Source organism: Phocoena sinus, chromosome 11 (genome assembly GCF_008692025.1).
Source record: "Phocoena sinus isolate mPhoSin1 chromosome 11, mPhoSin1.pri, whole genome shotgun sequence".
NCBI lineage: Eukaryota > Metazoa > Chordata > Mammalia > Artiodactyla > Phocoenidae > Phocoena > Phocoena sinus.
In genome coordinates this window covers 63,572,863-63,712,837 of record NC_045773.1, presented here as the reverse complement: position 1 = coordinate 63,712,837, position 139,975 = coordinate 63,572,863, and the positions used below count along the sequence as shown (strand labels likewise).

The window sequence follows — 139,975 nt, the reverse complement described above, 5'->3', positions numbered from 1 at the left end:
GGGCTCTGCATCCTTCCCTCCAGCCTAGGGTGGTGCTTCTGGTGCCTCAGCGCCCCTCCCCCAGGTCCCCAGCATTCCCCAAAGGCTGGGGGGAAGCTTCCTTCCCCCCTCAGCTTGGTGTCTCTGAGGGCAGATAAGGAGAGAGTAGGGGGAGGTAATGAGGACAGAATCCTTGTAACACCCACAGCAGGAAGATATTCCTGAGGCAGCCCTGTCCCCAAGTGAGGACTCAGCTGGTCCTCTACTCCAGAAACTCCCTAGGGGCCCCCAGTGATGCTCAGGCTACCCTAGGACTGTGACCCCTGGGGCTGGGGCAGGCCGGCTCAGGGGGTGGTCCTGGAGTGGAGGGGAGAGGGGAGGAGAGCTCCCTTTAGCAGGAAAAGACAAAAGCAGGGGCCCTGCCAGAGTGACCACCTGTGTGGTTTAGGGTGAGGTTCTCCAGAGCACAGAGGGGCACCCTGACACATAGCCTGCAGGCTCAAGACAACGGGAAGGCTGCCCCTCAGTACCCGGTAGGCAAGTATTTCTGGTATTAACGACCCCCAAGGGGTGAGTCATAATCCCTGACACTGGAGTGCCCTTTGAAGTTGAGGGCTACACACTCCGTCAGCTCATTTGATCCTCCAATGGTCCCCTTTTCAGGTAAAGAAACCAAGGCCCACATTCAAAGTCACAGAGCAAGTCATGCCAGGTCAGAGACTTCGACTAAAGACTTTGCTCCTTCCTTTTGTAAACTACACACACCGTCAGGGGCAGATGTCCACTGAATGAAAGGATGAGCTGATGAATGAGTGGAAATTAACCCAAAAAGGACATTGACACATTTTTCATCAACATATCCATCAATGTGCACTCAGAGAAGCTGGGACAGGCCTAACCTTTGAGGCCAATGTCAAGTAGGGTGGGCTGTAGGTGGTCCTTGGTGTGGCCAGGTAGGTAACTCCCCCGCACCTATGTGTGTTTGTGGGAGTTGGTGTGGGTGTGAATGGGAGAGAAAACAGAAAAAGAGCAACATTATGCGAATGACAGATGTGCAGGAAAGCCTTAAAGCCACCTAGACAAGTCCCCTCAATGTAGAGATGAGGAAACTGAGGCCCAGAGAGGGGAAGGGACTTGCCCAAGGCCATACAGCAAGTGAATGGCAGTGAAGCCTTAAAAATGGACTCAGGTCAAGTGAGAGAGAGACCGATGGAGGCGTGCGTGTGCAGGGGGTCAGGATCCTGCTCTCAGAGATACCACCACCAAGAAGGAGTTAAGCATTTCCTGCCCAGCATGGGGGCTGGAGCCTGGGCCAGCAGCTGCAGAGAGGGGAGGCCTCCAGCCCCACTCTCCCTAGGGCTCTCAGGCAGAGGGTGGGGGCGGGATGGGCGGGCATACCTGGACATCCACAATGTCTGCCTCCTCCAGGGTGATCTCTGGCTGGGTCAGCAGCTTCCGGCCCTCGTGGCCACCCATCTTCCAGAGGCGGGACTCCCGTTGCACTACCAGAAGCTTCTTTAACTCCGACTCCACGAAACCTGAGAGTCAGAGAGATGGGCCTGGGACAGGCAGGAGAAGGGTGGACAACCTGCTGGGGATCGAAGGGAGAGGAGGTGGCTCTGGCTCTCCAAACCTCACCCAGCCCTGTGCATCCCCTGGTCACCCCCAGCTAGGTCCCTTCTCCATCCAGTCCCTGGAGTAAGCCAGACAACACCTCCCCACTGCCCTGCCCTCCCCAGGACACTCGCTTTCCATGGGCTCCCTCCCGCCAGCTTGAGTGTGGGTCTCTACTTACCTCCTGGGGACAGCATGCAAGGGGCAGACATCTGCCGTACCCCACCCTGCCCGCTCCAGCCACCAATTCCAGAGCACAGATCTGGAACAACCCAAACCTCCTGGGATCAAGTCCCAGCTCTGCCACTTACTAGCTGTGTGATCTTCGACAAGTTACTTAACCTTTCTGTGCCTCAGTTTCCTCACAGTGAAGTGGAGACTATAACAGGACCTACCTCAGAGTTATAATGCAGTACTTCACGAAAAGTGCTTAGAGGAGGGTTTGGCCCATAGTAATGGCTATGAAAATGTCAACAGTGATTTTATTGGAGTATGTTATTACCACTAAGCCATCTGCTCACCATGTCAGGGTGGCAAGGGGGCTGCAGTGGGAGAGGGGGCCTTCTGGGGTACTGTCACAGCAGTGCACACACGATGGGAAAACCAGGGATGGAGGTGGCCACTGAAGGAGTTAGAATTCCAGGCTGGGAAAGGGTGGTGCTCAAGGAGCCACAGTCCCAGTCACAACCCGCCCCCCACCCCTCCACCCTCTGCTGCCCCCCCCCCCCCCCCCGCCGGGCCCTGAGGGAGGAGGACCCTTTCTAGACCCAGCTCAGCCTCGGGACCAGCCACACACAGCTCCCCCAGCCTGGGCAGTCATCTTAGGTCCTCTGGTTCCACCTGGTGGTCAGAACTGGTATCGCACCCATGAGCCACTGACCAAAGTGGGGCTCCTTCTGTCGGGGAGCTGGCTGGGTGGGGAGGTGGGGGCACCACATTTACCTACTGTATCTGTCGACCTAAAAGTCTTATGCAGCGGCGACTGGAGGGTGACAATGCCTGGACCACAGAGCTTGAGTGAGCTGTCCTCCTCTGTTTCCTGTTCCCTGCCTTTCTCCTCACAGGGCAGGCCTTCCTTGAGAGGGATCTGAGGGTGTGCCCATGACTGAGCAGGTGAGGAGGGTGGGGCCGAGCCTGCAGCGCCCACGCCCACGAGACCCAGAACAGAAAGCAGGAGGGAACAACGGCTCTCAAGAGGTGCAGGCAGTTGGCTGCCCCCCTGGGCCCCACCCAGGCCTCACCCTGCACTTTCAGCTAGCCCCACTGACCTTGGCCGTGGCCGATTTCTGGAGCTGTTTGTACAAGCTGAGGAGGCGGTTCCAGGGAGTGGCCCCCACCTGGGAGGAGGCCAGCCTGAGGTCTTCTGTGGAGCGGTGGTGGTCACTGATAGCTCACAGCAACAAGAGGCAGCCCAGGCCCAGGAGGACAGGGCCATCAGGAGGCTGAGCTGAGGGCCAGGTTTCCTTGTTTTCTTTAGCAAACACCTGCTACATGCTGGGCACAGTTCTAGGCACTTCACAGAGAAAATCTCACTCAATCCTTGCTACTGCCCTCTGGGATAGGTACTATTATATTCCCATTTTGCAGATGAGGAAAGTGAGACACAGAAAGGTTGAGTGACTCGCCACCATCACACAGCTTGGCCTAGTGGAGGTGGGATTCAAACCCAGGCAGCCCGCCTCTAGCGGCCCCTCAAACTGCCCTGTGTCCTTCCCGGCCCTACACCCCTGGCATGTCCCCCACACCTGCGGCCACCACACTCACCATCAAGCAGACGCTCCTTCTCCTCCTCCCTGGTGAAGGTCTCGGGGCTGATATCCAGTGGCCCCATGGCCCTCTGCAAGCATCCTTGCTCCACTGCCAAGGCTTGGGCAAAGTGGCCCCTGATCCCAAAGCATAGTCAGGTGGGGGTGGCAGGTGGGGCCCAGAGATGTGGTGAAGGCCCCCTAAACCCCCCAAGGCTCTCCTAGAGGCCCTGCTCAGCTTCCTCTAACCTCCTGCTCCCAACTACTCCCTGCTCGGCCCTCTGGGGTCTTCATCACAGAGGGGATGATCCCTCCCCAAAAGTAGGGTGAGGAGGGGCATGGGGAACAGAGAGAGAAGTGGGCCCCCTTCCTCACCAGGGGTGGGTGCCAGGTCCAAATGAGAGTGGGAACCAGGAGGGAGAGTGGGGAGGGAAGGTGGGGGGAGTGGGGCCCAGGAAGGAGCTGGGAAGTAACGGGAGCCCCGGCTCAACCCAGAGCATCCCCCTTTCCTTTTGGTGCCTCCATCCACAACCACTCACTTGCGGGAGGACCCCCATCTCTGCCTCACCCCCCTCCCCACATCTCCAGGCTCCTCTCCACCCCTGACACGTCTGTCCAACCATGCCCACCCAGTCCTCTGTCCACCCAAGGAGTCTGCTCCTGGCCCCTCCCCAATTTGGGTCCTCCCATCTCAGGCCCACATCCTTCCCCCTTCTTACATCCAGGCCTCCCCCCAGTTCCTCCATCCCAGGCTCCTTCCCACCATCCACAGCCCAGCCCCTCACCTGTCTGAGGTCCCTGTATCCCCTGCTGCCTCCGTCTGTTCTCTGTTCCTCTTCCCTCTCCTCCAACTCAGACAGGTTGCCCAGCACCTCCTGGCTTCCTGTGGGCAGGACTGGCTTCACCTCTACACCCTGAGCCAGGACCTCCACGGGGGTGGGGGTCTGGGGCCCTGTGTCCCCCAGCCCCAGCCCCGAGGGATAGGGCTGTGGCAGGGCCACAGAGAGGGTGTAGGGCAGCGTGGCAGGAGGCCTGGACTCCCGCCCTGCTCCTCCCTGGTGATCAGTCATCAAAGGGGTGGCGTTCTGCTCTCGAAAGGGACAAGACTGGCCCCCCAGCAGGGCCTTGTCTGAGCTCTTTGGGCTGCCCTTGCTCCCCACCAGGCTACGGAAAAAGCGGAACATGGAGGAGTGGCCCAAAATTCGGGATCGAGGGCTTGAAGCTGGGGCCTCCATCCTGACAAGGACCCTGACTCAGAGGGAGGGGCCACAGCAGCCACCTCAGGACCAACTACTTAAGAAAAGGAGGAGTTTTCAAATTAAAACCTCCAGTTGGAAACTTCCAGGAGTTCTAGAAGGCAAAGGTGGGGGAGGGGTGGGGGGAGAAGGTAGGAGGGCTTAGTTGGGGGCAGAGAGTGCAAAGGGTTGATGAGGCAGGCGAAGGAGGCCTGGGGAGCCAGCCTGAAGGGGGAGGGGGTTGGCGAGGCTCCAGGAAACACCAGGGTGGGGGGCAGGCAGAGGTGGCTGGAGAGCCCCAACTCTGAGAATGGGGTGTAGGCACACAGCTCTCTCCAGGCCTGTCCTTCCCTGGCTGCGGTAGCTTCTGTCCTTGAGAACCATTCAATCCCTGAAGCCAGAGAGTCTCTGTCCTCCCTCTTCTCTCTCCTCTCAGTACCCAGCTGGCACATGCCCACCTGGTAGCACAGACCCACTGTGTTTTCATGTTTACCTGCCTATCACATTCAGGATTTTTCTCTCTGCAGACCACCGAGGTGCTTGCGCGTTGAATCTCAATTTAGTATTATTATTCCTCACGGCACCTACAGACCTGATTATAAACCCAGCTCAGTGACCTTGGGCAAGGTTCCTTAAACCAGCTGAGCCTCAGTTTGTTCAGCTCTAAGATGGGTGTGGTCCACTGCACTTACTTCCAAGGGTTGTTCCAAAGAGGTTTTAAAGTGCCTGGTACACAGTGGCGCTTAAGAAACCTCGCCATCCTGGCTTTTTTATTGACATTGATGGAAGCAGGGGAAAGATCAAGGATGAGGACTGGGAATCAACGGTGGGAAAAGCAGTGGGGGAGGGGGAGCCACTCTGCCTGGGTGGGAGCCGCTCTCTCCGCCTGGGAGCCCTGTAGGCTGGGGCATCTGCATCCGGCGGCCACAGAGCAACTTCCTCTAGAGGGAGCTGATTGGAGCCGGGAACCGCCGGCACCTCTATGATCGCTGCAGCCTCGCGGGTCCCTAGGGCCGTGCTGGGACCAGCAGAGGCTGCATCCAGACACCAGGAATTCACTGACGCCCCTTCCTGGGAGCCAGACCTGGGTACCTGACCCTGGGAGCAGCCACTGGCTCCTCAGGATCTCCAGCCTCTGCCCTGCTGAGCCGTCCCGGGCCTGGGCCAGGGTCCGGGCAGGTAAGCCGGGAAGGTCCTGCCCATGCTCCCCACTCTCGGCAGCCCCAGGCCCAGGGTGAGGCAGGGAGCCCGCAGGGAGCCTGGTGGGGAGGGGGAGGCCTCGAGGCTTGTCTGGGCAGCTCCACCAACTCCTGCTCAGGGCCTGATCCGGCCGGGGCTCCCTCTGGCTGCTCCTCAGACAGCTTTCCCTCTTGGCCTGGCCCTGGTGCCAGAGAATCGGGTGCTAAAGAACCAGGTTCTTTAGCAGTCTGGGGGATGGGAGTGGAGGTCAGAGCCAAGGTCAAGGGCAGGGGGAGAACTTTCACAGCACTTCCTGCTGTCCTCAGACTAGGTCTGCAGCAGGGCTAGGTCTGCATCTCCCCCCCGCCCCGGGAAACATCCTGGGCCCAGCAAACCCTGCAGGTGGGGCACAGTGGACTCTCCCTACCAGGAAGTCAGGCCACTTGGATGGGGGCAGAGGTAGACCCAGGTTGGCATAGGCCTCTGGCCCTGGGGCCGGTTCTGAGGCTCCACTTTCTCCCCAGCACTGAGCCCCAGGGGTAGCGGTAGAGGCAGTCGAGATGCAATCAGCATCCTCCAGCCCTGCTGTCCTGGGGGCACTGGGTTTCGGAGACCAAGGGAGAGAGGAAGGTACCTTGCTCAGGAAGAAGCTTCTGGGATGGGGGTGTGCCAGGCAAAGGTCTGTCTTAAGGAGTCTGAGCACCCAGGGGTGGAGGAGGGGAGAGTTGGTCTTCTCCCTGTCCCTGCCCTGAGACAGTGAGGGGGTGGAGAGCACAGGTGGTCCGGACTTTCCCCACCCTTCTCCTCAGGCACTTTCGAAAATGGCCCCAGGCCTGAGAGGGAAGGTGGGGGGAGGGTACACAGGCCCTCCCAGGGAGAAGAGGAGGGTGGCTTCCCGCCTGGGTGATGGAGGCAGCTTTGGGGTGGGGGGAAGTGAAGGGGGTGCAAATTGAAAGTGAAATAGCTTATGTCCAGGAAATACTCCCTCTGTGGAGGTTTACAGAGCATACTGGGGTTGTGGCCAGGACTGAGCAAAGGAGGAAAATAGGGGCTGGAGACAGGAGAGCAAGGGGTACATGTGATTTCCTCAACCACCTGCTAGGCAGAAATGTGAAGATCACAGGCGGGACGCAAACAAAGGAAGTTTCCCCGGAAAGGACACCCTCTAAGGTCCACAAACTGAAAAATAAATCTGAAATGAGTGCTGAGTGGAGTACTGACTCGTGGAAATTCAAATAACCAACCTGACTCCTTGACTAGCTCTGTGGCCTTGGGCACTAACTTCTTTGTGCCTCCCTTTTCCCACCTGTAAAATGGGTATGACATTGCTTACCCTGCCAGGTTAATGTGTTCTTTCCATGTCCCACACTCCCTGGGGAGTACTTGAACATACATGGTAGAAGTATACCATAGGCACTCAGGAAATGCTTGCGGCTAACAGGCCTGAGTTGGAAAACAGGTGTGTTCTGACTAGCCAAGGGGAAGTGGAACCTTCGGGGACGGGCTTCGTGGGTCATTGGCTGGAAGGTGGCAAGTCTGCAGTAAGCGTGTGCTGGGTAGGGTGCAGGAGGCCCCAGAGCAGCAGAAGGAACCCCAGCTTCTGAAACTCGCCTCCCAGTGCGACTAGAGATCCACTCGGGCACTGCTGCGGCCACCCCTCCCTGGGCCCTGGCTGACCCCTGGGTGGGAATCTTGGCTGCCAGGCCTTTCTCACTCCCAGTCTCCTTGAAGAACTGCCAGTGAAATAGTAAGTTCTTAGGACGGTGCGGTCTTTCAGGAGTGGGGGTCCCCTCCCTCCGTGTGCTGTTGGAACCTCTGGTCCCCATCTCTGCTTTCCTACCCACCCCCACAGGCTAACACTGCCCTTCCTGCCAAGACCTGAGAAATGGCATCCGGACAAGGCCCAGGTCCTCCCAGGCAGGGGTGCGAAGAACCTGACCCCTCCTCCACTTCGGGTAACTGTCTTTCTGCCCCCTCACCCTTCCCATAACCACCAGGGCCATCTGTGAGGATGGAGAGAGCAGATGTGGACAAGCCGGGCAAGATTTAAAGGCAGGCTCTCCCGCCTCAGTTTCCTCACCTTGGGCAAAGGAGAAAAGCATCTCCCTACCCAATGCAGGCAGGGGGGCAGCAGTGGGGGGTGCAGAGGCTGGGGGAGGCGGGGCAGTGAGCATGAGGTGGGCACCCTGCCATCTGCGAGGAGGAGGAAAGAAGAGTGGGGCCTGGCTGCCCTATCCCTGCCCTGGGAGAAATAAGGAAGTAAATCCACCTATCACCGAGTCAGGTCTGCTTAACAGGGAGAGGGATTGTTAATGACTTTGGGGAGGAAGTAAAATGGCTGTCCCTCTTTCCTCTTCCAAGGGGAACGTCAGGGACGCCTGCAGCTCGCGGCCCAGCACAGGCTGTTCCCTGGACTTTGGGTTCAGTCCCAGGTCTGTCACTATTTCCCGATGTGGCTTTTCTGGGCTACAATTTCAAATTCTGTCTCCCACGTTCCCTAAGCCATAAGGGCTCGGTGCCTTGGACAAACTAAAATAAAGTCGGGGACCCAAATGCCTGGGATTCTATCCTGGCTGCACCGCTCTCTCCAGCTGTACACGCTTGTGCAAGTTATATAAACACTGCACCTCAGTTTCCCCATCCGTAAACTGGGGCTCACCTATTCCACAAGGCAGCTGTGACAAGAATCCTCTTTTCAGTGTCCGCCCTAGGTGGTAACTAAGGGCTAGAGGAGGGACACCTCTGTCCACAGGCAGAGTGAACCATCCCCAGAGCACTTCCTCCCTGACTCCTGGCTTTGATCCTCAGAGGAGCAGGTAGCCCGGGACACGGAGGAGGTTTTCCGCAGCTACGTCTTTTACCGCCATCAGCAGGAGCAGGAGGCTGAGGGGGCGGCTGCGCCCACTGACCCAGAAATGGTCACCTTGTCCCTAGAACCTAGCAGGTGAGCAGCAGCCCCCTGGGCCCACGGGGACATGTTCAGGGAGATGGAGGCTCACATGGGGTCACCATGCAGGTCCTGGGAGCTGGACAGGCCTGGGGGTTTTTCCCACTGCTGCTCCTTTTTCATGTGGGTTCCCACCCCCATCCGGGACCTGGCACCCTTTTCAGCACATGCCTGCCCCTTGTCCCTGGGCCCAGCCCTCGTGTCTGAGAACGCGGTCGGGACGGCCAAGGAGGGGGGCCCAAGGCTGGGGCATCTCGGCGAGGAGCCCTTCGCCATGAGCCCAGGCCCCAGCTCATCTGCTGCCTACCGTTCCTTGAGCACCATGGGGCAGGTGGGTCGCCAGCTGGCCATCATCGGGGATGACATCAACCGGCGCTACGACTCCGAGTTCCAGGCCATGTTGCAGCACCTACAGCCAACAGCAGAGAACGCCTATGAGTATTTCACCAAGATCGCCTCAAGGTAGCTCTGGCCACTGCCTCTCCGCTGTGCCGTCACCACCGTGCCAGGCCCTGCCCATGGGATGGGGGACACACTTCTCTGTCGGTGCCAGAAGACGTGTTTGCCGTCCCCGTGTCTGCTGTTAACTCACGCGGGGCCTTGGGCCCCTGTCTTTCTCTTTCTGAGCCCAGACTCTTCATCTCTGCATAAGCGCACAGCCCCTGTTAACTCTGGCCCCGAGGACTTGACCTGTTAGATCAGGGCTATAGAGGGGCTCGCGGTAGGGGTGTCCCCAGAGCTCCCCAGCCCAGCTGGGACATGGCTGTCCGGACACGGCTGGGACACATTTCACACCAAAGATGGTTGCTGGCTCTGGCTTCAGCCCACCAGGTCCTGGAAATGGCTTCCAGATGCTATAATCTGGTGTCAGACAGGCAGTGGTTAAAGAAACCAGCAGCCTGGGCAAATCTCAGCTTTGCCATTTACCGGCTTTGCGAAACTTCCTAGCCTTCAGTTTCCTGGTCCGTAAAATAGGGGAAATATGCTTAGAACAGTGTCTGCACTTAAAGGTGTTAGCTGTTGTCACCATCTGGGTTAAAGAGGTCAGTCTCAGGGTAGGTTCGAGGCTGAGGGTGAAGGCAGGAGTAGCCGATAGATGCAGAATTAGTGCTCAGAGCTGAAACATCCTGCCTGTGTCCTGAGAGGCCACCGCCCACTCAGCTGTGATTCCAGGACTGGACTGTCCTAACCTCCTCTTCTGTCCTTTTCTCTCTGCTGTCCCTCGGGCTGCCAGGCCAGCAGCAATGCCCACAGGTAATCTCCCTGCTGCCTTCGTCTGCTCGCTCTGCCCTCCACGCTCTCTGTGCCCCTTTGCTCCCCCAGCCCTGGGGCCACAGCCCCAGCAGCAGCATCCCATTCATCTGCCCTCTGAGCTTTCTCCTTTCACAGAGACACGGGCTCTAACCAAATTGAGGCCAGGCTGGGGCAGCCTCTACCACCTCCATTCACAGCTAAGCCATTTTGCTTTCCGGCTGGGAGAGGGGTAGGGGTCTCCAAGGGGGTGGGAGAGGCAAACAGATGAAGGGCCCTCTAGAGGTCTCCACTGACTGTATCTTCTCGGCCCACAGCCTGTTTGAGAGCGGCATCAACTGGGGCCGAGTGGTGGCTCTGCTGGGCTTTGGCTACCGCCTGGCCCTCCACGTCTACCAGCGCGGCCTGACTGGCTTCCTGGGCCAGGTGACCCGCTTCGTGGCCGACTTCATGTTGCATCACTGCATTGCCCGGTGGATCGCACAGAGGGGTGGCTGGGTGAGTGCCCAAGCATTGACCACCTCCTCCCTGCTGCTAGGGCCACCCCTCTCCCAGCCCCATCCCAGTCCCCAGGAGCCGAATATGCCGCCAGCCCCCCTGTGACCACTCTGTCTCTCCTGGCAGGTGGCAGCCCTGGACTTGGGAAACGGTCCCATCCGGAATGTGCTGATAGTTCTGGCTGTGGCTTTGTTGGGCCAGTTTGTGGTACGAAGATTTTTCAAGTCATGACTCCTGGAGGGGTCCTCTGGGGTCTTGAGACCCCTGCGTGGACTTTGGCCCAGTCTTCTCCCTTCACCTCCTCCCCTGCAGGGGTCCCCTCCGTAAGAGCACAGAAGCTTTAGCAAGCGGGCACTCCAGGTTTGGAGGGTCCCTGCCCAGGGGTCCATCAGACTGCACGGGTGCCCCAACACTGCATGGTGCTAAAGGGCCCCCTCTCAGAGAGGGGCTAGGGCCCCTCCCTTAGCTCTCTGGGACCCCCTCAGCCCTGTCTACTGGGTTTTGGGGAGATGATAAGTTGGGGAAGCAAGAGGCTAGGAGCCGCTTCTCCCCAAGGAGTTGTTAACGGTTTTAGCTTTTTATAATATCCTTGGGGGGACACTCCCCCCCTCCGATTCCCACCTCTCTACCCAAAGCCAGGACGTCTGGGGTGTGGGGGTTAATAGCCCTACCCTTTCCCAGGATTCAGCTGTTCTGGAAGGTCAGAGCTTAAATGCTGGGCCTGGAGCTCAGTCCTGGCCCTTCCTAAACATCATGTCCCCCAGGAACAGGACCAGTGGGGGGTGGAGACGAGGTATGGCTCAGCTCTCCTCCCCGCCCCGCTCCCACTGCCCCATATTGCCTTTGCAGCTGGACTCTCAGGGATTCTGGGGGTGCAGTGGGGGTGGAGTAGGGGTGCAGACCATCAGCACCTTCCAAGCCTGCCTCCTGAGGCCCTCATTCTCTCCCTTCCCCTCACCTATTACCACTTGCTCCCCACACCCACCCCATACCCCTGCTCACTACAAGTGAAGCTCGCCCCACCCCCATCACTCCAGAAAAGGCAGGCAGGGGGCTTGGGTGAGTGCAGTGCTGAGGCCCCCTCCTCGCCCAGACTACAGGGTTTAGGACTGCAGTTTTGTTATGGTCAGGGAAAGGGGGTAGGGAGCTCAACTTGAAGTTTCTGAGTGAGAGAAGGGCTATTAACACCCCTAGGAATCCCAGGGTTGGGAGCCGCCCTCGTGGCCTGGGCACAGTGTAGTCTGGGGTTACGGATAGAGGAACTGTGAATATTTGAACTCTACCCCCAGTCTCTACACTCCTCACTCCACACCTGCCCAAGCCTCTCCTGATGGGTGGGGTAGGAGTGCCTCGTCTACCTTGTACAGCCTAGGGGTTTGGAGGTCAGGGGAGAGGAGTTCTTGATGAAGCCAAATGCAGGGAGGGGGTGCAGATGGAGCCAGCTGGCCACCTCCCACCCTCTGAGTGTGTCTGAAAATAAACTGCAATCCCTCCACTCCCACTTGATCATTTTTGTCTCCTCTGCTATCCTTCTCTCCATCAGGCTGGACAGGGAACCTGGGCACGCCTGGCTTTCACCTGGTTTTTACTGACAGGTCTCATCTCGGACCTCCTGAATCCTGTGGAGGGCTGGGTGTGTTTCTCCAGCCTCCTAGAAGGCCTTGGCCCCTCCCCACTCTTCTCCAGCCCCTTCTCCAGGAACTACCCTCATTTCTTTGGGTTCCAGGCAAGTTTCCCATCCCCACAGAGAGTCAGGGGTCTCCAAACTGCTAGGCTCTGGCTGCAGAGCTGGTGGGGCAGCTGCACCTGCCTGGGGACCCCCACAGGCCTGGCCTGAATCCCTCTCCGTTGCGGGGGCCACCACGCACGCTTGGCTCCACCTGGGACACAGTGTCCCGGCTCCCTCTTCCCGATGTCCCCCACAGCTAGCACACACACAGGGCTTTTCATTCTAGGAGTTTTGTGCTGCATGGGAGTCCCTATGGGGACACAGCCAGGGGTGATAAAAATAACAAGCACGGGGGCGTTTAAATGTTCCAAAATCTACAAAGTCTTTCCAGTCCTGGGCACCCTGGTCTGTTTTCTGACACCCTTCCAAAGCGGTCACATGCAAGTCCTAAAGGATTCAGGCTTCTCTTTCACTCCCCCGAGGGCATCTTGCCAATCCCCTGGGCCCTCTGACTTGGTCTTCAAAGAGCCCACGTACTGACTGCAGTCATAGGGAGGGCGCCCCTGCAGCAGTGGTGGCTGAAAGGGTGGTGGATACAAGGCCCCCTGCAATTTCCTGCAGGAAAAGCTCGGAGACGACATTTATGGAACATACTCTGTGCCGGGCTTTATGCTGAGAATTTATCATACATGCCCAATCAGTAGGTATTATAGCTGGTGACCGGGAATAGGGGGGGCCCTAAACTCCCACTTTACAGATAAGGAAACTGAGGTACCTGTCCAGAGTTACCAGGTAGAAAGGTTGGGGAGCTGGCACTTGCCACCAGGATACTGGCTCGAGGTTTTACATGGAGGCGGGAAGGGTCGGGGCTGGGGCCGTTGGTCTTGAGCACAGGTCTGCCAAGGGGTGAGGCGGTGGAGGTAGCCTACACGCTACGGGCGGGAACCGCGCGACCCCTCTGAGAACGCCGGGAGGTGAGGCGGCTGCCCGGGTCAAAGATGGCCGCTACTGCATCAGGCACGCAAGCGTGCCCTCTCGTGGGCAGGGCCTCGGTGCGCACCTCTCACCCCCTCCCCGCGGGAGGCTGGAAAAAAGGTGGGCCCTGGTGGCAGCTGTGTGTCCTCTGCCCCTGTAAGAAAGGCGTTAGAACTCTATCCTGGAAGGCGTGGGGAGCCCCATAAGGTTTTGGCCTGCGTCTAGCCTTCCACTCCACCCTCTATTCTGCCAGGACGAAGTTGCCAAAACAGAAATCTAAATACATCCCGGAGCTGTGAGGCGTGAGAACTTAGGAGGGACAGAATAAGGCAGGGAGCAGATGGGCTCTGCAGGTATTAAGGAAGTTAAATCAAATTCTTCTCAAGATTTGTAGTTCTTCTGAAATTGTACCTTCGTCTCCTGCAAAGAGGTCTAGATTCCTCAGTCCGTAGTGCCATGGAGCTGGGGCAATGCAGCCAGGGGAAGGAGCGTGTTCAGGTGTCAAGCTCAGCTGTGCAGCGTCAGTATAAACTGGCACCTGCCCTGCCTCGAACCCGGTGCCTCCCCGCCCCCACCCCGCAGCGTACCTTCATGTGTTTGCTGTTTTACAGCCTCTGAAGAAAGTTTATTTTAGGCCACTGGGTGTCCATCCAAATGAGAAAATCCTTCCTTTGCCCAAACCACTCAGTAGATTGTTTGAACAAGTTTTTAGGACCTAACCATCTGAATAGCATTAAAATTAATTAAAATTAATTCGTTAGTTAATTAAAATAAAGAAAACAACCATATCCTGCTCCAGTTGTACACACCAAGGATGTAAAGGCCCAGATCAAAGACACTTGTAAAATCCAATTTAGTTCAATCTAAGCAGAACAGGTGTGTGTGTGTGTGTGAGCGAGACAGAGACAGAGAGAGAAGGGAGTTACAAGAGATTGCCAGAGGTATCTAAATGTCAAGGTCCAGAAAATCAGCAAAACCCAGTTTATGGGACATGGTTGCCAATTGCCAAACACCATAAAAAGGTAAACACCAGACTACTGGGATATAAAAGATGGGGGAAGAGGAGGGATTCAGCCCACCAGTTAACAAGAACAAAAAGCAGTGGTCTGCCCTATCGAGCACATGACTGGAAGCAGATCCCTGGCAAATTATATGAATGAATCAAAAGAGGGGCAACCTCACAAGACCAAAATCAAGTGATGGAATAACATGGGCAGAAACTGGATTTTCTGAGAAAAGTCGATAGCTTAAGAGACGAAAGCCACAGAATCTCCCTCCACCTGGAGTATGGGATTTGGCAACGGATGCAGGCAGGCACCAAATGGATACCTGTGAGCATGCATCCATTGCTGAAATAAACATGGATATGAGTATACCTCTCAGCTCCACTTAACCAACTCTTCATTTGCAATCTGGGAATCATTCCTGGTGCCCAATGCCTCAAGTTTTTCAAGGTTTAGCTAAGAACACAGTTCTTCAAAGTTTTCTGTTCCATCACATCATGCAGTGAACCTGCTTTGCAAAGTTCACGGCACAGACTTTTGTGATGATTGGCTGCATGGAAGCTGGGCCCACCAGCTTCACCATGTTTTGACTTGAACCCTCTCTTAGGGCAACCCTACTAAGAGCAATTTCTCCAATTCATTTCCAGCAGATGGTTAGGCTTCCTCGAGAGTGAGAACAGTTTCTTGCTTAATTCTCAGGAGGACCACACCAGGGTGAATTTGGCATGTCCAGCATCTCTGAACTGTGGATGTTGTGAATCAGAGTGCATAGGAGGCACTGTGCTGGGCTTGGGGATGTGGGTTCCCATGTCTGCTAAAGAAGAATGAGATTTCCAGGAACCTGATTGCCAGCCTACTAGCAGGCTGAGTGTGAGAAGGGCTGAGTGCAGGCTAAAAGCCAAATGCTATCCTGGTGAGGAGGTGGGGGAGTCCCTGCATTCAGTTGTGATGTGTAGTGTAATGGACGAGATTGTTTTTACATGACCTTGGCTGGACTGAACAATGGGCTGGGTAGGAGTAGCCCTCCTTCCTTCTCCCAGTGAGAGGAGCCACACCCAAGCTCAGCTGACTGCTGGACTGGGGGCTTTTCCAAATATTCTCTGCCCCACTCCTTGGCCAGTTGGGGACACAGTAACATCCATAGGCCAGAGGTGTCCAGTTACTGGCATCCTCAGACAACTCCTCGAATCCAGACTGAATGGTGCCAAGCAGCCTGGTGTTCCTTCATTGACAAGGCTGCTTTCCCATGCTAGCTCTATACAAAGGCAGAGTGATGGCAAGAAGGCCCTTCGCTGGAATGCACACTGTAAAACAGGCCCAGCTACCCCTGGCCTGGCTCGCCTCCACAGAATGAGATGAAGGTCAGAGGGCTGCGGCTGCTTCTCTTATTGACCTCCTTGTTTTCTCTTTCCCCAGCAAAGCTGGGTGTCCTACAGTTTAACTCAAATCTGGCACTTGTCTACCTGGAGATAGCATCAGATCCCCCGAGTTAAGGGCTCAGTCCCTGAAGACTACCCCCGCCCCCACCTCAAATGCCAATAGCAAGTCCAGATGCTTCTGACAGACCGGCTATAGAAGTTCCAACAACCCCTTCCTCTTGTTCGATCAATTTGCTAGAGCGGCTCAGAAAACAGTCTACTTACTAGATTGCCAGTTTATTACAAAAGATATTAAAAGATACAAATGGGGACTTCCCTGGTGGTCCAGTGGTTAAGACTCAGCGCTCCCAATGCAGGGGACCCAGGTTCGATCCCTGGTCAGGGAACTAGATCACGCATGCCGCAAGTAGGAGCCCGCATGCTGCCACTAAGGATCCCTCACGTAGCAACAGATCCTGCATGCTGCAGCTAAGACCCAGCGCAGCCAAATAAATAAATAAATATTTAAAAAGAAAAAGATACAAATGAACAACCAGATGATGAAGAGATAGGGTCAGGTCTGGAAGAGTCCAGAACACAAGAGCTTCTGTCCCCATGGAGTTCTGGGTGTGCCACCCTCCTGGCAGGTGGAGGCATAGCTGGCAGGTGTTCACCAACCAGGACGCTCTCCCAAACCCCATGGTTCAGAGATTCTTATGGAAGCTTCATTACACAGGCATGGTTGATTAAATCATTGACCACTGGTTACTGATTCAACCTCCAGCCCCTCTCCCCTTCTCCAGAGGTGGGAGAATGGGGACAAAAGTTCCAACTGTCTAATCAAGGTTGGTTCCCCCGGCAACCAGCCCCCATCCTTAGGGGCTTTCCAAAAGTCACCTCATTAACATAAACTCAGGTGTGGCTGAAAGGGCCTTGTTATGAATAACAAAAGCACCTTAAAAAAAAATGCACCTTTATATATCGCTCTTATCTCTTAGGAAATTCCAAGGATTTTAGGAGCTATGTGTGGGGAACAGGGACAAAAACCAAATATGTATTTCTTATTATAAATCGCAATATCACAAAGTCTATTTCCATGCTACATGATGCTATGGGATTTGTCTCGAATGTGTGCCTGACAGGGAGAGACCCAGACGGGTTTTGTCTATGGGAAACACCCCTTCCTTGCGCCCGGGACCCCCCCTCCCCGGTGCACGCTTCGTGCCACAGTGCCTCCCTCTGCCCACGGCTGCCCTGAGTCAGCACCGCTTCTGAAGCCTCTCCACTCCTCATCTCCCCATCTCTGCCTTCCCATTCCCACTGCCAAGGCCCTGGGGTGTATCCTCAATGTTCTAGGTTTTGGTAATGGCCCTTCCTTGGGTCCTGCCCAGCTCAAATCCTTCCAGAACCCCACCACCGCCATACCCACTTCACGAAACATTGTCTTTATCATGTCACATCCCTACTTCAGTTCCACTAGATCCGTTCTATTCATTACGTTCACTTCCTCTTTGCGGGTCCCTGGTGGAGGCACTGGGAAGCCAATGTCTCTCTATCCTTAGGGAGCTTCCACTTCAAAGGAGGAAGCGCCAAGCAGTGACAATGACTCAGGTGAGAAGTGTCAGGGCAGCGCAGGGGCCGTGGGGTCCCAGAGGAGATGCACCAAGCCAGGTCCGGGGGTGATCCAGGGAGGCTTCTCAGAGCAGGGAACAAACAGGCATTTGAGACCTTTCCAGCTTTTCTCTGACTCCTAACCAGATGGTCCAAGTATCACGCTGTTGTCTTCAGAGCTCCTCCACTTCTTCCCTGTCCTCCAATCCACATTTAACAGGATGTGCTCCCCACCCACCTCTTTTCTTTGTTTCAACCTCTGCTTCTTCGTCCTTTAACATCAGAAGGGCAGCAGAATACGCCACCTCAAAATATGACACTTTGGTATATTTTGAGCTGTAGGCACTTGAAAAACAGCAAATGCAGGGAGAGGCTTTCTCGGAATCCCCCTTATCTGCCTAAAGACAGATCCTCTCAGGATGGATTGTCATGGATTCCCCTCCCCAGGAGTTTCATCAACCAGAGAAGACTGTTTATCCTCAAAGAGGAGACTGGAAGTCCACATCGCACCAAACTTTGTCACAAACTGTCATATCTCCCATCTATTCTCTTAAGGGCCCGTTTGCTTCCTTAAAAATCATTTACCCTCCCCTAAGAGGCCTACATAACCCCTCCCCCTTCCCTATTAAGATGGTATTTAATCCTGAAGTTACTGAAGTAATCCTGAAGTAATCAGGAAGTTACTCATTTTTCCCTGGGTATCTCCTCCCAGGTATATATGAGGTATACAAGTCAATGCACTTCTATTTGTTTTCCTCTTGTTAATCTGTCTTTTATTGCAGGGGTCTCAGCTAAGAATTCACAGGGGTAGAAGAAAAATTATCTTCCCTCCCCTACATATCCAATGTTAATTCCATCTCTGTCAGGAAGCCTTCTGTGACCACCCTCCAAACCTGGGTCAGTTTCGCCCTTCTCTCATCTCCAGTGTTTCTTGGGATCTGATGCTTAATGGTCTTGTCCAGTTAGGAAGACCATTTCACTTTAAGTTTTGGGACCTGGGTATAAGTCTTAGGTCTTCCTCTTACATAGCTTTTGAGCCAGTCCCTCTAAAATGTGAAAATAAAAAAGAATGCATGCTTTCTTTCATTCATTCAACAAACATTTATTGGATACCATGAAGGCTCCATAAACCCAAATGGAATGGAATGTCTGAGAACTTTGCTCTAGTATTTGTATTTGTCTTGTTATGTATATGATTTACCGGTAGGAACTGAGTTGTATCTATTGAATTTGTTTGTCAATTACTGCTAATCAAATAATAGGACTTCATTGTAATCTTCAAAAATATTTTATTATTAATAATAAAATCTGGGGCTTCCCTGGTGGCGCAGTGGTTAAGAATCTGCCTGCCGGGGCTTCCCTGGTGGCGCAGTGGTTGAGAGTCCACCTGCCGATGCAGGGGACACGGGTTCGTGCCCCAGTCCGGGAAGATCCCACATGCCGCCGCGGAGCAACTAAGCCTGTGCGCCACAACTACTGAGCCTGCACTCTAGAGCCCACGAGGCACAGCTACTGAGCCTGTGTGCCACAACTACTGAAGCCCATGTGTCTAGAGCCTGTGCTCCACAACAAGAGAAGCCACCACAATGAGAAGCCTGCACACTGCAATGAAGAGTAGCCCCCACTCGCCGCAAATAGAGAAAGCCCGCCTGCAGCAACAAAGACCCAACTCAGCCAAAAATAAATAAATTTGTAAGAAAAAACCCCACAATGTACACTGTACACCTGAAACTAAACATAACATTGTAAATCAACTATACTCCAATAAAAATTTAAAAAAATAATAAAATCTGAGTTTTTATTCTGTGTCGGATACATACTATACCCTTTATATATTTTATCTTGATTAATTTTCACAACTTTATGAAGTATGCCCATTTAGCAGATAAAGAAATTGAGGTTTAGAGAGGCTAAGTAACTCTCCCAGAGTCTAAGTGAAAAGTGCAAGTGTAAGTAAAATCCAAATCTGTTTTATACTAGGAACCTAAGATTTTTCTGAAGTCTATGATCTTTACCATTATGTTACTCTGCTTTCTTTTTATTATAACTGGGAAACACAGTTATAGGGATAATAGAAGAAAAAACTAAAAATCACCATAATTCATTTTTCTTAACGTTTGTGTAGTCCTTTTCCAATCTTTTAAAAATGTACATACATAGTCAATAACCATGTATCAGTTAGTTATTGCTGTGTAACAAAACTAACCCAAAGCTTAGCAACTTAAAACAATAACCATTGATTATTCCCCACAGTCAGTGGTTCAAGTGGACAATTCTGCTGATCTGGGCCAGGCTTGGCTACTCTTAGTTGGGTACATTCATGTGTTTGTCATCAATTGGCAGGTCAGCTGAGGGCTGGCTTGTCTAGGATAACCTCAGCTGGGCAACTCAGTTTCCTCCATGTGTCATTCATGTCCCTCTGGCAGCTTAAGCTGGGAATGTTTTGGACATGTTTTCATGGTGATCACAGAGGAGCAAGAGAAGTAGAAGAGGGGACGTCCCTGGTGGTCCAGCAGTAAAGAATCCGCCTTACAATGCAGGGGATGCAGGTTCAATCCCTGGTCAGGGAACTAAGATCCTACATGCTGCAGGGCAACCAAGCCTGCGTGCCACAACTACTGAGCCCACGTGCCACAACTACTGAGCTTTCACGCCTCAACTAAAGAGCCTGCATGCCACAAACTACAGAGTACACGTGCCCTGGAGCCCACACATCACAACTAGAGAGAGAAAACCCACGTGCCACAACTAGAGGCGAGCCTGTGTGCCGCAGCTAGAAAGAAGCCCGTGTGCCACAACGAAGAGCCTGTGCGCCTCAATGAAAGATCCCTTTGCCACAATAAAGACCTGACGCAGCCATAAATAAATAAATAAATGAAAAGAGAGAAGTAGCAGAAACACAGTTTTTCTAACCTCTACTTATGTCAAGTCAGCTAACATTACTACAATGGCCAAAGCAAGTCACATGGCTAAATTCAGATTCTTTAGGAGGGTGAGAAATTAGACTCTGCTTCTGTTATGGAAGGAATTGAAAATTCACAGGACAAAGGGTGTGAATATAGGGAAGGGTGAAGAATTGGAGCCATCAATTAAATCAACCTACCAATCTGTCCTCTGGCCACAATTATTTCTGTTCTCTCTCCATGTAAAATATGCTCATCACCATTTCAGGACCCCCAAAAGACGCATCCATTCACGACATTAGGCTCAAAGTCCAGGATCTTGTGATCTACAACAGGTCTGAATGTGGCTCTTGAATGCAATACCTATGATCTAAAAAGACAAGTTATTTATCCCCCACACACCCAAAATACAATGGTGAGTCAGGGACAGAATAACAATAGACACTCCCCTGAAAAAGAATAAGGAAGAATAGTTGGCATATGGAAGTCACTGGTCCAGAACATTTCTGAAATCAGCTGGGCAAATCCAGCCAGGTCCCCCTACTCTGGGGATGGGGAATATTCTCTGATGAGACCTCGTTCTCTTCCTTCAGAATGGCTCTCCAATCCACTATTCTCCATGGCTTTTGGCTCACCCAGCTCTGAGGGAATCTTTCCTTTCCCATCATGTTCCTTTGATAGAGGTAGAATACGATAGTTATACAAGTAGTTGTAGAAGTCCCAGTAGGGGGCTACAGATAGAGAGGGAAACCTAGGAAACTTTGGGAGACCACTGTACATTAAAGATCGCTCAAGAAAGCTATTGGAACATTGTGGAACAAAGCAGGCTGGCTTAACTATAAAGCCATAAATAAAAGCACGAGATATGCCCCAGGCCATTAGGTGGAAGAAAAATGTCACCACCCTTCTCTGATTTGAATAAACGCTATGATAATCCTAGTTTGACCTCTGCCACTCTCCTGCCTGATACAAAGGAAGGAGGAACTAGTGATGTAAGCCTCACGTCTATTCGAAGGAGGTGGTCTTTTCCCCTCCCCCTTTCCTTTGACTATAAAATTGTAGCCCACTTAATCCTCAGGGCAGAGCTCCCTCACCTGCCTGCTTGCATCTCTTACAAGCATCCTATATTAATAAATCTACTTCTTGCCTATCATTTTGCCTCTTGCTGAATTCCTTCTGTGCTGAGACACAAAGAACATGAGCCTCAGTAAGTCCAGATACCATGTGAGTGATTCTAATTAAAAGACTGTGGGTTCAAATCCCAAGCAGGGTTTTGGCCAGGTTCGAGTCCCAAACTGAGTCCCAATCTGAGGTGCACGGTTTCACCTTGGCTTCAACGGAAGAAACAACCACTGATGGTAGCTGAGAAATTTTCTCAGCTTGCTTTCTCCCAACAGACAGTAGGAAGCCTAGAGGCCTTTGTACAAGTTGAATAGTCAGTTCTTTGCACAGAGCCTAGACTAACAGTGGTATTGGGGGTATAAGACCCTTAAAAACTTTGGAGTTTTTCTATGTATCTGATTGACTTTACTTCATGCACCAAGAGCCACACCCAAAATTCTCTTGGGACATGCTTCTCTGTTGACTAAGTCTCCATTGACTAAAGTCTCTGGGCTGTATCAGGATGCTGTGGGAGTAATGCCTTAAAATTCCTAGAAGCCCTTTTGTCCAGCTGAGACTGGACTAGGCATTGGCCTTGATTTTTTTCAGAGGACTTAACAGTATTCAGCCACACCTTTGAGGCCATTTCTTTTTTCTTTTCTTTTTTTTTTCATTTCTTAACTTTGATCATTTTTTACTGACCTAAGAGGCTGGGAATGAGAAATAATTTTATTTTCCAACCCAGAAAATTCTGCCCCCGCTTCACATTTCCTCCAAATTCTGCTTATAAGTTGACCAGTTCTTCCTTTAGCTCATCTCTTTCTTATAAAATTTTATCAAGCACAGTTTAAGAAGGTAGGGTGGGCTTCCCTGGCGGCGCAGTGGTTGAGAATCCACCTGCCAATGCAGGGGACACGGGTTCGAGCCCTGGTCTGGGAAGATCCCACATGCCTTGGATCAACTGGGCCCGTGAGCCACAACTACTGAGCCTGCGCGTTTGGAGCCTGTGCTCCGCAACAAGAGAGGCCACGACAGTGAGAGGCCCGCGCACCGCAATGAAGAGTGGCTCCCCCGCTCGCCACAACTAGAGAAAGCCCTCGCACAGAAAAGAAGACCCAACACAGCCAAAAATAAATAAATTAATTTAAAAAAAAAAAAAAAAAAGAAGGTAGGGTAGGGGGTCCCCCAGAGGAAGAGAACCAGAGATAACCTTTTTAACATAAGAGAAACTTAAGCCATTCCATTTTGTAATCCAAGCCTGGCCACAATGCTTGCCCTTGCCAGAATAGGTCTGGTGGTTAATGATTCTAAGGGAACAAAAGAAGGTAAAAACAAACAGCTATTACCAGGCCAGGGAGATAACTTAACAATAGCAAAGATAATAAATCAGTTGTAAAGACTCCCAGTTCTGTTTCAACAGTAAAGGTTAGCCTGAAGCACATTCTTGAGCTGTTTTGCAGAATTCAAACCCCCTGGAGCACTCAACTACCAGATCAACTAAAACTTAAGGAATGATGATGTAGACCTTTTCTGACCTTGGTAACAGTCAATCAACTAGAGCCTGGACTCTGTTGACCTTCGCCCCATTTCTATGCTGAATTCTCTGCCCAAACCCCTTCATGAATATGCATGCACCCTTAGCTTAAAACTTACCTGATTTTGCTATTTGGTGAGACACTGCTTTGGAAAGGATCCCCACTGTTCTCCTTACGTGTTGCAAGTGATGAATCCTGCCTTCTTTAGATCTTTGGCTTGGTTGTGTCTTTTGGCTGCGACCCACCAAGAGGCGACCCAGTTTTCAGTTACCAATAGTAAGATCCAGCTGACATTTTCTGCATTCTGCCTGGAAATTTCTTGGCTCAAGTCTACAAGTTCACTAGGTATATTTTCTATCACAGGTGACAGTTTTACTAATTGTTTGCCACTACATATACAGGTCACCATTTCTCCTTCTTTAACACTTTCTTAACTATTTTTCAGCCCCCCTGCCACCCTGTCCCAGAGCAAAAGTCACATATTTTAAGCTTTTGTTAAAAGCTTAGGGCTTCCCTGGTGGCGCAGTGGTTGAGAGTCCGCCTGCTGATGCAGGGGACCCGGGTTCGTGCCCCGGTCTGGGAAGATCCCACATGCCGCAGAGCGGCTGGGCCCGTGAGCCATGGCTGCTGAGTCTGCGTGTCCGGAGCCTGTGCTCCGCAACGGGAGAGGCCACAGCAGTGAGAGGCCTGCATACCGCAAAAAAAAAAAAAAAAAAAAAAAAAAAAAAAAAGCTTAACAAAAAATTGGTATTTCTGGTACCAATTTCTGTATCTGTTTGCTATTACTGAGACAGGAGAGGAGGGAAGAGGGTAAGGCACAACCCTTAAAGAATGACACAGCTGTTGAGAAAAACGATACTACAAAAGCTGGTCAGAACCGATTAGGCCCAAGTTGGCAGATGAGTCAACTTCCAGTGGACCTCGAGCCTCATTAAACACTCATTGTAATACATTAGCTAAATGACACACCCTCAGGTGACATGACAGTTCTGAGGCCGACTGTAAAAGGCCAAGAAGTGGGCAATAGTCCAATTCCTGGAAATCCCCGCCCCTTCTCCGAAATAGTTGGAATAATCCTCCCACTCATTAGCCTATGAAATTACCCAGCCCATAAAAACTAACCACCCAATGTTTTGGGTTGCTCTCACCTTCTGAGATGGCCCCACACTCTGCTGAGTGTGTATCTCTCTCCATAAACCTGCCTTCATTTTACTACGGCTCACTCTTGAATCCTTTTCTGCGTGAAGTCAAGGACCCTCACTTGGCGGCCCGTCCCAGGGACTCGCCCGAGAACTGGGATGTTACCATCCTCTCGCGCCCATTTTCCTGCAACATCTTTACAAAGAAAGAGAAGGAAGGTGGGCTTCTCTCTCTCCCCACTTTGTCTTTGATTGCAAAAATGTAGTCCACTTAATTTTCAGGGCAGACCCCTCTGACCCACCTGCTTATATCCTTCTCAAGTGTCCTATACTAATAAATGCACTTCTTACCTATCACTTTGTCCCTCACCAAATTCTTTCAGTGCCAAGGCATAAAGAACCTGAGCTTTGTTAAGTCCTGAGATGAGTTGTGTGGTTTCATTACTGCGTAACAACTCCAGACCTTAGTGATTTAAAACAATAATTGTAGGGGCTTCCCTGGTGGCGCAGTGGTTAAGACTCTGCGCTCCCAATGCAGAGGGGCCGGGTTTGATACCTTGTCAAGGAACTAGATCCCACCTGCATGCTGCAACTAAGAGTTCACATGCCACAACTGAGGAGCCCATGTGCCGCAACTAAAGACCCGATGCAACCAAAAAAAAATAAATAAATAAAACGATAATTGTAGATAATTTCTCACAACCAGTGGTCAACTGAGCAGTTTTGTTGATTTAGATTGAGCTCACTAATGAATCTTCAGTTAGTCAATGGGTCTAGCTGGTGGCTGGCTGGTCTAGTATGACCTCTAGACAACTGGACTCTCTTCCATGTGTCTTTCTCACATCCCCCCAGCAACCAAGACATGTCCTCAAGCAAGACTGAGCACGTTCTTGAAGCAACTGCAGAAAAATAAGAGAGGAAATGCCAACACGAAAGCACTTGTTTAATCTTCTGCAGGCCTACAGCCTGCTAACATCCTATTTGCCGACACCAAGTACCTGGCCAAGTCAGATGTAAGGGGTAGGGAAATGGGCTCTACATCCTTTTTTTTTTTTTTTTGGACCGCACTGCGTGTTATGTGGGATCTTAGTTCCCCAATCAGAGATGGAACCCGTGCCTCCTGCAGTGGCAGCACAGAGTCTTAACCACTGGACTGCCAGGGAAGTCCCCTCTACGTCTGTTTTGAGAGGCATTATAAAGTCACAGGGCAAAGAATGTGGATACAGATAGAGGTCAAAAATTGGGATCACGAATGCAATGAATCTTATCACAAATTATTGACTGATTGATTGGTTAATTTTTCTTTTCTTTGAGAAACTAGATTGCTCTAAACCGATTTGATTTAAATATCAATCAAATAAGTATATTTTCTTCTTAAAATGTTTTTCTTAGGATCTTAACAATCCTTTAATCCAAAAACACAAGTATACACACTATTTCTATTTTTTAAAAGCAGTCAGACTTCCCTGGTGGCACAGTGGTTAGGAATCTGCCTGCCAATGCAGGGGACACATGTTCAATCCCTGGTCCAGGAAGATCCCACATGTTGAGGAGCAACTAAGCCCATGCGCCACAACTACTGAAGCCCGCGTGCCCTAGAGCCCAAGCACCGCAACTACTGAGCCCACACGCCACACCTACTGAAACCGTGCGCTGCAACAAGAGAAGCCACCGCAACAAGAAGCTGCACACTGCAAGGAAGAGAACACCCCGCTCACGGCAACTAGAGAAAGCCTGCACGCAGCAATAAAGACCCAATGCAGCCAAAAAATAAATGAAAAATTTTTAAATACATATATTAAAAAAATTTGGCTAAAAAAAGAAAAAGCAGCCAAGGAACTTCCCTGGTGGTCCACTGTGTAAGACTCAGCACTTCCAAGGAAGAGGGCCTGGGTTCGATCCCTAATCAGGGAAGTAGATCCCACAGGCATGCCGCAATGAAGATCCATGTGCTACACGTGCCGTAATGAAGACGTGCAGAGCCAAAATAAATAAATCTGTTTTAAAAATTAAAAAAAAAAAAGCAGTCAATCATCTCAAAACCCAACTGTGGGGCTTCCCTGGTGGCTCAGTGGTTTGGAATCTGCCTGCCAGATTCAGGAAGATCCCATATGTTGCAGAGCAACTAAGCCTGTGCGCCATAACTACTGAGCCTGAGCTCTAGAGCCCGCAAGCCACAACTACTGAGCCCACGTGCCACAACTGCTGAAGCCTGTGCGCCTAGAGCCCGTGTTCTGCAACAAGAGAAGCCATGACAATGAGAAGCCCGCGCACCGCAATGAAGAGTAGCCCCTGCTCACCGCAACTAGAGAAAGCCCGCACACAGCAACGAAGACCCAACACAGCCAAAAAATTAATTAATTAATTAATTTTCAAAAAACACAACCCAACTGTGGGCAGTGGAGGGATCACAGTAAGGAGAGGTGTGCCTCCCTGGAGAAAGACGTTTTTCTTCCCTTTTACAAAACTGCTTCCCAAATATGCACACGCACCCCTGCCTTGCATTTGGAAAAAGAAGAGACCCTGGAACTTCTCAACATTTATCTGAGTTTTGGGGAAAGGTTGTGACACGAGGAAAGGAGAAAGGAAGAGATGAATATGTGTTGAGGTATTATGCTTATGACAGACATCTAAATTTGGCAGTACAGCTAAGATAGAAATTATTATGCCCATTTTATGGACGAAGCAAAAAAAGTATAGGTAAAAGAAAAAAGTATACTAAAGAAGGAGAACATGATAGTATCAAGTAATAGTTGCATCATTCACTCTAAAGTATTCATTTTTTCCTTGTATAGATAAATAATATAAAGTAGTAAATATACTGTATTAGTTTTCTTTAAATCTAAGTTTACAGTTAGAAGGTAATTATCTGACCTTTCTCTAGTTGTAGGGGTAAATCAGGAAGATGGTTGTAGAATTGTGGCAAGAAAAATATGAACAGAAAGTATTTTATTCTATCACCTTGGGAAGAAAAATAGAAATGACTAAATAAAAACAACCCATAATGTTACTTCATTTATGCAATGGTTAGGGAAAAGATTTTGGAAGGTTGAGATAGTCTCTGTGTGTTTTGTTTTGCTTTTTTCCGGTACGCGGGCCTCTCACTGTTGTGGCCTCTCCCGTTGCAGAGCACAGGCTCCAGACGCACAGGCTCAGCGGCCATTGGCTCACGGGCCCAGCCGCTCCGCCGCATGTGGGATCTTCCCAGACTGGGGCACGAACCCGTGTCCCCTGCATCGGCAGGCGGACTCTCAACCACTGCGCCACCAGGGAAGCCCAGTGTGTCTGTTTTTTAATGTGTCTATAATTTTTAAGACAATTTGACATATTAGAGAATCTGACAAATTAATCTTGTGATTTCTTTTTCTTTCTTTTTTTTTTTGCTTGTCAAAATCCTGACTTTTTTTTTTTAATATTTATTTATTTATTTGGCTGCGCCAGGTCTTAGTTGCAGCATGCAGGATCTTTTAGTTGTGGCATGTGGGATCTAGTTCCCTGACCAGGGATCAAACCCGCACCCCCTGCATTGGGAGTGCAGAGTCTTAACCACTGTACCACCAGGGAAGTCCCTGACTTTTTTTTTAACATCTTTATTGGAGTATAATTGCTTTACAATGTTGTGTTAGTTTCTGTTGTATAACACAGTGACTCAGCTATATGTATACATATATCCCCATATCCCCTCCCTCTTGCGTCTCCCTCCCACCCTCCCTATCCTACCCCTGTAGGTGGTCACAAAGCACCGAGCTGATCTCCCTGTGTTATGTGGCTGCTTCCCACTAGCTATCTATTTTACATTTGGTAGTGTATATATGTCCATGCCACTCTCTCACTTTGTCCCAGCTTACAGTTCCTCCTCCCTGTATCCTCAAGCCCATTCTCTAGTAGGTCTGCATCTTTATTCCCGTCTTGTCCCTAGGTTCTTCTCACCATTTTCTTTTTCTTTTTTTTTTTTTTTAGATTCCATATATATGTATTAGCATACAGTATTTGCTTTTCTCTTTCTGACTTACTTCACTCTGTATGACAGTCTCTAGGTCCATCTACCTCACTACAAATAACTCAGTTTTGTTCCTTTTTATGGCTGAGTAATATTCCATTGCATATACGTGCCACATCTTCTTTATCTATTCATCTGTTGATGGACACTTAGGTTGCTTCCATGTCCTGGCTGTCTTTTTTTTTGTTGTTTTTGGCTGCGTTGGGTATTCGTTGTTGTGTGTGGGCTTTCTCTGTGGCGAGCAGGGGCTACTCTTTGCTGCGGTGTGTGGGCTTCTCATTGAAGTGGTTTCTCTTGTTGCGGAGCACTGGTTCTAGGTGCACGGTCTTCAGTAGTTGTGGCGCATGGGCTCAGTAGCTGTGGTGCACGGGCTCAGTAGTTGTGACTCACAGGCTTAGCTGCTCCGCAGCATGTGGGATCTTCCCAGACCAGGGCTCGAACCCGTGTCCCCTGCATTGACAGCCAGATTCTTAACCACTGTGCCACCAGAGAAGCCCCATCTTTTTAAAAAATTTTTATTTTACATTGGAATATAGTTGATTAACAAGATTGTGCTAGTTTCGGGTGTACAACAAAGTGATTCAATTATACATATACATGTATCTATTCTTTTTCAAATTCTTTTTCCATTTAAGTTATAACAGAATATTGAGCAGAGTTCCCTGTGCTATACAGTAGGTCCTTATTAGTTATCTATTTTATTTTTTTTATCTTTTTTTTTTTTGCAGTACGCGGGGCTCTCACTGTTGTGGCCTCTCCCGTTGCGGAGCACAGGCTCCGGATGCGCAGGCCCAGCGGCCATGGCTCATGGGCCCAGCCGCTCTGCGGCATGTGGGATCTTCCCGGACCGGGGCACGAACCCATGTCCCCTGCATCGGCAGGCGGACTCTCAACCACTGCGCCACCAGGGAAGCCCATAATTATCTATTTTAAATATAGCAATGTGTACATGTCAATCCCAAACTCGCAGTCTATCCCTCCCCCCCAACCCTAATCTTGTGATTTCAAACTGAATTGTGTAATTTATTCTAGACTTGTGATTTGAAGCTTGAAAAGTATAAGATAATTTGATTACATTTGTAAATGGTATGGATATCTTGAAGACAACTTGATATGCCACATTTAGAAGCTTGAATTATTAGGTTTAGGAGAGTTATTTACATGCTTAAGATTTTTTTCTTGTTTGACTTGTAAATCTGTCTATGAGGCATTTGAAGTGCTTGAAAAAAAGCAAGTACATTAAATTTGTAAATGTAGTTTAAATATTTAAGAGAATTTAATTAACTAACTTTGTAAATGGCATGAGTAATGTTCAAGCAAATCTAATATGTCAAACCCATGGGCTAACTGAACATTAATCAAGGAACAAGTTATTGCTCTTATTTTTATACAAAAAATACAAGATTTCTAAACAGAACATTAAAGTTAAGTAAGTTAAACTTAAGAAAATTTGTTTGTCAATTTAAAATTTTAATTAATTGAAAATTAAACATAAACAACTGCAAATAGTCCTTTCTCCTCTCAGATGTGTCCCTAGGATACATGCCTCCTTGGCAGCCGACTACCTTCATCTCGCAGTGTTGTCCTTCCCCGATCTCTGACAGCCCTTGGTACTGGGAACTCTTTCACTGGGCCCTGTTTTTTATGGTTATTTAACTTTTATAAGAATGCATGGGGCCTTCCCTGGTGGTGCAGTGGTTAGAAATCCGCCGGCTAACGCAGGGGACACGGGTTCGATCTCTGGTCTGGGAAGATCCCATGTGCCGTGGAGCAACTAAGCCCGCGCGCCACAACTACTGAGCCCGTGTGCCACTACTGAAGCCCACGGCCTAGAGCCTGTGCTCCTCAACAAGAGAAGCCACTGCAATGAGAAGCCCCCGCACGGCAAAGAAGAGTAGCCCCCGCTCGCCGCAACTAGAAAGAAAGAAAGAAAAAAAGCCCGTGCGCATCAACAAAGACCCAATGCAGCCAACAATACATTTTTTTTAATTAAAAAAAAAAAAAAAAAGAATTTTGAGAGTAGACTCACGTGAAGGGTTTAGCAAGTACCTGGCATGGAGTAAACCCTCAATATGTTAGCTGTCCCTCCCACCCCCATCATCTCTGTATTCCACAGCATCCACAAGCCTCAAGAAATACTCATTGAATATCCTGTCTCTTGATCCAGTATTTTCTAGGACTTTGGCTTTAAAAAAAAATCTAAATAAAAAAAGCACTTTATGGTCAAAAATGCTCATCTGTGACAAAATTTCAAAGAGCTAAATATTAGGACAGTTTATTTCAACAGTAGGGAAACTGTTGAGCAATTTTATTTATAATTTTATACACCACCTTGTTTCAAAAAAGGATTTAAGATGGTTTACAGAGGCCTAAACCAAAGAACAAGATAAAATACGTTTAAAACAAACAAGAAATATAAGGCAAAGGGATGGAAAACAAAGATAGCAAAGTGCGAGGGGGCCAAGAGTAGGGTTAGCAATACAAAAAAATACACATGCTAAAGTCATATATCCTTGACCGGAAAGATTTGCTATAAGCTTTCTAGCAGCCAACACCACTCAAATTCAAAACTCGAAGGGTCCATAGGCCAAAAACTAACAAATTGCTCTGAAAAGTTAAACTCCTCTGGAAAGCGAGATCATATGAAGGTCCTCCTTTGATTAGAGTGGGGCTGTGTAATGAACCAGCACCATCCTCAAGAGCTGTTTGGAGAGAAAACGCAAGGACGGGCTTCAGCACTTCCCAGAGGATAGGCAAAGGCACAACTCCGCGCCTCCATTCTAAGGAAGGCCGGTATTCCCAGGCACAATCCAGGTGATTTGACATCGAACGAGTAAATAAAGGATGATAATCCAGTTAATGGACTATTACAATGCGCACCACAGTACGGAGGTGGGGAGGGGAGTGCTTCCGTGAAATAATTAAGTGGAAAAACTGGAGATGACAAAAACACAAAAATATCAAACTATGTGTAGAAAATCATCAGAGTAAAATTCACTAAAATGTTAACTCGTTATTTCCGTATATTAGGAGTACCATTGCTTTTTTTCCCCTATTTATTATTAATTTTTAGATGTCCAATGGGAAATACAGTGGGTAAAAGTATCTTGAAAGATGACTCACATAAAATCTGAAGAGTGATTAGGCTAAGCCTCGAAGCAGCGTCCCCGCGCATCCTAATCCCGGGTCGCATGTTTACGGTAAAAGCCCTGTCCCGGGGTACCCAGGCGTCCCAGGGAGCCGCCCACAGAGACGCAGGGTCCTCCGCACAGCCTAGAGAGGACCGGAAGTCGGCTGGGGGCGGGGTCTGTGGCTCCTTCAGACTCTAGGTCCGCTGGTGGCTCGTCGTTTTGCAGCTAGAAGGGATTCGGTCGAAATCGTGCTGTGGAGGGCTGACTAGCTGCACTCTATCCACCTGTGCTCCCCGTGACCTCAACTTGCCATGCCGCCAGCGCCCGAGGTGACAGTGGGTGCGGGTCCTAAGCCCCTGGCGGGGGTCGACGCCGACCGTGCATCGCCCCGTGCTTGGGGTCGTCGAGGCTCTGCCCCCCTCGGTGCCCCCCGACCGCCTTTTCTCAGGCCCGTCCATCCCCCACGTCTCTTGGCGAAGCAGGTGATAGGATGACCCCGGGCCATAGTGGACAAACCTTCAGTTCCAAGAGCCGGTGACCTTGGAGGATGTGGACGTGGGCTTTAGATACGAAGAGTGGAAGCGCCTGGACCCTCCTCGGAAGGCTCTCTACGCGGACGGAATGCTAAAGAATTATGGAACCGTTATCGCACTGAGTAAGGGCTTTCCCGCGACCCACAGTCGGTCTGACTGGAAGGCTTAACTGCACTTTGTTTCTAACTGGGTCTTCCTCTGCACTCCCCGTCTCGTGTGTTGTGAAACGTTTCAGGGACTGGAGAGCTTCCCGAATTTGTCCAAGTAGACCTGTGAGTTCAAGTTTCTTTTTTTTTTTTTGGCCACATATGTACGTAACTTGCGGGATCTTAGTTTCCCGACCAGGGATCGAACCTGTGTCTAAACTCTGTAAGCGCTGAGTCCTAACCCCAGGATCGCCAGGGAAGTCCCCTGAGCTCAAGTTTCTAATTTCTTTGTTTGTATTTGTTTTTGGTTTTGTTTATGGGTTTTTTAGTATTTGGTTTTTTAGTCAGTATTTATTTTTTCTTTGCATTATTTATTTTTGATGTGGACCATTTTTAACATCTTTATTGAATTTGTTACAATATTGCTTCTTTTTTTATGTTTTGATTTTTTGGCCACGAGGCATGTGGGATCTTAGCTCCCCAACCAGGGATCGAACCCTGAGGGTTCTGCATTGGAAGGCGAAGTCTTAACCACTGGACCACCAGGGAAGTCCCTGCATTATTTATTTTTATGTCAGGCAAAAGGCTTGGAATTTGCCTGTGTCCCTCATTGGTATGGCACTCTTCTGGTGGGTGTGCTGCTGGGTGGAGCCGTGCCGTTCCTGATCCCCCCACCCCCACCCCCCACCCCTCCATGGACAGAGAGAGAGCCTAGAGGTGCTCCTGGGCCCTGAGGAAAGATATTTCTACTCATAGACTCATGTTGCCCGATTCTTATCTGTTAAAAGTGGGCAGTTTTTCAGCATTCTCAGTTACTGCCTTTCTCATACCTGGAGTTCTCTATAAGCAGGATCCCAGGCCTGGGACCAACTGGTAGGTTTCTAGGGTGGCTGCCCACTGCTATTGTCTTTCATGTCATCCCAGACACACAAAAAAGATGTGCTCACCAGGACCACACTGCTTTCCAGGCCTCAGAATATTCTGACCCCAGAGACAGCGTATTTCTCCGACTTCCCCAAATATAAGAAATAAGCCTTGGGAATTCCCTGGCGGTCCACTGGTTAGGACTCAGTGCTTCCACTGCAGGAGGCAAGGGATCCCTGGTCCGGGAACTAAGAAACTAAGATCCTGCATGCTACGTGGTGCAGCCAAAAAAAAAAGAAAAAAGAAATGAGTCCTTAGTTCCTTCTGTCACTGTAATCATGTAACAGAATGATTTAATTAGATTGAACTGGGGGGACATTAAGGTGGAGGACTCCTTTGCCAGCCCCGCATACTTTGTAGAAAAGGAGTCCCCGGGCTTCCGTGGTGGCACAGTGGTTAAGAATCTGCCTGCCAATGCAGGGGACACAGGTTCGAGCCCTGGTCCAGGAAGATCCCACATGCCACGGAGCAACTAAGCCTGTGTGCCACAACTACTGAGCCTGCGCTCTAGAGCCCGTGAGCCACAACTACTGAAGCCCGCGTGCCTAGAGCCCCTGCTCGGCAACAAGAGAAGCCACTGCAATGAGAAGCCTGCACACCGCAACGAAGAGTAGTCCCCGCTCACCGCAACTAGAGAAAGCCCGCGCATAGCAACAAAGACCCAACACAGCCAAAAAGAAAAAAAAAAGAAAAGGGGTCCCCTACCCCAAGTGTTGGAAAAAGTAAAGAATGGATAGAGTTGAACTTTGTCCTTGATATGAAAGTGGGGTGAAAAGAGATTCCCAGGATAGTATCTAAAAAGGAAAACCGGAAATACAGTGGACCCTTGAACAACATGGCTTTGAACAGGTCCACTTACAAACCGATTCTTTCCCTAAATATGTCCTGCAGTACTACTCTATCCTTAGTTGATTGAATACACAGATGCGGAACCGTGGGTATGGCAGCCCCACTGTAAAGTTGTAGGTGGATTTTTGACAACTCAGAGGATTGGCACCCCTAACCCCGTGTTCAAGGGTCAACCATATAGACGGGGCTTTACCTGCCCATTGTGAGGCTTTACCTGCCCATTGTCTGTATTTCCGTAGTGACCAGCAGAAAACCTTTATCTTAGAAGCTTTTTTAGGTGAGAGTGGACTGCAAGAAAGCAGAAACCTGGGAAGTCTTCAGCTAGTCCTGGGGAGAAAGGAAAGAAGGAAGGAAATGAGTATCTAGAGCCTGAGGGAAGGAGCCAAGGGGCGGGGACCAAGAGGAGGACAGCTTAACTGGGGCCCCCAGCAGAGTTGCCCTGATACCCTGATTTCTTGAAATGCTGACCCTTTTCCTTGCCCATAAATAGGATTTTCAGTTTATAAACCTGAGGTGCTAAGCCATTTGGAAAAAGGGGAGACCTGTGTATCTGGGCTGGACAAAGAACCAGAGTCAGATGGGTAAGTGCAGAAAGGCCTTGGGGCCACCGACCTGCCCTGCCTTCAACTTGTACTGATAATTACTCATAAGTAATTCCAAAGGCTTGTGAGTTCCATTGTTAAGAATATAGGCTCTTCCTGGTTGATTTTACTATTGCCAGTGATTATCCAGCCTTTTTCTCTCTGGTATCATTCTGGTTCAAGGTTCCTGTGAAGGAAGGCTCAAGATGGTTATCTTTCCACCTTCATCAGGGCCCAATGGACTTAGGATTTCTAAATGAGCAGAGTATAGCATTTACAGTTTTTACATGCTCTATTTTTTTTTTAATAAATTTATTTTTTGGCTGCGTTGGGTCTTCCTTGCTGTGCATGGGCTTTCTCTAGTTGCAATGAGTGGGGGCTACTCTTTGTTGTGGTGCACGGGCTTCTCATTGCGGTGGCTTCTCTTTGTTCTGGAGCACAGGCTCCAGGCACGCAGGCTGCAGTAGTTGTGGCACATGGGCTCAGTAGTTGTGGCTCGTGGGCTCTAGAGCGCAGGCTCAGTAGTTGTGGCACACAGGCTTAGTTGCTCCGCAGCATATGGGATCTTCCCAGACCAGGGCTTGAACCTGTGTCCCCTGCATTGGCAGGTGGATTCTTAACCACTGCGCCACCAGGGAAGTCCCATGTGCTCTACTTAGAATGTGCATCTCCATCTTCCTTTGGAAATGGAAGCAGAGAATAGGACTTGGATCTAGAACCCCCAAATTCTCAGAACCTTCATGTTCAAATAAGCACCTACTCTGAATCCAGTGGCCCCTGTTCTGACATTGGACTGAGAAAAGGTGTCTGGGTGATGGTGCTGAGACCTCCAACCCTCCTCCTCACCTGTCTCCTCTTGGTGAAGCCATAGGTAATTCTCATCCAGGGGAATGGGAAGAGGACTGGAAAGTTCTCTCAACAGGAATGGCTCTTTTGTCCTTTGAAGATGAAGACCTTCCCTGGCTGCTTGGAGGACCAAGAGCCCACACCTGTTCTAGGCTCTCCTGGTTGCTGAGGAATCGGGCCCTGGCCCTAGTGCAGGACTGATGCACTCCTGACGATCGAGACAGCTTGGTCCTGCCTCTCCACAGGTTTCCTAAAGGCAAAAGGATGACTTCAACCACCAGACATTTAAACAGTTGGAGCTTTATTGCTGATAAGGTTAACCTAAACATTAAACTTAAACTGATTAGACTTCTGTTTAAAAACTAAATCCAATAAAGTCATTGTTTTTATTCATTTTTGCCTCCATGGTCTTATGAGTAGAAGAGGTTGCTAATATATTTAAATAGTGCTACTAGGACTACAAATTATTAAGTAACCAATCAGAATTAGAGACTTTAAAAGTTAAAGGTCACTTTCCCAAGATGTAGTAACAATCTCTGAAGTACAGGAGTCTTGAAAGACTCCTTAACAATAGTCTTAGGACTTCCCTGGCGGTGCAGTAGTTAAGAATCTGCCTGCCAATGCAGGGGACACGGGTTCGAACCCTGGTTGGGGAAGATCCCACATGCCGCGGAGCAACTAAGCCCGTGCACCACAACTACTGAAGCCCATGCACCTGGAGCCCATGCTCTGCAACAAGAGAAGCCACTGCAATGAGAAGCCCACGCACCACAAGGAAGAGTAGCCCCCAGTCTTTGCTAGAGAAAGCCCATGCGCAGCAACAAAGACCCAACGCAGCCAAAAATAATAAATAAATAAATTTATTTTTTAAAAAAAGGAAAAGGGCTGAATAAGATAATTATCAAACAGAACATGGGGATGTAATGGAATGCCATTTTCCATCTGTCACATCTGGAGGATCAAATTTAAGTCTCAGCTGATCCCAGCCATTCACGTCTTTAGGCCTGCAATCATAACTTCTGTCACTGATGCACCAGTGGCTTTTGAGCCAGTGGCTGACCCATAACCCCTGGTGTCTAGTGAGGAAAGGGGAGCAGAGGGTGGCTGGTGGGATGGCCCCTGACCCTGCTGAGTCCATGTATAGCTTCTGCTCAGATCCCCCTCCCCTTCCCAGGCTGGTATGTTATCAGGAATCTCAGGAGGGACCAGGGCGCTAAGAGTCAGAGATCAGCTCATCTCTGCTGCCTTTTGTTTCGTCCAGGATGTCCAGAGAGGAAGACCTCAAACTCTTGTGTAGTCAGCCCTTGAAATAGGTCTTCTGAATTATTTACTTAGGACACAGTCGTTTTCTTTTATTTTTATTTTTATTTATTTATTTATTTTTTTTTTGCGGTACACAGGCCTCTCACTGTTGTGGCCTCTCCCGCTGCAGAGCACAGGCTCCGGACGCGCAGGCCCAGCGGCCATGGCTCACGGGCCCAGCCGCTCCACGGCATGTGGGATCTTTCCGGACCGGGGCACGAACCCGTGTCCCCTGCATCGGCAGACGGACTCCCAACCACTGCGCCACCAGGGAAGCCCGGACACAGTCGTTTTGATCTCAGGTGGCCTCAGCCTGCAGCGGCTTGAAGCAGGATTTCAGTCCCCAGCCAGAGACTGAAGTCAGGCCACGGCAGTGAGAGCGCTGAATCCTACTCACTAAACCAGTGACCAGTGACAAGGCTCTGGCCCTTCGGCTTTGCAGAAATGAATTCCCACAAAGATGGAAAGTAGTGAAACAAGTAAAGTGTTTATTCGGAGGAAAAAGAGTACGTGTGTGGATCGACACACAGGTGGGCTCAGAGAGTCACGCCCTCGTAGTAGTTTGAATCACTTATATGGGGCATTTCTTCCGGATTTCCTTTGGCCATTCATCTTGCTTTGCCTGGTTCTGAGTCCGTATTTGATTTATCTCAGGGTCCTCCCATGTGTGCGCACACACCTCTTAGCCAAGGTGGATTCCAGTGAAGAGGCCTATGGGTAGCTTGACATCACCTACTATGCGGTGGCGCCCCCTCCCTTTTTGACCTTCAAGGAGCCTTTCTGTGCATGTGTAGTCAGGAAGGTCTCCTTGACCTTGAGAATGAGAAATATGTGCCCAGCCCTGGGCAGGGCTTAGCCCCTCCTCCTCTTCATCTTGGAGTATCTGTCCATAGGGTCAGACTCCAGCTGTTCAGCCTGGGGCCCATTTACCTCCTGCCTCAGTTTGAAGAGATTTCTTCCTGCCACATAAATAGATAATTTTCAGGTGAAGAGCTGGAATTTACCCTAGACCTTAGGGACAACTTCCATTTTAGTAGGTGGCCGTATGTCCCAATTTGCTTGAGGCAATTCCAGTTAAGACTGAATGGCCCCGTGCGATTATTAATAGCATTCTCTTTCACTGTCTGAAGTAAGAAGTATTCCCATTGCAACAATAAATCATATAGTCCATAGAATTCTAGGACAGATCACATTTCTCCAGTATCAGTTCCTACTCTAAATTCCCTCCCCAGTCATTCTTTCTGACTGGAACCAGTCAGACTAACTTGCTTCCTGGTCCCCTGAACTGTGCAACCCAGGAATCCTTTTTCCCCACAGGTTGGTCATGCAATTGGTTTCTGTTGTTGCTGTGGCCACTGATGTTATGTGAGGATGAAAACTGTTCATTTGCTGTCTGCTTTAACAACAGCTCACTCAAAGGCTGAAAAATATTTGAAACCCAGTTGTAAACACCCTGAAGAAACTGGAGCATTGACTGGCGTGTCCTGGGCAAAAACCTGTAAAGTTCAGACCACTTTAAATTGTTCTTTTTTGTGAATAATGCACAAATTAGGGCAGCTCCAGGGTAGGTGTGGGCTGTTAGGCCAGTGCAGGGTTTTAAAATAAGTTGAATTATAACACAAGATTGTAAATCAATTATATCTGAATTTAAAAATTAAATAAATAAGTTGAATTGAAGTACTTCTGGGGAGTCCCCCCTCTCCAGGGAGCCATAGCCCCCCACTCTTTTGTCTGATTCCAGCTGCTTCTCTCATGTTTACCTTTCCTACCTGGTGCCAGTTTTGCCAGTTCAAAACTCACAAGACTTGTGAGTTTGTGAACTCAGCTCTAAGTTTCCTTTTCTGTCTTTGTTACCTGTTGTTCACATTGTAACAGGAGGGAAAAGCGTGCTGGCCTCTCAGGCTGGCTTGGCAAGTGGGGTCACCACAGGTGAGATAAACCTGGCCCCTTAGGCTCACACCCATGTTTGCAAAACTATGCTATTTTCATTTCCGTGCTAATAGCTGACCTTCACTGAGCAACTCCCACCTGCCTGGGCCTGTTCTGAGGGTTTACCTGTCTTGGTAACCTTAAGGGGGAGGTGCTTTTATCCCTATTTTATAGGTGAAGAAACTGGTACAGAGAGGTTGATTAACTTGCCTAAGGTAATCTGAGTGATAATTTTTTAAAAACTCATTGCTTCTCATTTTCCAATTATAGTAGCAATTATTGTTCATGACAGACAATGTGGAAAATACAGAAAAATAGAGACGTAAATTTACAAAATTACAAAATAACACAAATCATCTCCAATTGCACCCTGAGACATAATCCCATGTTTAGTAAGGTTCTGCCAGGTTTTTTTTTTCCCTGAGTATATATATTTTTAAACATAGCTGGAATCATTTAGTACATCTGTTTTATAACCTGATTTTTAAAATGTCCTCAATTGTGAACATTTTCCCATGGCAGTATCTGCTCTTTTACGTCATGTTTTTTAATGCCTGCATCGTCTTCTACATATGTTCTATAATGAATTTTGTTCTTAACTGATTCCCTATTGTTGGACATTTATGTAACTTCCAAGCTGTTATAGTTAACCAGCATGCAGATTTACAACAAGAAATATATCTGGCAAGCCAACAAGACTATTTCTGCAAGTTGGTCACACATCTTTTCCCTCTAAGAAAGTATGTGGAAAATCAAACTATATCACAGAATTCAAAAAAGGGGCTTTGATCTTAATAAGTGGGGTCCGCAAGCTAGGTGGTAGCCTGTTAAAACCTGTTTGGGTAAGAATGTCTGCATTGCAGTCTTCCAAGTTACATCAAAGACCATACATGTCAGGGTCTCCTTATCCACACCTATACTGATCAGTACATGGGTTTTTCTTCCTGCCACATAAGTAGATCGTTTTCAGGTGAAGAGCTGGCATTTACCCTAGGATTCTGCATTTCTAACAAAGTATCACACTTCAAAGGCTTTACAGAGCTTTCTGCAAGCTCTGTCCAGTGACTCCTGTTTCCATGTCATTGGCCAGAACTGTATCCTGGAACCAGCCCTGGTGCAGAAAAGGCTGGGAGACATGGTCTTTTTAGCTGAGCACTTTGTCACCCTGAATACAATGTGTCTCTGTTAGTAGGAAAGAAGAGAATGGTGTTAGTAGGTGACTCTGATCACATTGGAAACTTTTTTAAAAATCTGTCCCATTAATAGTTACAGTTCATTTTTGGTAGAAGTGTGATTTCCACAGCCTACCCTGTATAGAAATATTTTTCCAAGGATGTTTTCTGTGAAACCAGAATAACTGTAATATTATGAAGTGATGGACCTTGTCATTCTTCCTGGCTACAAATTCTCTCTCCTATAGTTTCCCATTCTGGTTTGTGAAATAAGTGGTTTTTGGGAAGGGCTGGGATAAGCTCAGAGACACCAGCTCTCCTGCATGCCTTTGCTTATAAAGTACTCATCTCTTGCATTCAGCCTGTGTGCTGTTTTAACTCCAGATACAAAGATCTAATATCCTGTAGCTCTATCACTATGTCAAAATAAAGAGCTAAAAAATCTTCAGATCTGGGCTTCCCTGGTGGTGCAGTGGTTGAGAGTCCGCCTGCCGATGCAGGGGACATGGGTTCGTGACCCGGTCCAGGAAGATCCTACATGCCGCGGAGCGGCTGGGCCCGTGAGCCATGGCCCCTGAGCCTGCGCGTCCGGAGCCTGTGCTTCACAACGGAAGAGGCCACAACAGTGAGAGGCCTGCGTACCGCAAAAAAAAAAAAAAAACTCCAAGATCCTGATCCAACTGTATGAAATATTTTTGAGATATTCTGGGTCATCAAGATCTAGCAGGTGAAACAAGAATGGCAGAATGTTTATGGCTGCAGTTTACTCTTTCTACTTTCGTGAATCTTAAAATTTTTCCAGGCAAAAAGCTTTCTAAGAAAGTTTTTTTTTTGTTTTTTTTTGCGGTACGCGGGCCTCTCACTGTTGTGGCCTCTCCCGCTGCGGAGCACAGGTTCCGGACGCGCAGGCTCAGCGGCCATGACTCACAGGCCCAGCCGCTCCGCGGCATGTGGGATCTTCCCGGACCGGGGCACGAACCCGTGTCCCCTGCATCGGCAGGCGGACTCTCAACCACTGTGCCACCAGGGAAGCCCTCTAAGAAAGTTTTTAAAAATTGAAAGATATCCAGAACAAATAAAGTACTCCTACAATTCAACAACAGCAAAAAACTCCATTAAAAAATGGGCAAAGGACTTGAATAGACATTTCTCTAAAAGAAGTTACACAAATAACTAATAAGCACACGAAAAGAAGCTCAACATCACTAATCATTAGGGGAATGCAAATCAAAACCACAATGAGATACCGCTGAACATCCATTAGGATGGCTAGTTATGAAAAAAACAGAAAATAACAAGTGTTGGTGAGGCTATGGAGAAATTGGAACCTTGTGCATTGCTGGTGCAGCTGCTATGAAAAATGTTATGGCAGTTCCTCTAAAAAATTAAAGATAGAACTACCATATGATCCAGCAATTCCACTTCTTGGTATATACCCAAAAGAACTGAAAACTTCAGTAGATATTTACACACCCATATTCATAGCAGCATTATTCACAATGGCCAAAAGGTGGAAGCAACCCAGATATTCAGTGGATGACTGGATAAACAGTGTGGTATATATCGATATATGTATATTGTGATATATAGATATATAGATATCACATTGTGGGTGTGTGTATATATATATATATATATATATATATATATATATACACTGTGAGTATATATATATATATATATATACTCTATATATATACACATACAATGGAATGTTACTTGGGCTTAAAATGAAGGAAAGTCTGCCACATGCTACAACATGGATGAACTCTGAGGACATTATGCTCATGAAATACGACAATCACAAAAGGACAAATCCTGTTTGATTCCACTTATATGAGGTACCTAGAGGAATCAAGTTCTTAGAGACAGAAAGTAGAACGGTGGTTGCCAGGGCCTAGGAGGAAAGAGGGATGAGGAGTTCAGTTTAGTGAGTATGGAGTTTCAGTTTGGGAAGATGAAGCAAGTTCTACAAGAGATAGATGGTGGTGATGGTTCCCTAGCAGGGTGCATGTACCTAACACCACGGAACTGTACACTTAAAAATTATTAAAGTGATGTATTTTATGTTACACACATTTTGCCACAACCTTTTTAAAAAGAGTGATTGCTGGTTGGGTTCAGCCATGAGAAAGTCTTGTTTGGGATTGTTCTTTTGGCCTGGATGCGTTGGAGCAAAGCCATAGCCAATTACAGCCCTCATGTAACATGAGTGACAAATCAATCTCTGCTATTGTTTAAAAAATGAATACACTTTATGTTTATATTTTACCATAAAAATTTTTGAAAGAAAACTTTTTTTGATTATGAAAGTAATACAGGTTCTTTATGTTAAAAAACTGTGGAAAGCGAATACCTCTCTCAATTCTTTCCCTCAAGAGTTTAGAATAGATTTGTCCAGATTTTATGTATGAATATATGTTTTAAAAAGGATCAAGCTGAACTTTGTTCCACTTACAGCAACTTCCTGCATCATGAAGCTTCTCCAAGTCTTTCTATATAGATCTACTTTACAGTGCATGGTATTTCGCTATGTACAAAAGATATGCCGTATCTTTTTGGCCAGTGGAGATTTATCATTTATGATACTTTTGTTTACTTGTTTAGCAGCCCAAGTTAAGATGGTTAAGGTGGACTTCCCTGGTGGTCCAGTGGTTAAGATGCCACGCTCCCAATGCAGGGGGTCCAGGTTCAATCCCTGGTCAGGGAACTAGATTCCCACATGTCTCAACTAAAGATCCCATGTGCCACAACTAAGACCCAGTACAGCCAAAAAAAAAAACAATGGTTAGGGTACGTATGGGTAGATTTTAAATTTCTTAAAGTGAAGCCTAGCTGGCTTACTCTCCCACTTGAGAGAGGTGGGATGCATTATTACCCTTAGAGTCTGGTTTCTGAAGTGGATTTGGGTGCGGGTTCAGAACTGCAGGGCTGTGCACACTCCTACTTTTGTAAATATTCCTGCCTTGTGTGTGTGGTCCCTCCCTGGTCATGGGAGTTGGTCAGGGCACAAAGCAGGGGGACTGCCTTTTTTTTGTTTTGTTTTGGTCCAAATTCAAACTTTTGCTCTAGCTTCTGCCAGTTGTGACCCCAAAGTATCCACCCTCTGGTCATGGCCACTTCAGCCCTAGCACTTGGGTCTGGTAAGCCTGCTTCTGTTTGCTTCTTTCCCAAGACCTTGCCTTGCCACTCAAACAAGGTTTGCATTCCTTCCTGTGGTATAATAAATATATTTGGTATTTGTCCCCATTTCCTGGCACAGAGTTCCCAAAACCCTTGGAATTCCCTGAATGATAGCAGTGTCTTTTGTTAGCCGTAAGGAGCCCCTTTTGAGCACACTGGAGTTTATGCTAATGAGGTGACTTAGGGTGGGGCCCTAGATGGCCTCAGGATGGGGCTGGACACCAGAAAGACCAAGTGATTGGAGGACTGGAATTTTCAGTCCCACCTTCCAACCTCTGGGAAGGGGGTGGTGCTGGATTTTAGCCTCTATTAAAAAACTCTTGGACAATGAGATTTGATGAGCTCTTCGGGGCTGGTGAACAAGAATGCACCCAGGGCTTCCTTGGCGGCACAGTGGTTAAGAATCCGCCTGCCAATGCAGGGGACACAGGTTCACGCCCTGGTCTGGGAAGACCCCCACATGCCGCGGAGCGACTAAGCCCGTGTGCCACAACTACTGAGCCTGCATGCCACAACTACTGAAGGCCATGCGCCTAGAGCCCATGTTCTGCAACAAGAGAAGCCACTGCAATGAGAAACCCATCGAAGAGTAGCCCCCGCTCGCCGCAACTAGAGAAAGCCCAAGGAACAAAGACCCAAGGCAGCCAAAAATAAATAAATAAATATATTTTTAAAAAAAAAAGAATGTGCCCACATGCCAGGAGGGTGGCACAGCCTAGGTCCACAAAGGGCAGAAGCGCTCTTCATCTGGCTGTTTACTCGTATCCTTTAATATCCTTGTCATAAACTGGCCGGAGTGAGTACACTTTCCTGAGTTATGAGAACCACTCTAGCAAATTAACCCAACCTGAAAGGGGGTCGTGGGAACCTCTGGTTTAAAGCTGGTCAGTCAGACAACCAGATGACAGACAACCTGGACATGAGATTGTTGTCAGAAGTGGGGGCGGTCTTCTGGGACCGAGCCCTTGACCTGTGGGGTCCGACACTCCAGGTGGAGAGTGTCTGAAATGAAGTAAATTGTGGGGTGAGAACTGCTTGGTGTAGGAACACCCTACTCCACCCAATCCCCCCCCACGCCCCCTCCCCCACATGCACTTGGTGACTAGAAGTATTGAGAGTAGAGGAGGAAAGTAGAATTTTCCTCTTGTACTTCCTTTGCTCAGACATTTGCTGACCACACAGACATGACCACGCCCTTCCCTGCTGAAGAGTTTCCCTAGACTTGACCCCCGGCCTCTTGTTGGAGAGCTCTTCTTGCTCATCAGACATAAACACAAGACTCAAAGCCTCCCCCTTACCCTGCTGAATCTGTCCGTGCCCCTCAGGGATTATTCTCCTGATGAGGTAGAAATCACGTGCTTCAGGATCATCTTTGAGGATGAGTGAGGCTGTGACCATACCCTTCACCCATGGGGACAGGCGTTGACCCCTCCGAGAGGAATCTCCATTAGGATGTGATGGGGAATTTGGGGAATGTGATCTGACTCAGTTCATTCCTTGCTAACCAAGTCACTGCTGCCACCCATGTGTTAGTGATGTGGTCTGAAGGTTTCCATTTAGTTAGTTTTAGTTTCTGACTCCTTGCAAGCTGTATGGTCCCTTTTGAAGAAAAATGGGCTATTTCTGCTTCTCCTTAATATTCAGTTCTGATGTTTTCCTCATTGGAAATGGGCAGCTTTCCTGTGCTCTGAGTCTACCCTCACCTCCCTGGCACCTGGGTCATCTGCCTGTGTATTGAAGGTCCTGCCTGTGGGAGTTTTACTTCTGTCCTGAGATGGTCGTCCTGCCTGTCTGTGCTTCCCAGCAAGCTCTCCAGTTGTGTCTCCAGCCATATCTGGTTCCCACTGACAGAAGGGCTAAGGCTGGTTTTGGTCTATTATCTCCCCTTTCCTGTTTTTGGTGCTATGAACAGAATCTCACTTTTCCAACCTAATCTGATCATCCTCCTGGAACAAGGGAAGCATCCTGGGTACCACAACTGCAGGCAGATGAGGACAGAAGACTCACTCACAGGTGATGGGGGGAAGTCCGCTAGCGCCCCCCCCCACCCCCCGCCTTGTTACAGCTCCTTCCCTTGTGCCATTTATGATGCTGAAGAATCCGAGGTGGAGTGCTGATTCAGATAAGTCCTCGTCTTCGCTTGGTCCCTAAGTCACTACGTGAGAATCTGATGGACACCTCCACATTAACACCTCGCCGTGCATTCCCCTCATCTGGGTGAGCCGCCTCCACAGAGGGGACAGTGGCCCAACGCCTGGTCAGCCTGTGTGTGGTGAAGACGCCAAAGACCTTCGGCCCTCAGCCGTTCCCCTTTACCTGCTGCTTTGTTTTCTCACCCCTTTCCGGCTGGGGCCCTACATCCCTGTTTCTTCCCCAGTGTTTTGTCCTGTCTTCTGTCCCCTCCCTTTGATCCTCCACGTAGCACCAGTACACTCTTTGTCTGCTGGCTCTTGGAGGTTTCTGTTTTGGTCCCCTTCCCGGTCCTTACTGTTCAGGGTTGTGAAGATAAGTGCTGGATGCTGTCATTCTCTCTTTGTTGCACTTGATTATTCTGTTCTTCTCAGGTAAATTTTTTTTTTCCCCCTCAGGTTAATTTTTGCTCAGGATGCAGATCAAGTCATGTGTTATTTGTCAGATGGTGAGAGCAGAACCAGGAATCAACTCTATAAGGCAGGGCCTTTCTGAGGACATGAAGTATGGAGGGAAGGCACTGTGAGGACTCCCAAAGGCTAGGCTCCAGAGATCTAATTTTGTAGAATCTCGTGGATCCCAAGAAACCACAAAAGGTCTTAGAAGAAAGGATCCTGCAGGTATAGTGCGTGCAGTAGGGATCCACCAGGAAGTCACAACTTGCCGCCTGGCAGAGAATCCTCACTGGAGAAAGGTTTGCTCTCACCTGTTCCTGCAGCCCGGAGGACTTCCACTGGCAAAGAATGTCGTAGGTGTAAGGTGTGTGAGAAAGCGCTGAGAAACAGACACATGTTCTCATACATAAGGGCGCTCACGCCAGAGGGAAACCCCACACTCGCAGCGAGTATGGGGAATTCTTCAAGTCTAGTGCTGTGACCGTCCCCTGTGGAGAGAAGGCCCAACAACGTGAGCAGTGTGGCAGAATCGTAGCCCTAGTCCCCAGCTTACACCACGCGGGGAGAAGTCTGAGTGCCGAGGGTGTGAAGAAAGGATCAGAATCACCGCTCAAGCTCATCAGTGCTTCATGATAGAGAGAGCTCCATGGGCGTCACAAGCATGGAAGAACTTTCTGAGATGTGAGGCCCTTTCTTCCCATCAATGAGCATACAGAATGGGAAGGAATACATCTGTAAGTAGTGCAGAGAGGCCTTTTCTCAGGAGGCCACTGTTACTGTCTGTTTGTTTTTTTAAAGATTTTTTTGACTTGGACCATTTTTAAAGTCTTTATCGAATGTGTTACAATATTGCTTCTGTTTTATGTTGTTTTTTTTGGCAGTGAGGCATGTGGAATCTTAGCTCCCCGACCAGGGATCAAACCTGCACCGCCTGCATTGGAAGGCGAAGTCTTAACCACTGGACCGCCAGGGAAGTCCCCAGGAGGCCACTGTTATTGTTGGTCAAACAGTCCACACTAGAGAGAAGCTGTATAGAACGTAAAGAATACAGGAGAGGGACTTCCCTGGTGGTGCAGTGGTTGGGAGTCCGCCTGCCAATGCAGGGGACACGGGTTCAAGCCCTGGTCTGGGAAGATCCCACATACCGCGGAGCAACTAAGCCTGTGTGCCACAACTACTGAGCCTGCGCTCTAGAGCCCGCGAGCCACAAGTACTGAGCCCACGCACCACAACTACTGAAGCCCGCGCACCTAGAGCCCGTGCTCCGCAACAAGAGAAGCCACAATAATGAGTAGGCCCCGCTCGTTGCAACTAGAGAAAGCGCACGTGCAGCAACGACGACCCAACGCAGCCAAAAATAAGTAAATAAATAAATAAATTTATAAAAAAAAAAAAAAAAAAGAATACAGGAGAGATTTCAGAGACGGGTCACACCTCATTACACACCAGAGTTCACATCCCAGGTGGGCCATGTACACACCACAAGTGTGGAAGAGCTGTCGTGTATATCACACTAACCTCTGTTCACTGCAGAGTTCACACCGGAGAGAAGCCCCATGGGTACAAAAGCTCCCAACACTTGGATCTTCTGAGTAGTCACTCTGGGGAAAGCCTTGCACGTGTGGCGAGTGCAGAAAAGCCTTCAGGCATCGGCCCCATGTCACTGTCCATCAGCGTATTTATTCTGTGAAGAAGGCTTAAGAACGGTGTGGAAAAGCCTTCAGCCAAAAGTGGACTCTCAGGGTCCGTCAAGGAGTCCACCCATGGACTTCCCTGGTGGTGCAGTGGTTAAGAATCCTCCTGCCAATGCAGGGGACACGGGTTCAATCCCTGGTCTGGGGAGATCCCACATGCCGCAGAGCAACTAAGCCTGTGTGCCACAACTACTGAACCCATGCACCGCAACTACTGAAGGCCATGCACCCTAGAGCCCGTGCTCCGCGACAAGAGAAGCCACTGCAGTGAGAAGCCTGAGCACCGCAATGAAGAGTAGCCCCCGCGAGCCACAACTAGAGAAAGCCCGTACGCAGCAACGAAGACCCAACGCAGCCAAACTTCTTCAACCTGGTGGGGGTTTCAGTATCTGTAAGACAGCTCACAGGATATGGCTCAGAATATTATCTGTAGCCCTTAAGAAGGCACTAAAAGTCCTTGACTATGCTTAATGACTAAACTATTATTATTTGGTCTCCTTTGACAGTTTTCCTTTGTTTCTGCATTGTCTCACTTCTCTGATTAAACTTATTCTTTGGCAAAAGTTTTTCCACGAACAAAAGGCAAGCTGAGGACATGGGGGGCATAGACCATAGGGTCCTGTTCCATTTCAAGAGCGGAACTCGGAATGGGACACTGGGTTTGTCCAAGGGTGGTGTATTAGTCCCCTGGGGCCACCATGACAAATGACAACCAGCTGGTGGCTTGAAACAACAGGAATTTATCCTCACAATTCTGGAGGCCAGATGTCTAAAACCATAGTATCAGCAGGGCTGGGCTCCTTCCAAGGGCTCTAGGGGATCACTCTTTGCCTGCTCCAGCACCTGGAGGCTCCAGATGTTCCTTGGTTTGTGGCTGTAGCACTCCATTCTCTGCCTCCTTCTTCACAAGGCCCTCTATTCTGTCTGTATCTCTCCTTATGTGTCTCTCAGGACACTCAGCATTGGATTTAGGGATCGCCCAATAATCCAGGACGATCTCAAGATTCTTAATTACATCTGCAAACACTTTTTTTTCTAAATCAGTTAACTTTCATAAGTTCCTGGGGTTGGGATGTGGACATATCTTTTGCGGGGCACCAATCAACCCACTCACTACAGGTTTAGTCGGTGGAGGGACGGTAAGGAAGCATGTGAGCCCGTTCTGGAGAGAACGGGGGCAGAGGGAGTGCAGACGGCAAGCATGTGTAGAGCTAGAGGGTAAGACTGAGTCACACTTGCCTGATGAAAGCAAGGATCCTGTTATACCGAACTCTCCGTGTCGGATGCAGCGCTCCCACACACACGTTCTCAGGAGGAGGAGATGGAGGAGGTGGGGAAGGAGTTGTATCACAGCATTCCTGTTACACAGCCATGGCCTTTCTGGAATCAGCCACTGCAGTGGGCGTCAGGTCTCTAGATGCCTGGAAGCAACACAAGCTTGACTGGGGGTTGGGGGGACAGCACTGCCAAAGCAGGTGGGCAGGAGCTAGAAGAGAACAAATTTATAATGGCCCGAGCTCCTGTGGGCACCTCTGGAAGCCCTGACGGTTACGCTGAAGGCTTTCAGAGACCGGGCTACCTTTGGTACTGAGGCAGCCATCCATAAAATAAGTTGCATGTCCTCCTGCAGCCATGAGACACTTGTCCTCACAGACTAAATCCAATCCCCCAGCTTCCAGGAGAAAGAAGCGGTCTTACATGCAGGACACCTACATTACGCTTGGCATTAAGGCCAGTGCCCAGATCTCCAATGAATGGCAAAAGTCCGCCCCAGCTCTTTTCCATAGGATTGCTTAGACAGGGACACAAATAGTGGTGTGCTCTGGGGAATGGTAGGGTGAGGCAATCTCAGCCTTGAACAAAAGAGAAGGGGCCTTGGCCAGAGTAGGCCAGATTTTTTTTTTTTAACATCTTTATTGGGGTATAATTGCTTTACAAAGGTGTGTTAGTTTCTGCTTTATAACAAAGTGAATCAGTTATACATACACATATGTTCCCATATCTCTTCCCTCTTGCATCTCCCTCCCTCCCATAGGCCAGATTTTGATGTGCAGACAAAAGATGGTGATGCCAGGATGAAATGACTCACTGGAAAGGGATAGCACCTGGAGGAAGATGGCTTGGGGGGCAGGATGTATTTCAGGTTAGTTGAAACATAACTTTTTCAAAAAGGTTTTCCAAGGCACCCTAAAGAAGTTGGGTGCCCTATTCTTTCAACTCACTTGTTCAGGGTCATCAGCTTACGAAGTTAACTCCACAATGGCAGGGACTAGCTAGCATCCTGTCTAATGCAGCTGATGGAATGAACTGGAGGAGAAGGGGAGGGAGAAATAATCAGCTGTCTCCTGCATCTTTGTTCTGAGCAGTTGCTAGGTGATGTCTAGGAGGACCACTGCTGCCTGCTACCTGCAGGAGCTGTTCCCTGAGCTCTGCCCCCTGCACAGCACTGGGTGGGGGAGGGGTGCAGAGGGAGGGTGCCTGGCCCTTTCCTGGACTCACTGAGGCTGGACTGCATGCAACCCTCCCTCCATAGGTTTGCCTCGCTGGCCTCTATCGTCACCCCAGCAATTGCTCATCACCTCCCAGCTCTTCCCCTTCTCTGTCCTCATCCCCAGACTGAGGAATGCCAAATCGAAGTGTTTCGAAGTGTTGAGTCACCCCCCCCAACCCCGTTTTCCTTTCTGTCTCTTTCAGCCAACCCTAGCTGAAGAAATGCTGCGGGGGCTGGCAGTGTCACCCCCAACACCAGCAGGAGCCCTGTATCTCCTCCCATCCTCCCATTGTCAGATGTACTTCAAACCATACGATGGAAGCAAACATTTCTACTTGTTTTACATACACTTCTCACTGTGGATAAGATGGGCCGGACATGCAACTGTAATGTTTTCAGGGTTAGGGCTCTGCTCAACTGATCTTCCCATAACATCAATTCCTTTTTTTTTTTTTAACATCAATTTCTTTTGGAATTGAATTTGACACACAAAGTCCACATGGTTTGTAAAGCACAGGTTTAAAAAAATTTATAACCTATTTTTGGCTAAAGGAGGGTTGTAGAAAGATAGTTTCTATATAATCAAATAGTCATTTTTAAAAATTAAAAGGACTTCCCTGGTGGCACAGTGGTTAAGAATCCGCCTGCCAATGCAGGGGACACAGGTTCGATCCCTGGGTCAGGAAGATCCCACATGCTGCAGAGCAACTAAGCCCGTGAGCCACAACTACTGAGACTGTGCTCTAGAGCCCACGAGCCACAACTACTGAAGCCCGCACGCCTAGAGCCCGTGCTCCGCAACAAGAGAAGCCACCGCAATGAGAAGCCCGCACTGCAACGAGGAGTAGCCCCTGCTTGATGCAACTAGAGAAAGCTCGCGCACAGTAACAAAGACCCAACGCAGCCAAAAATTAATTAATTAAAAAAAAAAAGATTATAGCCTAGTTCTAATGGGATTGCTGAAAAGGGTGTATAACCTTGGAACATTTGAGAAATATCCATTTCATTGCCTACTTATGTACCAATTGCAAAGTTTTTTCTAAGTGATGTTTCTTTGCTAGTTGTGGAGAGAGGGGAATGTCCCACAGTCACTTAGAGACCTGTCTCCACAAGTGCAGTGGACTTCTTTATAACCCAGGGTTTTGTTGGTGCGATGCTGCATTCAGCACGGCCTCAAAGTGATGTCCCAGTAACCTGCTACCCTCTCGACACATGGCACCAAATATGTAATCTGAAAATAAAAACGAGGATGGTTCCTGTTTTATAGATAAGAGGAAAATCCTTGAAATGGGAAGTCTTTTTTAAAATCAAACTTTGCTTCATCCCTCAAATTTCCTTGATCCTATTCTGTTCCTTACTTTATAAACTCATTACATATTTGATTTTAAATTTTATTATTAAGATAGGTTAATTTCCCCTGTTAGAACCTTCTTAGAGTTTCTCCCCACCACACCTGCTGCTTGATACAGAATTTTTTGAGGGGTGGCGTTAAAGGCATAGGACTAGACGGAGCTTTTTGAAAGCTGGGACCAATACTTGATCATTTCCGTATCCTCAGCACTTGACGTGAAGGCCTGACGGAATGAGGATCGAATTGAGCCAGGCCTGCCGTGCTTTCACGTGGCCATAAAGCAGCCAACCAGGTGCCTGCTCCTGGGAGGAGGTGGGCTCCGCAGTCTACCCGTCCCGCCCCTTGGACCCGGGCCCAGAGAGACGGGGTTACCAGCTGGGCGGCCCCCCAGACTCAGGCGGGCAGATGGCCCCAGCACCCTCGGCCCGAGAACGGCGGGGGCGACGCCAGAATGAGGCGGGGCGATGGGTGAGCGCGCCTCGGCCCCCGGCCAAGGAGCCGGGGTGCAAGGAAGAGGAGAATCACCTCGAACCCGGGACGTGAGAAAGCTTACAAGGCTGGGAGGACAGGCAGGGGAAAGGTTTCCTTCCGTCAGAGGGAAAGGAAGGAGACAGCCTGCATTTGAAAACAAAACCCTCATCCCCACCCCCACCCACGTAACCAGAGGGGCCCGGGAGGCCGATCTTCGACGGCAGAGGGTGGTATGGGGCCAGCAGATCCGCGCACAAACTGCACACGGCGCCGGCCTCGAGCCGCGGGAGAAGCAGGTTTATGAGCCCTGAAACCCTCTGAGATGAGAGAGACAATATCTATAAAATCCAGGATTGCTAGAAAGCCACAGACTTTCTTCTCCAAACTGCCGAAAATAAAAAGTTGGAAGTGAAATTAATAGCGCTGGGGATGAGAGAGGAACGAGGCCATGCACGTGTATCTTTAAAGCATCTTCTGGACACATTATATTCCGGGTGCTGACCTAAGCAATTTGCACTTCTTATGTCATTTAATCCTCACAACAACCCAAGGAGATAGGGGTTACAATCTTGTTTAATCAATGAGGAAATTCTCTTAGGTTAACTTGCCCAAAGTCACATCGCTGACTCAACAGGACCAGTTTAATAACTATGCCAGTAACTTTCAAACTTTTTGGATCCACAGTAAGGGATGTATTTTAGATCCAGAGCATATACATATAATATATAACTGAAAGGAAAATTTCATAAAATGTGTACCCTTCTTTCTATTCTATGCATTCCGTTTTATTTAAAAGGAAATGCTGGTCCCGACCTGCTTAATGCATTTCATAATTCACTAAAGGGACAGCCCCCCACCCCCACCCCCCAGCTGGAGAAACACTGTGTTACTACCTCCCAGCAGCAGAGGGGCTGGAGTGGACCCTGAAGAGGGCTTTGCCAGGCTCCCTTGAATTGCTGGCCTGAAGGGTAAATACCCTCCTCAGATAAACAGTGAGGATGTGAGGACTGTAAGGTCGTCTTGAATCTCCTGGCCCTGATGAATTACATCCCAGCAGAATGAGGGAACTTGCCTTGGAGACCTGTGAGGAAGTGCCACAGAGGAAACTGGCAGTGGATTATGAACAAATAATAATCAGTTATAAAGGGGCACTGCATGCATTCACAAGGAACAGGTCTCTGTCCTGGTGGGAATACTTCTACTAGTACTGTATACACCTGAACTTCAGCAGACCGTTGGACTAATTTCCTAACAGCATTATGGAGAACTTGGGAAATGTAGGATGGTTTTTGGTTAAATAAATTTACTCCCAGTTGGCTGCCTATCCCAAACAGGGCTCAAAGGAGATAGTCCATGAGGGAGCTCTTTCTAAAAACAAAAGCAGTGAACAAGTGTTTTAGAATTTATATCATGTTTTTAATGGTTTTATTTTATTTTATTTTTGGCCGCATGGCATGTGGGATCTTTGTTCCCTAACCACGGATCGAACCGCACCCTCTGCATTGGAAACGCAGAGTCTTAACCACTGGGCCACCAGGGAAGTCCCTATATGATATTTAATTGCATCTGTCTCCTCCACTAGAATGTGAACCCTCTGAGGGTGGAGAACTTACTTCATTTGCCACTTCTGTACTCCCAGCACTTAGCCCAGGCTCAGGCATTTAAATGCTCCTCAGTCACTCTTGGTGGAATGTGATCATTAATTGGTCAATAACTGCCTGAAAGAGACCTCCAGGGACATGTTCCAGGGCTCTGGCCTAAGTCCCCTCATGTTCCACATTCTTACCAGTTACTTGGACATGGGAATGGATGACATATTTATCAAAGTTTCAGGTGGCACAAAACTGGGACAGCCAAAGCACTGGATGACAGAATCAGGCTCCAAAAATAACCTAGCAGCCTGGAATGGTGGGCTGAATCGGGATGAAAAATAATAGAGATCTGTATTCCGCCTGAAGGTCTAAAACTTAACTTCATAAGCGCAGGATGAGGGGGTATCTGGTTTAACAGAAACACATGTGAGGGACTGGGGTTTTTATGGGAAGCTAACAAATGAAGCAGCAATGTGGTGAGGTCGCCGACGCTGCAGACTTAGCCTGTGAAAATGCAAGCTTGAGGCAGCGCCCCTCTACTTGGTGCAGGTCAAAGGAGGCTGGGAGAACTGGCTCTGTCTGAGCAACAGTCATGAAGGATGATAATGACACATTGCAAGCCTTCTAGAGGAGGACAGTACAGTAAATTTGCCCACATCAAAATCCAGGATTTCTGTTAATAAAGGACACCATCAAGGTACTGACAGGATAGAGAGCAGACTAGGAAAAGATATTACATTAAACGAGCACGGAATTAATACCTACAGTGTTTAAGGAACATGTGCAAATCAACAAGAGAAAGGCAGGAGGCTGTGAGAAAAGAGGGCATTTCACAGAAAAGGAAACTTGAACTGCTTCCAGTGTCAGAAGAGATACTGGGATTCACAACTAATCAAAGAAATGCAGATGAAAACAACAGGACTTCTCTTTCAGGTAATAGCAAGGTAGCTCTCTCCAGCCACCCTCCTGCTGAAAACAACTAAGTAAGCTGGATAAAATGTTGAAAACATCCTCTGTAAAGAACTGACAAGATGGGACAGCATCACTCTGTAGGTCACCAGAACCAAAGAGGGAGGAGCCCAGAGGCTGCTCTCCTGCTAAGGAAGGACCTTTGCCCACTAGGAGAGGGTTGAACTTTCCTTTTGATGGAAGGACCTTTGCCCACTAGGGGAGGGCTGAACTTTCCTTTTGATGGCATCTAGAGATGAATGGGTCTCCATCACAGCCCAGGACCTGCCCTGGTGGGAAGTCAAACAGGAGACACCTTCCCCCCAATAAGCCAGGATGAGGGTAAACTAGAAGTGGACCAACCTGCCAGAATGACAGCCTGGTTCTGTTTGCCTGGGTTACCCAGGGTAACCCAAGACTTGACTTTGGGTAGCTCAGTACCAACAATGTATCCAGGCTCCTGGAAGAAGCAAAACAAATTCTCTATGGAGGAAATTACCTTCATCCTTGCCCTCAAATTATCCCTACAAATGGTTTTTCAAATAGAATGACCAGCATATAGTCAAAGATAACTTGGGGCACAAGGAAATTAGGCTCCAGCCCACTGCCCTAGAAGCCCAATTTCTGTGGCTGCTAGACTTCAAATCTGATACCTGGTGGCAAGGGTGGCACAGGGTACGTGGCCATCAGCAGCTGTGTGTCCAGCACCCAGGGACTGTGTGAGGGGGTGACAGTGTGGGTGCATGTGTATGCCTCCAGAGTGCCGGAAAGTTCTTTTCCTGACAGAGCTGGTCAGGTTTTCTGATAATCTTCTAATTTTTCCAAAAATATGCTTGAAGAGGGCCACTTTTTCTAATTTGCTTAAAGGTGTCCTATGGCCTAGGGGCAGCCCCATGTAAAGACTTTAGATATTGAAACTATCTGATACAGACTATAAAATAACGAGGTATATGATCTTAAAGAAATAGGTTGAATATATCTGCAGGAAACAGGAAACTAGAAAAAGTAATATGGCAGGTTTGAAAAAGAACCAAATTGAACTTCTAGAAATGATAAATGCAGTAAGTGATGAGAAACTCATGTCAGTGAGATAACCACTCTACCAATCAGTGAGAGAAAAGTTAGAAGGAGGGAAGTACTCAACACTGGGCAGGATTCAGGGAGCTGGGAATCTTGGGCAATGCTTGCGGGTATGTATAGAGTACTACCTTCTAGAGAGGCACCTATAGTGCTTTTGTGCAGTGGCATGTGTACCCCCTGTCACCTAACAGTCCTGACCTTAGGGTCAGAGCTCAGAGAAACCCTTGCACAGGCCCGTGCAGAGACAATTATGAGGGCCGCCATCCCAGCCTTGCACGGGCTGCAAGCAGCTGGGATGACGGCCCTCATGCAGCTGGTAGTGGCTTTATTAAGGCAGATGTGGAAAGAAGGTTTTCATTTGGGATAATTCATTCTGTAGCCTGTGGAAATTGAAAAAGGAAGAAGGTTTATCTTTAAGAGGCTCTAACTCAATAGGAAGCCAAGGTGATTTTTTTAGTTGAGACGATTACAAAATTCAGTTTTAAAATATTTTATTTGTATTGCTGTCATAGTATTAAAATCATCTAGGGCTTCCCTGGTGGCACAGTGGTTGAGAGTCCGCCTGCCGATGCAGGGGACACGGGTTCGTGCCCCGGTCCGGGAAGATCCCACATGCCGCGGAGCGGCTGGGTCCGTGAGCCATGGCCGCTGAGCCTGCGCGTCCGGAGCCTGTGCTCTGCAGCGGGAGAGGCCACAGCGGTGAGAGGCCCGCGTACCACACACAAAAAAAGGCCCCTCCGAGAGAATGCTGAACATTAGGTTGTGTTAAGCAAACAAATAAATTAATTTAAAAAAATCATCTAATTTGTTTTGTTAAAGTCAGTACACATTTGTCATAGAAGAAATAATCCAGATTATATGGCATGGCTGTTTTAGAAAAATAAAATAGTTTTATAATGTCAGTATTTTTTTGTAATGGTGGTTGGTCTTCTCACAGAGTCTGGTAAAAATAAACAGCCAAAATGCAAATCTGACCAATTAGTTGGAGAGAGTTAATCTCCCAGTGACTTCAGTTATTTGCATCATCTATTTTTGCTAAGTACATTAACAAAATCATCTTTCCATTTTCTGTGGATACATTTGCAAAGTTGATTAACTTCATTTAGTTAATTATTTAACAGCATTAAACTTTTTAAAGTCCGTATAATAAAATGTAACCTACAGCCAAATCTGGGATATGAAGATTATATATTAAATTTATATCAAATGACAAGTACCAACTTTTGGTGGACTGTTGATTAAATCAAGAGACCCAGACCTGTACCTTAAATAAACTCATACCATATATTTTAAATAGTGAATTGAGTCTACCTTATCAAAATCAGATTCCCTAACTCCAAATGCTGGGTGCAATTTATGTTGACAATATTTAAAACAGTTGGTAATTCCTGAACATCCCTGGCTCTTCCCTGGAAGATGACCCTCAGAAGAGCTTGACAGGCAGGAGGGGTGGGCCCAGAACCTAATGTTCCTAGTGGGCCCATCCCATCAGCCTGTCTGGGCCTGGGTAGCAAACACTGAAACTTATTGCTACCAATTGGCTTTAATGCTTCCCAGTTTATTGATGTAAAATTGTCTATGTTGAGGCTACATCTGCAAATTCCTTATTAAGGAATTAAATTTACACTTGTTTGCTTTGTTGGATTTGGAATGCTCAGCTCAGATACATTTTTATTCGATTCTGGGAGCTCTAGGGGTTTCTCATAAGTAAGCTAATTGCCTTTTTTGTACATAAACAAAATCCCAAATTGGAAAAATGAAAACTAAAATTTCTCTACTTAAAATGCAATTCTTTCGTAGTTTTATGCATTCTTTTTCCCTTTTCATTAATTATTTAACACATTTTTATGATCCATGGGGGTAACTGGCCTGAATTAAAATTGAAACTGGGAAAAAATACATATGAAGTCCAAATGATAATTCTTTTTTTCTAATAATAGTTTTGAGGGATAATGGAGTGAATTTGAAAGAGCATGAACTTTACAATCATCCAGACTTGGGTTTTAACTAGGGTTCCCCAATTAGCTATAAATTAATGACCTTGTTGCAGTTTCTGCTCCATAAAATAGGACTATCACCTTCCTTGCAGTTGTTATGAAGGTTAAAGATAATATGAGTAAAGTGCTTGGCACATGGAAGAGAGTTTTTGATATTATTTCCTTGTGTGATTCTTGCCAGGGTTTGATGGCTTAAGCATGTCACTCTGGTGGGTTTTTTGTTTTGTTTGTTTATTTTTACACGGCATGACCTGGTGGATCATTCTGGCCCTTTTATGTATTCTTTTCAATGTGATTTTATTCTCACCTGGTCTTGAGACACACCATCATATGAGTTAATTTATCTGATCTTCACAATAGCCTATGAAGGTCTGTCTCAAGGTCATCAACATGAGCTCACAATCCAAAATCAGAAAACCTACAAGGAAATAATCCACAATGAATGAGAGTTTGCCTACATAACAAACAGCAGAATTAGACACTCAAGCACTTCAGACAATGGAATTACAAGATTCAAGCTATAAGTATGATTAAAAATGATTAGTCATAAAACACAGAATCATGCTTCCCTGGTGGCACAGTGGTTAAGAATCCACCTGCCAATGCAGGGGACACGGGTTCGAGCCCTGGTCCGGGAAGATCCCACATGCCGTGGAGCAACTAAGCCTGCGAGCTACAACTACTGAGCCCACACACCACAGGTACTGAAGCCCATGCACCTGGAGCCTGTGCTCCGCAACAAGCCACCGCAATGAGAAGCCCACGCACCGCAACAAAGAGTAGCCCCTGCTCACCACAACTAAAGAAAGCCCGCATGCAGCAATGAAGACCCAGTGCAGCCAAAAATAAAATAAATTTAAATTAAAAAAAACAGAAACAAAGAATCAAAAGCATGAAATAAACAGAATGCTATAAAAAAGATCAGCCAGGTATCAATGATTACAAATGACGAATATAAACTCAATGGATCGGTTAAACAGAAGATTAGAAGTAGCTGAAGTTAGAATTGGGCATTGAAAGATAAATCTGACAAAAGTATCTAAAATGTAGACCAGAAAGATAATGAGACGAAAAATGTGTAAAAGAGAGGAAGAGGCATGGTGGATAGAATGAAATGTTCTAACAAATGCCTGAAAAAATTTTGAGCAGGAGAGAATAGAGAGAATGAGGGGGAGTGGAGAAAAAGGCTCATTTATTTACAGATTCATTCAACAACTATTTATAAGCACCTAATGTATGTCAGGCACTATTTTAGGCTCTTAAAACAGATAATGACATGATGAGAACAGATCATGGTTGATCATCATCCAGAACTGATTTTGGACAAGAATTCTCAGTGTCAGGAAATGAGTCCCAAGAGACACTAAATCCTCACCCAGATACATCAGAAAGAAACTGAAGAACTCAAAGACTGGGGGAATATTTGAAAAGAAAGCAGAAAGAAAACATATGTTTTCCACAAAGCAGTGAAGCCCAGACAAATAGCAAACTTCTCAACAGCAACTAGAGAAACCAAAAGACAGTGCACTACTATCTTCATAGGTCTTGGAGGAAATATCTGGCAACTTAGACCATTAGACTAAGCTAAACCATCATTCGAGAATGAAGGTGACTTGAACAAACCCCCAGTATACAGTCTACTCCTGTTCAGGTTTACCTAAATTCTTACTGGTTTTTTAGACAGTTGGAGAAATATGAATACAGACTTAGTATTAGATGGTGTAAGGAATTATTGTGTTATTAGTGATAGCGATATTGTGCTTACGTAAGAAATGTCCTTATTTTCATAAGATGAATGAATACTCAAGAATTTAGGGGCAAAATGTCATGATGTGTGTAATAACTTTTAAAAAACCACAATGAGATATTATTTCACATAATGATATTGGCAAAAGTAAAAAAAAAAAAAAATCTGAAAATACCAAGCATTGGGAAAAAGAAATATCTACCTGCTGCTGGTGGAGGTGTAAATGGGCAAACTGGAGAGTAATTTGGTATCAAGTAATTTGGAAAAGCTGAAGATGAAATTGCCTCCCACCCAGCAGTGCTACTCTTTAGATTTATATCCTAGAAAAATTCTCCTACCCGTGCAGAGGCATATTCTATGTGGTCCCAACTCATGCTAGTTAGAAGGGTTTTTATTTATTTATTTATTTAGGCTCTGCTGGGTCTTAGTTGCAGCACTTGGGATCTTCATTGTGGCATGTTTTTTCAGTTGCAGCATGCGGATTCTTAGTTGCAGCATGCGGACTTCTTAGTTTGGTATGCATGTGGGATCTAGTTCCCCGACCAGGGATAGAACCCGAGCCCCCTGCATTGGGAGTGTAGAGTCTTACCCACTGGACCACCAGGGAAGTCCCTAGTTAGAAGTTAAATGTATATGTCCACCATCTTCAGCATGCGTTTTTCCAACACTCTTCCCACTCTCTTTTTCATTGTATCCTCACTGGAATCTATCAACAGAAGTTCTGTCTAGAAAAAATCTGAAGCAAACTATTAACAAAGGACACAATCTTAGCATATAACTTTGTACAAGAATACTTATATAACAAGTGGATCAGTAAGATATTACTGTCTTCTGGTATAAATATTGCATCACCTGTGATGTGATCTAGCCAATAAAGTTTGATTTAAATCTAACCAAGCCTTTGGATCTAACTTGCAGTTTAAAGGAAATCTAGAGGAAAGAGAAGCATGCTAAACACCACTACATGGAAGCAATCAGACCAGAACAGAAGGTGGGCTATTCCACAGGACAACCAGCCTTGTCTATTCAGCTAATCAGTGTCATGAAAAAAACGACTGTTCAAAATTAGAAGGGGCTTAAGGGACACAATAAAGAAACTAATGCAGGGACTTCCCTGGTGGCGCAGTGGTTAAGAATCTGCCTGCCAATGCAGGGGACACGGGTTTGACCCCTGGTCCGGGAAGATCCCACATGCCGCGAAGCAACTAAGCCCGTGCGCTCCAACTACTGAGCCTGCACTCTAGAGCCCGAGAGCCACAACTACTAAGCCCACGTGCCACAACTACTGAAGCCCATGTGCCTAGAGTCCATGTTCAGCAACAAAGAGAAGCCACTGCAATGAGAAGCCCGCACACCACAACAAAGAGTAGCCCCCGCTCACCGCCACTAGAGAAAGCTCGCACGCAGCAACGAAGACCCAACGCAGCCAGAAATAAATAAATTTATTAAAAATAAATAAATAAACAAATAATAAAGAGACACAGTGGGATTTCCCTGGTGGTCCAGTGGCTAAGACTCCATGCCCCAATGCAGGGGGCCTGGGTTCAATCCCTGGTCAGGGAACTACATCCCACATGCTGCAACTAAGAGTTCGCACGCCAAAACTAAAGACCCCACATGCCGCAAATAAAGATCCCGTATGCAACAAAGATCTATGCAACAAAGATCTATTCAACAAAGATCCCGCACGTGGCAACGAACACCCCGCATGCCGCAACTAAGACCTGGCACAGCCAAATAAATAAATAAATAAACATTAAAAAAAGAGAGAGAGACACACACACACACAGAAACGTTGAAAATAAATTGATGGAAAAAGACATACCAGGCAAAAATTAACCAAAAGAAAAAGCATTATTAGAAATGAAGGGGAGGGGCTTCCCTGGTGGCGCAGTGGTTGGGAGTCCGCCTGCCAATGCGGGAGACACGGGTTCGATCCCTGGTCCGGGAGGATCCCACATGCCGCTGAGCGGCTGAGCCCGTGCGCCACGGCTACTGAGCCCACGTGCCACAACTACTGAGGCCCACGCGCCTAGAGCCCGTGCTCTGCAGTGGGAGGCGCCACCGCGATGAGAGGCCCGTGCACATTGCAACGAGGGGTGGCCCCCGCTCGCTGCAGCTGGAGGGAGCCCGCGTGCAGCGGCGAAGACCCAGCGCAGCCAATAAATAAATAAATTAATTAATTAATTTAAAAAAAAAAGAAATGAAGGGGAATCTCTACATAATCACAGATGATAAAATTCATAAGGAGGAATTAATAATTCTTAATTTGTATGCACAAAATCATATAGTCTATAGATATAAAAAGCAAAAACTGACAGAATTATAAGGAGACGTTTATAATTTCTAACGACAATGGGAGATTTTTAACATATCTCTCAGAAATTTCTAGATCAAGCAAAGTAAGAAATATATTAGCACACCATAGATTAGCAAACTTGCATACAATTAGAGAATTTACATTCCTATCAAGTACACATGGGACATTTACAAAAACGGCAAAAATTCACTATGTATTAGGACACAAAATAAGTCTTAACAAATTGCAAGGTTATTATCATATAAGACCATATGCTTAGACCACAAAGCAACTAAGCTAGAAACCTATTTTTTTAAAGATATTTTTAAAGCTCCATATTTTTATAAATTTGAAATACAGACACACAATTTCTAGATGAGTCACAGGTCCAGTAAAAGATACTACAGTAAAGAGATTATATATGGACAGTAGCTGCAGTCAGAATAACCACCAGATTAAGTTTATGATCGTCCACAATGATTTTTCTAAGATCCACCTGACTTTTGTAGAGGCCAAACTGTGAATTAAGTGGGAAGGGTTAAGAATCACGACCCCTGCTTCTTTCAGGTCTTTAAATGGGAGCATCAATCTTTGCATTTCCCCCAGGGATGCAGTATTGCTTCTGGTTCACTATCTTGGCAAGGGGTGGAAGTTCCAGAGACTTCCACTTAGCCCTCCCTACCACAGTTGACCCCATAATGATCCCATAGGGCAGAGGCAATGTGGGGATTCATCCAGCTGCCAAATATATCTAATCCAATTACACTTCCAGTAACCAGGGAAATAACCACAGGTCTGGATATTTCTTTTTCCCCAGTGTACAGTCATCTAGTAAATGGCTATAGGTCCCTTCGGGAAATGCTTGGAGGAAGATTAAGGTGTTTATTTGTGGCAGCAGTGCAAGGTCCTTCCTCAAGGGAACCTGGCCTTTTCAAAAGGCTCTGGGTCTGTGAACTGACTTAAGCCTCGGACTGGGCAAGAGGGCATCATTCTCCACTATGGTGACTCAAGTTAAGTTTTTGGGCTACCAGACCTAGAGTTTTTCCTGTTATATAGATCAAGCAATATTCTAGTAGGCTGATTATCTATTTTGTTCCTAGGGACACCATGATCAATTAGGTATCACTAAAGATCTTTGCAGACCAGAATGTTCTAATTACTGAAATACCTGTGATGCCCTTTATGGGTGATGGTTTAGTGCTTACACTTGGCCTCTGCTACAATGGAATATCATCATCTTCATTGAAATCAGGCATCTCCTACATGCACAACTGGCCTACAATGGACAGCAACCACAGAACTTTTCAAGGGTGTAGGTGATCCCCCCACTAATACAGGCATACCTCGGAAATATCGCAGGTTTGGTTCCAGACCATCTCAAAAAAGCGGATACTGCAATAGAGCAAGTTACACAAACTTTTTGTTTTTCCAGTGCATATAAAAGTTACGTTTACAGGGACTTCCCTGGTGGTCCAGTTTGACTTCACACTCCCAGTGCAGAGGGCATGGTTTTTTTGTTGTTGTTGTTGTTTTTGAGGCAAGGAATACGACTTTATTCAGAAGGCCAGCAGACCAAGAAGATGGCAGACTACAGTCTCAAAATAACCATCTTCGAGGGCACGGGTTTGATCCCTGGTTGGGGAACTAAGGGGCTGCCGCAGGGTGTGGCCAAAAAAAAAAAAAAAAAAAAAAGGAAAAAAAAGTTATGTTTACACTATACTATAGTCTTTTTTTTTGAACTATATAGTTGATGTTCACTATTACATGTCTTGGGCATACAACATAGTGATTCACAATTTCTTTTAAAAATATTTTATTTATTTATTTACTTATTTGGCTGCTGCCGGGTCTTAGTTGTGGCAGGTGGGATCTTTGTTGCGGGATCCAGGATCTTTTTGTTTTTAGTTGTGGAATGCGGGATCTAGTTCCCTGACCAGGGATGGAACCCGGGCCCCCTGCATTGGGAGCATGGAGTCTTAACCGCTGGACCACCAGGGAAGTCCCTGATTCCCAATTTTTAAAGGTTATATTCCGTTTACAGTTATTATAAAATAATGGCTATATTCCTTGTGTTGTACTACGTACCTTTGTAGCTTATTTATTTTATAAATAGTACTTTGTACCTCTTAATCCCTTACCCCTATCTTGACCCTACCCCCTTCCCTCTCCCCACTGGTAACCACTAGTTTTTTCTCTGTATTTGTGAGTCTGTTTCTATTTTTTGTTATAATCACTAGTTTATTTCTCAGATTCCACATTTAAGTGATATCCTAGAGTATTTGTCTTTACCATGTTGTAAACAGAAGTGCTGTCATCCAGGCTTTGTTGTTCCATTTATAGAGCACAGGCAGAGTAGATTTAGCATAATTCTGAAGGGCCCTAGGGCTTTTGGAAGGGCAAATGAGCACGGGCTTCAACTTAAAGTCACCAGCTGCGTCAGCCCCTAACAAGAGAGTCAGCCTGTCCTTTGAAGCCAGACATTGACTTCTGCTCTCTAGCTATGAAAGTCCTAGATGGCATCTTCTTCCAATGTAAGGCTTTTTCATCTGCATTGAAAATGTGTTGTTTGGCATAGCCACTTTTATGAATCAGCTAGATCTTGTGGCTAACTTCCTGCAGCTTCTACATCAGCACTTCCTGCTTCACCTTGCACTTTTGTGTCACGGAGATGGCTTCTTTTCTTAAACTGCATGAACCAACTTCTGCTAGCTTCAAACTTTCTTCTGCAGCTTCCTCATCTCCCTCAGCCTTCACAGAATTGAAGAGAGTTAGGGCCTTGCTGTGGATTAGGCTTTGGTTTAAGGGAATGTTATAGCTGGTTTGATCTACTGAGACCACAGAAACTTTATCCACATCAGCAATAAGGTGCATCATGTCCGAAATCATTGGACTTCTAATTCTGCACCAATATGCGATACCCCTGAATCTGTGTATAGTTTAACTCTTACCTTGTGGTATACCTGTGTCTCATGGGAGCATCCAGGGTACTTGCTACTTCCTGCTCCCTGGTCTAAGATGTTTTCAATATAGTGGATCAGTATAATACTCTGGAGACTATCCAGGTAATCAAGGTCATGTTAGCCTATATTGTGACAGAGAGCAAGAGAGGGTGCAAGGGAGTAGCCCTGGGAAAGACCATGACTGTACACTGGTGTCTATTCCGTGTGAATGTGAACTGTTTCTGAACTTCCTTCCTGATAGAGATAGAAAAGAATACAAGTACCAGATCAAAAGCCATATACCAAGAGCCAGAGGCTATGTTGGATTATCAAATAGTCCACCACCATCCACCATAAACAATCTGGTTTTTACAGGAGCCACAGTAGTGAAAAAAGAAAAAAAGGAAATATAACAACTGCATTAAGTATCTGAGGATGATATTAATATCTGCCATTCCATGTAGGATGCAAAACTACTTCTAATTGATCTTGGCTTGGTGGAGGTAGGAGAGACTGTTTTGGGGGCTTTTACTTGTCTTTTCCTACCATTATGGCTCTTACTCCATAGATCAGGGAACTATTAGGAGGGTTCTATCAGAGTCTAAATAGATCTATTCTTACTATGCTTTTGGGAATTAGGGATATTACCAGAGGATTGTTCCACAGACCCATATGACCTACTGTGAAAAAAACTTGGGTCAGAACTCCATTTATCACCCACCTTCCCTATACCATTTAATAGGAGGGCCATGATGTCGCTTTTTGTATCCTGATACCAGTGTCATTCCGGATTCTAAAACCCACATCTCACAAAAGATCTTGTGGTTCCTCTTTTTTCCTGTGTACAGTTCCCTTAGTAAAGTACAACAGGTCCCTTTAGGATTAGAGGAACTTCTACCGTGCTGTCACAGAGTCCTTCGTCAAGATAATTCAGTCTTCTCTGGGTCTGAGAACTGGCTCTGGTCTAGCAATTGAGTGAGGGATATGATTCTTCTTTTCAGTAGCAAACATCAGCCTTTGGCTCATTCACTTTTTTTTTTTTTGCGGTGCGCGTGCTTCTCACTGTTGTGGCCTCTCCCGTTGCGGAGCACAAGCTCCGGACGCGCAGGCTCAGCGGCCATGGCTCACGGGCCCAGCCGCTCTGCGGCATGTGGGATCTTCCTGGACCGGGGCACGAACCTGTGTCCCCTGCATCGGCAGGCGGACTCAAGCACTGCGCCACCAGGGAAGCCCTGGCTCATTCACTCTTGGTCTTTTTTTCTTTTTTGATTATATAGGTTGAGTTAATATCCTACCTGGCTTTCTATCTACCTTGCACTGGGAATACCTTGGCCTACTAGCCATTGCCACAGATCTCCGTCTCTTCCCTCTAGTTGCCATTCTTGCTTTGCTGCCTATTATGGTAATTATGTCTGCCTTGCCCCTGACAAGTAAGTCAGTGCCTCTACTCTTTCAAAATCCTATCATCTCCATTGACACTATGGACTCCAGTTCCATATCAGCCTCCTCTATGATGAATCCTAGCTTTCACAGAACAGCTACTACTGATGTTCTCAATAATGTCAGTGCTCATCTCTAGCGGATTTCTTATTGTTTTATTGAGGGGAGTGTCCTCTGGCCTCCCAGGGAACACAGTCAACTGACAAGTTTTTGATTTAAAGGTAAATTTATTCTAGCATGTCTACATTTTTTTTTAAAGACAATTCCTTCTATTTCTTTTTTTTTTTTAATATTTATTTATTTATTTGGCTGCATTGGGCCTTAGTTGTGGCACACGGAATCTTCATTGCGGCATGCAGGATCTTTAGTTGCGGCATGAGGTACCTTCATTGTGGCATGTGGGATCTTTAGTTGCGGCATGCAGGATCTTTTAGTTGCAGCATGCAGGCTTTTAGTTGCCGCATGTGGGATCTAGTTCCCTGACCAGGGATTGAACCCAGGCCCCCTGCATTGGAAGTGCAGAGTCTTAACCAAGGAAGTCCCTAGCATGTCTACATTTTAACTTTTCCAAGGCAGTTCCAGCACCTCCACCTCTCTCACTATGGGGTATTGTTTTCCCAAGCTTTAAGGAGCTTTCTCAGTGATGTACTAGGATCAGTTCCAGGTGTCTTTGCTAGGATATTAAATCCTATATCACAAAAGAGTGTCCTTATATTATTATGTCTTCCTTATCTGGTCTTATATTCCAGTCCCTTGTTCCAGCACCCTCAAGATCCCCATCCCCTGGTACATTCTCCCAGTTACTACTGGTACATATTAACTGGATTCTGCAACTCTTTTGGTGAATAATTTATTTTCTCCCAAAGTAGAGTCAGTATTTCCCCAGTTGAGCCACAATAAAAGATCCAAATTATTAGCCTAGAAGTCACGGAGGAATTTGGGGGCAAATCTTGAAGAGGGCAGGTATCACTTACAAGGCATCTGCCACAGATGTAGGAAGTGCAGGCTAAAAAAGAGTTGTAAATGGCCTGGTTAAGCACTGAAGGAGTTTTCCCAACCCAGAGCCAATCTGGAAAGACCTAGAGAGTAATTTTCCTTTCCTTTTCTTTCTTTTGTTTTTCCCCCCATAATATTCAAGATATCCAGTTTTCAACAAAAAATTATGAAGCATGCAAAGAAACAAGAAAGTACGGCCCATTCATGGAGGAAAAAAGAATATCAATAAAGAGATATAAATGATACAACAAACCAAACAGAAATTCTGGAGTCGAAAAGTACAATAACTGAAATGAAAAATTCACCAGAAGGTTTCAATAGGTGATTTGAGCAGAGGAAAGATGAGTGAGCTTGAAAATAGGCCAACTGAAAGTATCCAGTCTGAAGAGCAGGAAAAAAAAAAAAAGGATGAAGAAAAATGAACAGAGCCTAAGAGATCTGTGAGACACCATCAGACATACCAACATATGCATAATGTGAGTCCCAAGAAGGAGAGGAGAGCGAGAAAGGGGCAGGAAAAATATTTGAAGAATTAATGGCTAACCCCCACCCCCAAACCGATTTGATAAAAGACATGAATATATACATCCAAGAAGCTCAATGAACTTCCTGTAGGAAAAACTCAAAGGGATCCACATTGAGACATATAATCAAACTGCTGAAAGCCAAAAATAAAGAGAATCTTGAAAGCAGCAAGAGAGAAGTGAATCATAATGTGCAAGAGATTACCAGTAAGTATTAACAACCTATTTTTAATCAGAAACCATGGAGGCCAAAAGGCAGTGGGATGACATAACTAAAGTGCTGGGGTGAAAAAAAAATGGGGGTTCCCTGGTGGTCCAGTGGTTAGGACTCAGTGTTTCAGTGCTGTGGGCCTGGGTTCAATCCCTGGTGGGGGAGCGGTGTGGCCAAATAAATAAATAAAGTGCTGGGGTGGGGGTGGAGGAGACCTGTCAACCAAGAATTCTATATCCAGCAAAACTATCCTTCAAGAATATAGAAGAAATTAAGACATTCCCAGATAAACAAAAGCTGACGGAGTTAATTGCTAGGAGACCTGCTCTATAAGAAGCGCTAAGGGAGCCCTTCAGGCTGAAATGAAAGGACATTAGACAATCTACATGCAAAATGATGATTGTGGAGCCTTACCCCACATAATACAGAAAAATTAACTCAAAATGGATCAAAGACCTAAAAGTGAAAGCTAAAACTATAAAACCCTTAGAAGCATGTATATTGGGAGTGATAAAGTATATTAAGAGGTGAAAGCATAAAAGGATATATGGCCATTCATACCTTTCCATTTTCTATGAATATCCTATTTCCTGTGTGTGAGAAAATAAAGACAAATTATTAAAAATGTTGATTTGGAAAACTTTACCATGTTCCTTCCAAGAAACACATTCAATTGGAAGGAATAATGCTGGAAGGAACTAAGTTGGAGGAAGAAGAGTGTTATGGACTGAATTGTGCCCTCCTCTATTCATATGTTGAAACTCTAATGCTCAATGTGACTGTATTTGGAGATAAAGCCTTTAAAGAAGCAATTAAGGCTAAATGAGGTCCTAAGGGTGGAGCCCCAATTCAGTATGAGGGGTGTCTTTGCAAGAATAGAGACACCAGGAGTGCATGTGCACAGAGAAAGGTCATGTGAGGACCCAGTGAGAAGGCAGCAGTCTGCAAGCTAAGGAGAGAGGCCTCAGGAGAAACCAAACCTGCGGGCATCTTTTTTTTTTTTTTAAATAAATGTATTTATTTTGTTTATTTATTATTTTTGGCTGCATTGGGTCTTTGTTGCTGTGCGGGCTTTCTCTAGTTGTGGCGAGCGGGGGCTACTCTTCGTTGTGGTACGCGGGCTTCTCACTGTGGTGGCTTCTCTTGTTGCAGAGCATGGGCTCTAGGCATGCAGGCTTCAGTAGTTGAGGCACGGGGGCTCAGTAGTTGTGGCTCGTGGGCTCTAGAGCACAGGCTCAGTAGTTGTGGCGCACGGGCTTAGTTGCTCTGCAGCATGTGGGATCTTCCTGGACCAGGACTCGAGCCCGTGTCCCCTGCGTCGGCAGGCGGATTCTTAACCACTGTGCCACCAGGGAAGCCCCCTGCTGGCATCTTAATCTTGAACTTAGTCTCCAGAACTGTGAGAAAATAAATATCTCTTGTTTAAGCCAACAGCCTGTGGTATTTTGTCATGGCAGCCCTAGAAGACTAATACAAAGAGCCACTAATACTTGACAATAAATCTTTAAAGGAAAGTTTATATCATGTAGACAGAATGGCTGCTATTGATTACAAGAGATCATGATCATGACAAGCGTAGAAAAATCACATTCAAAAATGCAATCTCCAGCACAGTCTAGGGTTATCAGAAGCTGCATAACACAAGCAAAGGGAATGTTAACACCTGTACACTTTGAGTTTCTGGTCATGCTTTGTCAATACTTTCAGAAGCTGATTCACAATCATCCACTTCTGATGACTCCATTGCCAAGGAAAGCAGACTATCCACCAGCTTCTTGGATCTGACATGGATGAACCTCAGACATTTACTGTTTCACTCATTTCTTCTGAAGCTTGTTCTTCGTCACCTTCTTCCACTCCTAGACACCAACAGTGACTACAGCCTCCATACCTCCTTTCTCATCTCCAAACCTCACTCAGGAAGCACTGCAATCTTCAGTAATCATGTTTAAAAACTTGCTTTGTTTATTTTATTATTGCTAAGTGTTATCTGCCTTCATTATGTGTCTTTAACATATTATTTCACTGTTCATTTACATTACAGTACACGTTTGTTACAGTTAAAAGGAAAATACGATTTGTACCCTATAGGGTTACTGCACAAATAAAGTCATTAGTGAGTTAATTAAGTGTTAAACAATTAGATAGTTGGTGTTTTAAAGGCTTTATCTTAAGCAGAAAAACCTCATTGATTGTTTTATATATATGTGTGTGTATATATATTTTAGAGTGTTTCGAGTACTGAAAGAAATTGCTTGGGGTTTTTAGACGTGCTGGGAATATATATTTTTTTCTAGTTAAAATAATGATGCACAGACTCCCACTACCTAAAAATTCACTGTCCAACATGTTTTTAAGAATGGATTAAATCCTCTGAGGGACGCCTGAATTGAATATGAGGTACTAGAAAGAATAAAGTCATATCATTATTATATTGTTGTGAATATTACATTTCATTAGAGGACACATATAATCAACCACTAGTGATGCTAAAATTGATGACTCAATTTACAGTTAACACTTTCCCTCTTCAGATTGGAAAGTAATCTGTGTGGTGTTACTTTGGCTCTATATGAATGTTTACAACAATCAATCACCTATTGGTTTTTTTTTTTTAATTTTATTTATTTTTGGCTCTGTTGGGTCTTCGTTGCTGCACGTGGGCTTTCTCTAGTTGTAGCGAGCAGGGGCTAGCCTTTATTGTGATGTGTGGGCTTCTCCTTGCGGAAGCTTCTCTTGTGGAGCACCGGCTCTAGGCCGCCAGCTTCAGTAGTTGTGGCTCGCGGGCTTAGTTGCTCCATGGCATGTGGGATCTTCCCGGACCAGGGATCGAACCCATGTTCCCTGCATTGGCAGGCGGATTCTTATCCACTGCGCCACCAGGGAAGTCCCTCAACTATTGGTTTTAACACCAGTTGATAATCCTTGCTTGAATCAATAATTTCATTGGAGTTTGTGAAACTATGTTTTTCTAATTATTTTGTTTTTTTTACATTGTTTACAAGAATTCTGTGAAGGCTTCTTCATTAACTAGGACTATTTGGTTATCCTAAAATAAATTTTTACCGGAAGAGCAAAATAACGCTTAATATTTTCCCTTTAATTACCAATTTTCAAAGTAAATGTTTTAAAAGTTACCCCAAATGATAACTTTTGGTAACAAAAGTAACCATTGAGACTTTCTTGATTTACTCTCATTTTGAGTATCATCATAGAATAATGAATTTCACTGAATCAGTGTTAAACTCAATCATTATTCTTTTAGTTGCTAAGATTGTAACAACTTTGTTCAGTGGGGACACTTTCATATGGGCTCCTGTGTCCTTTTGACATGACATTATCTTCTAAAGCTTTCTTGCTTCTTAACATGAAAAGGTATCCCAGGTGCACTTTGAAAAATGTCTGCTTCTAGACATGGAATCAGCAATTTCTCCAAGAAGCCGTGCTTAGTTAGTGGAATTACATAATTCCACTACATACATAAAGGAGTCTTAAAGCACACATAGTCTTGTTTGTGTCCTTAGCTCAACTTCTTTTCCCATTTTTATTGGTTTCTTGTTTATCCCAGTAGTGCTTCTTTCTGCAAATATACTTTTCTTATTTCCTCCCTACTCTTACTGTCTCTCATACAAAACGAAGCATGTTATATATATCGTTCTGCACTTTTGCTTTTTTCACTCAACAATATATGCTGGAGGACTTCCCTGGGTGGCACAGCGGTTAAGAATCTGCCTGCCAATGCAGGGGACACGGGTTCGATCCCTGGTCCTGGAAGATCCCACATGCTGCGGAGCAACTAAGCCCGTGAGTCTCAACTACTAAGCCTGTGATCTAGAGGCCGCGAGCCACACTACTGAAGCTCGCGCACCTAGAGCCCTTGCTCCGCAACGAGAAGCCACTGCAATGAGAAGCCCGCACACCACAACGAAGAGTAGCCTCCGCTCGCCGCAACTAGAGAAAGCCCGCATGCAGCAACGAAGACCCAACGCAGCCAAAAATAAATAAATTTTAAAAATATATATGCTGGAGATCTTTCTAAATCAATACAGAGAGCAACTGATTATTTTGTTTTCAAGATTCAAGTAGAAAGTTTTATTAACTTGGACCAGAACACAAACCAGAATGTTTAATATAAAATTTCTGATTAGATGTTCTTACTGTATATAACTATTTCCAAATTTATTTCTCAATCTTTTAAAAAAGTGACTATATATAAATACTCAAATTATAATTAATACAATTCTCTAGAGCTCATATGTGTATTTGGCATTTTTATTCAGTCCACAACTATGCATAAATATATCTATCCATAAATAACCAATGCCATGAAAACACAAGGGCTCCCCCTCTTTTTAAACTTAACTCACAATACCATTATTATGACAACTAAAATTTTTAACACTATAACAATAACTCCTGATATCATCAGATGTCCAGTCAGTTGTCTCATAAAGGTCAAAAAAGTTAAAAAAAAATCTTTTTAAAACTTTATCCAAGTAAGGTCCACGCATTATGATTGGTTAATGTCCTTTAAAATCTTTTAAACTACAGATTACCTTCCATTGCCTTCTTCCCCTTGCAGTTTTTTTTTTTTGAAGAAAACTGGTTATTTATTCCCCAGAATACCTTACAGTCTCAGTTTTGCTGATTGCATCACTGTGGTATGTTTTAACATGTTTCCCTGCCTTCTGCATCTTCTGTGAATTGGTAGTTATATCTTGAGGCTTGATCACATTCAAGTTCAGTATTTTTGGCCAGACTAATTCATAGGTGGTGGTGGTGTTTTCCATAAGAAGCACATAAAGTCTGTTTGTTTCTTTTTTGTGCTATTAGCAGCCACTGAAGCTCAACGCCTAGATCCATTAGCTCATTAGTGGTTCATTTATTTTTTTATTGTGGCAAATATACATAACAAAGTTTACAATTTAAAGCATGTTTTAAACCATTTTTAAGTGTACAGTTCAGTGGCACTAGTAATTCATGTTGTTGTGCAACCATCACCACCATCCATCTGCAGAACTCTTTTCATCTTTCCACACCAAAACTCTGTACCTATTAAACAATAACTCCCCATTTCCTGCTCTCCCCAGCCCCTAGGCAACCACCATTATACTTTCTGTCTCTATGAACTTGACTGCTCTAAGTCCCTCATATAAGCGGAATCATACAGTATTTTTCCTTTTGTACCTGGATTATTTCACTTAGCATGTCTTCAAGGCTCACCTATGTTGGAGCATGTGTCAGAATTTCCTTCCTTTTTAAGGTTGAGTAACACTCCATTGTATATAAATACCACATTTTGTTCGTCCATACATTGGCCAGTGGACATGCTACAGACATGGTACCGTTTCTTACAAGCCAAAAAATTACAAAGCAAAACAGAGCTTATATGGAAACATACATCGCAGCAAAATCATTAAAGTTGTTTTAATTGCATGTAGAGTCAAGAACAAGAAGCAAGAGCTCCATTCCCACACAAATTTGCAACAGATACATATTCTGAGCTCAAACTACAGTTCCAGCAATGTTTTTCAGACCTCAGTGCAAGTGCAAAGGAAATTTCTATATTTCATCTAACTGTGCAATTGTGGCACTTCCACCTAACCTTCAATTGGATGTGCTTGATCTACAATGTAATGATGTGATAAGAGGCAAGTATGAAGAAAATATAAATTACAGAATTCTATAAATGCCTTTCAAGTGATGAATGTGCTCAGTTAAAATCATACGCTCTTGGGATTGATATCAGTATTTGGCAGTACTATCTGTGTGAAGACATTTTCAAAGATGAAATACATAACATTTTATTATAGATCAGCACTAACAGATGAACATTTGCAATTGATTTTAATGATAGGAAACACTAAGTCTGAACCCCATTTAAGCAACAGACCTGTACTACAAAAATTTGTGCTCAATTATTATAATTTAAATTTTGTCAATAAATTCAAAGGAATCATGGAAATTTGTTTTCCTTAATTTCTATGTACCTACATAATATCCCTGATTTTGCTTCTTAACACGCAAAGCCTAATATTTACTATCTTATCCTTTACAGAATAAGTTTGCCAACCCCTGGTCTAGAAGAACCCTGGTCAATACATGTGTCTGCCCTTGATCCACTCCCAAGTTCTATTCCTGTCTCCCACTCATTAACTGGCCTCCAATTCAACTGCTCAAGCCAAAACTCTAGAAGTCATCCCTGATTTTTTATTTTCCCACAATCTCTATATTAATCTGTTAAAACGTTCTGTCAGTCCTACCTCAAAATATAATAACAGTTTTAATCCATCTCCTTCTCTGCATGTCTGCTGCATTTACTCACCTCTTATCTGCACTAATGAAACAGTCTAATTTGTTTCCCTGCTCCCACTCTTGGCACCTCCCCTTTTTTTTCTTCCAAGAATCTTGCCCTTTAATGATCCAATACTCGCTCTATAGCTATAGGAATCTCTTTAAAATGTGAAAAGATCGTTACTCCCCTACTTTAAACTCTTTATCGTCTTCTCATTGCAGTTAGAATAAAATCTGCATTCCTCATCATGATGTGCAAGGCTCTATATAGCCCAGCCCACCTCTTCAATCACATCTGCAATGAACTGAATGTTTATGTCCCTCAAAATTATGTTAAAATCCTAATCCCCAATGCGATGTTACTAGGAGGTGGGGCTTTGGGGTGATTAGGTCAGGAAGGTGAAGACCTCATGAATGGGATTAGTGCCCTTATAAAAGAGACTCCAGAGAGCTCCCTTTCTCTTTGCACTATGTGAGGATACAGCAACATGACTGTCCATGAGGCAGGCAGCAGGTCTTCATGACACTGAATCTTCTGGTGCTTGATCTTGGACTTCCCAGCCTCCAGAACTGTGAGAAATAAACTTCCATTGTTTATAAGCCACCCGGTTTGTGGTATTCTGTTACAGATGCCAGTATGGACTAAGACAACATCTCATTCCTCTCCAGGTCCACTGGTCTCATCAAATATACCTCCCTTTCTCTTCCTTGGCCTTTACATCTGCTGAACACTTTACTAGAACCACTTTCCTTGCCCTGTTTTTGCATGTCTGTCTTTCTTTTCCTTTGGAATACTAGATAAATGTGTACAGTATGCCTTCCTTTTCTGTTACTCTCCACCTTATTGCCTGTTTTATTTCCTTTCCCTTTTGATATATCTATGAAATACCTACATAACTGGTTTAAACATCTGTCTCTTAAAGTGACAATCCAGGGCCCAATCCCTGTGATACCTTCTGCTTTTTTCATCAGTGCCTGGTACACAGCAGACACTTATTGCTGAAGGAAGGCAGGAAAGAGGGAAGAAATCTAAGTGGGTCTGGGGGTCAGGAAAACTGGAGATAAAAAACTAAGGGTCATCAGTATTTAAATGCTTTAACTCAGGGGACTTCCCTGGTGGTGCAGTGGTTAAGAATCCACCTGCCAATGCACGGGACACGGGTTTAAGCCCTGGTCCGGGAAGATCCCACATGCCGCGGAGCAACTAAGCCTATGTGCCACAACTACTGAGCCTGCGCTCTAGAGCCCACGAGCCACAATTACTGAGCCTGCATGCCACAACTACTGCAGCCCGCGTGCCTGGAGCCTGTGCTCCGCAACAAAGAGAAGCCACCGCAATGAGAAGCCTGCGCACCGCAACGAAGAGTAGCCCCTGCTCGCCGCAACTAGAGAAAGCCTGTGCACAGCAACGAAGCCCCAACACAGCCGTAAGTAAGTAAATAAATAAATAAATGCATGCTTTAACTCAGGAGAGTGGATAAAAATCACCCAGGAGTGTATCAAGTTAGAAGATGGGGGAAAGGGCTCTGAAAAACTCTAGCATTTATGAGAAAGGTGATAATTAAAACAATAACATCTAATCCTTACTGAGAGCTGTATGCTTCATTTCCCTTTTAGTTGAAAATATTTTCCCTTTATGTATGTGACCCTTCCCTGAGAGAACCGATCCCTGTAAAGGTGTGGGGAATTACTGTTCTCACTTATAATAACAGTTGACATTTATTGAGTTTACTGAGTGCAAGGCACTGTTCTAAGCATTTTACATGTATTAATTCTCACAACCCTATGATCATAATAAATGCTAATGAGAAACTACAGAGACAGAGAGTGAAGATATAGGACAGAAAGGGTAATTAAAAGAGCAAAGGCTCTGTGAAGGGGGCTAGCCTTGGACAGTAGAAGGGACATCTCTTCCACTATAAGGAGGAAAGGACAAAAGCAGAGAGGTGCACGTTTGTTTAAACCAAAATCTTTCATCGTGGAACTCAATTTCCCTATAATCCTAATAACTTGGAAAGAAAACCCAAACTTCTAACATGGTGTCTTAATTAGCTTTACAGAAGTAGTAAAGTGCTATGGGGATTAAGGAGAGGGAGGAAGCAATTCTGCCCTAAGCTTGGATACCTATTAAGTGCCAGGTATACCTGAGGCTTTACGGATCCCAAGATGGGCAACATATGAAGATTGTATGGGTGGGCCTCTGTTCTTGTGGGCTGGCCAGCACCCATTCCCCACTCTTCTGTCCCAGAACTTCAATTTCCCTTGAGGATTCCAGGATTTGTCACCTCAATGGAACATATGATCAAGGTGCTCTGGTCAGAGGATGGCCCTGAGGCCCAGAGTTCTCTCCTGGAAATTTTATCTTGAGATGAGTGACAGAAGAAATAAGATTAACTGGGTCATCATCCCAAAACATATGACTGGAAAAATTCCCCAGTTCCTGTTCCCTCAACCCCTGGAGCTGACCCAGGTCTTGTCCTTCCAAAGGCTGGTCTTTTAGCCCTTCCTTCCATTCCAGGAGCCACCCCACATCCTTCAGATTCCTGTGTTGATAAGGTTAGTCAGAGCCAGTTTCCACCGCTTGAAACCCAAGGATCCTGGCCAACAGATATAGTCAGCTACAGAACATGTGCCAAAAGAATGACAGGTGGATGGGATGGTAGTAGATCCAAGGTTGGCAGCCTCCATCCCTGACCTCTTATCCAATGTGCTCACAGTCCTTACAGTGGGGATGGTATCATGGCAAGGCTCTTTAGAAAGGCTGACAGATCCCAGCTACAACTCACCTTCTCAGCCATAAAGTCATATTTTTTAGCCCCTTTAGGTTCCATACTTATTAACTTTTGAGGAACGTGCTTTGGCAAAGGCTGTCACTCCTGGCTCTATAGTTGTGACTTCAACTCATGTTCACCATTTCCACATCAATTCAGCCACCCATACCCACTGCCACACTCTGGCAATGGAGTTCTTTGTGAAACCTCTGGTGACCCATCATAGGTCTTTACTCAGCTTCCTTTGTGCCACTACAGTAGCTTGTACTGTCTCCTATCATGGACTTACCATACCACATTGTCATCATGTCTAGCTTCGGTAGTAGCTATGAACTCCCTGAGGGTAGAGTATAAGTCAGGGTCTAGTACAGTGCTTGGCAACAAATGTAGAACAAACCAAACAATAAACATAATACATGAAGTCAGGGAATATTATAGGTAAAAATGTGAACAACCCCTTAAAAAAAAGAAGACAGAGAACCAGTTAGGAGGTACATACCACACCACCAAAAAAAAATTAATAAAAAAATAAACAAAACAGTTCGGACTCTGAAAAATAAGGCAACTTACCAGAAGTTATTCAGGGGCAGGTCAGGGCTGAGAATCTGGCCCACTGACATCCAGGACAGTGTTCTCTGCAGCAGTGTGAGATTATCCGATTCTTCCCCCATGAACATAACCCAGCCGCATAAGGAATATGTCCAAGTCTTTGCAACTCTGTTCTCACATCGTCTCTCCCATATAAATGACTCAATTCAGTCCACTGTCAGCTTAGCTTTCACAGCAAAGTTTATTTGAAGAAATTAAGAAACTTATGACAATCTCCCCATTCCAACATCTATCCTTCTATGTGTCGACCAAGGGGCTGTCAAGTGTGGGTAGGGATGGAAAGGGAGGGGGTGTGGTCCCACTGTGCAGTTATTTCTCTAGTTTTCAGCATGTGCCGTCTCAGCCCTGAGTCCCTCTGACCATAGCCACTTCTTCAGAGCGGTGATTCTACCCTGAGAGTATTTTAGGTCAGTGGCCATCTCCTGAGTTCACTGGTCACATTCCAGTCAGTGTGATCAATATGGACTATCAGTGGTGGTCAAAGGTAGACAAGAGGGACTTCCCGGGCAGTCCAGTGGTTAAGACTCCGCGCTTCCACTGCAGGAGGCGTAGGTTAGACCCCTGGTCCGGGAACTAAGATTCTCTATTAAAGAGGGGTCTAAGTGACACATGGAATGCGCAATCTGTTAAAGTGCTCAACTACAACATACAACAAAAAAGGTGTTGCAAAATTACCTACTAGTGAGAAAGCAATTTATAATCTGAAGGGTTTCTGGAAAATTTTAACAAAAGTATAAAAGAAGACCTCTACTCACATAATTTCAGCAATGATGAGGGAGAGTGAAGCTTAGAGCTTAGTCTGCGGATTACCAGAACTCTGAATCAAACATATCTCTAGATGGAGACCAGCTCCCTTAACTACTCACAGAGACTGAATGAAATATTTATCATAATTTTTCTTGCTAACTCCTCTCTCATCAAATAAACTTCTAATCTGAATTCCAGTTTCCTGTATGAAAAGAATATCTATTATGGGCAACTGATCGATTTACATATGGCCTGTGAACCACTTTCCTGTAGGGTAGTTAGCCAAAACCTGGAGTGAGATGAGAAATCAGTTTCCAAATCGGTCAGGTTGAAGCCCACACCCAAAAACAAGAGGTCCATAACATAGCTATCCTCTTGGCATAATTAACAAGATACAGGATTGCGGTGCCATGGTAGTGAGGGGTAAGTATCCAACAGCAGCAGTGGCTCCCTTGTCCTGGAAATTCGTGTATGGCCTCAGTAGTCACTTGTAAGTCCAGTGAGCAGTGGCCCAGCCCTGGCCCTTGCACAGGTCCCGGTGGCGAAGGAAACAGGCATGGACTCGGAACCGGCGGCCACAGTGAGGACAGGCATGCAGGGCTCCAGCGTGGGTCTTCATATGCTCTGTTAGATGGTGCTTCAGCTTGAAGCGCTTGTTACAGATGCCACAGCCAAAGGGCCGAAGGCTGAAGGTCAGCATGATGTGCCGGTCACGCTTTGGCTTCACTGCAAACCGCTTCCCACACAAACAACCAAAGCGTTTTCCATCTGCAGGGGGTGCCCCGCCTAGCTTCACAGGTCCATGTACAGCTTGCCCTACTCCCCCAGGTCCCCCACCTGCTGACAGGATTTCATTCCCATGAAGATCCACTGGTTTCCAGGATGGACCACCTCCTCCAGATGTTTGCCCTGCTCCTGAGGGCAGCAAGAACCCTAGCTCTCCATTCTCTTCAGTGTTCCCTCCTGGAAACACTTTGGTCTCCTCCTTTGTTCCTCCAGACTGGGTTCCACCTCCTGATATCTCCTCCTTGGGCTCAAAGGGTTCCTGCTTAATGTAGAAGATTTTGGGAGGCAGTACAGTATGAGGGGCAGGAGGCTCAGGTGGAGCACTCTCGCCCTCTGGAAGCCTGCAAGGAGTAGTGGATGTGGGCAGGGCGTGGGATGCAGGAGAGCGAGGAAAACCCCCTGACCCTCTCTGAGGCTGAGGAGTCTGAGAGGGTACTGTTGATCCCTGATCCTCCTCATCTTCTTCTTCCTCCTCCTCCTCTTCAACTTGAAGCTGTAACATATCTCCCAGTTCACTCCCCTCCCCTCCAACGGGGCTCTGGGTAGAAGCAGAAGACTGCGCCACAGTCTGGAAAGGGGAAGAGCGGATGCACCAGTCTCCTGGAGAGGATGTGGTGGAAAGAAGTGTGTGGAAAGGGGTCGCTCCACGAGTTGAAATCCCACCACCTGAGTTTTCTAGTTCTCTAAGGATCTCCGAGCACTGATCTACCACTTGCCACATCTGGAGACCACTGGCCACAAGGAGGTGGGCAGGGAGAGCATCCAGTGGCAGACGGAGGTGCCCGGAATAAATGAGCTGGAGCAGCCCCTCGAAGGCGTCGGCTTCGATGACGCTGGGCAAGGTGAGACGTGGTGCATCCCCCAGAAGTAGTTTGTCGTGGAAGTAAGGAGAGGCGGCAGCCAACACCGCTTTGTGGGCCCTAAGTTCGCGGCCCTGCACCAGGAGGGACACGTCACAGAACTTTCCCTCCAGCCTGTGGCGGTTCAGGGCCTCCAGGAGTAACGAGCTATGCTGAGGGAACTCGATCTGGATCGTCCGTGGGGCTGGGTTGCAGGCCGGGGAGGGGGCTACGGGAGGCAAAGGCGTCGAGGTATCCATGGCCTCCTGGGGAAGAGAGAAACCCCAGAGGGGTCGAGTACAGGAGGTGAGGGGTGAGGTAGAGCCCGCGCGGGAAGAGGGCTATGAAGGAAAGGGACGGGGTCACAGAAGCTCTGGATAAGGGGAACCGTGTCTCCTCAAACGCCCGCCTCCCCTGCCCCCCAACGTGTGAAAACTTTTCAGTCGGCGGCTGTTCAGGCAGATGAGTCCCACGCACTCCCCCGCCGAGAAAACGAAAACATACCACAACAAAACACCAACCGAGGCTTGAACTTCCAGGGCCTGTGGAGACTAGGAGGTCCTTCAGCCGCGAGCCGGACCTCGCCGGCCGGGTCGGCTTCTCCCCGCCGCTCCGCTCCCACTCACGTGCCCGCAGAGTCCGGCTCCAGGGGAGGCGCGGCCACCCGGAGACCGCCAGCGCCTGCCGCCCGGCTCTTCCCGCCGCCACGCCCCCGAGAGTACACACGCGGCCCGGCGTCCAAAGCGCCTCTGCAGCAACCGTACCGCCCCGGCCGGAAGCCGCCGCCTCCCCGCCGGACGCGGACGCCGGGGCGCTGGGCGGTGCCAGGGAGGCAGCCAATCGGGGGACGCCGACCTACAAGCCTCATGTTGATTGGTTGCGCGGGTGAGAAGGCGGTGCCGGCGAGAAGCCGCTGGCCCCAGCCGGGCCGCAGAAGGGGTGGGCGTGCGCTCCGGTGATTAAACTTAGCCCCCGCCTCTAGTAGGTGCTGAGAGGGCGAGATTAAGCGGGCACTTACTGTATGGGCTACGTATTGACCGCATCACCTTGTATCCCTCGGGCTTCGCCACCAGCGAGGTAGGTGTTTCCATCCCGTTTCCTCGGGGGAAACTGAGGCTGGCAAGTGGTGGCCCTGGGGCTGGACCGCACATCGCTGAGGCACCATGTTCTTTCCTCCATTCCGCACGGGAGCGTTTAAACTAATTTTTATTTTTCCTCTAGCAATTAAATAAACTTCATTTCTAGGTAATTTTTTTTTCAGATATTTAAAATACAACTTTATTCTGATTCTAAACGAAAAGGAATGGGAATGACAGTGACAAGATTCCACCACTGAATATTGTGATGTGACTGTAGCACTCTTATACTTGAAACTCAAGGAGGAAACAACTGTGTTCCAAAACACAAATATGCAGGTCCCCAAAAAAATGTTTTTTTTTTTTTAACTGCCACATTCACTCCGAAGCCCATTCATCTCCTTCAGCATCCCAAAGATTAAGCACATGTTCTGCTTAGCTATATAATAAAGTGGCAAACACCCTGCACCACCGACATCACAGGACAGTTGCCTATAAAACTAGACTTCTGACTCTGGGCTCCAGCTTCACTTTCTCACGGGTCATCATGTTCATCCGGGAGGGCAGTTGTCTGAGCAACCTCTAGGTCGTGCTCATACTGCACTGCCAACGCTGGATTCCATGACCACCTCTGGTGGGGCGAGAGCAGGCATGGCGACGAACTCCAAGTTAGGGTCTCCGATCAGTTTTCTAGCAAGCCAGAGGAAGGGCTTTTCAAAGTTGTAGTTACTTTTGGCAGAAATGTCATAGTACTGAAGATTCTTCTTTCGGCTGAAGACTTTGCCTTAACCTTTCTGTCCTTAATAACCACTTTGTTGCCACACAACACGGTGGGGATGTTCTCACACACTCGTACCAGATCTGTATGCCAGTTACGCACGTTCTTGTAACTCTCGATATTACATCAAACATTATAATGGCACAGAGCTTGGATATAATAGCCATTTCTCAGTCCACCAAGTTTCTCCTGACCAGCTGTATCCCATACATTGAACTTAATAGGTCCTCTGTTGGTATGGAATACAAGGGGATGGACCTCAACACCCAAGGTAGCTACATACTTCTCAAATTCACCAGTCAGATGATGTTTCACAAATGTAGTTTTACCAATTAGGTAATTATTTTTAAGGTACACGTAGATGTATACTTGGAATCTTTTATCAGAGAATGCTGGTTTTTTATTTTTTTAATGTTTTATTTATTTATTTAATGCTGCTGTTCCTTGACCTCTTTACTCCTTCGGGTTAAGTGGTGCAGTGGTGAGGGGAGAGAGAGACGGAGTAAGTTTGGCTAGTGCAAAACCCCTACTCTAAAACAATAAATCTCCTCGCTGATCGGGACAGCGATATTCTAGGGTGAAGACTACGGCACCACACAAGGATATACAGTTTCTCCTAGGCTGTCAGCTTCCTCTCAAAAAGCAGCTCGTCACCCTGCTGGTCCTCCTGGAGGTCCCAGCCTAGGAAAGTAAGCACAGCGATAAAAGAACAATCTCCGTTTATTAAACATGATTTTTCTGTTTCACCACACACTCCAGAAAAAAAGGAAATGGGGCTGGGAGTGGAGAAAAAAGGGACAGTGGCTGGGGATAGAGTAGGCTGGGAGTGGGGTAGGGTGGGGAGGGAGAACGTGAAAACAAAATAAAACAGGTAGGAAGAACATCTCCCTACCCTTAAGGTGGTGGCCGGGGGAGGGAAGCATGGGGGGGAGGGGGCCAGGAAGCTCTGTACAGAGGGGTTGCCCCCAGCCCCCACACACACACCCTGGATATGTACAGTACAAACCCCAGATAATTACAACAGCCAAAGAAGAGAAGAAGAAAGGGAGTCCAGGGGTAGGGTCTGAGGTTGGGAAAGCAAGGAAAGGGCACAGGGATAAAATTTCACATATTTACAACTTTTATATAAGTATAAATTTGGCCCCGGCTGGGTGTATGTGTGTAGTGGGATGGGACTGAAGGGGAACTGTCCATACAAAAGAAAGAAGGGTGGAGTCTGGGAAGAGTCTCAATACCAAACGCAAGAAGGGATGTGGGGGCAAGGCTGGGTAGGGGACAGCAGTCAGGGAAGAGGGGGTGCCAAGGAGGGGCTTCTCCCCTCCTGTGACCTACCCACACCAAACCCCATCCATCCTACCTCCCCTATCCCGCCAGAGAGCTATGTACAGAGAAACACCGAAAAATTGTGGACCTGGCGGGAGGGAGGAAGGTGGAGGGAGATTGGGGAGGGGGGGGAGGATGAGAGGGAAGCCCAGCCCTGTCCTACCTCCCCCGGGGGACAGAGTCATGGAAGGGGGCCCTCAACACCCCTCCTCCAACACAGGTCCCCCCACCCTGGGGGAGAGAGACATGGCTTTTCCTAGAGTAAGTTCCCCCCTCCCCCTGGGAGTAGAGACCAAGAAAAGAGAGGGGAGGGGCAGCGGGGCTGTGTGTGTCAGGGTAGGGCAGATCAACTAGTCTGTCCTCCCCAACATACACCCGCTCCTAAACCCTAACCCCTCCCCCAAACCTCAATTCCGCCCCACCCAACACACTGGGGGAGGGGGGGGCATAAGCCCCCTCACCCCGCTCTGGGACCAGCCAAGAGCAGATCAGGTATGGGAAGAAGGGGAGACAACTCCCATTCCCCCCTTGCCACCCCCTCCCTGCCCCGGTGGCCCCTCCACCCCATCTGGGTTCTGGGTGGGGAGGGAGTAAATTTAAGAGTGGTAGGAGGAGAAGGAGTTTGTGCGTGCTGAGCCCCCCCAGACGCTCCTGAGAAATCAAGGGGTAATAGGGCCCCCTCACCTGGGGTCCCCTCCCCATAACAAGGGGGACAGGGGAGGCCAAAATGGGGCGGTGGAGGGGAGTTAGATTGTCAGCTCTGGTTACTGCTAAAAAATCACCCTGAAGTTGAAAGTTTGGAGGTGCCGCACCCCCACGGTGGGGTGAGGGTCTGTCCCCCAGTGCTCAGGGGAACGATGAGGCAGAGGATGGGGATAGCACCCCGGAGTGAAGGGGTCTGTGTGGGGTAGGTGGTGTCCTGGGGCAGGGGTTCCTGGGGGTCACAGGGGGAAGCACCCCAACAGGAAGGAAAAGGGAGCAGCTGAGGGTCCCTGCTCTCCCTCCTGGATATGGTGCAGTGGGGGTGGGGGACTGGTGCCCCCCAGCGAGGCATTCAGGGAGGCAATCCCGTTGTCCCTCGGCGACGTCCAGTCCTGGTGGTTGGTGCCGTTCCAAGGTGGGGTGCACAGGGAGGGAGAAGGAGGTCTGTGATGCAGGGTGGGCTAGTGGTCTGCGGTGTTTCGGAACTCGCCGTTCTCAGTAATCTGCAGCCGGGGTGGGGGAGGTGGGGCTGGGGGGGCCAGGCCGTTCCAAGGTGGGGCCAGCGTCACACGCGGGTTTGTTGGACCCAAGGGGGGAAGCTGCCTCTCCTGCAAGACACCAAAGAGGAGAGCGCGGACTTATTGAGACGCTTCGCGGGGGCCTGGGTGCCAGCTCCCTAGCAGTGGCCTCCCCCAGAACTGGCCCACTCCACAAACCACATCCCACCCCCTTCCCCCAGGACACCCCCACCCGCATCCTCCTCCTTTGTTTCTCACCTGTAGGAGAAGTTACATCTTCTGGGATCAGGGAGAAGAGAATCTCACCCCTGACTCCTAACCGGGGCCTTCAACCCAGGGAGTCGCATCAGGAACCCAGTTCACAAGAAGTAAGTTTCCTATCTCACCCCCAGCCTAACCCTTGCATCTTCCCCTGCCCAGTGCCCCCCCTCCCAGGCCACCCCCAATCAGAGGTGGGAACTTTGTGTAGAGGGAACAAGGGGAAGCAGTACAGCAAAACCTCATTAATCCAAACCCCCATGGATTTGGGATTTTTTTTCATAATTTGAACAAAAACTGGGCTTGAGTTTTCCTTTATCTGTGAAGAAAGGGTGTGCTAAGCAAAATTAATAGTGGAAACGTGTATGTGGGAGGGAATATTTAACCTATACCAGAAAACAGACTTTTCAATCCTATCTACTCATTAACACATGCTCCCTGAGGGCCTCAAGTGGGAAAGCCTCGTTCATTGAGTTCTACTTACTGTATATAGTATGAAGACATGCATTTCATTAAATAGACACTGTCATTCAGTTTTGTCACTTATTCACAGTGGCCAGCTTCTCAAATATAACATTCCAAATTAGAGAGGTTTAACTGTACTGGGGGGAAAGGAAGGGGATTCAGGGAAGTGATGTGGGAAGGAGAAAACACTGTGGGAGGGGCCGCCTCTCGCTCACAATAACGGCAGGAAGGAAAGGACTAGGAGCTTCTGCAGAGACGCAGCATGCCCCAAGCTCTGCATCCCCAGGAAACAGAAGGGCTTCATTCCTTTCCACCCCCACGCTCCTTTCATTCCCTCACCCTGGGCTCCCAGTTAGAGGGTGAGGGGTACCAAACCCTACTCCCACCCCTGGTCCTATTCTACCCCTTCCTACCCCTCCTGGACCAACTCCTGGCTCCTCCCCTCAGCTCTGGCTTCTGTTCCTCTGCTGGGAGAGGAGAAGAAAGCCATGTGTTCTACACTTTGGGTTGCTTGCTTAGGCTTTTAAAAATACAGGCACATAATTAATTTTTATGTTAATGGCTGAGTTGCAGAGGGACCAATACCTGAAAGGGGTTTAGAGAATGTGTCCAAATTATTTCCTGGACCATAGGGCATTGAATCCTGGCAACCTAGCTGTGTCTGACAGAATCTCTAAAAGATATAAAAACACTCCAAGCAGAGGCTCCCAGGTCACCTCTCCTCATCTCTCAGAAGGTCACCCAAACCCAAGATTTAAGCAAAGCCACCCTCTTAGCTTGCCTCTCCCACACTTTCCACAGCCAGCAAGAGAGGAAATCCTGTATGGTAGGGTATCCTGAGTGTGGCAGGAGAGCAGGGGAAGGAAACCTCAGATTCCCTTCCCTCCGCTTGTCTGCTGGCAACAGCACACAGGCATGCCCCCAACACCCCCATGGACCCAAATTTAGAAAGGAGATAAATTAGGGTGCCATTATTCATTTTACAAAAGAATTCACCACAGGAGTCCTTTAAATGGTGAGGTCCCCTGGTGCCTTGCAGCATCTGTTTTTAACTCACCAACTACTTTGACAGAGAGGCCGGGCAGGCAGAGAGTTAAAATTACAGTGTGAGGAGACACTGCCCACTGCAGATCAATCCCGCAGAAAATAAAGCATCTCAGAAGTGATGTCAGTGGCTGACTGGTTCCCATTTACTGGCTTTTCAGGTAGGATTCTGTGTCCAGCAAGGCCACTGGGTGGCGGGAGAGGGGGAGTGAGTGGCATTAGCAGCCCAGGGCTGTGAGCACTGACGAGAGGTTATTTAATCTGCTGGTTCTGGCATCTCTGCCTGGAATCAACATGGCTACAGAGCCCACGATCTTAATTAGGAGGACACCTCCCCCCACTTCCAACTCCCAATGCCACATGCACCAGTCCACATCCTAACATCTGTCAAGGTTCCTTTCTCGCTCCTCCTTGCTCCACTCACCCTTACTGTCCCGACATCTGAACAGCATCCTTTCCCAGCACCCCAAAGTCTCCCTTAATTAATTACCCACTCTTAATTCCCACCCAATAGGGTTGAATAGGAACCCCAGATGCCTTCTACCTCACAGATGTAAGAAAGGAGAAAGAGAGAGAAACAGGTGAGGGGTGGGAGGAAGGAGGGCTCTCTACAGAACCAAGGTGTGGGAGAAGGAAGAGGAAACCCCAGCCTACCTGCTGCAGCCAGCACAGCCCCTTTAGCCAGGGGCCCCCAACCCAGCATCACCACCACCCCTTTAACAAACCCTGACCCCAACATCCCAACCCCCAAGGACGCTTTGGTGAAATGGGGGGTGACAGACATACACTGGGGAGGTAGAGGAGGAGGACTGAGAGTCAGGAGGAGGCCGCGGGGAGGTGTGTAGGAAGGGGAGTGTGATCTGGCGGATGTGCGGGCCATCTAGGGTAAGGTGCTTGGTACTGGTCAGGTATCGCTGAACAGTTCTGGGAGGCGGCAGGAAGTGCTCTTGGGACAATGCCTGGGGAGACAGGTCTGTGCAGGAGGTGTCCAGAGGATCGGGCCTGTAGAGGTCCTCGGGTGTGGGGGGCAGCAGTGAGCAGGGGAGAGGCTCCGGAGAGTCAGAAGGGAGTGGGCTTCACGACCAACCTGCAGTGGTCCGGAGTCACCTCCCCCTGTGTCCTCCGCCCGTGGTCAAAGCGGAACCAGGAGAATTACCTGATGAGGAGCTGCAGGGGGAGAGAGTGGGGTCATGGGGTCAGGAGCCTTGGTGGTGCTGGGGGGGAAGCCTGGAGGTCAGAGCAGAGGAAAGAGGAGCATGGGTGGGAAGTGAGCAGAATTGGGGGAGAACGAGGGGTTAAGGGGGCAGGAGGGAGGTCCTAAAGGTTGGCTGGTGAGAGAGAGGGAGAGCAGCCAGGAGCTGGAGAGGCCAGTCAGGAGTGAGGACCACAGGGAGAGGCAGGCCAAAGAAGGCAGCTAAGCCTTCAACACTGAGGGAAGGAAGGGAGAGCCTACAGGACAGGGGGCTTTCAGGATCTGAGGAGTCGGGAAGAGGAGGCCCAGTGGCGGCTGTCAAGGAGTGATGGGGATTGCGGGGCCCAGAGAACAGCGGTGACGAGTACCCCAAGTCCCCAGGGCACCAGCCGGAGCCTGGGGACACTAGCACTCCTACTGCCCTGGGCTCTGTTCTAGCAAACTGCAGCCTCTGGCCCTCCTGTCCCGAGAGGAGCTCAGAGGAGGCCAAACTCCCTGACTCACACAGGGGTGGGCCCAGCAGGGGCAGGGGTCCAGGAACTTGGTGGGGTCTGAGGTTCTGGTAGAAGGTCCTGAAACGCAAACAGAAGTGGGAAAGGCAGGGTGGGGTGGCACGGCAGGGGAGGGGGGCTGACACTGCTGGGAGTGACAAAGGCACAGACAATGGGATGAAAATGGGGTCGCTTGGGGGCTGCCAGGAGCAGCCAGTGGACAAACGGAGAACAATGGGAGAGACGGATGGCGATGGGGCTGGGGTGGCTGGTGCAGTGACTGCACGAAGGACAGTGGGATGGATGGGGATGGGACACGGAGAAGATAAATGACATTGTAATTTCCACCTGAGCGTCGAGCAGCCTCTTCTTGGGTTCGGGCAGCGGCTCAGCCATGGCGGGGTGCTCCCGGCGCAGCTCCTCCTCCACCAGCATCAGCCTGAAGGGACGGGCTTCAGTGGGGTTAGTGGCGGGCACGGGCGCGGAGCCTGCCTGGGGAGCTCACGATCCCGGGGAACCCCACAGCTCTCTGGAAAAGCCTTGGGCATCCTTCTCCCCCGCGCTCAGAATCCCTCCATTGTTCTGACTCCAAAAGACGCCCTGTCATTCACCTTCCTTTCAGGGACGCTCGCATCTCCCTGCTAAGTACGCGTTTCTGTGCCTCAGAGACCCCCTACCTACCACCAGGCACCCCGGCCCTCTGTGCTCCCACTCAGGACTGTGCCGTCCACCCTGTGGCTGAAGACCTGGCTTCTCCATCCCCCACCCCACCTCACCGAAACTAGGCCATCTCCAGGGCAGCCCCTAGACACCCCTCGCCCAAGAGGGGTCTCTGCAATCATCATTCCCGGACTCTCCTTGCCTTCTGTGAAGATTCTCAAGGTAACTTCTCATAAAGGATATCAAAGCAGTGGTTTTCAAAAAGGTTTCCAGTCAAACCTTTTTCTTCTAATTAATCTTACTCAAAAATACATTTAGAATGCGTGGAAATGGAGCTGGCTCTGGTTGGAGTGGGGGTCCTAACCAGTTCTCAAGCTAACTGATCCCCTTGTTGAGGCACCTCCTTGGAGCCCAGGGCTTGACAGAGCACAGGCTATAACAAGCGTCATTTACTTTCTGATGGAATACCTTTCCACGGCTGCAGAGGAGGGTGGGCCCAGGATGGGACGGTCAGGGGCTACTATGGCCAAGGGACCCCTGCTTAGATTTGGGGTGAACATTACAGGCTGAGTTGAGAATAACCAGTGGGGAGTCCCAGGCTAGGCCAGGTCCAGACAGAGAGAGATGGTTGGACAGTAAGAGGTACATTTTCCATGGGCTTCAGAAGTTACTCTACTAGGAGAGAGATCAGGGTTTAGTAAAGGGACATTTAATGCACTAAGCGGGAGGTTTCTCTCCATCTGGTGATGACGGAGTGGGTGACAACCCTGGGAGGAGGGTAGTGGGCTTTCCTCCTGGTGTCCTGAGTTGGGGGATGGGGGATGGTGGTTGGGGGCTGGGGGGAGCTCGCTGGCCCTCTTCAGCCTCAGGCTCTCCTTTGCCACTCCTCCCCGGGCCGCCCCTCACCTGCCAATGATGCTCTTGATCTGTGAGTCCTTCTCTGCCTGCTGCTGCCTTAGCCTCTTCTCGCTCTGTTCCAGCCGGGCCTGATACTGCATCAGGATTTTGCTGGTCTGTTCTTCCTGGGACAGCAGCCTCCGCTCATACTCTTCCAGCTTCCGGTTGGACATGTGTAGCCGCTCCTTCAGTGAGTGGATCTCCTCCTCATACTCCTTCACCTGCCCGCCGGGCACACGACCCCGCACTGTGAGGGGGGCTGTGCCTGACCCCACCACCCAGCCTGTACCCCTGCCTGCCAAGCACAGCCGCCATGTGGTGAGGGACACCCCACCAGCCTCCTCCAGCCCTTCTCTGCCTGTTGGTCATACATACACACGCAACTGGCCTTTAAGAAGGCCCTTCCGTGGGGCTGAGGCTCCCTCAAGATGGAGCAAAATGGTGGACTCCCCCACCCTAGAGGTACACACATGCCCTCACATGTGCATCTGGACACAGGAGGACCCACACAGGAGCCTGGACAGACTCACGGACACACGTGGAATGCATTTTGGCCTCAGCTTGTTAAATGGTGCTGGAAATAATTTATTATAAGGCCTGAAGATATTCTTTTAGCTCAAGTCTATCTACATCAATCCCAACATTTTCCTTTGCTCAGAGACCACTTCTCCCCAAAAGCCTCTCTGCTTCCCCAAGTTGCAGTCATGTATTCTGTATATATAATCTAACCCTGTAGCTACCCTCTTCTTCAGGGTCCTCGCAGCAACGGCTCCCAAGAAACTTTCTGCTAAGTGTGTGAAGGCCAGAGCTCCTGCTGACCTTTGCTCGGGACCACCACCAGCTGAGAGTCTGGACAGTCTTTCCACACGTGGGCCAATACAAACCACCCTCCCCCTAACCACCAACCCTCTGTCACCGATGTCCACGGAACAGTGACTGGGTAAGCCATGCACGGGTCCTGGTATGACCACTCTGCCCCTCGCCCAACGTACAGCTCCCACTGCTAGTGAAGTACCTTCCCCTTTCCTGAGAAGTCACAGGAGCCAGGGCTTCAACATGTTCTCCCCGGGGAAGAACACAGAGACAGCCTAATATAGAGCATGCTTTTCCCCAGACAGTCTATGATGTGTGTAACCCAAAATAACAGAGTTGAAATGGGTTTTTCAATGGACTGTATCTGGCCTCCCCTGACAGACTGAGGGCTTCTCAGGAGAAGACATCGGGTCTTTGTCCTTTCTTTTTCATCGTAACTACCTGACCACAGATGTTGCCCTTGGAAGGGACTAGAAGCCTGCCCTGTGGGTAAAGGGTAAGACGGGGTTTGGGGCAGGGAGGGCCCTGCGTACCCTATCCAGCCGGCTCTCGTCCATGGACTTCGAGTATTCCTTGAGCTTGTACTCTTCCCGCTCGATGTGGGCGCTCTCGATGTCAGCTGACAGATGAGGCATGTTGGAGACCCAGGCCACCGTTCGCTCGGAGGCTGGCATCGTGGGGTTCAGTGTGGATGGCGTCTGAGAATGCTGGGACGGGGCGAGGTAGGGGCAGAAGGAGAGAGGGAAGGTGGGAGGAGGCGGAGTGCTTTTAGAGGGACGGAGCACTGCCCAAAGAGACGAGAGTCCCCTTTCTGTCCCCCGCACTAGATGAGAGTCCCCAGCCTGTCCCCTGCACTAGCACCCATCACCTCGTGAAAGCTGTATTAGTTATTCATCATATCTCCCCTCAGGAGCCCCATGAGGGCAGGGAGTTTTGTCTGTCGTTCACTGCCAAGTGCACAGTGCCTAGAACAGCACGTGGCGCAAAGCAAGCCCTCTATGAACATTTGTTTAATGAATGAAAGGAAGTGAGAAAATTGTAACTTCAAACCACAGTCTCTGTTCTACCACCCCCCAACCCGTTTCCTTCTTCCCTCCCTGCTCTTCACCCCTCCGGCCTTCCTCCCACCCCCACCTACCTGCTTGGTGATGGAGGGCTTGAGCCCCCCACCCCCTCCGCCGCCGCTGCCCCCGCTGCCCCCAATGCTGCCCTCTTTGCTGAGGCTCTGCTGCCGCGGACGAGCAGGGCCATAACTTGGCTCCGGCGACTGCAACAGGTTCCCGCTGGACGGCCGGGGTTTCTGGGCAGCGCTGACTGTCAACTGCTGAGACTTGCCCCTCTGCAACGGAGGCGGCTGGCCCCCGCCACCCCCGCCGCTGCCCCCACCGCCGCTCCCACCTCCAGGCCCTGGGGGAACGGGCCTCTGGGGACCAATGGTGATCTGGGGAGGAGACAGCATGTGCTGCAGGTTGTCCTGGAGTGAGAGCTGCCGACGGGTGAAGTCAGTGCCAGAGGGTCCAAACTCATCACTGTAGCTGTGGCTGTGGAGGATGGAAGCAGCGGGGGGCTTGGGGACCCCTGAGGAGAGGTCTTCGCTCTTGCTATAGCCATGGAATGGGGCGAAGGTGTCCCCTGGGGGCTCTCCACCTCGGTGGTGGTGATGGTGGTGATGGTGGTGATGGGAGGAGGGTGGACCGTGGCCTCCACCCCCTCCGTGGCCCCCTGGGGGGCCTGGCCCATCAGCAGCCATGTGGAAGAGAGGATTCTGGAAGGAGAGGGGTATGCGCAGTTGCTGGGCAGGGACACCGTCCGTGGTGACGCCCATCTGGCTGAGACGCATGCCGGCCGCCGTGATGGATGAGCCGCTCCCCTGGGAGAGGCGGCCAGCAGGTGCGGGCCGCAGCCCCAACGCCGCAGTCAGGGAGGCCTGGCTCGAGTGCAGCAGGTCCCCTACGGCTGCCAGGTTGGACACACTGCTGCTGTTGAGGCGGCCACCGGGCCCGTCACCCTGCAGGTCCAGCATGGAGACGCTCTTGTTGACACTCAGCATCTTCTGCTCTGGTTCTGTGATGTCCGAGCTGCTCGTGCAGTACGCAGGTGAGGACCGGGCCAGGGGTGGGCGGCTGACATAGAACAGGTCTTTCCCCCCACCAGGCGGCGGTGGGGGGGGCTTTTCCTTGGTTGGGGAGGGGAGGCGAGCCATGTCCATAGAGCTGCAGGAAGGGAAGCGGGCACACGAGTGGGAGGTAAGACCCAGGCTACTAGCAGTAGAGCCTCTGTGGTCCAGCATAGGCCTGGGGTGAAGAGTGGGACCCGCAGGGAAGGGCTGAGAGCTGACGTTTGCAGCTCGGGAGAGGGCAGGCAGGCTGGGGGGATGGGAGGGGATGCGAAGGAAATAGGATGGGACAGGGCCCCTCCGGGAAGGGAGGGAGGCCTGGAGAAGGGGAGATGGGGCAGCAGGAGGAGGCATGAGGGGCAGGTCTGGGCAGATGTGGAGGAGATGAGGGCGCATGGAGGAGAAGAGGAGCGGAGGGAGGTGATGGCCACTGGAGTCGGGGTTGGTGGGGGAGCAGACAGGAGAGGAGAGGGCGGGGGAGGGGAGAGCCCCTCACCTGTTGAGGCCTCGAGCCATGAAGGACTGAAGGTCGATGGAGCTGGAGAGAGATGGGAAGAGGGACGAGCACAGACAGAGAGAAGGAGAGAGGCAGGTGGAAGTTGGGGATGTGTGGAAGGAGAGGCGGGGATGGTGGGATGGGTATGGTATCATGGAGGGAGAGATGCGGGCAGAGGAATGAGCAGGATGGTCATCAAAACAACGAGCGGCAGCTGCGGCTCTGTGCGCCTCCCAGCCTGGAGGCTGTGGTGGGGAGGCTCTGCGGGGTGGGGTCCAGGGGCTACTGCTGTAGTGCTGAATCGGGGCAAGGTCTGAGGGGTCCTGGTGGCGGGGCTGGGGATGGTGCTGCTTTACCAACTAATACAGAGCTATCTGAATGTTCTGACACCAGGTGGCTGGTCCAAGTGTACAGGCTGAACACCAGCTCTGAGCAGGGAGAGGGACCTCCTAGGCTTATGCCAGGCTGGAGCTGGTGGAATCTCAGCATGTTTTGGGGGGCTCTACATTCCTTGCTCCCTCTGGCTTGCAGCTAACTACTGACTGGACCTGTCTCCTTACCGTTTTCTCTGAGAAAACGCTTCTCTTTCCTTTCTTTCAAGCCCTCGAGAAAGGCACATGGGGCCCAGTGGAGTGTATCCAGGACAGAAACATAAGGGCGCCTAGGGCACAGGCCTGGGGTCCTGGGTGCTCACCTGTTGAGGTCCCGCATCACGTAGCCCTGCATCTCGGCCGAAGGGCCCCGCAGCACCACAGGCTGAGGCCGGGGCCGCTCGCTCTGACGGCTTGGCTGCCGTTGGATGTTGGGGTTCCTCAGAGCTGTGCTGATGTCGTTGAGGAGCCGGGGCAGTGGGCCCAGCTTCAGAAGGGCTTCCTGGAATGGGGAGGCTATTACCTGCGGGCTAACAGCCCAGCTTTAAGGGAACCTCAGAGAATTCAGGTAGAAGGAGTCTGAGCTGAGGAAGTGGCATTGGAAGTGGCAGTGACATGTCTGGGAACAGGAGGGGGGAAGAATCTGCGCAGGGGGTGGTCTCCGGGCCACAGGAGCCTCTGGTGACCTGAGGACGGGCCAAGGGGCCTATGCTCACCTTGCTGAGCTGGGGCAGCACCTCCCAGAGCAGGGCATGCAGCGTGGAGAGCTCTCGGCCCAGGTCGATGTAACCCTCAAAGCTACTGCTATTGGTCAGTGTGTCCAGGTTGGAGATCTCGTACAGGAACTGCTGCATGGAACCCCACTCCAGCTCCAAAAACTCGTTCATGAAGCCCAGAAAGTCCTCCTTTGAGGTAAACCTGGCCAAAGCATCCAGAAGGTACAGGTCACACCCAGAAGGCCTCCAACCCACGCCTGTCTCTAGGGACTCGGGAGACCCTTCCTGCCCACTCCAGCCCCGTCTGACACCCAGCCTGAGGCTTCCCTCACTTGGAAAAGTTGGCCAGGTTCTGGATGACCTTGGCGATGAGGGTGAGGGTTCGCGAGGTCTGCTCATCTGGGTACTCCTGCATGAGCCCAAAGAGACTGGGTGACATGATGGCCGGGCAGAGGAAGCGCAGGAAGAGCGAGGCGCTGATCAGCCGGTCTGCGATGTCCTCCCGGCCCCTCTCTGCGCAGCGCAGCCGCCAAGACGCAAACACCTCCTTCAGCTCCCTCGGGAACACGCTGAGGGGACGGGGTGGGGAGACAGAGAGAGAGAGAGAGAAAGAGAGAGACCGGGACTGAGCCCCAGAGACCCTCAGCTTCCACGGAACATGCTGAGGGGGGTGGAAGGAGGTGAGGGTGTGGAACCCTCACAGAGGTGAGAGCGACAGGAAGGGAGGGAGGGCGGGAGCGCAGGAGGAGGACAGGAGGCTGCTGGAGGAAGAGGGCTATGGCAGAGGGGACAGAGGGGACAGACAAGGTAGGGAGAGAGAATGGAGGGGAGAGGAGGTGAGGGGAGAGGGACACGCGGGAGAGAGACAGGGGCAAGTGTGAGAGAGACAAGGAGAGGAGGAGAAGAAAGACACCAGGGAGAGACAGAGATGGGAGAGAGATGGAGGGTCACTCGAGGTACAGGGAGCTCGGACCCCCCAACTCTTCTGGATTCCAGGGAAATGGGGATGGAGGTGTCCCAGGCATGATCCCCAGTCCCTGGAATGGCTCAGAGCTCACTCTTCCCACCTCCCTGGTCCTCCTCTTCAATGTCCCATTGACACCTTAAACTCTAACTGGTGTAAAGTGAGCTCAGCATCGCCCCCCACATCTCCAACCTCCACTGGGCTCCCCCTCCTGACTCCCCAGTTCTGTCAGTGAGGCCACCTGTCTCCCAACCACCAGCCTCATGGCCTTGGGAGTCGTCCTTGCTCCCCACAGACATGCCCCCTCCTTTCCAATTACCCAGTGACTCCTGGTGATCCTTTCCGCAGAGGGTCCTTACAGTAGCCCCTTTCTACTTTTCCTGCTACCATCCTGACTCAGGCTATGATTTCCATGCCTGAACCATTAACAACAATCCCCAACTAGCCTGGACTTCATTCTCCCTACTCTAGCCACCTGCCACACCCACCTCCATTTAAGAATTAACCTTCTCAATCATGATACTGCTTGGCATCCCACGACCTGCCAATGAGCTCCAACTCCTTTACCGGGCAGCGGAGGCCTTCAGATTCTAACTCTCCTCGCCATGTCCAGACACGTCTCCCATCACTCTCCACTGTGAGCCACACACTCCACTAAACTACCTCTGCCTGCTGTCCCAGGACCTCTCACCTTCACGCGTGGGCCTGTTCCACGGCCTTCTCCCGAAACGTCTTCTCAGCCCACCGTATCTATACATCAGAACCTGACCTAGTCTTCCAAGCACAGCCATGGGGGCACCTCCTCCACGAAGCCTTCCCTGCTTATCTCAGTCAAAGATCTGCCTTCTCTGACCTTATGTTGCATTGCAGAGGCGTGGGGAGGGGGTACCTTCATTTGGAACTTAACACATACTGTACCGTTCTGTGGCTTTCTGTGTATCTAATCTGTCCCTACTCATTCTGGTGCAGGTCCTCTGAGGGCAGGGGCCAAGCCTCATGGCTCTCTGTCTGCTCTACAGCACCAAGTACAATGCTTTGCCCATAACTGGTTCTCAGTCCTCTTTGAAGATGGACAGATGGATGAACAGATGAACACACGACTCCCCCAACCCTGTCCCCCCAACCCAGGGTTCCCAGTCTCACCAATGGGAGTTGACCACCTTGCACAGGGCCAACTCACAGCACATCCGCAGGTTGGCCTGGTGCTCTGCCAGACTGGACGCCGTGCACTTGATGGGGTCCACCTCACAGTTCTCCTCAGATTCATACAGAGCACGGATGAATTCCCCTGTGGAGATGGGGGCACAGTGGAGGGCGGTCACACTTTCGAAGGGCAGGGACAGGGGCTGCCAGGGTTTGGGGAATCTTGGAATCAGGTTGGAGGGGACTCTGGGCCCAGAAGCATCAAGCTGAGGCAGGGTGGACTTGGGGTCTGGAGTAGCTACATTTAGGGCTGGGGTGGGCATCTGGCAGGTTTAGGAAGAACACCTGTGGGTAGGCCATACCGATGGCATCCTTGAGGTATTTCTGACCAATCAGTCTCATGTACTCTTCTATGGCTTTAGTGGCGAGCGTGTTCTCGCGGAATATGAGGTGCTCCCGTTCCATGAACCGGTCCACCTCGGACATGGCCATGTCTGAAAGGAAGTCCTGGGGGCCAGGAAAAGCCAAGGGTCAGCCTCTGTCCAACCCAAGCTGATGAAGACAGATGTGCCCTACCCTTACTATCCCCATGAGTGTGCACTCCCAGGTCACCTTGTCCTGAGGGCCCAGTACTCACCTTGGCCTTGCCCGTACTCTGCAGGATGTGAACCAGTGCGCTGGCGACCTCCTCCTTGCCCTTGACATTCAGGGCGGGTTCCAACACCGCACACAGCATCCGATAATGGTTGGTGACGTACTCTGCAAACTCCTTATACAGCTCCATGGGCAGGATGCTCATTGTCTGGTAACGCGCTTTCAGCCGCACAGCCGGGCAACCTCCTTTGCCCTTGCCCCCTGAGCCACCCCCTGAGCCCCCTCCCCCTCCCGAGCCCCCCATACCCCCAGAGCCCCCACTGCCTGTTGGCAGGGTCACGGGGTACCACTGCTCTGTGAAGTGGCGCCCAGCCAGGGTGGCCACAGGCACAGTCACCAGGCCGACATAGCCTGCCTTGTCCTTCTTGCGCTTTTTGTCTGAGTCACGGTACAGGTGCAGCCGCAGGGCCCGGACGGCTGGCAGGTTGTTGAACTCGAAGTGCTCGCCCCAGAAGACAGTGTCCCCCGAGGCCGAGCGGGGCTTGGAGGTGGTGCGTGCATACAGCATATCATCCAGGCAGAGCTCGCAATAGTACCGCTTCTTGGGGGGCAGTTCCCGCGCCTCTATGATCCACAACTTCAACACGTTGTCCACCCGGCGGCTGTTGTCCTGCCAGGGTAGGGCGGGCGCGGCAGATGAAGGGGAAGGGACAGAGAGACAGAGACACCAAAAGAGGAGAGACGGTGAAAAAGCCAGATAGTCTCCGACACCAGCAATCGCAGGGCTGAGAAGGCGTGTGCGGGATTAAACCGTGTCACCCCAGAATTCATATTTTATAGTCACATTAAGTGACTATAATCACTTAAGACATGGTTGTACTGGATGAGGGTGGACCCTAAATCCAATGACTGGGGTCTATATGGAGAGGGAGATTTGGAGACCAGAGACACAGGAGGGGAGATGACGATATGAAGATGAAGGCAGAAAGTGCACAGATGCAGCAAGAAGTCAAGGGATGCCTGAGACTGCCAGCAACCACCAGAAGGTATGAAGAGACAAGGGAGGATTCTTCCTAGAGCTTCTGAGGGAGCAAGGCCCTGCTGACACCTTGATTTTTGACTTCCAATCTCCTGAACTGTCAGAGAATAAATTTCTGTTGTGTTAAGCAGTCCAGAGAGTGGTAACTTGTTACAGCAGCCACAGGAAACTGATACAGAGGGAGCTCATACATCAGACGACAGAATTCGTACTGAGAAAAGATTTTGAAAGCTAGAATAATAAACCCAAAATATTAAGGTGGAATTTGAACAGTATAACTGAGGAGTCCTTTAAAAACAATCGGAAAATAATTGCAAAATATGCATAATTGCAGCAGGTGAGACTATACAGTTAGTGTGAAAAGGGCCTGGAGAATGACAATGACCAGTGAGGCTCAGGGGATGCTGCAGTGTGAAAAGAGCCTGGTGTTTGTACTCTGCATGGGGCAGATCACATCCAACATCTTGGGTCTAGTTTTTCAGAAGGACATTGACAAACAAGGTTCCCACAGAGGAGGCCACGAGGACTGTGAGCTCACTGGAAACTGGGAAACAGAGAACAGCTCACGGAACTGGGAGCATTCCTCCTGGGAAGAACACAAACTCAGAATTTTTGAGCCAAAGGGACCTTATAGATTATGTAGTTCAACCCCATTCCTACCAGTCATACAGAGAGGAAACCAAGGTCTAAAGACTCATCTACCTGACAAATCTATGTGTCCTGCAGAAACACTGCAAGCTGGGGCCGGGCGCCCACCTGTCAGGGTATTAGTGGGACATCCCTGCTTGCAGGGAAGATGCACCAGAGGACTTCCAGAGCCCCATCAGTTCCATAAGTCTATGATTTCTATGGTAGGGAAACATCATAAGGTAGAAAGAAAGGAAAAAGAAATGCAGGACTCAGAGGAAAATGGGGGTCCCCTCCTCCTTGGTCCTCTTCTCCCCTAGGCCCCCAGTTTCCCCTGCAGCTTGACCTTTGCCTTGCCCATGCTGTCTGTGTACCCTGTACTCCCAATACCTTGTTGGGTTTTACTGCCCGCTGTAGATTCTCGATCCATTTGTCCCTTTCGGCCGCAGAACGACAGGCAAAACATTTTGTTCCTGATGATGTTGTTACCTAGAGAGGGGTGTGGAGGTCAGCTGGGGCTCTAGAGGGGTGATGACTCCCAAGGACTGAGAGTCCATCACCATCTCTTCCTCCCCAGCCTATCCTCCTTTCTCTCAGCCCCAGAGGCTTCTGTTTCCTTGATGTCCCCACCTCTGCCGCTTTCTCCAGGACTCTCTGCCCTCCCCCTCCGTGACCCCTGCCCTTTGGCCCTCCCCAGCCCCCTACACCCAGTACCTCAAAACAGAACTCCTGGCCCAGGATGGAGCTGTGCACTGGCTTGATAATGGAATCTTCATCCAGGTTGAGCTCCAAGGCCTCAGCCGCACTGCTAGGACTCAGCAAGGACTCGTGGGAGTGCGACTCCTTAAAGCTCTGCATCAGCCGGGCCCTGGCAGGCGGGGGTCCAGGAGGGAGAATCAGGGCCCCACTCTGCTTACACACTCACAGGCTTGCATCGCCAACCTGGCTCTAGGATGGAGACTTGGGGAAAGGGGCTCCTAAACCCACTTCCCACATGGACACAGACACGGACAGAAAGAAACCCAGCCTATCCCCGGGGAAGGACATGAAGGATGTGAGAGAAATGAGAACCCTTTAAGAAATCCCCTCCCCTCAGCCCACCACCTAAGGGGTTGTGAGGACTGGGGACACCTAGAAATATCTCAACCCAGAAAGGGACCATGGAAGAAAAAAAAAAGAACAGGTGGGCCTTGGACACTTCTAGGTGGGACTTCTATGTGACACCTCCCCCGTCAAAACCACAGCTTCAGTATAAGGGGGAAAAGGTGGGAGTAAAGAACCAGAAGTACAGGGGCTTCCCTGGTGGTGCAGTGGTTAAGAATCCGCCTGCCAATGCAGGGGACACGGGTTCAAGCCCTGGTCCGGGAAGATCCCACATGCTGCGGAGCAACTAAGCCTGTGTGCCACAACTACTGAGCCTGCACTCTAGAGCCCGTGAGCCACAAGTACTGAGTCCATGTGCCACAACTACTGAGCCTGCGCTCTAGAGCCTGTGCTCCGCAACAAGAGAAGCCACCGCAATGAGAAGTTGGCACACCGCAATGAAGAGCAGCCCCCACTCTCCGCAACTAGAGAAAGCCCGCGCACTGCAACGGGGATCCAATGCAGCCTAAAATAAATAAATTTTAAAAAGAAAGAAGCAGAAGTTCAAAGATGCTGGTCTGGGCCTTGGAACACAGGTAGTGCCTAAAAAGCACTTAATAAATCCAAAAATGAACGAGCTACGAGGACAAGTTTTAGCAGAATCATGGGAAAGAGTGAGGGAAAATCATAAGAAATAGAAGGAGGATTTTGGGCAGAAGAGTGACAATGGAGATAAGGGACTGAAAATGGGGACTGGGGAAGAACAGATAGGGCGAGAAGGAGAAAAGGAGGAGGGAAAGGTGTGTGCAGAAAGACAGGATGGGAGAAGATGAGGAGAGGCCACTGGAGAGCTGGATGTGGGAACAGAGGTGGGGGATGGGGTGGGGGGGTGGGGTGGGGACGAACTTGGGAAAATCAGTGCAGGAGGGCAGAAGGTGAAAGGCACTGAGGGGAGTGGAGGCTGGGACCACAGGGAAGGCAGAAGGTGAAAGGCACTGAGGGGAGTGGAGGCCGGGACCACAGGGAAGACAGAAGGTGAAAGGCACTGAGGGGAGTGGAGGCTGGGACCACAGGGAAGGCAGAAGGTGAAAGGAACTGAGGGGAGTGGAGGCCGGGACCACAGGACAGTTTGCTCGCAGCCGGCTAGGGGATGAAGAGTAGAGAGCAGTAGGGAAGCGGGAGGGGGAGCTCGGGTGTGGGAGCCTCCATGGAGCTATTTATAGCAGCCCCGTCATCTTGGGCTCTGTTGCCGTCAGCACGACGCTCCCCCGGCCCCCCGCCCCCGCGGCCAGGAATACCAGGCCCTCACACCCCCCCTCCCCAAATCCAGCTCCGGTGACATGGGAAGGGGGAGGGGAAGGTGTGACTCACCTATCCCAACCTCCCCTACCTGCCCCATCCCGGGGGCGGCCAGACATGGGGGGAAAGGAAGGACAGGGTTCTCCCTGGGGCGGGGGGGGGGTGGACTGGGTGAGGGGGAAACCCAAAGAGGGACCCCAAAGAGCAGACCACAGGAGCAAACAAGATTTCCTTCAAGCCCAGCCTCGGAGACAGTGCCCTCTGGACTTCTCTGCGGGCTTCTTCCTCAGGCTTCAGTCCATGGATTAACCCTCCAACCTCCCCTCCCCAGTCTGTTGACCTGCATACCCGTGCCACCTCCCCTTCTCTGTCACGCTCTACGCTGCACCTTCTCTCCTCCATAATACCTGCCAGCCCCACCCCACCCTACCACCCTTTTCTCATACCCTCTACCTGGATCACACTCTCCCCTCCTACCAACCAGCCCACCGCCCCTTCCCTGGATTCCTTAAATGTTCCTCCCAGGCTCCATCACTCCTTCTCCGTCCTTCTGTACAGTTCCTTCCATCCTGGGCTGGAGCCCATCCTTCTGACGGTCAGAAGAGTCCATCCCTCCTTGGCTTCACCTTCACCCCCTTTCCTGCCCTGCTGCTCACCCTCTCTGGGCACCCTGCACCAAGCCCCTCTCCTGCTGCTCCTCTGTTCTGACCCCTGTCCCACCACACCTCTCAATCAATCTGAAGCCGTCAAGCTCTACACTCAGAACCCCCACCCCTCCAGCCTCACTCTGGAGGCCCCTACACTGCACCCAACTCATCCCACCCCGCTCTAGCCCACTGCTCCAAGCCCTGTACCGGTCATGGTCAGCACTTCGGAAGCGAGGCAGGATCTGGCGAAAGCTGCTGGTCCGGTCAAGTTTGGGTTGTGACTTCGTACGTTTGATGGAGCTTTTTAGCCTCCGGCTCAGAAAGCCTTGCTGGGTGGGGGGGAAATGAGGATAGATGTGTTTTGGGGTAGGGTCAGTTTTACCTCCTCACCGCTCAGCTGGTAAAGAGTCCCTGGATGAAGGTGGGATGGGGGGAAAAGGGAAATCTCTAGAGGCGAGGAAAGGGGGATAGGAGCCCTGCTACCAGTTTGTCTTCCTGTGCTCTCATGGATGTGAGTGTACACACACACACACACACACACACACACACACACACCCCAGCCTGGAGAAGGTGGGAGGGCTGGTCTGAGAAGCAGGGGGGCAGAGCCAAGAAGGGGGAAACCAAAGGGGGGGGGGGCACACACACACATACTCTCTCTCACCCCTCCTTCCTCCTTTCTCATAATCCTCAGGCTCCAGCTGGGGCTGGAGGGGAGGAGACCCAGCTGAGCCACATCTGGCAGGTGCCTTCACTCACCGAGGGCCGAAAGGGTGCAGCGGGGGCGGCCTCCATGCTGTACTGCTTCCCCCCTGGGACGCTCTTCCTCCTCGAGCGACCCAAGTGGTATTCTGGAGGCGAGAAAAGGGCCGGAACAGAAGTTGGGGAGGGGGTTGCCGTTAGCCCAGGTTTCCACCCCTGGCCCCAGCACACTCGCCCACCTCCCTCTGCCCCTTAGCTCCAGCCTCACCTACCCCCCGGAAAGCAGCAGGAAGAGCAGCGGCGGCTGAGAAGCTGGCGGCGGGAAGGAGGGGGCAAGGAACCCGAGCCGGAGCCCCCGGAGGGGGAAGGGGTGGGAGGCCTTAGGCCCATGACTGGGGCTGGGCCTGGCAGTCAGCAAAGGGGCATGGCTGAGAGGGTCAGTAAAACTCCAGGAATAAAGGACACCGAAGATCCACAGAACCTAGGTCCTTGGTGCCCACCCCCCAGGAAGTGGCGAGCTGGTGGGGAAAGTCGGGTTAAAGGTCATTGACCAGAGGCAGGCCTTCCTCCTCCCTCAGCTGGGTACAACTTCCACCTGGCCCCTACTCCTGGAACCCCTGTCTGTCTGGAGGGCCAGAGCTACCTCCCATGACCCCCTCCCTGGACTGGAGGGGGAAGTCTTGGAAGGGACCTGTGAGGAGTGGAAGCGGAAAAAGCCTGGGGACTGAAAATTCAAGGAAGGGGTGGGGGGGAGGGGAGAAGGGGCTGGTTCCACGTGCACTGCAGTGGCAGGGACTCAGAAGTGAAGGGGGAAAGGGGAAAAGAGAAGAATGCAGGGGAACGGGCAGGGAGTGGGGACGATGGGCAATGGGGACTCGGGGGACTCCCAAGTGAGGGCAGGGAGAGGAGGAGGAGGGGAGATGAATGCCGATGAAGCTCAGACTGCTCAGAGTCAAGAAGGGTGGCAGCTGGGAGGAGGGAAGCTGAGGCTCTGCTGCCAGGGAATTTAGAGGGGCCAAGTGGCTAGAGGAGAATGAAAGTGGGGGGATGCCAAGCTCGGGCTCCAGCTCCAGAATGGCTGCCCAGGCCTGGGCTCCCCCCTCAGCCCCACAGTCACCACTGCAGCCAATGGGGGGGCAGGTGCTGCATCAGGGGCGGGGCTACCATCTCCATGGCAACAAGAAGCTACATGCTGGGGGGGGGGTGGACCGGAAGAGCTGCCTGTTAACCCTCTAGTTTCCAAAACAAGGGAGGGCCACAGCTACACGTTCACTGTCGGCTTGCTGAATTGCAAATCGCCTGCAAATTGCCCTAGAATCAGTCTCCAGCTTCCCTAGGCCTTTAAAACCTGGGTGTTAGGAGATGTGCACACAAAAATGTGGCTCCCATGACACAGGAACCCTTGTTAGTCCCTCAGGAACACATGTGTAAAGCACAAAAACATACACCGAGCTGTGGGGGGTACGTGCACATAAGACCCATGATACAAAAAGTAAAAAGGGATCTAGGTGCTTATGAGACATACAGGCAACTGTGAGAATGGGGGGGGGGGGTGCCACGGGTCCACATTCTGAGACCCTGGGGCCCAGATACCCCACAGGATACATGCTTAGACATATGTGAGCACTGCAACAGGGGAGTACATACTTGGACCCAGACACTCACATGAGAGCTGCTAGTGTGGATGTGGGGCCCGAGTCCCTCGGGCAGTCATGTGGGCAGCACGTTACAGAAGGGGACATTTAACCCAGAGACACACACAGGGCCCCCACACAGGGGAAGCCACTTTAACTTCTAAACCACATGTTTGAGTATACCATGATCCTGACCACATCAAGGTATCCCTGTATCCCCAAAGCACAAACATCCTTCATTCACATGAGAAGTACAACCACAACCACTGTCTCAGGACAACCCCTTCTTCTCCCCTAGCCTTTCCCTGACTCCAACACATGAATCCCTGGTTGCTACCAGAATACAGACAGACCAAGGAGCAAACGTGTTAATTACCCCTCTGTAACACACTCAACAATGCATCTAAGGGTCCAGAATATCTCCTTCCTAGTCTTTGCCTTTCTCAGGTCTAGCTGCCTGTCTCATGCCATGGAATGTAGCTCAGCCACTATTTCCATTTGCAAGCTCCTGTAATAAAGGCAGAAAGTCTAACTTCAAATCCACTAAAATTACATTTTGGAACTAAAGAATTAACAGATGGAGAATGGATTTGCTAATTGGTTTGCTTGGTTCTTGAAGTAATATAACCTTATACGTACAACCAAGCACTAAGATCCAAGAACTCACATATAAGTCAGAGGTACACGGAGGCCACATACACATACACTTACAAAGACCCTCACTGCCACAGTGAAAAAAAAGAGCAGAAACACAGAGGGAAAAGGGGCGGAGTGACAATCACAGGACATCCTGTTATTAGTGCTGCATGCAGTGACATGTGCAGAAAACAGGCACACGCCCATGTCCACACACAGAGCAAACCTGATAAGCATACACCACGATCCTGGGTCTCCATGTCCCATCCCTGCACGATGTATACACGCATGCACACGCATAACAGCCACCTACACAGACCCGTAACACAGGCATTGTGCACACACCCACACATGTACACACCCTGTATACACACACAATTGGACTCACACGCGTGCACACACACACACACACACAGCAAGGGCTTAGACTCCCACCTCTCCAACCTCTCTAATCTTGCCATCATCCACATAATCTCCCCTTGCCCTCCAATCCCCCAAATCCCTAACCTTCCCTTTGGCCTTTCTTCCCTGTCACACCCAGCTGGCAGCTCTCAAGGGGAGCCACAAAGGGAGGCTGCCAAAGCAGGTGGAGGAACAGAGTTGGACAGAGAGCAGAGAAATGAGGGGCAAACTCTGTGCTGGAAACAGGAACCTCTAACAGCAGTTCCTGCCATGCCAGGCCTCACTGTGAGCCAGCCTCTATGATGGCCTCCCGATCCAACCAAGCCTGATCCTACATGGCCTACACAAATCCCAACCCCATCTTGCCCTTTCTCCTCTGAGATCACTTTACCGAAGGCCTGACTCTCTCCGCCCCACAAGCTGCCTCCCCAGCTTCCAGGCCCCTTCTCTGCTGTCTCCAACCAGTTCCCCATCTTAAAACCTCTTCTCTCTCTTCTAAATCTGGCTCCACTATCTCCCACCTTCCCAGCTATTCTCCAGCTATTCTCTCTCCTGGGCTCTCTCTCCTCTGCAAGCCTCTCTCATTCCTCCTCTCCCCCAACTCCCCACTTTTCCTCTTTACCCCGCTCTTTCCCTTTTCAGCTTTTCTGTCCCCACTCCCTAACCGAGCAGGAGCTCACACCTGCTAGCCCAAAGGTGTTTCATACATGGTAGGATTCCAAGGAACACGCTCACACACTTACTCTCTCCCTCCACTTGCACACCACCCACATCCAGACACGCCCTGGACACCCATGCTGGGATTGACACAGATACCCAGGCCAATGATGGAACACACATGCAAAGACACACACTTGCCACCAGGGACACAGAAAATCCTTCTCATGCAGCCACACATCCCCACACACAGGAGGCTGATAGGAGGTGAGCCCCAGCAAGGAACATGCATTCTCAGGGTCAGAGGTGACAGGTACCAGTAAGGCCAAAAGCTGCCCCACAAGCCAGTGGTCAGCCCAGCAGCCCCCTAGGCAAGAAGCCGGCAGAGGAAAGATACGACAGGACAGACTTGAAAACCGCTGGCTGCACATGTGTGCACGAGGAACTGGGCCCCCGTGTGCACATGGCACCGACACACAGGGGACAGGAGCCTGGACAGCGACACACACGCGAACACCCGGGCTGCCACCTCCACCGAGGGTCTTCAAGACCACCCCACACCGGCCGCCCCCGCGCGCTCGAGACCCTGCCCCCACGAGGCCTGTCCCCGACCCCCCGACCTCCGCTGTCCCCCTCCAGTTACCATAACTCCCCCCACTCGGAAGATGCAGCGAGAACATGCGGAGGGAGCAGCTGCTGCCGCCGCCGCCGCCGCCGCCGCCGCCGCCGCGGCCTCCCCACCCCCCTCCCGGCGCCCACGCACACACGCGCCCCCGCCCCCAAGAGCGCGGCGCCCCCCCACGCGCGCGCTCCTCGTCCGCCCGGCCCCGCCCTTACCTCGCACCGCCCCCAGGAGGGGTCGGGGGGGGATGTCCCCGGTGGGGGAGGGGCCCCGCCCCTGCGCGGGGGAGGGGCGGGGTGCAGCGGTAGAGGGGGCGGCGCGGCCCGGCTCGCGCCGCCCGGCGCGGTGGGGGCGGCGGCGGGGCCCGGGACGGCCGGGACGGCCGAGCGGTGACGGCCGCGGGAACGGCTCCCTCCGCCGCCGCTCCCGCCGCTGCCGCCGTTGCCCGGGCCCCGCCGCCGTTGCTAGGCGACCGCTGCTGCCGTGGCCGCCTCTGTCACGAGCCCCGTCGCCCGGAGACAGCGCAAGAGAGACACGGGAGGGGGACGAGGGGACCCCCAAGACCAACCGGGCCTCCCACCATCCTCCTGAGCAGGACCCCCCATCAAAACCTCGGAGGGAACGAGGGGCTGCGGCTCCACCCAGCAGAGGAGGAGCCCTGGATGCCAATGCCCCTCAAAGGTCCGGCGACCTCTCCTGGGCTCGAGAGTCCACAGCCTTTGCACAGACCTTCTCAGACCCAGGTCCCCAGGGCCCCAAAGACTCCTATGTTCCCTGCAGCACATCCTCCATGCCCTTTACACATTCCACGTCCACCTGAGAACCCCAAACGTTCACCAGCTATCAACTCTTTCGCTAAACCCTCCCCCTAAATATATATACCCCTGGACCCCCTCCCGACCCCTATTGAACCTCCAACACAAACACCTCCACATACCGTCCTCCAACTCCAAACACACATGGGTGCCCTTCCCCTAAACACACAGGAGACCCACACCAGAGACCCCAGACCCTGAGAACTGAGGGTAAGGAGAAAGAAGGCGAATATGTGGGCTGAGACGCCAACCACCGGATATATGATAAACATGCTCCACAAGCATGTGACCATTCTGACCTCGACACACAGGTATGCACACATGTACACAAACCTTTCCCAGACATGGACATGACTGACTCCCTCTCTCTCTCTCTCTCACACACACAAAGATGTGACAGACATCACACACATTCTCTGTACACACTCCACCACCACCACCTGGCTTTGCCTCACAGAGATGTGCTACCCACACACCCCCATGGTCAGAAGTTTCCATGACAATGACACACACCCCTGGCCACCCATCCACCCAGGGTCCCAGAGCTGGTCCCCAAGGGCAGTAAGGCCTCGGCCTATGAGAAGAGGGCTGAAGGGAGCCAAGGGATGGAGACAGGCCACTGGCTCTCTCCAAGGAAGAGAAACTGGAAGCCTGGATCCCTGACGGGACGGGTAGCTGGTGGAAGAAAGGGGTCACAAGGGGTTGAGGGGATGAAGGACCTGGACCCTTGGTCCTGGAAGGGGAACAGAGTGGTAGGGGGCAGTAACAAGGGGGTTTCCGGGGGGCTGAGGGCGTCTCTCTGCACCTTGGCTGCAGATCTCTGTTCTCTGCCTTCATCTCCCCTCACTGTTCCCATGGAAACCTTTTAAGCGAACTTCTCAGGAAGACAAAAATCTTTTTTTAAATGACTAAAGAGGGGGGTGGAGGGGGGGCAGAAAGAGGGAGGGAGGGGAAGAGACAGATGGAGAGAGGGAGAGTTGGAGAGACAGACTGAGCACATAGCTCCACAGACAGGCAGAAAGATGAGATGGGGGTCTGATGGAGATCCACCGGGAGCAGAGGGGAGAGGCAGAGGAATCAAGAGGGACAGAGAAAATAAAGAAATCGGGGAGGAAAGAGAAAGAAGGTGATAGAATTGCAGAAAACAGAAACAGCTGATAAGAAGAGGGGAAAAGGGTAAAGAAAATAGGGAGGGTCCACAGGCCATAAGGTCTGGAAGAAGAATCAGGAGCGTGGGGGTGGGGCTGAGGTCTGGGGGCAGGGCAGGAACTAGGTCATTCTTTCCAAGATCCCAGACCTGGGGCTGGGAGGGGCACGGGCAACTACACTCGGACAGGAAGCTAAAGATCTAAGGAGACTATTTTTGCAAGCACCGGGGAAAGAGTCAAACTTCGCTGCTGGAGAGGAAAAAGGGAGCGAAACAGCAAGGACCGCTGGGGCCTCTCACCCACAGCCTCCGTCCCGCTCAGATCCCAGAGGAGGGCGCCTGCTCCGCCCAGGTTCCCACTCGCAGAATTCGAGACTTTGTCTCCGCCTCCTCCCGGCCCCTGACAGCTCCTCGGTTCCCGGACTCCCCCTCCCATGCAACCCTGTCCACCTTCAGCCCTCTCCCCGCGACTGTCCGGGGCACGAGAGCCTGCTCGAGCCTGCTCGGCCGCCGTACCATGCTCGCCGTGGGGCCGCCCCTCCACCGGCACGGAGACTGTGCGTCTCAGCAGTTTGTTGCGACTGGACTCGCTCCTCCGGTCCCGGATCAGAAGGGGGTGTATCTAGGGGATGCGGGGGGGGGGGGGGGTGTCAGACCTCGCTGGCCCAGGCCGTCCCTTCTCTTTCCCTCCCCCACCAAGGAAGGATGAGCCTGCCTTTCCACCAGGCCTGACCACCTTCTGCCCCCGCCCCTCTATACTCTTTTAAGTGTCTCGGGGTGAGTGGATTTCTCGATTTCTCGTTCCCTTCTCCCTCCGAGTCTGTCTCCCTCATTCCCTTCCGTCCCACCCTCCTCTTTTCTTCCACCATTTCTTTTGAAACACCCTCCAGGGAATTCCCACAACCCCTCTGGTCTTCGCTGCTCCCTGAATCCACTTTCCCCTTGACCTTCAGTTCCTCCATTCTCCCTGTTTTCCTCCCAACCTCCCACCTCCCTCACCCCCTTCCCTCCCTCCGTGGCTGTCACGGGGGTAGCAGAAGCTGCATTTATAATCAGGATCCACAGCTTGTCTCCCTCCCACGGCCAGGCTTGCGGCCAGAATGGGACCCAACCTCCCCACCCCCCAGAGGGCTTGGTCACCTCCCCCCACCCTTCATCTCCTTCCATCGCCCCTCTAACTTCCCTTTAGCCATCACCTCTCCCTAAGCCTCATCCCCAACTCGCCCTTGCCACCTCCTCCTAACCTCCACCCCTCCAAGAACCACCCACCCCACTAGTCCCCAGCCCGGGCTCCACAACTCAGCCAATTCCAGCTCCCTGTGGCCCTACACTCTGTCATTTCCCACTCCCTCCCTCCGCACCCTTCCTATTTCAGTCTCTGGCCACTGGTCCCCTGGACCTGTCTGTCCCCAGCTCTGTCATTCCTTCATCCCCCCACCCACTGTCCTCCCTCTTCATCCTCACACAGTCTCCAGTTTCCCCAATTCATCCTACAGACCTCAAACCCTTGGTCAAGACCGGTGACCACTAGTGAATCACTCAAATGCCCCCCAGTGCCTAAAACTCCCCAAACCACCTCTCCCTTGAGTCACCGTGTCCTCCCCTGGACACTTGGACTTGACTCTGTGCCTTGGAAGCTCTCTACCCAGCCACCTCTCCACACTCACTTGCCCCCCAGATCCCTTGAAACCCTGGTTAACCTCAACTCCAGTTCTAACCCTGCCTCGCTACACCCTCCCTGACAGCTTTCGGGGCGCATCTCTCACCACCCCTCTGGTCTTGCAGGCTGCCCTATCACTCTCTAAAGCTGATCCCCAAATCACCCCCACTCCCAGTCATGCCTCTGGGCGTCCACCCTTCATATTCACATCGTGTTTCCTCTGATGGATCCTCCACTGCTGACCCAGCTCCAAAGTCAGAACCCACACTCTAATCACCCTGCATGGCCGCCACCTCCCACAAGGATGCTCTGTTCATTTCACATCTTTCACTCTGGCTAGTCCCTGCCCCTATCCTACTCTTACTCCTTTAGACAACTTCCCATACTCCCAGTTCCCCTCACCCCCAGGCATCTCTTCCCTTATATTCCTTCCCCATGTCCCTGGCGAAAGCCCTCCCAGTGTCTCTCTAAACCCTGATCTCAGCCTTCCCCATCTTCACTGCCAACCACACCCAGACCTACTGACCTCTGTCATCTCTCCTGGTACCCTGCAGCCCCTTCCCAGCTTCCCCACTCAGAGACCCCACTCTCTGAGTCCTGTACTCTGCCCCACGCCAGGGAAAGGACAGGGAGTGGTCAGTGATGGGGCTTACTGAGTGGGGCGAGAGGAGAGGGTCCCGACGATTGCTTTGGAGACAATCCCTCCAAAGTGATCCCCATGTCTCTACCCCTCCTCCAAGCCCCTTAGTTTCCCTTCCCTAGCCTAACCTAGCCCACAATATGAGCAGGGCAAAAACAGGAGGCACCCACAAATCTTTAGAACCATATCTCCTCCCCATCACTGTACATGGCCCTCAAAGACCCCCTGGCCAAGGGGAGAGAACACCTGCCCCTTTTGACATCCCAACCCCAATCTCAGTGGCCACCCTCCTCCCACCACTTGCCAGTGTTTCTCTCTTTGCCTTCTTTGTGTCTCGCGTCCCTTCGCTAATGAGGATTCTCCCCATCCTTCTCTCCACATTTTCCCACACTACCCAGAGGTCTTTTCCCAGCCTTCCCACCCTGCTCACCTCGTCCTCATCCAGCATGAGAAGCTGGTTCCCCGAGATGATGCAGAACCGAGGGTTCCAACCAGGACGATCATATGGGGAATGAACGTATTGGGTTCGGTGCATAGGGGGTCCCCGTACATCTAGGGGGCAGAGACACACAGAAACGGTAAGGGAGGCTCTATGTATTTGGGAGACAGAGGTGTCTAAAATGGCAAGAAGAGAATCCATAAAGGGGCAGAAGGGGAACCCACCCGCCTTGAGGAGATCACAGATGGGGGTGAGGGCCCCAGTAACTTTACAGGAACAGAAGATAAGCTGCTCTATCTGGGGAAAAAGAGGTGAGGGGAATCACATCACAGGGGACTCTGGAGACTTGGCAGAAGAAATACAGAGGAGTGGTTCAGAGAGGGGAATTATATCATGACAGAGAAGGTACAAGTTGGAGGCAGAGAAAGGTGAAGGAGCTCTCCAACCACTTCAGAAAAATAAAAAGGTGGAGGGTGCAGCAAAACTGGCAGAAGAAAAACACAGGGAGGTTGGTGGCAAGTGTCTAGGAAGAGGGAGGTCATCCAGATAGCTGCAGAAGACAAGGATTTGGACGTGCACCACCCATCTGCAAGAGAGTAAGAGGAAGACTACAGAGCTGTGGGAAAGAAGGATGGGGATGTAGGGACATTTGGGTCATGAGACTCTAAGAGCTAAACATCTGGAAAAGAGAGGGAGTCAGGGAACTTACCTGTTCCCAGAGTCAGAGTCATGAGAGGGCCTCCCCTCCTGCCGCTCCTCTTTCCTCCACTCCCTCCTCCCCTAGCCCAACCCTGCTCATCCTTTGGGGAAAGATCTGGTTCTGCTAGTGGTGGCAGGGAGAATGGGTCTTGTAGGCATCTGGCTGTGGAGGGGATGGGGAGTGAGGAGGTAGGAAATATGCTGTTTGAATGAATACTGAATTGATGTCTTCCCCTACTCCATGCCCGGAGGTCGGAGGTCGAAGATTCAATACTGCCCCCTACACCACCCCCTCCCCGCCCTATCACGTCTACACAGACAGGATGGGAGCCAACTCTACAAGTCAGGAACCTCCCCAAGGCTCGGTGAGGAGCTTGAGGAAGAAAGAGGGGAGGGAAGAATGGAAGATCCAGGTATGTGACATAGAGCGGGTCTCCCAAGACTAAAGCTGGGATTGGGGACAAAACTTCTAAAAAAGAAGAACAGTAAACTAAGGGTCACCCCTGCTCAGAGACCCACCCCCACCCAGGGTCCTTCTTCCCCAACTTTGCTGTTCTTCTTCCCATGCCCCCATCCTTGCAAACTGCTTCCCCTTTAAACCCCAATGCCACACACCATCACAGGGACGTAGGAGACAGGCCCTATAGAAGACAGAAATCAAATTGGTGACATCAAAGTGATAGAAAATAGGCCTAAGGAATCAGAGTCAGAGTTTAGAGGAAGAAAAATCCTGTTACCTTTACAGGATAATTAATCATGGGTATATTGCAGGAAAAGAACTGGTCTTTGAACTTCATTCCAACTGAAAGCTCTGAATAGGAGTTTTGAAAAATCTAACCCCTTTCTGTCTATAAACATGTTTCAAATTTACCCAATCTGCAGGTCAGAGTCAGAGATGAGCCCCCAGAATACAGGTATCTAGAAACCCCAATACTTTGAAACTCTCACTATCTCAATGCCACCTCAGAGATTCTAACCAATACCCTCTAGATACAGAGATTACCAAAACCCAGGCTCTGGGACTGCAGACACTGCAGGAAACATGTCCATTGCAATCAGACCCTGAGGACCCCCAAAGGAGACATCTGTTGATACATATCATCATCATGGGAGGGACTGGTTCAGGCTGCAGCCACAGGGAGGCAGGTAAGAATTCAGGGGACACCTTCCGGGAGGGGGGAAGGACATGGGGAACTTAGCTTAGGAGCAACTCTGGAAATATACACATACAAATATTGTCTGGACTTAAGTAAGGATGATTCTGGGAAGCAGATGCAAGAGACAGAGAAACACAGTTGAGAAAGAGGAAAGATTTACTAGGATGAGCAATTCCACAGGGCTCAGATGGGGATCTCTTGTAGGTCCTGTTCCAACCACCAAAACCTATGTCTTTGCTCCCCAAATCTCCAACACCCCAGGAAGTAGAGGGGCCAAGAAAAGAGGAATGGGTGATAAGAGCTGGGGAAAGTGAGTAGGCACAGACTAGTGGTGATAAGATGGGGAATGGGGTGGGGAAGAGAGGATGGGGTGGAGAAGAAATAACAAGGATGGATCTAAGAGAAAAGGAGACAGGAATGATGGTAAATCTTTAGGGACAAGGGAATATACCAGAAGGGCCCAAATGGACATGGGGCAGAGAAAATGAGGTGGACCTCATAGGTACTAGGACAAGGGGGTCAAGAAGGAGGGGGCAAAGAGGTGGTAGAGATATAAGGGAGCTACCAGATAGAAGTGAGGAAGAGAATGGACACCAGAGAAGGGACTGATATAGGGGAAGGACAGAAGGGGGACTCATATAAGGAACGGACACCATATGGGGGGAAAGATATAGGTGATGGACACCAGAGGAGGGAGGGGGAATGGAAATAAGGATTGGAGGTGGGGGAGGGGGATAAAAGTGGTGAAGTGAAGGAAGTGGATGTCTGACCCCAGGGATTACATTTCAATGGTCAAGGGCCTTGATGAGGGTCAGAGTGTGGGGCAGGGTCCTAACCCGCCCCCTACTCCCATCACTCAGTCTTACTTGTATTGCCCCTTCCACACCCCCAACAAACACACACTGAATTTGGCCCTCCCCCTGCCCTGGTCTCTCCTCCCCCAACCCATTCCCCATTCTCTCTCTCCTCTCTTCCCTCCATCTGGACCCTCCATTCCTCTTCCCCCCTCCCCCCACTGTCTCCCTCTCTCTCCATCTGGCCCCTTCTTCTCTCCCTCCATCTCCTGTCTTTTTCTACCCCCTACCATACTCTGAGCCCCCTACCATATTCTTCCCCCCATCTTCTTGGCTTCTCTTTTCACCCCTATGTTTTCATTTTCTTCATTTTCCCCTCCTAGCCCTCTCCTAAAACTCTATCCTTCTATTTCCTTGATATTTTCCTCATCTCTCAGCTCCCATCTCAAAATTATTTCTGCAGCTCTTCCCCCAACCCTGTCCTTCTATCTTCCCACCCTTTCTGGCGATCTCTTTCCCCTTCATCATTTTCCCCTCAGCCCCCCTTCAAAGCCTGTTTCTTGGCTCCTCCGGCCCCTATCTACCCCTATTCTCTGACCTCCAATCCCTCATTCCCCATTGCTCCCATCCCCGCCTTCCCGGTCCTCCTCTCCCCTTCTATTTCAGCTGCTCCCCTCCCTGGCCCCAGCTCTGCCCAGCCCCCCCCGCCCCTCCCCCCTTCTCCCCCCCAACTGGCCCTCCCCCGCCCCTCACCACCGTACCTCTGAAGGGGGCATAGGACATCGCGGGGATGCTCCCCCGATGGATGGAGGCGCGAGACCTGCCTCATCAGGCCTGGGGGGAGGGGGCGGGGGGGCCGGGGGAGAAAGAGAGGAGAGAAAGAGGGGGAGAGAGAGGGGGAGAAGGAGGAGGAGGTGGAGGAGGAGGAGGAGAGAGGAGCGGAGAGGAGCAGAGAGGAGCAGAGAGGAGGAGAGAGGAGGAGGAGGAGGAGAATAGGAGCCAACGGCAGCAGCGGCAGCAGGGAGAGGGAGAGAGAGAGAGAGAGAGGGGGCGGGGGAGCGAGCGCGAGAGGAAAGAGCAGGAGGAGGAGGAGGAGGAGAGAGTTTCTGCAGCCCCCACCCCTACTCTGTGAGAACCAGAGAGGGAGAGACCCCTGACTCAAAAACACACCAGAGAGGGAGCAGTTCTAAAGATGCAGACCCCAGACCCTGAGATGGGGAGACCCCAGACCCACAGAGAAAGATACCTTGCCACCCGGGGTGGTGGGAGGGCGGGGGATAATCTGAGGCACAAACCCAAAGTCTAGAGGAAAAGAGACCCCAGTCTCAGAAAAAAAGACCCCAGACCCCCCGCCCCCCACTCTGAGAGATGGGTCAAAGGTCAAAACCTGAGCATCCTGTCTCAAAAAGGTTCTCCATAGCCACAGATATCTTAGACTCACGACTCAGACGTGATCTCAGGGACTGAGACCTAAGAACTAGACTCAAAGAAATAGATGAGACCCAGATTCAGAAAGAACCCAGACCTAGAATTAGGTCTTTGAGAACTCAGGCCCAGAGAGAGATATGAGACCCCAGACTTAGATCTCAGAGAAAATAAACTGCAGACTCGGAGACTGACAACTCGAGAGACACAGATACTCCAAGACCCTGGGGGCAGTGGGGGCGGGGCCAGGAGACACTCAGCTAGCCCGGAGATGCAGAACTCAAGAGACCCCAGACTCATAAAGAAGAGTTTCTAAGATCTCTGAGAGAGGGTGATCGCGGACCCAGAAACCCCCTAAACAAAAAACAATGAAACTCAATCCTGAGAAAGATGCTAATGCAAATACTGAAAGACCCCACAGAGATCTCAGAGACAAACTCCAAACCCAAAGACAGAGATCTCAGGGAGACCCCAGCCCCAGAGAGGCAGGTATGAAAGAACTCAGCCTGGGAAATGCCCAGTCATACCCACAGAGCAGACCAGAGACCCCCAGACCTAGGAGGAAGGGGGAATACTGGGTAGGGGTGACGCAAGAGCGTTTTTCTCTCTCCTCCTCCCACCTATTTCTCCTCTCATTGGCCCCTGTCTCCATTTTTGGGTCACAGGATGTGCTCGGGCCCCAGGGAGTTTATGTAGGACAGGTCCTGGCTCCTAGGGGGATGGGTTAAGGGAAGGAGACCCAAGAGTGAGAGGTAGACTTGTCCCGGAGAGTGAAACAGCAAGGGGATAAGGGACAAAAGGACCATCACTACTTCCTGGTGTCCTCTTCATATCCCCAACCTGCAGCCCTTCCCCCACACCCCACACCGATTCACCAGTCTGTCTCCAGCTTTGGGGTTTCAGTTAAGAGGGCTGAGCGCCCTCAGCCCATTTTAATCATCTTCTATCCCATTTACAGGGTCTCACTCTGTCCTTTTTTTAAAAATGCATCTTTCCTCACCTAGGCATGGTCTTGCCATGCCGTGTCTGCCTAATCACTCCCCCCTACCCAGGGACAGCTGGTTCCTCAGGTTATACTTGTGCATCCCCAATTCAGGCATCTGTCACTCCTAACCAAAATGGCAGGGGGCGTTCTCTCCACCCCCTGAGGTTCAATCTCCTAAGACCCTCCCACTCCTTAAGGCCTCGGGAACAGTGTAGGGGCTGTTACTAGGCACATTCTGGGGTTTAAGGATGACTCCCCACTCCACAACCTGACGCATCGACTCTGCGGGGTCTCCAGACCCCCTTTCCTTGCGCCAGGTCTCTCATCACGTGGCCTGCGAGGCTGTCCCGCGATTGGTCTCTTCGCGTAGCTCATTGAAGTACCGCCGCCTGAGGGGACCGGCCCCCTCACGTGACAGTGGAACGCCGCTGCGGCTCTCCTCAGCCTGCAATAGGACGTTTCCGGTTTACACGGAAACAGGTGTCCCATTTCCGTGCACGTCTGCAGACCCGGCTGTTGATTGGTTGGATCCCTCTTCGCCCCTCCCTCACTGGGAGGCGGGACAAACTGGGCCACGTGAGGGCAAGGATTGGCTGGCTCTGGGGGTTAGGGTGGTCTGGCTTCTACTGTCACGTGGTCAGCGCTGTTTTCTTATCACGTGGCTGCTGCCCAGGTAAGAAGAGGCCGCTCTTCCTAGCTTTGGGGGCCCTTCCTCGGCGTAACGTGTGGCCTTTGATATTCAACTCTCCTCTACCAGCAGAGGCTGCATGAGGGGGGGGCGGGCTCCCGCATTCCTGCTCGGCGGAGGGGTGAGTGACCGGCCCCGCCTCTTCCGGTCCTCGAAGCTTCGACCACCACCCGCACCCCAAATCCCAGAGGTTGGCCCGGGAGGAGGTAGTGAAAACCGAGTCTTTGTCATAATTTTCCAAGTTTCTCTCTCAGCTTCAGGGACCTTTTCCTTCGGGGTGCAGAAGAGGGAAGGCAGAGCCTGAGTGTCTATCCAAGCAAAGGGTTCCCGGGGTGCAATTTCCCGGGGTATTTATGGGGAGACACAGAACTCACTTCCTGCTCTCAGGCCGCTCTGTTCCTGTCGCTTCTTTGGATGCCGGCCCTGCTTCCTGTAGTCTCTCGCCTTCTGTTGCTACCCCGAGCCCTGCTGTCCATGGCTTCAGGAAGCCCCCCGTCCCAGCCCTCGCCGGCCTCGGGCTCTGCCTACGCTGCCGGCTCGGTCTCTGCAGCCTTTGTCACCTGCCCCAACGAGAAGGTCGCCAAGGAGATCGCCAGGTGGGGACCTCAGTGTGGAGCGAGGAAGGATGCTTAGGAAGGGAGAGTTGGAGGTGGGGGAGAAGAGTGCCCTCCCGCTGCTTCTTGCCTGTCTCTGGGCTGCCAGTGCAAAAATCCGGGTCACGGGGTTTCTAAATGGGGCTGTCTTTTCACCTTCAGGGCTGTGGTGGAGAAGCACCTGGCAGCCTGCGTCAACCTCATTCCTCAGATTACATCCATGTGAGTTATAGAAGTTGGGGGTTAACCTACCTCTCGGGTCTGACTGGCAGTCTTTTTCCTTGGGGGAAATCTTTGCTGCCACAGCGCTCTCTTCCTGACCTTTTCAGCTATGAGTGGAAAGGAAGATTGAGGAGGACAGTGAAGTGCTGATGGTGAGAAACGTCCCCTCACCCAACAAAAACTTAATTCCCTGACCACTTACTTTGATCCCTGTCCCTCGTCTGAGATCCTGAAATCAATTTCACCTTTTGATTCAATTGTCTTCCCTCCCTTAGATGATAAAAACCCAAAGTTCCTTGGTTCCAGCTTTGACAGATTTTGTTCGGTGAGAACTTTATGGGTAGAGGCGAGGGTGTTGTCCTGTGGGGTGAGACTTGCTGGGCAGTCTAAGGGGTGGGCTCCTTCGGGTAAATCTCTGAGTGATCCCCCATCTTTTTCCCAGTTCTGTACACCCTTACGAAGTGGCCGAGGTGATTGCATTGCCTGTGGAACAGGGGAACTCCCCGTACCTGCATTGGGTGCGCCAGGTTACAGGGTCAGTTCCTGAGTCCGGCACAGCCCCACCGTGATGAGCCTTTGTTTTTGCCACGTTCCCTTCATATACTTCAATGCCCCCTGCCTTCCAGGTGATGACTGGACCCTTAATAAAGCTTTAGTTCTGTCATTTTCCTTTTTTCTTGTCAAAAAGTGAATTTGGTTGGGGAAGATCAGAAGTGCTTCTAGTCCCTTGTTCTCATCTTTCAGAATGGACTCAGAGCTGCTAAGTTTATTTATTTTTATTTCAATGATACAGAGCCCAGGATTCTTTATCATCCTCCCCTCCTCAGTCTCCGTCCCCAGGGTTAAATAATTTTTAAAATATTTAAAAAGCTGTAACAAAATAACATCAAAGGAAATGGGAAGAGGAATGGGGGAAGGGTCAGGAATCATGAAGGGAGTAGAGAAGAGAGAGCCTCTTCCCCAACCCCCCACCTGGATTCCAGCCTGGGCAGTAGGGCGAAGTATCCCCTAGAAGTACCCCCTACTGCCGCAGGTACATCCAGCTGTAGGTGAGGTCAGAGGTCAGGGTATGAAAGTGCCGGTGTATGTGAATGGGGAAGTAAGTGGGCAGAGGCAGGCTGTTCAGAAGATGCCCCCTCCTCCCCACTCAACCAGGTACTGCACAGAGCCATCAGGCCGTACTCTCCGAGCAAGGACCCGGACGGGGGTCCCCTCGGACAGGTAGCCGACCCCACCTCGGACTCCTCCCCAGTTCCAGGAGACAAACTACGGCACAGGGGAGAAGGGGGTGCTGAGCGTCTAGGAAGACCTGGGGAGGAGGCTGGGACTGAGGAAGATGAGGCAGTCATCGAGTGGGGGGCACTTTTAGGGAGGTCTGTGGGGAAACCAATGTGAAGTTCCAGGGTGACCTAGGGAGAGAAGGCAATTGTCAGTCCAGATGGAGATTAAGGACTGACCAGAAATGGACGCCATATGTGGATTAGAGAAACAAAAAAAAACGGTTAGAGACCAAGGAACTTAAGAGCACAGAGGTGAAGAGGAAAGAGGTATCACAGGTAAAGGAGTAGAATCTCACCTGTCTGGGGGTTCACCATCCCAGAGGTCCCTGCGGTGCTGGCAGAGGGGTGGAAGGAAGCGAACATCCGGATGGGACTGCTGGGGTTGGGGGAGGGGGAAAGTCAGGACCCGAAGCAGGGGAACAGGACCCTCTCCCCTGAGAAGGGCAGAGCTCAAACACTACCCTCAAGGAACCCCTGTCCCCAGAATACTGGAAGCAGACATTGGCTCTAAGTGTCTCTAGGAAAAGAAGTGGGCAGCCAAGGGAGAGAGGGGAAAGAATCTGGGTGAGAAAGTCCAGAAGATGTAGACGACTGGAAGAGAGGTTCCAAGGAGTACACCTGGCTGGAGGCAGGAGGTGCACTGACCTGGGCAGGCAGCGGGCATCTGTGGGCCGGAAGTTGTAGCCGCTGCTGCCCTGGTAACTCTGGTTAGGGCTGGAGGGTGGTGGAGACACTGAGGCCTAGAAGGAGCAAAGGACTGAGAGATAATCCTTGATTTCTTCCCACACCACCATTTGCCCCACGGGGTGCCCCTGCCCTTGTACCTGCAGTGCCCTCTGCAGACGAGCCCGCTCCCTCTGCTCCTGGGGCTCGGGCTGGTTGCGCACTGCTGAGGGTGGTCCCAGCTCCTCCATTTTCCCCTTCTGCCTCCTCCTCAGGGGCTCTGGCTCCGGCCTCCGGCGCTTCCCCAGGGGACGTGAGACCCCTCCCCCAGGGCCCTGCCCTGAAGGAAGCTGTAAGAGGCCTCCTTATCCCCCCAGCCCCCTCCCGGACACCCCAAGACCTCCCCGACTCCATACATACACCCTGAGAACTTCCCCATCCCCCTGGACCAGTGACCTGGTGGGGGCTCCATCTCCAGTAGGGGCCTCCACAGGGGGAGGGATCCGAGCATGGAGACCAAACAAGCATTTCTCTTCTTAATCTCCCTCCCTGAAATGAAACTGGGGTAAGGGGAGAAATACATATAAGGTCAGTGCCGTAGAAAAGGGACCCTCCTATGCCATTACTCAGTCCTTTCAGAGGTGATCTTCCAGGTGGGCTGCAGCCCCTTCCCCTCCCAGGCTGCCATACCATATCTCCATCTCTTTCTGAGCCTCCCTCCAACTCACCGGTCCTTGTGGCTATTGAGAGCAGAGAGGAGCCTGGAAGAACGTTCTCCCTTGGGGGTGTCTGAGAGCTGGGGGAGGGGAAGGAAAATGGGGTCAGGGGAGCAGTGATTCCCTCCCTCCCCCTTTTCTCCACATCTCCCTGGTCCACCCTGACCCCCAGAGCTGCACTACCCCTTACCTCCCCAAGGAGCAAACTGTCCCAATTCTCAGAGGTGAAGGGGAGGATCTCACGGTCAAAATCAAAGTATTTTTTCTTACAGCAAACGCTGAGGTGGTAGAGGACAAGATGAGCCACGTCCACCTGGAGAAACATTAACTTGTCAAGGTGGTAGAAGGGTTACAAAACCCAGGGGGTGTCCCAAGGCGGGGGGGCTGGGGCCTGTAAGGTGAAAAACTGGCGGTGTTGAGGGAGGAGTTACGCTGAGTTCGTGCCCCATCCAGCTCACCAGCGAAGCTGTAGCCTCCGGACCTTCTCAGGGCCCCCCCCGACACACACAGCATTCAAACTCATAGAACCTGGACGTGGGCAAGAGGGAGAAAAATACTTTTTACAGGAAAACTACACCATGCTGTGGTGGGGGGGGATGCCCAAGCAAGGACCGGGCCAACAGGTAAGCAAAGCTGCAGAGGTTGGGAAGAGACCAGGTCTGGGATGGGAGGGTGGGGGATGGAGGGGATGGAGCAGAGCTCTTGGAGAGCCCAGCCAGGCTCACCTGTCCCCGTAGAGGAGGGGCTTGCTCAGACACTGGGTGCAGGCCTCATGGAACCACTGTAGGCAGCTCCTGCACTGCAGCATCTTCAGGTTCCACCTGAGGGGAAACACAGGACCAGTGACCCCCAAATACCCCTCCTTAACTGCCCCAAACCCAGCTCACCACCTTCTCCCACACCTTCAACACTCAGCCAGCCACCCTGTTCTTTCTCCTTCGTTCCCTGCATCCACACCGCCCCCCACAACTTATTCCCTAACCCCCGCCCCTCACTACTCACTCCCCAGGGCCACCACAGTAACAGTAGCTCTGCTGCCGGTTGCTCAGATGCCCGGCGTCCCAGTCCAACCCCTTTAGTCCGTACGGCAGGGACAGCTTCATGCCCAGCATGGCCCGGGCATAGGGGCCCTTCTTCAGCGCACCTCCCCTCTGCAGGTGGAACAGGCAAGCGGCCTCAGGGGTGGGGGAAGAAAGGACTCGGGAGAGGCTGGGGGTGGGAGGCTCCCACAGGAAGGTGCCTTTACCTTGGTAGCGATGGCAAAGACGCACTGGCGGCAGACCCAGGATGTGCCCTCTCCCTCTCCGGGGGCTGGGGCCCTTGGAACGTGGCAGTCCTGGTGATAAGCTGAATAACGATAATATTGATAGACCACTCATTGCATTGCATACCTGTCTGCACTAGGTGTTGGGACAGGAGGAGTCTTACCCATCTCATTTCATTCTTGACCGTGGTCCTGCTGGGGTGGGCGTGTTACCTTTATTTTAATAGCAGGTGAGGCAGCTGTGGCTCTTTAAAGTTTAGGGACTTGCCCAAGGTCACATGGGTAGAAAAGGGTGTATTTGAACTACTTTCTGCCTGCAGAGCTCACATGTCCCATCCCATGTTTGCTGCTCCCTGTGCTGGAAGGGAGTGAGGTTACAGGGTTGAGGAGATGGGCCAGAGCAGTGACTTGGGGACTCAGGCCAGGACAGGTGGTATAAGGACCAGTGCTAGAGGGAAGGGTGAGAGGCAGCCTGGAAGGCCCAGGGCAAGCTGGACCATTCAGGTGTCCCGCTCTCTCACCATGGCGACACTTCTCACAGCTGACCAGCCGGTTCCCAGGGACCACAGTCTCAGAGCGACATACACAGCAGAGGAGTTCCTCCCCAGGGAGGGCAGCTGTGAAGAATACAGTGTCAGAAGGCCTGTCCTTAAGCCCTTTCTGCCCCCACACCAGGTTTCTGTTTTCCACGGGATGCACACCCTCAGGCCTCTCACCAGGGCTGATGTCTTTCCATAGAACCAGAAACTGGGAATCATCCTCAAACTGGACCAGACACACCTCCCGAGCACTGTCCACCTGGAATGGGTGGGCACAGAAGATCAAATGGAAGTCAGAACTAGATAAGGGAAATGAGAAAAGGTGACAAGTCAGAGATCAAAGGTCTTACCTTTTTGATGGTCCCCAAGTATAGCAGCCCATCTGTCCATCTGGCCAGCACATCTTGACCCTCCCAAAGTCGAGGCCTGGAGCCTGAGGTGGGAGCAGGGGAAGCTGGGTCCCAAAGTGGGGGGGCACCAGAGCGGCTCAGCCGGGGGGGCTGTGCCATTGCATCCTGGGGGGGCCTAGCTAGAAGTGGGATGGGAGGAGAAAGTTATGAATATTGAGGAACTGGTCCCCATTTTCTTTGCCTATTTTTCTGTCAAGGACTCAAGCAGGTGTGCCCCCAGTCTCCATTTCCCTGAGACACCTGGATGGGAAACCACTGGGCCCCCCTCCCGAGCTTCTTGACTCCAACTCTCCCAACACAGTCACCACTGGCTCTCTTCTCCCTACCCCCCCTACCAACCTAGTTCTCTAGTTTCCCAGCTTCCAGGGCTCCCCTGGGATGTTATATGCTGGCCTTGAGATTTTAGCAGAAACGATGGTTGCAGAGGTAAAGGTTACCACTCAATTTCTACTACCACCTTCTATTGCTGTTTAGAGGGATCATAATTGGGGTACTGTTTCCCAGAGATGTGTTTTAGGAGCTTTTTCTGGAGATGTTTTCCAGAGTGTTAACGGTTGCCTCCCGGGCCCGCGTGTCTCATTCAGAACAATCATCTTGATGCCAGGTTATGTCAGGTTACCCTTAAATTCGGGGCTCCCGCCCCCGGGTTAGATAACTTCCCTGAGTGCCCCGGGAGGGGGGCGTGTCCCAGTCTCGGTCTCTACTCCCCATGACGGCGAGTCCGAGAGGGGACTTGAGTCGGCCCGACCCGACCCGATGCCCGGGCGACGCGGCTCTCCCGCCCGCGCCCTGCGCGCCGACCCCCGGCTCCCTGCCCCCCCCACGGGCGCCTCCCGCCGCCTCCTTACCAGTGACAGCTGGGGCCGCCGGGAGCCGGGCAGAGGCAGACGTGGGAGACCGAGGCGAACCCCCCCGCGCGGGGAGGGCACGTCTGGGCGTCGGGGGGCGTGCAGGCAGAGACCGGGGGGTCCCCAGGCCCAGCCCCTCCGTCCCGGCGGCTCTGGGGCGTATGACGCAGCAGCCAAAGCAGCGGCAGCGGCAGGAGGAGGAGGCGGCGGGGGGAAGGAGGGGAGGGGAGGGGAGGAGAGGGGAGGAAAGGGAAGGGAAGGGGAGGGGAGGGACAAACCGGCTCGGGGGGAGGATGGTGGGAGGGGAGGACTAGGGGGAAGGAGGAGCCGGGGGTAGGGGGGCGGGCCCCACCTCACCCCACCTCCCACACCTCCAACAGGCCTGGAGGGTGCAGAGCAAGCGGCGCCTTCTGCGCGGATGGGGTGTGCGGACTGTCGGACCCGGCGACAGTCGGGACAGAGGGAATCCCCGCAGCCCCATCCTCCAAAGGGAGACCTGCCCTCGGGGCCGGAGGAAATACCCCCTCCCGGCCGCCGGCCGGGCCCTCACCCCATGCCACATCCGTTAACTGCCCCCCCACAACCTTCAGTGTCATTCCAAGTCCCACCCCCCAGCCCCAGTTCACGACCCCGCCCTCCACCCGCCCTCTCACTGCCCCCGCCACGCCCTCCTCCCTCGAGTGTCCCGGCCCCGCCCTCGCTGTGCCTAGCTGCCCCCCCCCGCCCACCGTCGCCGTGCTTCTGCGCACGCGTGACCCCTCCGGCGCGCGCGGCACCTGGGAGGACCCAGCCCCTCCTTTACGGGGCGGTGGCCCTCGGCAGTTGGCGCGAGGGAGTCGGGGCTTGCGTCCCGCCCCGCACTTCTAAGGCGGGTCCACGGACCGGGAGGGCTAGTACCGAGGCGGTGACGCCGCCGAGAGCCAGCCAATGGGCAGCGGGCGGGGCCAGCCCCAGCGGTTCGAACGGGAAGGCAGGGAAAGAGCGGGAGGAAAGAGCCAGCAGTTTGTGGGAGGGAGCGCCAGCCGCGCCCCTGGGCTCGGGTTCCTACCTTCCCACACTCGCCAGAGGAGTTCCTGCCCCGTGCTGGGGTGGCCTGTGGCAAAGGGGAAACAGAACTAGTGACTGTGGACACCTAGTGGGCAACTCCTAGACGCGGACGACGGGGGCAGGGTATGGGAGCTAGAGGCCACCCGACTCCGGGGATGGTCTGTTAGGGAGAAAAGCTGAAGCCCTAACCTCGTGAAACACACACACAAATGCTTGGCAGAATGGAAGATCCACAGTTCCCATCTTTACAGGCATGAAAAATATCTCCCTTATTGAGCAACCGCTAATAAAACCTTTATTTAAAAAAACAAACAAAAAAACCCTCTTCTTTATTTGATAGGCCCAGGTATCACAGTGCCCCCCTCCCAATAAAGCACCCCCCACCGCCCCCCCTTCCCCGTCTGTCTCACACACACACACACACAAAATCTAGATCCGTCTTCATTTCCTATTGGCCTGGGCAGTACCAATAACACACTGGTTCACCTGCGGGCAGGGGGTTTAGACAAAATAAAAAACGTTTTCAGAGTAACCAAAAGAACAGTTTTCTCCAAATCACCTCCCAACCCCCAATATTTGGGCTGCCCTCAGAGAATCCTAAAATAAGGGCTCTGAAAGGAAGTTCAGGCTGGTCTCAGTTCTCCCATGCCCACTAGGTATTCTAGGTCTGGAAGAGGAGGAAAGGCCTGAGAAGGAACAAAAGCCCCACAAAGGAGCAGAGAGAGGAGCTTCTGTTTCTAGCAGTACCTCGGACTAGACACCCCCAAAGCTCTCCCAACACTAATGCTTAATAAGCTAGATAAAACAAGAACAACACAAATTTAGGAACCAAGGCTATTTGGAAAATTAATGATTCCAAGCCTAGGGGAGGAAATGTACAAGATGGATCTGGAGTAAAGACTACTGGGGACCTATCTAAAGGACACAGGAGCCAAGCTGGAGCTTCTACTGGCCAAAGATGGGCAATTTGAGCATCAGAACGAATAATGACCGCAAAGGATATATACCAAAAGTACAAGTAAGTATCTGTAAGATGTTACCTCCTGGATAAAAACTCACTGTTCACCTTTGAAAGTTGCCAGGATACCAACTTATAATACTGAAAATTGATAAAGAATCTAGAATTTATCCCATCTTACCTATATGGACTGAATTTCAGAATAACCAAATAGATGGTAAAGGGGAGTTATTTATAGAAGAATTGTGATTAATAAATGTAGAACTGAGAAAATCACCATTTAAAAAAAAATCACCATTTAAAAACTCCCTAATAATAGATCTAGATAGTATTACTGATAAAATCACTAGGGGAAAAAGCTGATAGGGAGTTTTTAAATGGATAGATCAGGCTGACAATACCCAAATCCAATGATCAATTTTTTTTTTTTTTTTGCGTTACGCGGGCCTCTCACTGTTGTGGCCTCTCCCGCTGCAGAGCACAGGCTCCGGACACGCAGGCTCAGCGGCCATGGCTCACGGGCCCAGCCGCTCCGCGGCATGTTGGATCCTCCCGGACCGGGGCACGAACCTGCGTCCCCTGCATCGGCAGGCGGACTCTCAACCACTGCGCCACCAGGGAAGCCCCCAATGATCAATTTTTATATCATTAAAAGTGGAACAATTAGGGGGAGGGGGAAAAAAAGTGGAACAACTAGATACTAGGTGCCTCCTGATATGATGCAATAGAAAGTATATCACACCATCGAAGTTTTTTTCCCAAGAAATTTAAACCTGATTCAAATCAAGCCTCTAAATCTACAAAAATTGTGAAGGAAAGAGGAAGCAACCAGCCAAAATCTAGAATATGGTATATTCTATAGGACAAGTGACCCTACTTCTTCAACAAATAAATGCTATAAAAGGGGATGAGATTATTATAGATTAAAAGAAACTCGGACTTCCCTGGTGGCGCAGTGGTTAAGAATCTGCGTACCAACGCAGGGCACACGGGTTCAAGCCCTACTCCCCAGGAAGATCCCACGTGCTGTGGAGCAACTAAGCCCATGTGCCACAACTACTGAAGCCCGCACACCAAGATCCCATGCTCCGCAACAAGAGAAGCCACCACAGTGAGAAGCCCACACACCAGAATGAAGAGTAGCCCCGGCTCGCCACAGCTAAAGAAAGCCCGCACACAGCAACGAAGACCCAATGCAGCCATAAATAAATAAATAAAAATTTAAAAAGAAACTCGAGACAATTTCAACCATATGAAATGGGCGGCTTTGATCCTGAACAGAGCAGATCCAGAACAGAACAGAGCAAACCTAATGTATAAAAAGCATTTCTGAGACAATAGGGAAATTCAACATCTACTGGGTATTAGAGGATATTAAAGAGTTCATGTTGTTGGGTGCTAATGATGTTGCTAGAACTTTACTTGGGGACTTCCCTGGTGGCGCAGAGATTAAGAATCCGCCTGCCAACGCAGGGGACACGGGTTTGAGGCCTGGTCCGGGCAGATCCCACTTGCCGCAAAGCAACTAAGCCCCTGTACCACGACTACTGAAGCCTGTGTGCCTAGAGCCCATGCTCCCACAATAAGAAGCCGCCGCAGTAAGAAACCTGAGCAGCCCCCGCTCGCCGCAACCAGAAAAAGCCCACGTGCAGCAATGAAGACCCAAAGCAGCCAAAAAATAAATAAACTAAAAAAAAAAAAAAAAAAAAGAACTTTACCTGAACTTGCAAGATTGCAAGGGAAATCCTGATTAAAGTAGACCAGGGCAGGGTGCTAAGGTGGCTGACCACTACCATGGCAGCAAGAGTGCAGAAGGGCACACAAGATCAGAGACCCTGAATAAGGCCAGAACACATCGTAGGACTATACCCTCAGGAAAACAAGTAACCAGAGGAAAAAACTGCCCTCTGGAGGCAGACAGTAAAGAAACATCCTGATTTAACTCTAGTAGAAGGAGCTTAAATCTCCTAGAGAATTCATGGCCATGGACACAGCTGATCTTCATGGGGATTGGAGCCTGAATTCACACTATTTGGAACAGTCTGAAAAACCTGTACGTCTTTGATCCAGGAATTCCATTTCAAGGAATCTCTCCCTAGATAGTTAGATGTAACTAAACAAATATAAAATGATAATGTACAAGGTTAGCCAACATGGCTTTGTATGTAATAGTAAAAGGGTGGAAATAATCCAAGTGTCCAGTAGAGGGAACTGGTGGATAAACTTTGGTGCATCTACACAGTGGAGTCCTAGGTAGATGTAAAAATAATGGGGGCGCTCCCCGGGGCTCTCCTGGTGGCGCAGTGGTTGAGAGTCCGCCTGCCAATGCAGGGGGCGCAGGTTCATGCCCCGGTCCGGGAGGATCCCACATGCTGCGGAGCAGCTGGGCCCTCTCTGCAGCAGGAGAGGCCACAGCAGTGAGAGGCCTGTGGACCGCAAAAAAAAAAAAAAAAAAAGCACGGGACAACATAATATATGAGAGGGGGAGAAGAAACGTCTTATATAAGGAGGGAAATCCCATGCATGTTGCTTGTATTTGCAAAAAGAAACATTGGAAGGATAAGTAAAATGATGAAAATGATTACTAGGGCAAGTGGGGAGAATGGGGACAGGGGCAGTGGTTAAATCTCACTTGTCGTATATAGCTTTCTATTGATATAGTTTTGACCTTTCAACTACCTATTTTTAAAAACTTAATTAAAAACCCCCAAACGTCAATAGTTTTTTAAAAAAAAAAGGATCCAGGTAGGTAGTGCCCCAGATGCCTGGCAAATGTACATCCATTCTGGATGAACCATGCCCTCTGGCCTGAAGGACAGTAGGGTAGGGGTGGAGAAGCCTATAATCCCCAGGAGGTCTGACAGGGATGGGACTGGTAGTGACCGCACCTTGGAGGCAAAACGGAGGGAGTTGAGGGACTCAGAGACGTTCTCTTCTAGGGGAGAAATGTTCACAAACATGAGCCTGTGGAGAGAGAGGGGGCCAAGCCCCAGCATCAGTGGCTGGGCAGAGCCTGGGCCAGGTCTTCACGGTGTTGCCTCCCCCACCCTGACCCCAACGTTGTGGTTCCCAGCCCACCCTTTCCCCTCACATCTTAGCGCTGCCGCCCAGAGAGTTCTGCAGCAGGTAGGTCAGCTTGCTGTTCCGGTAAGGCACGTGGGACTCCTAGAGGGTTGGGGGGGGACAGGTGGTTAGGACAGGGCTGGGTTCAGCATGGTCAGCCCCAACCTCTCCCTGGGGTCCGCCTGCCCCCACCCCCATTACTACCTTGTTGCTCAAGGCCATGATGACCAGCCCCAGCGTGGACAGGCTGCTGTTAATGGCCTGCGTTTCCCGAAGGCGTTCCCGCTCTCCAGGGCCGAGGGCCAAGCCGGGGTCTAGCCGCTCACTCCCAGCCAGGTCCACAAGGCTGAGGGGGGCCGCACACTGCAGGCCTCGGCCAGCATGCTCCCCAGAGATCTGCAGCTGGAACACACTGTGACTTCGTGACGATCGCTCATTCTGGGCTGTGCGGGCCACAGCCCGGTTCTGGCGGGCCAGATGGAGCAGGGCCTCCACCTGGGGATGGACAGCAGCAAGAGGCAAAGGCAGGTAGAAGTCAGTACATAGCTAGGTCAGGTAAGGCGATGAGTAAGACTCAGCACCTGCCCTCCTGATGCTTTCTTTCTAGCCAGCAAAAGAATAAGTAAAATACACAGTGTGTCTGAGAGTACTAAGGAGTAAAATAAAACAGAAAAGTAGCATGTGAGGCTGAGGGTTGCAATTTTAGAAAGGATGGCCAGCGGGAATTCCCTGGTGGTCTAGTGCTTAGGACTCTGTGCTTTCACTGCTGGGGTCCGGGTTCAATCCCTGGTTGGGGAACTAAGATCTCACAAGCTGTGCAGTGCGGCCAAAAGTTAGGGAAAGAAAAAAAAAGGATGGTCAGGGATGGCCTCAATGCCTTAAAATCTTAAACGAGGGAGCAAGCCCTTCCAGGAGAGGAGCAGGAATGTTCAGGCAAAGGAGACAGCACGTGCAAAGGCCCTGATCTGAGGGTGTGACGAGCAGGCTGAGGAACAGGCGGGAGGCCAGCATGGATGTCATGAACTGAGCAAGAAGAGTGGGCAGAGGTGAGACCTGAGATTGACGGGCAGGGCCCAGTGGCACCCGCTTCAGCAGGCCCATCACTTCTCTCCACTCCTTGGTTCCACAAAGGCGGATGCACCTCATAGCCCACCAGCCAAAACTGAATATGCAATCTACCCCTCACCACTCACCCTTCCTCATCCTCAGCGTTCTCCTCCCCCTGCTCGTCCACCTCCATCCTTGTCACCCTGCCCATGCCTCCCCAGTGTCCAGGCTAGTGCCCCTCAGCACTTACCTCTCTCTCACAGGAGACAGGAACATATCGGGCGTTGGTGACAGTAAGCTCCTCGCTCCCCGGCCCTGCCCGGCGAATCTCACACTCACCCCCATGGCCCTTCCGGGTCCCAGTGGCCAGCAGGTCTCGGACAGTCTCATTGTAGATCTCTACGTAACTTGCCACAAAGCTGTAGGTCCAGCCCTGGCCACTTAGCTCCTGGGCCACAGAAAAGAGGTGCCGCAGGGCCCGAGGGATCAGCCCCTCCACCTGGGGGTCTCCCCCAGGCCCACCCTCCATGGTGAAGGTCTTGCCACTGCCTGTCTGGCCGTAGGCAAAAATGCATACTGGGTAGCCATCCAGGGCTGACTGGACAAGCATGGAAATCTCTTCAAACACTTCATCCTGTCCACTCCCTGGTGGGAATACCCGGTCAAAGGAGAAGTCATGGCGGGTGGGGGCAGCTGGCGCCCCACTCAGGGTCCCACGCCGCTCGTCAGACCGGGAGAGGCTGAGTCGGGTTGGAGGATCGGAGGGCCCGCTGGGGCCGGAGGGAAATAGCAGGAAGCCAGGGGGTGGGGTGGACTCCCCTGGAAGGACAGGGCGGACCCGGCAGAAGACACGGACATTGCCTTTGAGTTCCTGCAGCTGGTTGTGTAGCCGCCGGCGCTCCATCTCGAGCCCATGGAGACGTTCTTCCCGCTTAAACAGTAAGTCCGCCTGGGCTGCAGCCTCCTGGCGCAGGGATGCCAGCTCTGCTTGGCTGCCCGACAGAGCAGCTTCTGATGCCTGTAGCCTCCTCTGTCCAGAACAGAGCAGACACAGAGGGTGAGATGCAACCAAGAACAAGAACAAGTCATGATGGGATGCGGGGGTGGGAGGTGGGCTGGGCCCTGCCCCCAAGGACTTCACAGACTGGTAAAGAAAGAGATAAGGAAATAGGAATCATAGTACTAGAATAGGGAGTGCTATGGGAGCATCCAGAAGGGGCACAAGGAGAATGATATCTAGGCTGACACCCAAAAAGTATGGGAGTGGACCAAGGGAAGGATGGAGTGCAGAAAGAATATTCCACAAAGAGGGACGTGTATATGCAAAATGCCCTGAATTGAGAATCGAGTCATTTGAGAGACTACAAGTAATGCAATCTAGTTGGTGCTCGCCAAGGAGTCAAATGGATGAGGAGAAGAGAGAATGCGTGGGAATTTTCATCAGGAAAACAGAGAAAGAAGAAAGGGGACGGAGAAGTAGAGGCGATATAGACCCGGAGAAGATACGGAAACAGAGTCAGGATAGGGTGAAGTGGGGCAGAAAGCAAGACAGAGTCAGGAGTGGGCGGGGGTGGGGGCGACGGGGGAGCAGGGTAGGGGACGGAGGTGTACTGCCAGAGAGAGGTGGTCAGGGATTCAAAGCCCAAAGTGACTTCCGGGCAACCTAGAAAGAAGGGTCAGCACTTGACGAGAACCTGGCCCTTACCTCCTGCTCCTCCAGCTGGGCAGCCAGCCCCCTCCGCTCCTCCTGCAGTTCCAGCTGTTCTTTCTGGAGCTCTTGCACTAAGCCCTCCTGCGTGCCCAGCCGCTCTTCCAGCTCTAGGACCCGAGCGCTCAGGTTCCCCAGCTCCTGTTGGCCCTGCTCAGCCTGGGCCCGCATCCTGGCCAACTCCTCTTCCAGCGTCCTGCGCTCTGTCCCCAGGGCCGTGGCCTGTTGCTGGGCCTCCCTGAGCTGGTTCCGCAGCTGTTGGTTCTCCTGGTCCAACATCTGGGTCCTCTCACGGCAGCATTTCAGCTCTGCGTTTAGGTCACATAACTGACCCTTTAAGTCCCAGGCTGGACGTTTGCTGGGTTTCTTCCTTCCCACCGCAGGAGGAGCAGCTGTTGCTAAGATGGGCACAGAAAAGACAAAGGTCAGGGAACTCTTGGCTCTGTCTCGCTCTCTCCTCCCTCCTAGCCTTTAGGGCCTCCACACCTGACCCTCCATCTCCTTCTTCTTCAGACAGGGAAGAGACCAAAAGGATTTTTCTAGGTACTCACGACCTTCTCTTCCCTATCCCAGCCTCTCACCCAAGGATTATATTTGTCACCTACTGCCAGGCTTCTGGGCAGGAACAGCAGGGCCTGGCTTCTGATTCTTCAGCACTAGAGAATTGGGGGAGGTGACATAAAGAATTATAGCATCAGGGTCCCTCCACCTCCATCCTTCTCCCTTTAGCCCCAATCCCTTCTTGGCCCCAGGTCTTAAGCACTGTTACCTGTGGCGATAGCTGCGGAACATCGGGGTCCTGTCTTCCTGGGAACTTTCGGCACTGTCGGGAGATTGGACAGAAGAAAAGCAGAGTCATGATTCTCAGGGTGGCATGTACCCTGGCTGGGCCGAAGGCAGAGGAGCTGCTTTTTCAGAGGATTAGAAGAAATAAGATAACTTCCTTCTTCCCTTAAATCTGACCAACTCCTAGAGATATCCTTCCTAGGACCAACAAGCCAAGAAACAAGTTGGACCAAGACAAGCAAAAAGAGCAAGGGAGCAGAACCAGGTGTAAAGTACGCTAGCATGTGTGTAAAACATGTTGGGGAACATGCCCATATTTGCTTGCAAACCCACAGAACATCCCTGGAAGGACTCACAGTTGCCCCTGGTGGGGGGACTGGGTGCCTGGGGAACATGGGCAGGAAGGAGATTTTTCACTGTATAACAACTTTCGTGCCTTCGGAATTTTGAAACAAGTGAAACATATTACCTATTCAAAATAAGCTAAGATTGAAAGAAAAGAAAAAGAAAAAGAAAGAAGTGAGTTGAAGAGAACTGGACTTTGTGCCCTGGAGCCCACCTGCGGTCTGGCCTTGTGTCTGTGGCACAGTGGTGAGGGCCGTTGCTCTGGGGCGGGACGTGGCCACTTTGGTGCCCAGGCCTCGTGTCCTTTTCTGGGGAAAGACAAGGATGGGGGGTGGAGTCCATGGTTAACCTCTGATGGCTTTATACACACACACACACACACACACACACACACACGTACATGGATTTCCAAACCCAGCTCACCTTCTCAGGCTCCAAGTCCTCCTCCATCTGGTCGGGACCCCTCTTCAGCCTGCTTCCCGGGAGAGGGAGCCGGGAAGGGGCCTTGGCCAGGGCTCTCTTCAGTTCTATGTTCCCCTTCACTTCCAACAAGGGGGACCTCTGCTGGGAAGAGAGAGACCCTTCAGACAATACCCTGTGGCCCAAATGTCCCAAGAACTCCCGTTTATGGCCCCCCAGCCTAATTCTCATCACCACCAACAAGCATTATATGAGTACCCCTTGTGCCACAAACTGCGGCTCACAGATGATGTGCCGTCTAAAAACCATGGAGAGGTGGGACGTAACACAAACCCTAAGGGAACAGCTGGACAGATCCTGAATTTCAGCTAAGTTTAAGGGCAGTACTTAAAAAAGCAGGGAAAAGGAACACTCCTTCCGGAAGGCAAAACCTTAAGCTTGCACATGGTACAGCTGGGAAACCACTATGCCCCTTTAGGGAAAGCTGAGATCATAAACAAGGGAGAGAGTTGGAAGAATAAGTTTGAAGACTGGGTAGGAGGAGCAGGTAACATTTATTGGGAACTGTTTCAAATGCTTCATCTGTATCAACTGACTTAAACCTCCCAGCCCACTGAGGAGGAGCTATTATTAGCCTCATTTTGCAGATGAGGGAAGGAAGGCTGAGAGGTAAACTAGCTGGTCTAAAGTCATCAGTGAATAAAAAGCAAAGCCAGGGTTAGAATCTAGACAGTCTGGTTCTGGAGGCCATGTTTGTAACCACTTGATCACACTGTCTCATAGGGCATTGATGCTAAGCTCAGGAATTTAGGCTTTAGCCCTGCATATATGGAGAGCCAGATACAGTTTCTGATCAGGCATGTGAAAAACATACAAAAGAGCCTATTATAAATAATAATAGGGACTTCCCTGGTGGCACACTGGTTAAGAATCATCCATCTGCCAATGCAGGGGACACGGGTTCGAGCCCTGGTCCAGGAAGACCCCACATGCAGCGGAACAACTAAGTCCATGAGCCACAACTACTGAGCCTGTGCTCTAGAGCCCACGAGCCACAACTACTGAAGCCTGCGCACCTAGAGACTGCGCTCTGCAACAAGAGAAACCACCGCAATGAGAAGCCCGTGCACAGCAACGAAGAGTAGCCCCCGGTCACTACAACTAGAGAAAGCCCATGTGCTGCAAAGAAGACCCAATGCAGCCAAAAATAAATAAACAAACAAACAAACAAACAAATAAATAAATAATAATGAGGTGTAAGTAGGCTGACTTGCATGGGGAAGACGAGGAAGCAGGGGCATGACCAGTCTGGAGACCACCGAAGTACAGGTATGAGGTAGGGGCGTGGGAAAGAAAGATCCTCTCCTCTAAGCAGCCCAGTTCAGTACGTGGGGATCATGCCCACCCTATGGTTACTCCTACATAGGATGACCAACTATTCTGGTTTGCCAAGAACTGAGAGGTTTCTTGGGACACAGCATTTCAGTGCTAAAACCAGGTAATTCCTATGCAAACCAGGACAAGTGGTCACCCTACTCCTATCCCACCATCAGGAAAGCACCATGTACAGATCAACTTCTTATTTTCACTATAGGTAACTATTAATTCCAAGGCCAATCTCTCTCTGCCCTTCAGTTTACTTCATTCATTCAATATTTACAAAGTGCCTATTACATGCCAGGAAATGATCTGGATTCTGGAGTAACAGACATGGTCCCTGTCCTCAAGATTGTGACAGGACAGTAGGCAAGCGAAGCATTTAAAGAGATGATTAAATCTTTACCAAGTGCTATCATAAAAGGATCCCAAAGGAGGGTGTGGGCATCCAGTTTAGATGGGGAGAGTGTCAGACACAATTCTACAAAGTATTTTCAGGCCAAGCCTTAAAGATGAGGAAGAGTTGGCTTGATGGGCTTGGGCCAAGGAGGAGCATTCCAAGCAGAAAGCAAGGAGAGGGACTTGTAAGGAATGACAAATTATTCTGTTCAAGTGAACACAGGGATGTGCATAGAAAGTGGGGAGAGGTAGAAGGGAAAGACCGTGGTATGCCGTGATAAGGAATCCGGGGTCTACTGAAGACAAGAGGGACACTGATGATTTTTAAACATAAGAATAGTATGACTCGATCTTTACTGAAAAAGTGAACTGTGCGCAATGCAAAGAATGAACGGAAATAGAAGATGAGGGTTATCGCAGCAGAGGGATGGCGTCATTCCTTCATTCATCCATTCAACAAGGATTTGTTGCACTAGATTTGTTGAATGACTGCTCTTCTAGGCTCTGGTGTGAGAGTAATGAATGTAAAGTCCCTGCCTGCCCAGAGCTTACTTTCTAGGGCAGCCTTTCCAAACTGGGGTACAAGAGAATTAAGCTCTACAGAAAATGATCTGTTTTCTCAATTCTCCCAAGAATATAAAAAACAGCTCTTACCATTCTAGGTGCCTCAGAGAGAAGTTAATGCATTAGATACAAAGGATGCCTTAGGGCATTAGATCTTAATTCTCATGGAACTCAGTTGAGAGGGGATGTTCTAAGGGTTTGATGGCTAAGCAGAGCTGGCGTGGAGGTGGGGGGGAGTAGCTAGAGGTCAGGCAGTGAAGGAGATGTAGTCCAGGCTGACTCCAAGAAGCCTGCCCTGGTTCCCAAGATCACAGAAGGAAAATCTGGGTTTGTTTGTTTTTTAATTAAACTTCTCATTTTAAAACCACTGTAGATTCACATGCAGTTGTAAGAAATGATATGGAGAGATCTGAGAGTGACTGAAGGGCTAATTTTTAAGAGATGCTAAGTTCAACTTTGGGAAAGTGAGGTTAAGGATGTTCACAGAACATCACTAAAGAGAAAACTCTGAAACAATTTGATATCCTGGTTTTTAAATTTTTAGTTTATTGGTTTATTGTCTTTCCTAACATTAGACTGTGAGCATCACAAGAACATGCCTGTTTTGTTCACAACTATAGAACCAGAGTGCCCAGTACAATGTCTGCTACATGGTAGGACTCAATACTTTTTTTTTTTTAATTTTTGGCAGCGCCGAACAGTCTGTGGGATCTTAGTTCCCCGACCAAGGATCAAACTTGGCAGTGAAAGCACGGAGTCCTAACCATCGGACTGCCAGGGAATTCCCTCAATACATTTTTCAAGGAATGAAATTAGATGTCCACCAGCAGGGAAATGCTCAAATAAACTGCAATGCATCCAAACCATTGGCTCCTATACAAATAAAAAGGGGAAAAAAAGGAGGTGGTGTTCTCTTTTCCTGCCACCTGCAGAAATGTGCACAAAGAATGCTGATTTTAATTCACTTTAATCAAATGTAGTATGAAAACTAAATTTTTCTTTTAAGTATTTCAAGGTCAAACACTGAATTTTTTTAATTACCTGTGCCTTCGTTCTCCCTACACTACGATAGTGGATCAACTAAAGGCCTACCTCCCAGGAATTTGTGTGGGTTCAGAAAATGTGTTCAAAGGTTTGTTTATTCAGGACAACTCCTAAGAGTACAGTATTTATTTTTCTCCCATCTATAAAGCTAGACAGGATGACTCCCAACTTTCCACAATAAGCATATGCACTTAACCTTCTATAAAAACAGATTTTCATGGAACCCCTCCTATACCCACTTCCCAGGATCACAGATGGATGCCCTGCTGCTAAGGAATCTCCTGCACGTGAGCATCTGCTCCCACCCTCACCCACACAGGAATAGTGCTCCAGCAAGCCTTCCTTCTCTCCTCTGCACCATCATTTTCACTCTCTCCTGGATCATTCCAATCAGTATATAATACATGTTATTATTACTTCCAACCAAAAAGAGTTTTTCTCTCCTAACCCTGTCCCAGTCAGGCTTTCACTCCCACCATTCCACCAAAACTGCCCTCAAGGTCACAAGTCTGCTTGTGTTGCTAAACCAATTCTTCATCTTTTTGTTTCTTGACCCATCAGCAGCGTGTAATACAACTAATCACTCTCTCTCTTCCTTAATACACTCGCTTCATTTAGCTCCTGGGAGATCATCCTCTCCTGGTTTTCCTACCTCGCTGGTAGATCCTCTTCATATACCCAAACTTTAACAGTGGTCTTTCTATTCTCTATCTACACTCTAGGCCACTCCTATGGCTTTAAACACCATTCATATGCTGACAACTCCCAAACTATTGTCTCCAGCCCAGACTCTGAAATCTTAACCTCCTGACGTCTAACCCTCCTTCAACCTTGCTCTCTTGCAGCTTCCTCCATCTCAGTTGATATAAATCCATCTTTCAGCTGCTCAAGCAAATACACCCAAAGTCCTCTCATTCTCTTACGTACCACGAAGTCTAACATCAGCAAACGTGGCCAACTCTATCTTCCAAATAGATCCGTAATCGGACCACTTGTAACCACCTCCTCTGCTACTACCATGATCCAAATTACCATCATCTGTCACCTGGATTATCACACTCTACTGGTTCTCAACTAGGGATGGTTCTCTCAACTAGGGATGGTTCTCAACTAGGGATGACTTTACTCCCCAGGGGACGTTTGACAATGTCTAGAGACACTTTGTCATGATTAGGTGGGGGTTGCTACTGTCATCTAGTGGGTAGAAGCCAGGAATGCTGCTAAACAACAGACAACTTATAGGACAATCCCCCGGCCCCCCATAAGAAGTCAATAATGTGAAAGCTGAGAAAACCTGCCCCATTCCTAAAAGCTCTCCTTGTTTCTATCCTTTCTTCCTTACAGTCTAATCTCAATGCAGCTGCTAGAGTGGTCCTCTCCTTTTTCTTTTTGGCGGTACGCGCGCCTCTCACTGTGTGGCCTCTCCCATTGCGGAGCACAGGCTCCAGACGCGCAGGCTCAGCGGCCATGGCTCACGGGCCCAGCCGCGGCATGTGGGATCTTCCCGGACCGGGGCACGAATCTGTGTCCCCTGCATCGGCAGGCGGACTCTCAACCACTGCGCCACCAGGGAAGCCCCTAGAGTGGTCCTCTTAAATTGTAGGACAGATCTTGTCTCTCTTTGCTTAAAACCATCCAGTGGGGCTTCCCTGGTGGCGCAGTGGTTGAGAGTCCGCCTGCCGATGCACCTAGAGTGGTCCTCTTAAATTGTAGGACAGATCTTGTCTCTCTTTGCTTAAAACCATCCAGTGGGGCTTCCCTGGTGGCGCAGTGGTTGAGAGTCCGCCTGCCGATGCAGGGGACACAGGTTCGTGCCCCGGTCCGGGAAGATCCCACATGCCGCGGCTGGGCCCGTGAGCCATGGCCGCTGAGCCTGCGCGTCTGGAGCCTGTGCTCCGCAATGGGAGAGGCCACACAGTGAGAGGCGCGCGTACCCGCAAAAAAAAAAACCATCCAGTGATTACCATCTCACTCAGAGAAAAAAAATCAAAGTCTTCAAAACGGCCCCTGCGAGGAGCAATGCATTCAACAGCCCCCTCTGTTACCTGACATCCCTTCCCACAAACTTCCCCATTGCTCATTCCATTTCGGGTTTGCTACACAACTCTAGTGGCTTTGCTCTAGCGATTCCCTCTGCCTGGAATGATCTTAATAACTACTTGCCTGTTTCCCTCACCTCTTTCAAGTCTTTATTCAACTCTCACCTTCTTAACGGAGCTTACTAAGACAACCCAATTTAACAGTCTATCTTGTCAGCTGGCCTCCCCTTCCCTCTCTTAATCTGCTCAAAATTTTCCTTTTCTCCATAGCCCTTATCACCTTCTTAACAGCATTATATAATTTACTTATCACATATTGCCTGTCTCCCATGGAATGGCAGCTCCATGATGACAGGGATCTCTGCTTGCTCACTGCCGCATCCCAAGCACATAATAGGTGCTCAGTAAATATGTGATGAATAAATATGAGAAGGCTTCTATTTTTTTTCACTGTCACATCACACTGCTCTGCTCTCTGGCTGGCAGGATACAAAGAGTATCTCTTCAAGTTGAAACCTGACTTTGGGTAAATCTGAATGTGAAATACTAGTAAACAGAGGATTCAGGCAGGAGGCCTTTTCTGGCACCAGAAGTCAACCCACTCTCACTGTCACAAACACACCTCTCTCCACTGGAGAGGGGAGGTTGCAGGTGGTTGTGAGGTGCAGCAGGGCACTGATGAGAGAAGAAATTAAGTTAACCAGTCCCACTGAGCAGAGATCTCTGCAAAACCTGGGGAAGGAGAGATAATGAGGAGTCCTTCAGTTCACAGTACTCCATTCCCCTTCTCCCCTTCCTACACCCCGAAGAGGCCGCAAAGAGGAGAGAGGACACGAAAGGACATCAGCAGGGATTTGGCCTCAGACACCACTTCCCTAGAGCTAGTGGTCATCTCAGAACCCACACTGCAATAGTGAGTAGGAATGGACAGGTGGGAACGTGTTCAGACAAGCCTGAGAATTCGAAATGGGAAATCCTGGAAACATGAAAGTGAGCAAGGGCGTGGGGGACTCCCTGAAGCTGCGGGAAGGCAGGCAGACTCCCCCCACCCCCACTCCTGGGGCTGCTCCCTGCCTTCTCCACTCGCCACCCCTCATCCCTTTCGACTGTGCGGGGGCGAACGACCTTGGCCCTGCAGGCAGGCAGAACTGAGGCCGCCGGCACGTCAGCACTGCGGAGTGGGGCGACCAGCTGTCGTACCCGCGCCGACCCCTACTCACCTGCGGCTCCATGTCCAGCTCCGTGCCACACACGGCAGGGAAGCGCAATGGAAGAGGACAGGGCGCCGGGCCTCCCGGGACCCGCGTTCTCTCGCGCGCTCGCGACACAGAACACGCTCGTCCCGGGCTCCGGCGCTGCCAGCGCGGCGCCACACCCGCCACTTTTGAATTTCAACGGCCGCCACCCTGCTCACCTCGCTCCGCACTCAGGGGCCAATCATCGCCGCCGCCACAGCCGAGGGCCAATCGCAGCGTCGTCCACCTCCCGAGGCCACACCTCACTAGGCCACCGCCTTCCCGTTCCTGCTTCCCATGCCCTGGGAGGCTGGCGGGTTAGTCACACTTCCGGCCTCACTGTTTCTTTTCTCACCCCACCCCTCCTCCAGCGGGAGTCGCGCTGGACTTCCGCTCGGCTCCCGGCCTCCGCTCGCTGCGTCAGAAATTGCAGGGAACACGCCGCCCTAACGTAACTCGTGTGGGGGCGGGGACGCTGGAGGAAAGGAATCACGCGTGCGCAAACAGAATCCTTGCGGGGCGCGACCAGTGCCCCCTAGCGGCGGCAGTAGGAAGCGCACTCGTTAGCCCCGACTGGATCGATGTGATTGCGGATGGTGCGCGACGTCTCCCAGATGCTTAGAACTGATCCCGGAAGTTGATGCTGGATCCCTTGTGCGGATGTCAGAGTGGCTGAATCTGCCCATTCCCTGGTCTCTTTGGCATTTATCACCAAACTTAATGACCTTGAGTACAGCTTGGCGCTCCATGGAAGCCCGACGGTGGGAATTCGAGGCCCAGGAGAGGAGGATTTTTCTCTCCAGTCAGCCTCCTCGCCTTACCTCCTACGTACCTGGGCGCTGTTACTGGTGCTAGAGAACTGGCTTGAGTCTTTCCGAGCCTAGAGCCCATGGAGGCCTTACTGCTTACGTTTATGGAATATTTTTTATGCTTTTCAGACTAACTGTACCCGTGCATTATCCCTTTTAATGATCCCTCAATTCACTGGGCTCTTACTCTGTGTCAAGTGCTTTGCATTTCTTATTTGCAAGCTAGATGAAGGAGCCAGATTCAGAAAGGTGAAGTAACAAGTACAAAGTCACACTGCTGATTGGGAGTGGATCTAGATTCCACTAGTTTTGAAATACAAGCTATGGGCCTTCCCTGGCGGCCCAGTGGCTAGGACTCTGAGCTTCCACTGCAGGGGGAACGGGTTCGATTCCTGGTTGGGGAACAAAGATCCTACATGCTGCAAGGCGTGGCCAAACAAAACAAAACAAAAGACCCCACCAAGCTATATTGGTTATCTCACACTACTTCTAATAACCTTAGTAACAAAAACAACAACCTCTTATCTGTGAATAATTTGCAGAGTTGTTCTGCTACTCTTAGTTACCAACCATCCTGGAGGTAGGCAGGGCAGGGATTTTATTTATGAGACTGAAAGGCAGGGGACTTAAGGGATTTGTCTTGGTGCATAATTGGAGATTGACCGAACTGGAACTCAAGCCACATATCTTCTAATCCAGTGCTTTGACTTGAATGCAAACGTGCTTGTGGTGGGGAGCAGACTGTGGGGAGACACAGTGTCTAAAAACCCTGCCATCATCCCCCAACCTTTGAAATCCTAGGAAAGTACATGGAGCAGGAGCTTGAAGAGTGAGTAGTGATGGAGGAAACTGGAAAAAACCAACCCTGGATGGGTAAAGACAACTGAGAAGGGAAACAGAAGAAATGTATATCAAAAGACATTTATCTGGGGCTTCCCTGGTGGCGCAGCGGTTGAGAGTCCGCTTGCCGATGCAGGGGACACGGATTTGTGCCCCGGTCCGGGAGGATTCCACATGCCCGTGAGCCATGGCCGCAGAGCCTGCGCGTCTGGAGCCTGTGCTCTGCAACGGGAGAGGCCGCAGCAGTGAGAGGCCCGCGTACTGCAAAAGAAAAAAAAAAAAAAAAGACATTTATCAAAGTTAAAAAACAGATGTTAGACTAGGAGAAATATGGACATTAAAGAGGAAAAAGTTTATTCATCTTAATCGATGCAGAAAAACTACTCAAAATATTCAACATCCATTGATATTGAAGAAAAATGAACGTAACCTGTTAAAGGACATATTCAAAAATCCAACAGCACACATCACAATAATGGCGAAGTGTTGAAAGCCTTCCTCTTTTTATTTATTGCGGTGCGTGGGCTTTTCATTGCGGTGGCTTCTCTTGTCACAGAGCACAGGCTGTAGGTGCATGGGCTTCAGTAGTTGTGGCTCG

General features: G+C 50.2%; 7 protein-coding genes and 1 pseudogene across 15 annotated transcripts in view; 2 read left to right on the top strand and 6 right to left on the bottom strand.

Moving 5' to 3' along the window:
• LOC116762060 (gametogenetin-binding protein 1-like) overlaps positions 1 to 4,573 on the bottom strand; it is a 5,103-nt gene extending 530 nt beyond the window's left edge. The window contains 6 exon segments of the mRNA XM_032648772.1: positions 1,378 to 1,517; positions 2,536 to 2,680; positions 2,862 to 2,956; positions 3,358 to 3,476; positions 4,124 to 4,170; positions 4,172 to 4,573. Coding sequence (XP_032504663.1) covers positions 1,378 to 1,517; positions 2,536 to 2,680; positions 2,862 to 2,956; positions 3,358 to 3,476; positions 4,124 to 4,170; positions 4,172 to 4,573 — 948 coding nt within the window.
• A 932-nt stretch (positions 4,574 to 5,505) lies between these two features.
• On the top strand, positions 5,506 to 11,943 carry BAK1 (BCL2 antagonist/killer 1). Of its 2 annotated transcripts, XM_032648774.1 has the most exons (6): positions 5,508 to 5,752; positions 7,605 to 7,707; positions 8,561 to 8,696; positions 9,018 to 9,161; positions 10,268 to 10,448; positions 10,575 to 11,943. In XM_032648774.1, exons 2-6 carry the CDS (start codon positions 7,638 to 7,640, stop codon positions 10,677 to 10,679), a joined length of 636 nt encoding a protein of 211 aa, XP_032504665.1. In that variant the 5' UTR covers positions 5,508 to 5,752; positions 7,605 to 7,637; the 3' UTR covers positions 10,680 to 11,943. The 2 variants fall into 2 exon arrangements, with proteins under 2 accessions (XP_032504664.1, XP_032504665.1); XM_032648773.1 differs by having other exon boundaries at positions 5,506 to 5,752; positions 8,561 to 9,161.
• Positions 11,944 to 47,919: 35,976 nt separating this feature from the next.
• On the bottom strand, positions 47,920 to 79,525 carry ZBTB9 (zinc finger and BTB domain containing 9). 3 transcript variants are annotated; one of them, XR_004352213.1, is made up of 3 exons: positions 79,255 to 79,525; positions 76,340 to 79,016; positions 47,920 to 48,039 (listed from the first exon to the last, which is right to left on the bottom strand). XR_004352213.1 is itself a non-coding variant. In XM_032648771.1 (2 exons), the coding sequence occupies exon 2, from the start codon at positions 79,008 to 79,010 to the stop codon at positions 77,610 to 77,612; it is 1,401 nt and encodes a 466-aa protein (XP_032504662.1). In that variant the 5' UTR covers positions 79,011 to 79,016; positions 79,255 to 79,525; the 3' UTR covers positions 76,331 to 77,609. The 3 variants fall into 3 exon arrangements, 1 of the variants encoding a protein (XP_032504662.1); XR_004352212.1 differs by lacking the exon at positions 47,920 to 48,039 and adding an exon at positions 71,431 to 73,568; XM_032648771.1 differs by lacking the exon at positions 47,920 to 48,039 and having other exon boundaries at positions 76,331 to 79,016.
• An 836-nt stretch (positions 79,526 to 80,361) lies between these two features.
• Positions 80,362 to 80,738, bottom strand: LOC116762150 (annotated as a pseudogene).
• Positions 80,739 to 81,306: 568 nt separating this feature from the next.
• SYNGAP1 (synaptic Ras GTPase activating protein 1) lies at positions 81,307 to 112,879 on the bottom strand. 4 transcript variants are annotated; one of them, XM_032650043.1, is made up of 19 exons: positions 112,825 to 112,879; positions 109,405 to 109,526; positions 107,191 to 107,296; positions 100,819 to 100,910; positions 100,270 to 100,391; positions 97,748 to 97,901; positions 97,424 to 97,522; positions 95,411 to 96,037; positions 95,136 to 95,280; positions 94,774 to 94,918; positions 92,999 to 93,235; positions 92,667 to 92,868; positions 92,274 to 92,452; positions 91,580 to 91,621; positions 90,106 to 91,180; positions 89,501 to 89,674; positions 88,164 to 88,375; positions 86,946 to 87,036; positions 81,307 to 83,237 (listed from the first exon to the last, which is right to left on the bottom strand). In XM_032650043.1, exons 1-19 carry the CDS (start codon positions 112,844 to 112,846, stop codon positions 83,091 to 83,093), a joined length of 3,993 nt encoding a protein of 1,330 aa, XP_032505934.1. In that variant the 5' UTR covers positions 112,847 to 112,879; the 3' UTR covers positions 81,307 to 83,090. The 4 variants fall into 4 exon arrangements, with proteins under 4 accessions (XP_032505934.1, XP_032505932.1, XP_032505930.1 ...); XM_032650041.1 differs by lacking the exon at positions 112,825 to 112,879 and having other exon boundaries at positions 109,405 to 109,571; XM_032650039.1 differs by lacking the exons at positions 81,307 to 83,237; positions 91,580 to 91,621; positions 112,825 to 112,879 and adding exons at positions 83,393 to 86,081; positions 101,034 to 101,165 and having other exon boundaries at positions 86,611 to 87,036; positions 109,405 to 109,571.
• A 2,261-nt stretch (positions 112,880 to 115,140) lies between these two features.
• Positions 115,141 to 116,643, top strand: CUTA (cutA divalent cation tolerance homolog). Its single transcript, XM_032648865.1, is given in 7 exon segments — positions 115,141 to 115,282; positions 115,549 to 115,757; positions 115,917 to 115,976; positions 116,084 to 116,097; positions 116,100 to 116,128; positions 116,252 to 116,301; positions 116,419 to 116,643. Coding segments are annotated over 7 exon segments (531 nt in total). The 5' UTR covers positions 115,141 to 115,240; the 3' UTR covers positions 116,546 to 116,643.
• Positions 116,644 to 116,737: 94 nt separating this feature from the next.
• Positions 116,738 to 121,951, bottom strand: PHF1 (PHD finger protein 1). Its single transcript, XM_032650286.1, is given in 19 exon segments — positions 116,738 to 117,226; positions 117,229 to 117,385; positions 117,531 to 117,574; positions 117,577 to 117,632; positions 117,902 to 117,996; positions 118,081 to 118,269; positions 118,369 to 118,451; positions 118,454 to 118,479; positions 118,648 to 118,715; positions 118,826 to 118,948; positions 119,090 to 119,131; positions 119,133 to 119,163; positions 119,361 to 119,456; positions 119,638 to 119,786; positions 119,882 to 119,982; positions 120,421 to 120,516; positions 120,616 to 120,697; positions 120,789 to 120,967; positions 121,697 to 121,951. Coding segments are annotated over 18 exon segments (1,725 nt in total). The 5' UTR covers positions 120,948 to 120,967; positions 121,697 to 121,951; the 3' UTR covers positions 116,738 to 117,098.
• Positions 121,952 to 123,013: 1,062 nt separating this feature from the next.
• Positions 123,014 to 138,028, bottom strand: KIFC1 (kinesin family member C1). 3 transcript variants are annotated; one of them, XM_032650313.1, is made up of 11 exons: positions 137,908 to 138,028; positions 131,074 to 131,214; positions 130,865 to 130,958; positions 130,289 to 130,342; positions 130,125 to 130,175; positions 129,517 to 129,917; positions 128,062 to 128,841; positions 126,969 to 127,259; positions 126,793 to 126,866; positions 126,590 to 126,665; positions 123,014 to 123,229 (listed from the first exon to the last, which is right to left on the bottom strand). In XM_032650313.1, exons 2-11 carry the CDS (start codon positions 131,098 to 131,100, stop codon positions 123,185 to 123,187), a joined length of 1,893 nt encoding a protein of 630 aa, XP_032506204.1. In that variant the 5' UTR covers positions 131,101 to 131,214; positions 137,908 to 138,028; the 3' UTR covers positions 123,014 to 123,184. The 3 variants fall into 3 exon arrangements, with proteins under 3 accessions (XP_032506204.1, XP_032506201.1, XP_032506202.1); XM_032650310.1 differs by lacking the exon at positions 137,908 to 138,028 and adding an exon at positions 137,714 to 137,867; XM_032650311.1 differs by having other exon boundaries at positions 123,047 to 123,229; positions 131,074 to 131,211; positions 137,714 to 137,921.
• Between the last annotated feature and the right edge of the window lie 1,947 nt (positions 138,029 to 139,975).

Coding starts and splice junctions, on each gene's coding strand:
- BAK1 (XM_032648773.1), top strand. CDS start 8,728: ATGTTCAGGGAGATGGAGGCTCACATGGGGTCACCATGCAGGTCCTGG. Junction 9,162..10,267: donor TTCACCAAGATCGCCTCAAG/GTAGCTCTGGCC, acceptor CTCGGCCCACAG/CCTGTTTGAGAGCGGCATCA. Junction 10,449..10,574: donor TCGCACAGAGGGGTGGCTGG/GTGAGTGCCCAA, acceptor CTCTCCTGGCAG/GTGGCAGCCCTGGACTTGGG.
- ZBTB9 (XM_032648771.1), bottom strand. CDS start 79,010: ATGGATACCTCGACGCCTTTGCCTCCCGTAGCCCCCTCCCCGGCCTGC.
- SYNGAP1 (XM_032650039.1), bottom strand. CDS start 109,509: ATGCACCGAACCCAATACGTTCATTCCCCATATGATCGTCCTGGTTGG. Junction 97,523..97,747: donor GCCAGGAGTTCTGTTTTGAG/GTACTGGGTGTA, acceptor ACCCCTCTCTAG/GTAACAACATCATCAGGAAC. Junction 86,082..86,610: donor CCTGCTGGGCCCACCCCTGT/GTGAGTCAGGGA, acceptor CTCCCCCTGCAG/CTCCTCATCAGGTAATTCTC.
- KIFC1 (XM_032650310.1), bottom strand. Junction 130,959..131,073: donor AGGACTTGGAGCCTGAGAAG/GTGAGCTGGGTT, acceptor GTCTTTCCCCAG/AAAAGGACACGAGGCCTGGG. Junction 130,343..130,864: donor GACACAAGGCCAGACCGCAG/GTGGGCTCCAGG, acceptor ATCTCCCGACAG/TGCCGAAAGTTCCCAGGAAG.